The 138,275-nt window shown below is 48.5% G+C and overlaps 1 protein-coding gene and 1 pseudogene across 5 annotated transcripts; both read left to right on the top strand.

Annotated features, from left to right (window-relative positions):
- The first annotated feature begins 3,491 nt into the window (after positions 1 to 3,491).
- On the top strand, positions 3,492 to 34,746 carry LOC149365900 (phospholipid-transporting ATPase ABCA3-like). Of its 4 annotated transcripts, none has more exons than XM_089547090.1 (18): positions 3,492 to 3,610; positions 5,889 to 6,077; positions 6,782 to 6,966; positions 8,578 to 8,703; positions 9,363 to 9,480; positions 10,640 to 10,794; positions 12,600 to 12,755; positions 15,008 to 15,238; positions 17,015 to 17,262; positions 18,873 to 19,003; positions 19,888 to 20,192; positions 20,493 to 20,662; positions 22,456 to 22,594; positions 24,926 to 25,268; positions 26,787 to 26,912; positions 29,154 to 29,293; positions 30,950 to 31,085; positions 33,243 to 34,746. In XM_089547090.1, the coding sequence occupies exons 2-18, from the start codon at positions 5,894 to 5,896 to the stop codon at positions 34,490 to 34,492; spliced, it is 4,143 nt and encodes a 1,380-aa protein (XP_089403216.1). In that variant the 5' UTR covers positions 3,492 to 3,610; positions 5,889 to 5,893; the 3' UTR covers positions 34,493 to 34,746. The 4 variants fall into 4 exon arrangements, with proteins under 4 accessions (XP_089403216.1, XP_089403224.1, XP_089403212.1 ...); XM_089547098.1 differs by lacking the exon at positions 3,492 to 3,610 and adding an exon at positions 5,068 to 5,326; XM_089547086.1 differs by lacking the exons at positions 3,492 to 3,610; positions 12,600 to 12,755 and adding an exon at positions 5,073 to 5,326.
- Positions 34,747 to 35,842: 1,096 nt separating this feature from the next.
- On the top strand, positions 35,843 to 52,358 carry LOC149365901 (nucleoredoxin-like protein 2; annotated as a pseudogene). Its single transcript, XR_016283511.1, has 4 exons — positions 35,843 to 36,872; positions 47,006 to 47,243; positions 48,093 to 48,196; positions 52,162 to 52,358. The product of XR_016283511.1 is annotated as a nucleoredoxin-like protein 2 (transcript).
- Positions 52,359 to 138,275: the final 85,917 nt, after the last annotated feature.

Here is a 138,275-nt window from a genome sequence, read left to right on the forward strand (position 1 = left end):
ATAGCCATTGTCTTCAACGTGGCGTCGTATGAGAATGTAGGGCCAGTGCCGCGCCGGTTCGAATATAACAAGGACCTGGCGAAAAGAACGCTGGAAGACGGCCCCTGGGAGCTGGACTACGAGGTGTGTACCCGTACCAATTGCTTTCAACTCTCGGTCCCACCTTGGGGAAACCTTTCATGCCGGAAAGTGTGCGTCTGGTTTTATTAACGCTGGTGAAAGCTTGCGCAAGGGCCGCCGTTGCTATTGCGATAAGCCGCGATAAGCCAGAGGTGCAGTGAATAGGAGACGCGACGACGCGAATGCTATGTGGTCTTTTTTGTGTTGTTGTTGTTGTTGTTGTTGTTGTGCGAAAGCAACACTACGCGAGTCGCCGAGCCATTTCGCGGAGCTGAGGAAAGGCCATACTGCGCATGCGCGAGGAGCAGTGACTTCACACGGCACACAGCGGGCGCGCCGCCGCCGTCGCTGCGCGGGTGACTCAGAGGTGCCGCCGCCGCGCTCGCCAGTTGCGCATGTGCAGCAGCGGCGCACAGCTAGCGTGCCGGGGCCGCCGCCGCTGCCGCGCGCTGTTCATCGCCTCTCTCTCTCCTCGTTGCTTTCGCAATCCTCCAGGTTGAACCAAAGCTAAACCACTGCCAATTTTTTATGCGAAGCATACTAGCCGCACAACCGAGCTCTTCCTTGCTGCGCCGCGCGCGGCCGCGTAGCTACCACTTGACCTACATCGGCGCACCACGTGATATGACGTCACAGCAGCTGTGAAAGCTAGGGCTCAACTCGTGCGCTCGCTTGCGGACGGGCAGCCTCCGCCGGCGGTATGTTTCGCATGCTAGGCTTAACCATAAGCTAAGCCAGGCCATTTTTTTTTCGTTCTGTTCCTGGCTTATCTCGCTAGATGTCATAGCGAATTGACCAACTTGCCCAGCCTTCTAACTTTCTAACTGGGTTGCAAAATGGTCTGTGGTGGTTAAGCTAACGATCTACAGGATGCTGGTTCGTTGTGGCGCTTTCAGAAGGGCGCGGGAGCCATTGGTCGGTGCTCAAGAGAGAAATTTCTAGGCTGCTGAATAGTTCACAGTCATGCCAGGCACATGAAAATTATACTTTGTAGGGGAGAATTTACGGACAGAATTGACGGCGTAGTTCCATCCCCGAGCGTTGTTTGACCCTGGATACTATATAAAGCACATCATCCAAATGCGAAGAAACCTTACCGGTATTCCCCAGCGCTAAATAGATCACGAGAGCGTTGTGCACGTTAGCGAAGGCCACAATTACGCCGACCCTTTTCCAATGACGCACGCCACTAAGACTTCAATAGCCTGCTGCGACATAAATTGCCAGCTCTTGTGATTTTCAAAGTTGATCAAGTATACAGGTATTATCTTAGGTCGCGGTACGTGGTTGAGAGCTCTAGGAAAGCAACTCAACGGTCATGTTTTAAAAATATGGTCAACAAGATGACGTATCCTTGCCGCACATTCAACGATGTGGTCTTATTGCTGCATGGCCTAAGTATTACGCATTTATCGATGAAAATTCTAGGCTAACGATTATATGACGACTGTTCGAGGCCTAAGCAACGGCCGCTCGATCTCATCTAGGAGCGGCTCGCCATGACTGCAACGCCGCCGGAAATGGAGAAAATTTCAATTTGTTCCGCTGGCTGTCGGTGAAAGATAGTTAACGACAGTATTCTTCTAATGAACGAGTAGAACAGCTGCATTGGCGAAGACTCGCGTCTGAATGAGTAAAGCCGGTACGAGGACCCTTGTTTTGCAATGATAACTAAGCCGGGACACAAGGCACAGTATAGCTTATCACAATCTTTTCTTCGCTCCTGGGCATCACAGTTTTTGTGAGCGTGTGACGCAGAAACCAATCAAGCTTTTCTTCCTCGTCGGTCGTGCAGGTTCGCGTCCACGGCGTGCAGTTCGACGTGAACGTCCACTATCGCCGCTTCCTGGTGATGCCCGGGGCGCTCAAATTGGGCACATTCGGCGAGACGAATTACCTGCTGCCCATCCAGTACGCTGTCGACACAGCCTACCTGGAGGCCGTCAGTGAGGCGCGGAAGAGGCCGATCGATTACGAGGTGCGTGACGTGCCCGGGGCGGGAACGATAGCAACACAGGCGGCACGCTACTGGATTGGATTGGATGCTGGCCACGGCCTTTGCAGCTTCCGGGCTTCGTACGATGTACCGGCCTTATAGGGGAAAGAAAGTGAAGAATTAAGATAAAAAATATAGAATCATTTGTGCTAGAAAAACTTGGAACTCTGAACACACGGTGCCTCAGGGCCTTGAGTCGATAGTACAAGAAGCTTGGAAGAAGGCAGACATCATATTAATCTATAGGAAATGGGACATCAAGGACATGAAATATTGCAGATCTATCAGCTTACTGTCCGTTGCTTACGACGTATTCACTAAGGTAATCACCAACAGAATTAGAGCAACCTTAGGCATCAGTCAACCAAAGGACCAGGCTGGCTTTCGTAAAGGCTACTGTAAAATAAGTGACATTAACACCCTATAGATCCGAATATTGATAAATGCGCTGAACATAACCAACCACTGTACGTATATTGGCTTCAAAGATTATGAGGAAGCATTTTGCTCAGTCGAACCCCAGCACCCATGCACTAATTTTGTAATCAGGGTGTAGAAGAGACATTGTAAAGACACCGGAAAATATTTACACAGGTTGCATAGCGACCATTGTCCTTTACAGGGAAAGTGATGAAATACTGATGAGGAACGGTGTCAGGCAAGGAGACATGATTCCTTCAACATTTTTACAGGGAAGAGTTGGGAAGATAGGGAAGAGTTGGGAATAAAAGATAATGGAGCATACTTTAGCAATCTCCGCTTTGGACTTAAACTGAGGGCATTGTAACGAGCTGTAGAGAGGTAAAATGATAGGTGTAAATTTGATATACTGGAAGACAGCAGAATGGATCAGAGAACAAACGCGAGTTAACGACATCCTAGTCGGAATCAAGAATGAAATGGGCTTGGGCAGGGCGTGTATTGCGAAGGGAAGAACATCCTGTAGGAGAGGGACAAGGACAAGGAAGTTTGCAGGGATACAAGGTGGCCGCTGCTGACACAGGACAGGGTGAATTGGAAGGATATCGGCCTGGCCTTTGTCTTGTAGTGGACTAATTTAGACTTACGATGAGGAATGCAAGCTATGACACATACATTGAGTCGACTGGCGGGGTATATTTAAGCGTCAAGTACGTTCTAGTGGGGCAAAGATTTATGCTGCCTTGTTTTGCTTATAGCTGCCTGTGCATCGCCATGACGCTGCACCGGTGAGTGCTATAGGCGGCATTTATGACGAAGCGACAACCATATTGTTTTCCACATGTTTGAGGCTGTTTGAAGAGAGCTTGAAGGGCTTTATTTCCACAACTCCATGCCAGCAAGGTCCTTCACTGCTCACAAAACGTCTGTCCGCAGATTGTGCTGCAGCGGTTCCCGTACCCGAGTCTCTACCCGGAGGATTTTGGGACCACGTACGCCCGTGTGGTCATCCGCTTCGCGATTGCCTTCTGGCTTCCCTTCACGCTCTTCGTCGTCCAGATCGTCGAGGAAAGGGTGAGTTCACATCGGCGGTCTACAAGACGCAGTACTACGCAATTCACAAATCTCGGCAGTCATGCATGAGTTATAAAGGGCTACAGACACCAAAATTTGGTGACGCGTATGACATTACTCTGCATGTATCGCCACCTGGTGTTCGCCTACGACCAGGCGGGGGTCCCACTCCAGAAGCGCGGGTGCTCCATATTAAGGCGAAAGCCTTTAATGCCCATACTGTCGTTAGCAGCCGTGTCGGCAGATGTGTCCGCGTTTCGGCGTCACTACTTAAAAAAAAACCTGTGTCGAGGCTGGGAATCGAACCACGGCCTTTGGCATTTGAAGTGGAAAGATGCGCATCTAGTGAATGCACGGGTTTCATAGATAAAATAAAGAAATAAAAAATAAAAGTAAGAAAAACCAATAAAAATAAAACAGGAAAGAAACAAAAATAAATATAAAATAAAAATATGGGGAAAATTAGAGACAGTGCGCCAGGAAACGCTTTCGCCTTGCAGCACTTTAGAGCGCCAAAGTGCCCCCTGAATTTTTTAGGCTACGTTCGCGCGAGCATAATGTAGATATCATTCGAAAGCATAATGAACATTATATCAATAGATGCACACTACTATTGTGTGGCTGCATTATCAACTGCTCAAGTGGTCGTATTACAGATGATGAAGTCCGTAGTTTCGTTGGTACGACCCACTTCAGAGAACAATTATGAAGACAATACTTCACTTAGGACAGTTTCGTTTGGCCTACGTAAAAAACGGGTGTTTATCATATGATCTCAGAATGTACTTTCGTTGAATTGTATTTGATCGGTGGCCTTTTAAATATAGCAAAATTTGACTGTTTTGGGCATGAGTATCTGCTCTTTATCGCGGAGCACAGCATCAATATTTTTACCATTTGGGGTGGACATTATACTAGTGCAGTGCACTAAGTTTGATCAACTTATCTTCATTAGTTCGTTCTTAATTGCCTTTACAATTTGAAGATTTCCGTAATACTGCCTCAAGATCTTGCCAATCAGCCTGACTACGCCAACTGCGGGGTAAAGGCTTCTCCCATGTCTCCCTTATTATACCTGTCCTTTGCCAGCTGCGCCCACCGTGTCCCCGCAAACTTCTTAATCTCATCCACCCACCTAACTTTCTGCCGCCCCTTGCTACGCTTACCTTCTTTTGGAATCCACTCCGTTACCCTTAAGGACCAGCGGTTATCTTGCCTTCGCATTACACGTCCTGTCCAAGCCCATTTCTTCCTCTGGGTTTTGACTAGGATGTCATTCTCTCAACCACTCTGTCCGCTTCCGGTCTGAATGTTACACCTATCATTTTTCTTTCCATAGCTCGCTGCGTTGTCCTTAACTTTCCAGTGACTGATGTCCGAAAGCTAAAGGTGACGTCACAAGTCACGGCCGCAGGTCTCCCTAAGGCTGACCACAGCTGCAATGGCGCGCTCCGCAGGTGAGCGGTATGCGAGAGCTGATGCGCGCGTACGGCGTCGGAGACGCGCTTTACTGGCTGTCGCACTACCTGAGCTTGCTGACCACGGTGGCCCTAACGGACGCCTTCTCGCTGGTTGTGCTGTACGGCGCACTCGGTGACAGCTCCGGAAACCGGTTCATCGCGGCCACCAATCCGGCGCTGGTCTACCTGGTGATCCTGTGCTTCGGCAGCGCGTTGGCTGTGCACGCCATGTTCCTCTCGCTAATGTTCGACAGCAGTGAGTGCATACGCTCGCTTGCCAGTGTGTGATTGTTACACGCTCCGTTAGAGGGCGCTACAATTCGGCATCATGCAGTTACTTCCGCGAGCGCAGAAAAAAAAATTGTCGCAGTCTGTGGGAATGTACTGATGGCCAAACATAAAGCAGGGACATGTTTAAGCGTGGTTGCTGCCACTCCAGATGGCGCCACCTCCGCTGTGAGCCTACTATTCCTTCCGTGCTGGCAGCGCTAGCGCACTCAGCTCTACTTATCGGTGAAGGGGGGGGGGGGGAGATAAAAAAGAGCGAATATGACCATGAGAAGGGATGGAGACTGTTGGAGCCTTGATTCTAGCAAATATGGTGTTCAAATATCACAGGAAGCCACAAAATGTTTGACAATGCGCACATACAGCGCAGCTGTCACTGAGTTTAGCGTATTATTCTACATACCGTAAATGTCATTTTTTTTACACGTTTAGTCATTGCTTCTCCTTCTGAAGAACTTTAGCTGTAGTTGGGTAATGACAAGGTTGTAGCCGCGGCCTTTGCTTAGAAGGCCTCTACCTCTCGCTCGTAGCTCGCATGGCAGGTCTGCTGTCCTCGGTGCACTGGTTCCTGAGCCTGATGCTGCCGTACGTGTTCCTGCAAAACCCGTACGGCTTGGGCTACTACCTCACGTCCAGACTGAGCAAACTGCTCTCCTCCGTTCTTCCGGGCATGTTCCTCCACTGGTGCTGGATGGTCATCGAGCGTCTGGAGAGATTCCGTGAGTGCCTCGGCTGCACGAGTAGCCGATCGTCGAGCTCGTTTTTGATAGTTTGCCAGTTGCTTTGTACGAGCAGCAACCCTTAGCACTTTCACGACAGATTACCGGTAATTATTTGCTGAATATACCCAGAAAAATGTTTAGAACTGAACCACATCTGAATCTAGAGACGTACGGCTTTTTAACGCATGTTTTGGTGCGAAGACTTCACCCAGGTTGTGAGTGACGAAATAGTGAGGCTACGAGTGAGGTTCGCTATCTGGGCTTCTCACAAGGACATACCGATAAGTCAGTAGACGTTTTTTTTTCCATTCTGCCTCCATTAAAGTGCCACCGGCACTGAAGCACCGACCTAAAGATGCTAAGCAGCGGAACACCACTGAGCCATAGCGTACCGCTTCAGTGCGATGTTCCCTTACAGAAGAAAAAAATTAGACAATCTATAGGCTGTCCATGGACTTCTGTCTATAAAGTCTTTAGACTATCTATACTAGAGAAGTCTATAAGCGATACAAATGTTATATACAGTTTATAGACAATCTATAGATTTCTGGCCATACAATTTAAGTAGACTTTTGTCTACAGACGATGAATAGACAAAAAGAAGTATCTTTAGCAAGGAAATAGTCTTTAAGAAGTCTACAGACTGTCTGTAGATAATTTTGAGCAGCTGCATGACCCCTTCGGCACGCTACCCATCGCAGGGAACGGGGGCGGACTGGACAACTTCGCCAGCGTGGAACTGACGCCGGACAACGTGACCATTGCCCAGCTGATCATCATGAGCATCGCGTCGAGCATGGTTGTCATGTTCGTGACATGGTACATCGACAGTGTGACCACCTGCAATGGGACCAAAGTGGCCAAGTCGTTCACGTTCCTGTTCGAGGTGCGCACATATTCACTAATATACAAAAGAACGACTCCCTGATGTCTTAAACTAATATGGCAGTTTGGGCGAGTTGGTATGGCATGCACTCAGAAATAGAGCCCAGCATCTGGTTGGAAGATAGCGCTCTTATGTCCTTCGGCTTGTTTTCGTCTTGGGTTGCGCTAAATTTGTTTAGTCACTGCACCGCTTCAATTGCTCGTATTATGCATAGAGAGCTCCATATGCTCTGACTCGCTGAAGAACTTCGTGACTTTTCTTACCGCTCTGGGAAGAAGTGAGAGCGACTACTGTATTCCCTTCTGTGGCATCACCTCCTTGTGGTTGCTCGGTGTTCGAACAACTCTAAGGTCGCACCATTTGCAATATTTCCTCGGGGCCCAAGTATATCGGAATTCGGCACCTGTATGTAATACAGGATATGAAATTAGTTATCCGACCGTCACACCAGATGTGACAGTCGAAACGAACTTCTTGGTGCCGCGGCGAGCTATTCAAGAGGTTGTTGTGGCGGAGAAGGAAGTCTCAGAGCGAGATCAGTGGCCGACTCCGCAGCTCTTAGGAGGCGCCTATCCGCTCGAAAGTGGCACAAAGGCACGCCCGCATTCTGGTTCGGAGTTTCCCAACCGCAATGCTCAAGTAATTATAATTTTGATTTGGGCTTGTTGATCTTGTAGAGCAGAGTAAGGCAGCGCGAGTAGACGAGACGAAACACAAGAACTGACATATTACGTGCGTTAAAACTGCTAGCAACAAATATATTTAAAGCAAATAGCAGCATTTATATATCAGCCGTGACCCATGTGACAAAATGAACTAAGCTGAAATAATAAAACTAAGATAGCAAAAGAGACAAAGGTGGCCAAACTAGAAAGTCATCCTTCGAGCGGGCCTGGTTATCATGAGTGCGCCAGCATGTTCCACAATAAATTTGCAGTAATTTCAGTGCCTGTCCTGTTGGTTTTTTCGTGTTCGTGTCCATCTATTCGCGCTCTCTCCCCTCGCTCTGTGCTGCGCAATGTTGCGACGTCACTGCGCCCACACTTTTTGAATGTCAAGAAGCCTGTGTGTTCTTTCTTCGTCCGTGTTGTTTTAGCGCTTTGAAAAATGTCATACCTGCACTAACTAGCCCGATCCGCCACACTTCTGAGCAAGCTCCTGGTTACAAAGACCACGTGAGGTTATGTTACCTCAGAGGTTTTGGTTACTGTTATCGAAGACGCCGAGAACTGGGCAAAACACCTGTAATTGACCGGCGATTGCGTGACTTTACTTGTCAAAGCAACTCTGTAGCATGCGGGCTTGGGCATGTATTGACCTGTTTAATGGAGCGGAGGGAGGGAGCTTGTGCTATTCGGTGAAACTCCCGTTATCACTTCACCGCCAGGGAGTAGGCAGGAAAGCCTTCAGTTCCGGGAGACCCGTTGTGTCAATAATGGAGTAATTAATCAGCATGCACATGTAAGCTGTATAACAAGAGTGAGTAAATTACTCCCTAACAGAAATCTATTCTAGCTTGATGGATTTCCCTAATTTCATTGGATTATCCTTCGTGTCTCCGCAAACCACACTCGGCGTTGGATTAACCCTGCGGGGCGTTTTCACGAACAGGGCCATTACTGGAGCCCGCCCTCCAGCAAGGACACTCCAGCGGCCGCTGTGAACACCAGGTGCAAGCATTACGAGGCGGAACCGGAGAACGCTGTGCCCATAGTGTCCATCAACGGAGTGTCCAAGGTACGCGACCGAGAAAGTGGGCAACAGCGCTAAAGCTCACATGGAGCTAACCCCATTGCCGAATCGCGGAGTTCTCCAGGCGTCTGAGGGAATGACCTTGTAACCTAATGGCTGCAAGCAGGTGGCTGCTGATGTGTATGAAATGCATCCTTGATTGAAACCTACACCACCTTCGGGGGTATCCTCTAAACGCATTGGGCGGACATCATGATTAGTTGTACTTGCTCCTGCGGGATATGCTGTAGTTGGAAACTGACTTGACGATGACCCCTTTTGTGGCCGCCATACAATACTAATCACTCTTCCAGGTGTGACGCTTGCTTCCTGGGCAATAAAATTGACTGTGAGGAGTGTAGAAGACCAAAGGAGCCGGTCGTCTTGTGTAGTTTTTTCAGTCTTCTTACGTTAGACTGGAAAATTTTAGTACAATGTAAGTAATTTATGACTTCAGAGTGATCCACTTCGTAACAATGTTGACTGCCCTCTGGCATGCGGGAATTCCGAAGCTGGCAAGAAAGGCTTTTTCGTTCGCCGTACGTGATGCAGAGAAACGAGTGGACACGTGTCGAATATGCGTCGCACGGCGGTGCGTGTATCATCGGCAGGTTGAAAATTCGCGAAGTTGTTGACGATGAGGATGCGCGTTTGTTTCCCCGCAGAGGTATGGAAACTACTCGATCCTCAACGACGTCAGCCTCAACATATTCAGCAAGCAAATCACCGTGCTGCTGGCGCCGCCCGAAACCGGGAAAACAACCATGATGAAGCTCATAACAGGTGATGCTGCACCGGTCTTTTGAAGCATTGTACAGTTCTGTCGCTGAAATGTGCATACAGGAGTATACAGGAAGTATACAGGATACACGAGTATACGGTATACAGGAGTACACAAGACAAGAACCCCAGGTGGTCGAAATTTCTGGAGCCCTCCACTACGGCGTCTCTCATAGCCTTAGTCGCTTTGGGACGTTAAACCCCATAAACCAACCAACCAAACCTGAGCTACATCAGATTATGGCTTGTTGCCGTTGTCCTTACCTGGCTCCAGAACATTTGGCTAGAGCTGCAGAAAAAAAAACTAAGTGGCCTGATGAGGCGGATTTAAGCTGCTCGACAGTGGATCGAATCTATGACGTGTCAGAGCGGCGATTTTCTCAGACCCTTTCTTAAGCATTTCACCCCAGAAAAGTCCCTGTACTGTGCCGGGGGAACGTTTGTGCCAATTGCAAACCAGTGGACAGTGGGGACTAAACCCAGCGTCGTCCACGTTCAAGGCCGATTCTGAAACCCCTAGGCCGTCGAGGTTACGAGGTGGGGTGACGAGCTCCAACGCAAACATGAGTCCGTGCGAAAAGCCTGTTTCTGAAGCTCTCCGGGGGAGTCAAGTTTGGATTCGTGCTTGAAGTTCCACGTGTATTTTAACATTGGTCCATAATATTCTTGAATAATGTTTCCAAATCAAAGGGGGGTCTCCGGCGGTAGTCACTACACTAGGCCAATTTTGTAGTTGTCACGACAGAAAGTCCGAAGAACTAGTACAGGCTTTTCCCAGTGCTAGAAGCTAAGGGCGATGCTTTGCGACTCGCTATGTATCGCCAGCGTTCAAAATCTCGACTTTTGACTAAGGTTGTACTTGCGCTACGTTAACCACCGTTAACCGACGTTAAACACCAACAAACCAAACCAACGTAACGAGTCAAGATCAAAGTGTCGGAAAACCGACTTCCAGCTTCCACTTTTAATTGCTCAGCAATCAAAATTTCCTTTGTTTCCGAAAAATCCAACAGCGTCATGAAAGACCAAGCTGTCTGATTCCGCTCGGGAGAGAACCCCGATGAAGTTGTTCTTAGTGGCCATTAAAGAACCACAAATGATGTGATCTGCAATCTTGTTATTGTAAAGGCGTTCGCTAATATTCCTGTCTAACATTCACCAGGCTCCCTCGAGCCGGACGAAGGCTTCATCTCCGTGGGGCCCTTCGACGTCACCGAGAACGCTGACGAAGCGAGGAGACTGATCTCCTACTCTCCCAGCGACACCGTTCTGTTCGACGACCTCACCGTGGAGGAGCACCTCACCTTCTTCGGGACGGTGGGTGCTCCTCTCTTGCCCGCTACTGGTGGCCCCCATATGGACGCCTGGTTTCGATGATATCTTAAGGAATACGCATTCTTCCTAATCGGTAGCTGTGTATTCATTATCCATTTTCTTCTGCATTTTGTGCTATGTACATGTTTTTAGAACGACCATGATAAAATTACCTTAATACTTTTAATATGGACCTAAAATCTTATTAAAACCTTCCGAAATTTCTTAAATGCTGCCTGATGGGCATTCTTTCTTTGAGCCGAACCTATGCGCCATTTTAGCTTGTTTGGCAGAAATGCATCTACAAGCGATATTTTATTAGCCTTGAGGATATTTAACCTTATGTTTCAAGCTATTTGGACTAAGCGGCTTTAGTGCTTCAAAAATCTTACATAATAGTTATCGCTACTATCACTACATGGGCACAGACGTGTCAGACATTCCTCCAGCTCATAGATGATGGAGGCGTCATCTGTGATCTAGTTTAGCAGCTAGAATTACCTGAGGAACTCTGCTCAACGCAATTACCTAAAAAGTAAACACCGCCATTTCTTTATCTTTGCTGAGCCAAAGAAACGATATCTGTAGCACACCCTGCATCCGTCACCGGCGCACGGGTCCCTTAAAACTCAGACTTACCTGGACAACATTCCTTTTTCGATGCAGATGGATGCGCCTTTCTTTGGTTACGACATTATTGCGGCATCGACGCCATTTACCTCGAAGAGCATCACTCACACCGCTTTCGTTTCAAAAGAGCGTTAAGTATAGGACAACCGTGAGAATTGAAACAACACTATTTCTGAGCGTGGATGCATTGGTTCCGCGTTGTCTGAGTGCTGGGCTAGTATGCTGGTCCATGACCTAGTCGCAATAGACATGTAAGCATGATCTAAACCAAGAAACAAGCGATAGGTGTTGTTGAACACTTTGACAACACTGTTATTGGGTTTAGATAGAGATGGTGAATTTATTGAACCTACAGATCGTATACCAGCAGCTAGGCAAACCCACGATCAACGCCGCATCAAGTGACTCTCCACTCAAGATTATAGTGGCAACGATGATGGAAGTTCGACCAAGCTCTTCGAAGCTGCCCAGACTTGTTAGGAATCTGCGCAGCAGTTAGTGTTTACGCGCACGTTGCTCGGCTGAAGCTTCTGCCTGAACAAGCCGAGACAAACGGTAGCTCGCGGGACTAGCAATTCGAGCTTCATGATCTCTTATTCCTTTTTGTATTTAGCCGCGTGATGCAGTGCAACTCCATAATCACCCTGTTGGTCGTCTTATTTACCCGCCAGGTTGTGCATATACGTTCCGATTCAAAGCGCCTGTTGTCTGCACAACAGAATGTCTTTAATTTGAACTTGCTCAGTTCAACCAAACGGTTCGTCGAGAGCGCTACTTTGTTTATGGTTTATGAGGGTTCAACGTCCCAAAGCGACTCAGGCTATGAGGGACGCCGTAGTGAAGGGCTCCGGAAATTTCGACCACCTGGGGTTCTTTACTGTGCACTTACATGGCACAGTACCCGGGCCTCTAGAATTTCGCCTCCGTCGAAATTCGACCGCCGCGGACTGGATCGAACCCGCTTCTTTCGAGTCAGCAACCGAGCGACGTAACCACTTATTGAAATGGACGTGCCTAGGGGCGGTTGGAGCCCATATCAAGCTGCGAATGAGCGAATTGTATTTCATGTTTTTTTAACGTCTATAGATTCATCGGTTGATTAAGGGCATGTACAGGTATACCTTCCGAAGTGATCGGTGACTGATGCACGGTTTGTGCGGCGTGCCCTCCTCGTGCAGGCCAAGGGCATACCCATGCCCAAGGTGCGCAGGGATGTGAGCCGCCTCATACGGGACACCGGACTGGTCAAGTACCGCTCCTACCGCGTCGACGATCTCACCGAGGCCCGGAAGCGACTGCTCAGCGCCGCCATCGCTTTGATGCCCTACGCAGATGTGAGTGAGGGGCCGGATTTCACAGTGCTCCCCTCCCCTCCCCTTCCTTCCTTCCTTCCTTCCTTCCTTCCTTCCTTCCTTCCTTCCTTCCTTTCCTTCCTTCCTTCCTTCCTTCCTTCCTTCCTTCCTTCCTTCCTTCCTTCCTTCCTTCCTTCCTTCCTTCCTTCCTTCCTTCCTTCCTTCCTTCCTTCCTTCCTTCCTTCCTTCCTTTCTTTCTTTCTTTCTTTCTTTCTTTCTTTCTTTCTTTCTTTCTTTTTTCTTTCATTTTTGCTTTCTTTTTCCTTTCTTTCTTTCTTTCTTTCTTTCTTTCTTTCATTTTTGCTTTCTTTCTTTCATTTTCGCTTTCTTTTTGCTTTCTTTTTTTCCTTTCTTTTCTCCTTTCTTCCTTTCTTTCTTTTTCTTTTTTTCTTCCTTTCTTTCCTTCTTTTTCTTTTTCCTTCCTTTCTTCTTTCTTTCTTTCTCTCTTTCTTTCCTTTCTTTCTTTCTTCCCTTCCTTCTTTCCTTCTTTCCTTCTTTCTTTCTTCCCTTCCTTCTTTCCTTCTTCCTTTCTTTTTTCTTTTCCTCTTTCCTTCTTCCTTTCTTTTTTTCTTTTTTCTTCCTTTCTTTTCCTCTTCCTTACTTTCTTTCTTTCTTTCTTTCTTTCTTCCTTTCTTTCTTTTTTTCTTTCTTTCTTCCTTCCTTCCTTCCTTCTTTCCTTCCTTCCCTTCGCGTACTGATGGACTCATTTTAAACCGGCCCCGTCACTCTTTTAACTGCTCGGGCAACTGTTCTTAATTTCTAAAACCTTGCATCGCTCCCGCTGCAAAAAAAAAAAGAAGAAAAGAATCTGAATTCTATAGGCAATTCCTGATGCGGACGGTTGTGGGCCCTGGTGAGAAAGAATAACATAAACATGCATAAACATCTCTGTTCCGGGGTTATCTCCAACATTCTTTGACAAAAAATTTGAGTATCGGAATATTGTAAGGTATTGTTATGGAAATGTTGAAGGTAATTTGGTTCATTCTTCCGGTGTGTAGGAAAATCTTTCTTTTAAGTGTTTCCATCACTCGCATCGAGTAGTCAGACGACCATAGAACACCAATGCGGAGCACTTTTGATGACAGAAAAAACAATAATTGCAAAAAAATGCCTGCCTGCCGAAGGGAGATCTGTGGGTATATTGATATTTACAGTCAGATCTTAGAATATATTCATGGAAAGAAAAGTGTTCGTAAGCTGGTTCCCGTTCAAAAATGCTTTTGTCCAGAATTGTTGGGGATGTGCAACAGGTAGAGAATGAAAAGGCAGAGATTAGAGGGGCAAGGTAGTGCGGACCGTATGGGTAAAGTCAGGAGTACCAGCGTTATCATAGAGAAGGTTCACAAAGAGTGAATATACAAGACCACAAACCTCTTTTCAGCCTGACTTCCATTCAGCTACTAGATAACATGCAGTTTATAAGCAGAGAAGGAATCGGTACAAATACAGAGTGTCGGAATAACAAAAGTGAACGAAATTGGTTCGACGCTTTTTTTTTTTTTTTCGTTGTAAAAACGAGGTGCGACCAATACGCAGTGCTGACGGTTGTCTTTCCGCGAGCAATCGATGGAAGCGCAGAGCTATGCGCTTCCGTCCAACGGCCTTGGTTTTTCTAACAATGAACTGTTTCGCTCCACACAAACACTTATTCAACGCGCAATACCGGGGAGCACACTGCATTGGTCTTTCAGTTACAGTATTCGTTAACTGTAGCAATCGACGATTGGATCTGTGAAAGAACGAAGTCCGCTATGGCTCACACCTTGCGATGCCTGATTCGAAGGGTTATTAAGTAGTGGTTTTGTCCAACATTGTTAGAGACAGTTGCACATCTCTTGTGTGAGTGCTCCGCCTTTGCGACCGAAAGACATACGCTGCGTTGTGCTCTGGACCGTCTCGATCCTCGCCCTTTAACCAGGGTATAAGATCCTGGGACCATGGCCACAGCAGTTGACTGCCCGCAAGGCCTACAAGGCACTGTTTTGCTTCCTGGGAGCGACTGGCTTGAGGGGGCGAAATGTGATTGTGTCCCTCGACCCCTCTCTCTTTCCCTTTCCAGCCCCGTCATCCCTCTTCCCCAGTGCAGGGTAGCCAACCACAACACCCTTCTGGTTAACATCCCTGCCTTCCCTCTTCCTCTTTATCTCTCTCCAGTATTGTCACGCGGCCGGAGATCTTGCACTTTCGTGTTGTTAATATCAGTAAAACTGTTAATATTGCTAATGTGACAGGTGCAGCTGATACTGCTTGACGAGCCGACGCGCAACATGGACACGCGCACCCGGCGTGACGTGTGGGAGGTGTTGTTCAAGGCGCGCCGCTACCGGGGCGTCTTCCTCACCACCAGCGACTTCGCCGAGGCCGAGGCCCTGGCCGACCGCATTGTGGTGCTGCACCGCGCCGAGCTGCTCTGCGTCGGCACGCCCGAGTACATCAAGAGCCAGTTCGGCATGGGATACATAGTGCGTACACTCTATGAACATTAATGTATGCCTATATGGGAGCAAATAGGGAGTAAGCCGTCTTCTAGCGCACACCCTTTCGTAAAAGGGAGTGTGCTAGAGGACAGCTTACTTCTGTACAGGTTTGGCACACTGCACATGGTGTTGGCGCCTACAATAAGGAAAAGTTTTTTTTTAGGTGTGAGGTGGTTTTAGGACATTGTGCTATCCGTAGTGACCGACGTTAGAAAACAGGTGAATGGTGTTCACTATTCAGTCAGATGAACATAACCAACGAAGCTAACCGTATTCTTGGTTATCTAAAGCGTAACTTGCGTTTGGCACCTGCTTCCGTAAAACTGTCCGCCTATTTAACTCTTGTCCGTCCTAAACTTGAATAATCATGCTCAATCTGGGACCCCCAACAAATTAACCTAGCCAAAACCCTTGAGTACGTCCAGAGCCGCGCGATAAGATTCGTATATTCTGATTACTCATATCATACGAGCGTAACAGCATTGAAAACAAAAGCTAACCTCCCCAGCCTTGAATCCCGTCGAAAAATAGCCAGACTCTGCCTTTTCCACAAGTTTTATCATTCGCATTTCAGCCAATCTGTTATCACCCCTGCATACCGCCTTTCACTTCGCATCAGTCATCCGAAAGCTGTTCATACACCTCGAGCATCTACTTCTGCGCACCTAAAATCATTCTTCGCCCAGACCGCAAGAGATTGGAACGACCTCCCCGCTGAAGCTTTCATCCATCCTGGCCTCGAATACTTCAAATCATTCATCACTGATTTTTTTCAATGATATGTATGCCCACCCCTCATGTAATGCACCTAGTGGGCCTTTGAGGTACTAATAAATAAATAGATACGTAAATTATAACTTGCCATTACATACGCCCAGAAGGCTGTTGACAACAGCCTCTGTCGTCACTGCACCGGTAGAAAACAGGAACCCGCCTTCACCTGGTAATGTTCAGACGTCGTTACACCTGCTCTCCACTTTCGCACTGATATTTAGAGCATGGATATTTCGGAGTCATCCTCATGCTTCGTCATACTCATCCTTCGAACTTAGTTGCTGCCGGTTGCACTTTGTACGAATCTGGAAAAATGTTTCTCTTCTCGCTATCTAACTTCATAGCGCTGAGCAAATGCGTCTGAAATCGATAGTCTCATCACTACTCAACGGGTAGAGTCAACATCACCAATACACTTCGTAGGTTTACCAGGTAGAACACTAGCATTGTACCGTTCGATCGCCGGCTCAACCAGCAGCGCGCTATCCTCACAACCCACGGCTGCCTATGTTCGAGTGAAGTTCTCTGCAAAAAATTACCCGGTCGTTTTGCCCCTGAGGTGATGCTATTTTGAACGCAGCTCTTCTGGTAGAACTTGTAGCAGCGTGTTTAGCAGATGTGTCTACCTCACTTACCGTTGTATACACGTATAACTGGCGGCACGTATAGTGCCGCACTATCGCGTCGCTCTTATATAGCCGCCTATAGGTACTTTTGCAGTTTGTTCGTTATGCCTGGGTTATCACGCACGAATCGATTAGTTCCGTCGCTGCAGCGTCCTTAGTCCAAAGAATTGACTTTTTTAGCGCTGCCTTATTCAACATGCGTCAGCGGCGGCGCACTGTATACCCGTGGTAAGCACCCTCTGGTTACAAAATCGCTCCGACGACGCCCGGATAGCCTGTTACGATCCCTTAACAGCTACGGCGTAAAGCTGAACTGAATTGTAAAGTATAAGATGTGTTCCAAATGCCGGATCCGCCACAGCTGCAGCTACAGAAGGACCCTCCCAAGTACAAGGCAGCGGCCGTGGAGGCCCTGATCCGCAAACACGCGCCCCTCGCGGAGAAGACTGAGGACAACGCCTCGAGCGTCGTTTTCCACCTGACCGCCAGCTCCGAGGCCCTCTCCAGCCTGGTGCGAGACGTCCTTATGGCCCTCGAGAAGAGCAAGACCAGCAATGGCGTGGCCAGGATAGGCATCACGGTGACGGCTCTCGAGGACGTTCTGCAGGCGTGAGCACCTTTTTGCAGCGAGGGTCTTATGACGTATGCATGTCTTTGTATGGAAATCAGGTGCCATAAGTACCCCACTATGACATGGGTACTCAGAACTATCTCTTGCGTGACCGATGGTCACGGGGGTCATTGACTAGTATAGGAGTCATTGATTAGTATAGGGGTCGTTGACATACGTCAAAGCATTTTCTGGGGCTAGCGTCGCAGTGTAGAGGGACTAATACTGGTGCTAGCAATAGTAAGTTACTGCACAAAAATGACGAGGAAAGAGTACGGGCCTGTCGACTGTCACCAAGGTTGTCACACCTCTGCAGCGTGCAAGCAGGAGACCGAGAGCTGAAATGAGAGTAGGAAGAAGGACAAGTGAAAGAAGGACTTGTAATAGTCTGGTCACAGCTGCGGTGGCGGTGCTGGGCAACATTGACGTGAAGAGGTCGCCAAGCCAAGACTTGCGGTTTGGAGCAAACATCGAGTACAGTGCTAGCACACTTAAAATTAGCCGTTCTCATGTAAAGAAGAAATAGACAACGAGCTTCATGAGTTACGGCGCCTTTCAGGGCGCTCGAGTGAGCAGACGTGACCAGACAAACCTCCGGAAGCTTCTACGGCTGCTCTTTGAACCACAGTAATTCATGAGGCCGGTGACGTCGTGTCCATAGGAGTGCGTAGAGAGGCAGCGAAGATGGCGTGATAGGATGGACGTGAAAGATGCATGATTGTTAAACACGATTCTGGGTCGTTTGTGCACAACTGGCTTGTGCACAACTGGAGGCACATTAGGGGGCTCACCGTTTCGGTACTCTTTGTTCTTAACTCAGCGAGCTTTGGCACTGAACTGAAAGTAACACATGAACCTGCAACAAGACTCAAGACTGTTGGAACTATACCAAGGGGGAATTGTTGCATCGCGACCAATGGTGAATGCTTTTCCTGGGTTGTGCTTATATGAGCAGCTGCTTGCAGTTAAAGCGTGGACAAGCTAGTTATCAGATCTGCGAGAAGATCGATTCAACTAACAGTGGATCCGCCGGCACAAAGATTGATTGTGCATTGCTTCCATATGACCACCACCCGACGGCCACGTTGTCACGTTTCGTTATACACAGTCATTGACACACATATTAAGCCCTTGAAAACTATCGTATCAAAAACTAATCACGTTCCTCTGATAAGGCCCTGGAAAATTCGGATGGAAGCAAATTTAGCCGGCACGCTAATTTTACCGATAGAAGCGGCAATTAATAGGCGAAACTTGGGCACAAATGCATTCCCTCCGACTCCCCGTCGAAGCCCCAGTATTGTATCGATGCCTATATCTTATCCTTCATTCCTCTTCATCTTCGTGTTCTTCAAAGCTCCCCAGCAAACCAAAAACCTCTCAGAGACGTTTAGCTAGACGTCTCTGAGAGGTTTTTCGGTTTGCTGGGTCCATCTGGATAGCATGGATAACTAGTCCTTGCTCCTACGCGGCCATGAGTGCAAATACGTTTACGAAGCGCATTTCTGCACTAAGAAGTCAGAGGCTCGCGGAACTGCGCGTCATTTCTTGTCGCCGGTGACGCGTACAGCTCTCACGACATACACCCGAATTCTCGCCCGCATTGCAGCATCAGCGAGAGACGCTCCACGCCGGCGGGTTCCCGAGAGCCCAGCATCTTTGAGCTGGCTAAAGCGGGCCCTGTCCGCGGCGCGGCAGCACTGACCATCGTGGCGGCTTCCGGGAATGCCTCGCCATCAGGTGAGTAATCTGCCCGCAGAGACCGCGTGAGAAGGCGACGCTGCGCTGGTTGTTCGATTCTTGCTTGCCGTTTTGGATTCGTCATAAGAGAAAACCATGCAAGTATCCTTTGTAGTTGGCTGTACTGTGTTTTATGTTCTCTCTGCTCCTATCGATGTAGAGAGAAGCAGACACTAACAACCCAACTAGCACTGGAACTCCCTTGGACGTCCTGTGGACGTCTTGAACGTCTGCAGGATGTCTATAGGAGTTTAATGTTCACTGAACGGGTACGGCAATGCATTTTATCATTCTACGCAGTAAAACGCAGTTGGGGAAATTTCCACCCGGAGAAAAGCGATGCCTTGTTCTTGTTTGCGGTTAGACTGTATATACCATTGCTATGGGAAACTGTTGATCAGTTCGGCCATCTTTTTACAATCCTGGGTAGCTTACCTAGTAGAGCGGCTGACCCAGAAAAGCGGTGGTCCAGGGTTCGACCTATAGACCGGAGGGAATTTTCTTCAACCACAAAGTTTCTTTGAAAGCTGTATATCTTCCCTTTGAATACGACGTATACGGCGGCACTTCGGTGGATACAAATGTAGGATGCCTCGATGCAGATGTGCTAACACCGTTTTGTTCTTTAAGATCCTGCCACCTGCAGCAGTATCATTAAACTGCCTCTGAGGTGCACAGTCAGGCAGTTATCGACATCCTATGTTGTCACAATGCGCGCATGGAAGGCAACAAATGTTAATGGGTAACTTCTTTATAGTTTCCTGGAATGAAGCGAACTGAGTTAGTTTAAGCTAGCATAAGTGCTTTTATTAGGTTATCTCTGTTTTGACAGCTGAAACATAATGCGGAAGCACATTCAAGGGTTCAAACCCTTGCGGGTGCAGGGCGGGGCCAAGGCGGAGAGGCCGCGCTGCGGGTGCTTCGCGACCGGAGCCGCGACGAGCCCACGTTCGTGTCCACCTTGAGCGGACTGACCCACAAGCGGTTCCTTGACTGGACGCGCCTGATGGCGCTGCGTTCGTCCCGCTGGCTTCTGCCCACCGCGCTGCTGCTGCTGGGTGGATACTGCGAGAGCACGCTGCTCGCCGACATCCCCAGCATGCGCACCGCACTCGTCTACGACATCCCCAGCATAGTGGGCGAGTCGGCCGTCGGCTTCTGCGGTGCCACCTCGCGCGGAAAGTTTGGGGTAAGCAAGCGAGCGGCGACGAACGCGCCTGTATGGTTGTCTTCTAGATCACTAGATGTCGCCACTGTACGAGCGGCACCGCGGGCTCTGTCATACAATGAAGCCGAGCCAGAGGCTGAAGCTTCCAGATTCTTGGAGCTTGTACGTGCGTACGTCAACTTGAAGTTGAGTTGCGACAATGACAGACACGCTAATGTTCCTAAAGCCAGTCTTCGGTGCTAATATCCCAGGTATCTTTTCGGATGGGACCCAGGACCATGTTGTAAAGTATTTCGTATTAAAAGGGTTTCGTGCTCGCAGGAATTCCTGGTGCACCATGCCTGTCCCTTGATGGAGGCCGGCAGCGTCCGTCTACAGAACATCGATGTGACGGATGTGAAGTCTCAGCTACTCGCCGTTGCCAACGATGACGTCGGGGATTACGTTTTCCAGTATCAAATGGGCGTCGTCTCCGAAGTTCCAGAGCCAAGGTATGGATTTACCTGAACTAGACCTGAGCCGCGGTCACGTTCCAAACAGACGCCTAATATATGCCATTGCATCGCTCTCGTGCACTCTCAATTTCGGTAAGCTAGAAGGTCTGAGGCCTGCACCACATAGGCTTGCGAGACCTTAGGAGGACGGCGTGACGTCATGAAAGTAATAAAGTTCTGCGTGCCCTACCTTTAGAGGTGGCGAACACGGTTACAGGGTGGCTTCTGTATCCTCGTCTTTCGGCACTATACCAGCTCATGTTAGCGATATAGGCGCATGTGTTATAGGAGGTCGATTGGGGCCATCCATTTCCTATCCACGGTTATTGTCTATCTTAATGGTTACTGGTAGTTACTCTGCTATCAGTTCTTTTGGCCCCATCAGTGAGAATGGCATCCGCAATGACAATCGAACTCAGAGTGGTTGCTGTTCTCGTTTAGCATCGCATTGTTGTCGTGAATGTGCGGTGCACTCTTAAGGCGCTCGTAGAAAACGAAATAGGTACGAACGAAGAACAAATCCCATGTCCTTTCTTAGTGTGAATTGATATAGCCACCAGTTCAGTTCGCTTCTGCAGTGGCTGATCGGCAGCATCACGGAAGATGTTAAGGGCGCTGTAGCAATAATTATTGGTGTCTCTTTTGCTTAATACCTCACATTTTTTTCACGCACCAGTAAATTACATTGTACATGAGGTTTAGTCTCTGCCGATTGGCCAGTAGTCTTGACGGCTTGAGGACGGCGTTATGGTTTCGCTCCCTTTTCATGGAGAAAATGGTGGCTGGTGGTATAAAAGCGAGCCAAGGAACATGTAGCAATCAGAGGGTGTGATGGCTCGTACTCACTGTAGAAAGTCATACGCAACACTTGCCAAATAGCATAAGCGTATTGACAATGACACGAGTTGAGTCCATGGTAGAGAGTGGGCAGATGGATCTTGATAATCACAAAGTGAACAAGGTAGGGTAAAGCCTCAGGGTACTTCAATTACAAGGGTGTTCAGGACTGGTTTCAACGAAGACAAGTCCTCTTATTGAAACGTTGGCAAGCACCCCGAGGCTTTACCCTCCCTTGTTCACTTAGCGTACTTGTGCCGTTTGTCAAGAGCGCGTACAAGGCACTCGTAAACGAGAAGTCTTATAATACTGTCACACTCACGTCGGACTTATTTTCGGTTACCTATACAGCTGAATTACACCTTGCCTGTTCGTGCGACCATTGGCTAGCGCGTCTCACCCTCACCTGGCCTTCTCCCTCCCCAAGAGCGCCTTCCCTTTTGCTTTCCTCCTCCTGCGGACGCCAGACAACGACGCGATCTCAGAAAATGGGACACTAACAGCTCTCGCTGTAAAATGTCTTCGCGGACCCTTTGGAGCTTTATTTGAAAGTCTCTTCATTAGAGGGTCAGTCAGCTAAAGGATGGACTGGGAGGGAAAAAGCTTTCACTCTTTCTTGACTTCCTTTTTGAATTGTTGGGATCAGCCGGCCCTAGATCAGTAAATAATTTAAGCAGCCATGTTTTTCTGCCTAAATATTACCTGTGAGCAGGAAATATCACGCTTTTGTGTATTGCGTCTTTTTTCCCCCTATGTCTTGGGTTGCTGTATGTGTGCATTAAGCGAACACTTTAGTCGCTACAAACGGTACCTTTGTAGGGATGGTGAGGTTTGTCAAGCGGTCAGGATGACCTCTTTTCTTCTTTCCATCCTCAGTTTTTTATTTTTTATTGCCAAGAAGACGGGAGTAAAGTTGATTTATTGATTTATTGATTTATTGATTATTGATGCAGGTTCACGCTGTGGTTCAACGGCCAGAACCCGCACGCGGCGTTGCTGGCCCTCAACTTCCTGCACAATGCGCTGCTCCGCAACCTCACCGGGGACCCGGAGGCCTTCATCCGAATCACCAACACGCCCGACAACTTCGAGGTGGGTTGACCTGCATTTGTGGACGAACGCGGACATCGGGGGAAAAGAAATTATGTTTATTTTCAAGTACGGCAAGCCCTTCTCGGGATTGGCTACAAAGATAAAAAAAATGACAATAGCGGATCGAGCAAGTTAAACAATTGTAAGAACAAAAAAATACCGAATAAAAGTTCATCATCACAGCTGGCAAGGGAATAAGAAGAGGTGCTCATTATGTCTCGTTGGTTTCGGGGACATGTTTGCCTCCGTCATGTAATTCATCAGGTGCGTCACAGTGGTAGTGATGTCAATTCATGGTGATTAGCATTTTCTATAAAAGAACAACAGTTGTTTACTCGTTACGTCACGTTCAACTCTTTGTTACCCTATGTACAACAGCACGCCAGTCCTTCCGGTCTTCTCGTGCATTGTTGCGCTTACGAAGGAACGGGGACACAATCAGGGACGACACAGAACATATGTGCGCAACAATGCACGAGAATAACAACCACCAACTAGCCCAATTTGAAACTCTCCTAATGTTTCTTCCGGTCTTCCACTGTCTCCCGGGATCACAGAAGTAAATAAATGTGCTGTTATGATCCCAGCTGAGCCATCAACATACACTGTCATTCTGCTGGTGCCCATTGCTCTTGCGCTCCGCCACAACTTAATTCCGCCTTTCTTAGACTCTGGTTTATTTTCGTAGAGAACGGCATTGATGCCAGTTCGAAGTATTCCATTTAAATTTTAGAACGTAACTCTAAAGGGACCGTCACAGGCTTTCGCGGCGTCGGAGTGGTGGTGGTGGTAAAAACTTTTAACTGAGGTGTTTGGGGCACACAGGACCCTGGGTCACCGCACGACCCCACTACACTCAAACGTTCATGATCCTACGGTCCATAACGTCGGCAACCCGATCCGTGGTGGTCTTCTGCTGGACTGGGTCCTCAGGGCATAGCAGGGTCTCCCAGTCCTCCCAGCTGGTGAGATGCTCCAGGCCTCGCGGAAGAGGATACGCCGGGCATTGAATAGAATGTGGGCAATGGTGGCGCTGGGGTGGTTGCAGAGGGTGCAAGAGCGGTTGGTGAGCGTTTGGTGATAGTGGGACCTAGTACAAGAGGATGGGAGGGTTCGCGTCTGTAGGCGGCACCATAGGGTTTGATGGTAATTATCAAGTGAGGCGTGTGGTGTTGGGTCGAAGTGATGCTTTAAACCAAGGGTATAGCCGGCCTCGGGTTCCCGTGGCCGGAGGTTGGCGGCTATGTGCCTACAAGCACGACGCATAAGCGCAGTACAATTAATCAGACCAGTTTTTTAACGAGCTGAGTGTGGAAGACGAAGCTGCTAAGAGCTGCGCTCAAAATATCATTACCTCGCAGGTAAACGTCTGATTTTCTTTTGTGAATGACAGGGGAAGCTTTGAGGCCGCGTGGCGATGCAACCCCGGCTACTCATGGGGCTGCCGCGCATATAAGATACAGACGGTTATAACGGTCGCAGTCACCATGTCCGGGGACAACTTTTTGCAGCTCAGCAACAGGTGTGCGTAGGGGGCTTGCTGCCGCTTGTTCTCGAGCAATCCGAACATGTATGAAAGCCGTTGCCTCGCTCTCGTATATTCCCCCTGCGCAAGAAGCCACAGAAAGCTATCCCCGAGTATGAGCGATTCGAAGTGAGGAACTTCACAGTGTGCATACCTTTTGTTCAAACGCCGTACTCGGGCGAATCGACGTGCGTATGCGACCCCCATTTGGGGTTATTACAGTGAATTTAATTCACCTTTGGTCATAATGTGCCATTGACGAAGAGTTGGAGGGAAGAAACCTTATTGGAAGACAGCAGTTGGATCCGTCGACGATCCGTCGAGTCCGCGGGCAGCCGTGTACCCGAGGAGGTAGGGAAGATTATGGGAAGTAGGTGAGGTGATATCAACATTTGCATGCCCAGTAGAAAAAAAAAGACAAAATCGATCCGAAATTCCGAAAAATTGTCATTTTGTAGTAATGACAGATTTTTCATTAATATTGTAGTGTTTTTCGGTAGTACTGTAGTATTTTCTTGAAGCACTTTTCCGCAGTTCTGTCACTACGACACGGGACAGTGCAATACTACAGAAAAACCTGTTGTTACAACAAATTCATGGCCAAAAAGCCTACAAAAATGTTGGAAGCACAGAAAATTTCCGGTTGTGTTTTTCTACTGCCAGTATACAGGATGCGTTCTGCATCTGCCATGATTGCTGAACAGCTGGAACAGTGAGCTCTTTCACGCTATCCAAACTTGAAGAGCATTAGTGGCAGCCTGTAGAGATCCACCGCAGCGCCTTCACCAAAGGCGACGCGTCCGCAGGGCGTGGAGACGGTGGACACCCTGCTGAGCTTCTTCCGGGAGTTCGACCTGTCCCGAGCGCGGCGCGACAGCGCGGGCTACGTGGTGCACGCAGTACTGGTGCGCGTACTGTGCGCCGTGTTCGTGCCCACCGCGCTGTGCTACCACGCCGCCCACTTCGCGGTTCCGGTGCTCGAGGAGCGCATGTCGGGCGCCAAGCACCTGCAGCTGATGACGGGCCTCCTGGGCGCCGTCTATTGGCTCGGCCACCTGCTGTTCGACGCCTGCCTGTGCGTTGCTCACGCCGCGGCCTTCACGCTGGCCGTCACCTTCTTCCGCGCCTTCCTCAGCTGGCCGTACGTCTGTGAGTGGCCGGATCTTCTACTACTAATGACACCCACTGGCCCAAGAAATTGTTCCTGTAAAAATGGGCATGGACGTCAAGGATAATGACTTTATTAGAGAGCCGCCGCGGTGGCTCAGTGGTTATGGTGCTCGGCTGCTGACCCGAAAGACGCGGGATCGATCCCGGCCGCGGCGGTTGAATTTCTTTGGAGGAGAAATTCTAGAGGCCCGTGTACTGTGCGATGTCAGTGCACGTTAAAGAACCCCAGGTGGTCGAAATTTCCGGAGCCCTCCACTAAGGCGTCTCTCATAGCCTTAGTCGCTTTGGGACGTTAAACCCCATACACCAAACACCAATACTTTATTAGAGGAAACTTCCTTGATGTCCATGTGCCCTTTTGTGAACGCCTTCTCAGCTGACTTTGCAGCCTGTATGAGTGCCCCGCTCTTCTAAACGAATCAGCTAGCTCTAGTGCCCCAGGAGACCGCTTCTATTAAAATGGGCGCATGGACACGACGGGCACTGTGTACCTTCGGCATACTTGGTGTTTGCATGCCGTTATAAGTGTTCCTTCCTCGGGTAGCCGTCCACCTATGACCACGTGTTGGTCCAAGAGACTGGTTTTGGATACAACTCCGCATGAACACCAAGGACAGTGGTCAGCGCCCTCGATGTCATGCGCGGTTTTGTGTGCACTTTTAGCGCCTTTCTTTTATCCGTTAGCCTGTGAGCGCCCGGCAATTTTACTACTACCTTCACAATGTTTTCGTGGCTTAACGACGCTGAATGTACAATACAGTGGGGGCACAATCTGCGCCTCAGGTCAACGTTGTCCTGAAACTGCGGCGAACCTCAGGCTGCAAATCAAGTAGAACCTGAGGCCGAACCTGAAGGCGGACACGGGGCCGAACGTGAATCCGAACATATTCGAAAACTTCCGAGCTTCTCCGTCCGAATGGTATCCAGCAGGAAGAAATTCAGCCCCGATGGGGATTTGAAGTTCGAACCACCGCCCGTTCAAAACAGAGCAGCTTCATTGCCCGTTGCCTTAGACCACTCCATGGGCCGCCGTCGCAGCGTCTCGCGCTCTGTATTCTAACTGGTTGTATTTCGTGCTACTGCTTTAATTAGTCGTGTTTGCTGTCTTTCAGCTGTTATAGTTCTGCGCTTTGCATGCCAATGGCGCGGTGTTCAGGCGGAAAAGAAGCGGCTGATGGCGGTTACTCGTCACGCCTAGAAAGCACGGATGTGCGCTTTCTGGGTCAATAAATATCGCAACAAATTGAGGTTGCGATCCGTCCAGCAGCTAAAGGGCATGACCAATATCTTACTGCGGCAACTATCCACCAGGCGTCCTAGAAGTTGCTACGCCTTTCCTGCGTTGCACTGCATGCTTACGCCTACAACCAAGACGAGAGGCACTACATATTATTTTATTCTCTTTAGTTATGTTTATCTACGCGATGCAGAGCTCTTGTAATGCGTTGCTTACACTCGCCGTTATGAGCCTCCTTCGTTGACTTTGTATTCTTGCAGTTGCCATCTACCTGATTTTCATGATGTACGGTCTGCTGTCCGCGAGCCTGGCCTACCTTGCCTCCTTTTGGTTCGACAACGCGGCCAAGGCGTTTTACACCATGGCCACTGCGTATATTTTCGGAGGTAAGTATATTCGTCCAGTGGTCTTAATAAGCGCAGATTTTGTTTGAAACGAAGCATTCTTTTGCACAAGGGGAAGAAGAAACACACTGTGCAGGGTCGCTCAGTATGATAGGGAACAGGCGCAAGGGGTCGGCCTCACTACTTGGGACTCCTTCTGCCATCCTTTTGCGTGGGCACAGCTGGGAGCGGCAGGGTGCGGGCACGGGAGGGGGGGGGGGGGGGGATTTTGCAGCGTTGCGCTCGGTGGCCGATGGTGCGTGGTGACTCAAACCCTTACAAAAATTTACAAAAATTTTTAGATAGTCTACAGATATACTATCTATAGACTAATCCTAAAGAATAGTCTATAAGCAATACAAATGCTATAGATAGTCTATAGACAATCTATAAATTTATGGCAATACACTTTTAGTAGACTTTTGTCTATAGACAGTCTATGGGCTATCAGTAGACAAAAAGAGATATCTATTGGAAGGCAGTAGAGTCTATAGGAAGTCTATAGACTCTCTATAGACCATTTTAATAAGGGAGAAGCCCAGTCTGGATCTATCCGGCACCTTACAGCCTGAACGCCAATCCAGTTGACTGGAGATGCTCCAGCAGGAGCCGGAAGGCTGGCATCTGTCTGCGGGCCGGGAAGAGGAGGTATTGGTCTGTTGACGACGGTAAGCCTAGGAGGCGGTAGCCTCTCAACATGGGGCTGCGGGCCGAGTCAAGGGTGGGACAGGCACACAGCAGGTGGTCAAGAGTGTCTGCTCCACAGGAGGTGGAGGCAGGGAAGAGGGACCTTCCATGGCGGTGCATGCAGGCTGCCGTCCACGAGGAGCCCGCCCAGAGTCGTAGGAGTCGGCTAAACTAAAAGTCGGCTAAGCTCAGAGATTTGTGCCAGTTAGAGAGCCGGATTTCAATCGGCGGGTATTATGGTGTTCCCGAAAATGGAACTGCAAAAACCAAGAACCTCTGCATTCGCTTGCAAAATTCATTCTATGAAGGACTTGATTTTCGTGAGAACCCTATATTTTGCATTTTTCGCGAATTGCGCGCATGACTCGCGAAAAATTATTCCCCGCGAAAACAATCTGGGTAAACTGTCGACGTGTGCTTTACAACAAGCGAATTGGAGAGTACGTTCTTTTTGTGTTCAATATGTATCTGATGTTAAAGCTCCTAGTGGTAAATTGTTGCTTACGCAAATACATATATTTCACAATACCTGGCGTAGAACATCCGTTCTACGCAGTCGTGAGGCCTTTGGTTTGCTTATTGGCGTTTAACGTCCCAAAGTTTAACGTCCCATTGGGGTTTAACGTCCCAAGGAGTGAAGGGCTGCGGAAATTTCGACCACCTAGGGTTCTTTATCGTGCACTGACATCGCACAGCACACGGGCCTCTAGAATTTCGCCTCCATAGAAATTCGGCCGCCGCGGCCGGGATCGAACCCGCGTCTTCCGGGTCAGCAGCCGAGCGCCGTAACAACTGAGCCACCGCGGCGAGGTCTTGAGGCCTTTCAAATACACTATGCGCTAGAGTGAGTCATGCAGTTCGAATGGACCTCACGTTACGCCTCATGTCTAGGATTACGTCCGCTGAAGATTGTCTTTGCTCCAATGTCTGTCGTATAAGTTCAGCGTGTCAGCCTCACACTGTCTCTTGAGGAAGAGGGGACCACTAAGGGGCCTGCCATTTCTGCTTTGCGAAGTTTAGTGCGTGCGAACTGTTCACTGGAAGCCAAGCCATATTCCCGAAATTTTATGGTCACGAAAAATTAGCTGGCTGTATTCGCCGCAAAAGTCCTGCGGGTGATCCGTTAGGATGCAGTGATACCACCGGATGCCTCCCACTAACAATTACATAACGTCACGTCTACTCACAAAGTTCACTGGGATACCTAATTATATTGTGTGTTGGCAGTAAAATAGCAGTACAAGCTGTTGATTCTTTCACCGGAAGTGACGTTGCATTATCAGGTCTAGTGACTTCATCTTCCTCCAGACAATAGGGATGATTCGGTATGGTTACCTCATTTCCATTCCAACCAATGGGAATGACCTGGTCTGGTGACTTCTCTCCAACCAATGGGAATGACCTGGTCTGGTGACATCACTCTTTAGCATCCAGTGGCTGAATTATATGACCGAGGGCACATTTTTTTTCTCGGTGAGGATTTTAAAGCTCAACACGCCGTGCATACTCATCGAGAGCCCGGTAAAGTTGCCCTTCATGGTGCCGCGACTGACGCAGGCGTGATCGGCGCCCTGGTGGCCACCGCGGCCGATCTGCTGGTGTTCTCGGCGAGCCCACCTGCCCTGCAGGCGTGGATCGAGATCCTGATGACGGTGCCCATCCGCTGGCTTCCCACATACATCGTCACCCGGGGACTGGTGAGCTCGATCGTCTAGATGCGCAGTTAGAGCCGCGGGAGTAATTGATGCAAGGCAAAAGTCAATCACTCCTTAGACCATTGAGATCTCGATACCCGTTGTTCAACTCCGGGGAGTCGAAATTAACTGGGACCATCTTTTCTACGATGTACCTCGTGGTCGTAGCTGGCAGTTCTTTCTTCGCACGTGACATCTGTATACTCAATCGCAGGAGCAGGCACTGCTCAATGTTGGTTCCCATGGATGTGTAGAACACGTTGTGAACGCAGAAATAAGAACGCGAACTTCATCTGAGTTGACTCACAGTATCCGTTATGTATTATCAGGAGCAGTGCAGAAGGTTGATGTATAGAATGTTGCACATTCATTCCTGTAATAAGAACAACACGAAGTACTAGTTCAGGAAGGACCCGTTCACGATGGCTTGACTTTACCAACCGAACATGCGAAATTGGTTCGTTTATTGGTAGTCCATTGCCCGCCCTTTTCTCATTCTGTAGAGCACACAAGTTGCACTCACCAGAACACTTACCTTTTTTGCCATGATTGATGCCACTGCTTTCTAATTAGTTAATTTTGGTGAGTTTCCCTGTTTAGATAAACACCTCATTAAACATTTAAAAACCTAGTTCTCATTGTTTGAAGGCTCAAAAGAAAAGCGAGTGAAGCTCTAGATTCTTTCCGAAATTGCGTTTTTTTTCTCACTCAGGCTTTAAATATTAGTCGTTTCGTAGATTCTCATTATTTAAACATCAAATCGTTTTGGATTAAGCTTAAGGCGGCGCGTCTAGTGATCGCTCCCTTTAACGAGTGCGGGAGACTACGTAGAACCTAATTCCTGTCGAAAAGCCGAGTCCGTTATCTTCACGACTAGCTATACCAAAAAGCGCTGTTCCTCCTATTGAAGCGCGCTGTGTGCTTATGGTCACCATAGCAAGGAGTTGTGCTTAATTCCTGATAAAGAGTATTTTCATTTTCCTTTTTAGAGCCCGTATAAAGCCATAAGACACAAATGAGCTGTTGGCATTAGAAATAAGGAAGCTACGGGGAAGCAGTTGTAAGGTGCTCCGATGGTTTTACTGGTCATGGCACTTGATTATAGAAGTTTCATGCAAACGTAGAACCGGCCACTACGATAGGTGTCAGCAATGGTTAGAAGCCGGCGGAAAAGAATCCTTGCCGACTAACAAAAATGACTCAGTTTGAAATGTAATAAAAAATAACCTTAGTTTAATAAGTTTGCGCACAGAGCACAATAAAACACGGCAGTAACATATGCACTTATTTTTGAGGCAGAAAAAGTCACTTAGACACAATAAATGATCTTTCAGTGTTCTTGCATATGCTTTACTCGACAACAGATCTGTGGCCGCTGACGCTATGTGTGCATGAAATAGTGTCAATATTACCGGGCTCCCCTTCAACGAAGCCCCCCCCCCCCCTTATGGCGCAGTCACTCTGTGCAGCTTACAAAGCTATCCCACGTCATTGAGCCCAAATTTCATGAGTAAATTAAGGAAAGACCTTGGCAGTGCAGTTTTCGTACGGCATTAGGCATTTGCTTGTCGATCGGTTTTGACGACTGTGTACGCTTGCAGCTGTGTTCACTTTCTAGCACACACCCATGAGCTGCATGTGGTCGTGTTTGCCTCGCAGACCAAGCTGATCCTGCTTCGCAAGGAGAGCCTCATCTGCGCCGAAGGCGGTCTCCTGCTGAAGCGCTACTGCCAGGACAACTTCCTGCAGTTCATGCAGAGCCTGGAGACATGCTGCCCGCAGCACGTGGGGCCCTGTACGTACGCCGGCCATCCTAACTTCTAGGAAACGCTAGAAAACGGACACAGGGTTAAGTTATGTTTTGGCAGAGCTACAGCTTAAAGAGCTGTTGATTCCTGTGCCGGAAGTCACGACACTTCCGTTGTCGTGACGTCACTTCCCTTTAGCCAGTGGGAATTGTCCGGTCTGGTGATGTCACTTGCACTTCCGTTCTCGCGACGTCACTTCCCTTTAGCCAGTGGGAATTATTCGGTCTGGTGACGTCACTTGCACTTCCGTTCTCGCGACGTCACTTCCCTTAGCCAGTGGGAATTGTCTGGTCTGGTGTGTCACTTGCACTTCCGTTCTCGCGACGTCACTTCCCTTTAGCCAGTGGGAATTATTCGGTCTGGTGACGTCACTTGCACTTCCGTTCTCGCGACGTCACTTCCCTTTAACCAGTGGGAATTATCCGGTCTGGTGACGTCAATTGCACTTCCGTTCTCGCGACGTCACTTCCCTTTAGGCAGTGGGAATTATTCGGTCTGGTGACGTCACTTGTACTTCCGTTCTCGTGACATCACTTCCCTTTAGCCCATGGGGATTACCCTGTCCGGTGACGTCGCTTCCCTCCAGCTAATGGAGGAATCTTATTACTGACGGCGCATGTTTTTCTACCAAGCTGATTTTTAATGCTTCGCCATTAAAATCGGATTAAAAGCGCTCATGCTTGCGCTTTATGCATAGAATATTTTATGCGGTGAGAAGCAGGCGCCAGATCCAAACTTGTTTAGAGCACTCGAGCAGTGTATAGTAAACACTAAAAAGAGAAAACACCAGCTTTTGGCTTACCGTACTTCCTCGGGCTCGGTGGTTTGTACACGTCCTTTTTTTACGACACTTTCGCACTAGCCTTGCCTCTACAACCGGACAGCGTAGGCAAGGCTTCGTGCTGTTTGTAGAGCCGCTCCGACGCTTTACCCTATTTGGTGGTTGCTTGTGCGGGCAGCTGAACAATTTTATTAGATTGCTCCATGGATATCCCAGGAAAGAACGCAGACCGAATGAGGCGTCGGTTTTGCTTCTTCAAGGTTTATTATTAGGTCACCCTTTTTTTCCCTCTCTCTGGCATGCACACACGTATGGGAGAAAGCAGCAGTGGACGTGCGGGTTCAAGTGCTGAGGTTCGATAAAGGGCTTGACTGCGCGCTGAGACGGAGACTGATGGCGTGTTAACATTGTTGCTAAAAAGTATTCATTCATAGTATTAAGGCCTTTGGTAAAAAGTTTGGTACAGGCACAGTAGTCAAGCAGGCGTCCAGTGAGTTCTTGATAGCTTTCCTTGTGACACAAGCTGGAGTTGGCCTTGGACGTACCTATAGGGCAGGAAAAAAACAAGCTGCTTTAGTCGGATCCAACTCAAGAACGGAGCGGTGGGCTTTCAGCCAATGACGTCTACCGATTTTCATTACACCGTGATTAATCCGTGGTTAATCCCAAGTCGGACAAGGTTAATCCGCTGTTATGCTTACGTGACAGGGGACTCACCACGGATATATTGCGACTTCGTGCAAATCTGCCGACGCCATTAGCTGGAAGGCCTCTTTGAGGGGAACCTACCACTTTGTTCTTGAGTTGGATATGATTAGTGCGTTTGGCGTCTTTAACGCAAGGAAGCTTTTGCAACAGCTCTGCCATCTTGCCCTTAGGGCGACTAGATGTTCAATACCGCCTCCTCTGCTCACTCATGAAGCTGTCATTGAGGTGCCATATCCCCGCCGCTAACCCATCTTGTTATAAGTGCACCCACTCTTAGATCACGACCCGAACCACAACGATAATAGATGGCGCACTTTCATTGGTCACAAAGCAATTACTTCATTCGCGCTCCCTCCTCCACACTTAAAGCCATCGCTGTAGCGCAACACTTGACAAGGACACAGAACGAGAGGACACAGACACACTTCTGTGTCCTGTGGTGTTTTGCGCTACAACTGTGGTTTTAAGACGGAACCAACAAGCCGAAGTTTCTACCTTATTCCTCCACACTGGTGACATGAATTTTGTTACTGTGGCAAACATTCCATTACTATGTGCTGCATGTTCCCGGGGCTCACCCTCGAGCACCTGACACTGTAATACTCGGAACAGAAGCGATTTGTACTCATTAATCGAAGCGTTTGTTTGGGCGCAGATCCCGCGCGTGAACATGGCAGTGTGGAGCAGCCTCTCAGCATGGGCCTGTACTCGGGCTTCTTCGAGGTGTCGGCGCTGTTCCTGGAGGCGTGCTTCTGCTTCGCCGCGGCCAGCTTCCTGGACTCCACCTTGCTTCAGCGTCTCTGGTCCCGCTCCCAGAAGAGCGACACCACCCCGGGCTACTGGTACCCGCAGTTCGAGTCCGAAATCGACGCCGACGTGCGCAACGAGGCTAAGCTTGTCGACGACATCTGCCAGCAGCGCAACTTCGGACAGCAGGCGTTGGTCGTGCGCGGCCTGAGCAAGACGTACGGTTACGTGCAGCCGCGCGTCGCCGTCGACGGCGTCAGCTTCGCCGTACGCCGCGGCGAGTGCTTCGGTCTCGTCGGAGTCGTAGGCACCGGCAAGTCCTCGCTGCTCGGCATGCTTGGTGGCGAGCTGTTCCCGACGTCCGGCGACGCCTACCTGCGCAACGGCCTGTCCCTAACCCGCCACTACCGCCAGTGGATGCAGGGGGTCGGCTACGTCCCCTACGGCTCGGGACTCCTGGAGCCGCTCACGGGCCGCGAGACCATCTGCGTGTTCGCCGCGCTTCGAGGCATCCAGGACGTGCCCCGAACCACGGCCTGCCTGCTGCGACTGGTCGAGCTGGACGAACCGGACGCGCCCGTCTCTTCCTACGGCGCGGGTGCAAAGACACAGCTGTCTCTGGCGCTGGCTCTGATGGCTCTCCCCAAGCTCTACCTGCTCGACCTTCCAGAGCTGGACGCGCCGTCGCGCGCCGTCGTGCGTCGGGTCCTGGAACTGCTGCGTCCCACGAGCAGCGTGGTACTTACCTGCGAGCACCTGCACCACTTCGAGGGCGTGTGCGACCGCATCGCCATCCTGGTCGCGGGTCGTATCGAGTGCATCGGCTCGGTGAAGGAGCTGCGAGAGAAGTACTGCCGCGGCATCACCATCACCGTGTACACCTTTCCCGACCGCAAGTACGACCTGGACCACCAGCGGGTCATCGCCATCGACATGATGGACAACTTCCCGACGTGCGAGCTTGTGCGCTGTTACGAGGGTCTGCTCGAGTTCCGCATCCCCGAGCTGCCGCCCGGCGGCTTCTGCGAGGTGTTCGACCGTCTGATCGCCATCAAGCGCCGGCACAAGTTTCACCTCTTCTACGTCAGCGACACCACGATGGACCAGATATTCGCCAGCCTGGGCCGCAAGCATGCCGGCATGCAGGCTCGCGAGTGATATCGATTGCTCCCCGCGCATTATCACCGCTATACGACAGCGCGATTCACAACATTCACACAGCTGGAGCGCAGAGAGCCAGATGACACCGGGTATTCCACATGACTTGCTTCACGGACACGTTTCCAATTCTTTGCGACAGTACATCATTAGATTTTATATTTACGTAGCATATAGAGAGTACACACATCATCGCGGCGCCTGTCTTAGCGTTCACGATGATCTGGTTGAGGCGAAGGCCATCTAGAAAATATAAGCCGAGGGGGAAGGTGGGGGGGGGGGGGGGTATACCTTTTTACGCAATGGCATCCTATTGACCTCCCGCATTGCTTGCTGGAGTATGTTTGGAATACTAGTACACTATAGAGCCGCTTTATATCAAAACGTCTTCCTTGAATTCAATGTCCGCTTTGCTGTACGTTAAAGTTACTCTAAAGACTATGCATACTTACTGTTCCGTCTTCGGTTGCACTGTCTTACGTTGCCCATTCCATTTCACGGTGAATCAAGCGTCTGCTCAGTAAAGAGATTTCATTCATGTGCAGACATTCCCCGGACCACAGAAGCTGCACAATCGGGATGCAAGAAATTGATACTGAGCAGAGCTAATGAACTGTGGCCAAACACATGCAGTAATGCGGATTCTTGTCATTTAATAAAGTTATCACAAACGTCTTTACGTCTTTCGTTTCATCGTTTCGAGATGCAGAGCTGCTCACTCTCCTTACTATTAAGGTGAGTCGTCAACTAGGCTCAGACAGCTACTATACTGTAAAAAAAAATAATAAATAAAAGCAGCAAACCCTGCTCATCGAGATAATACAGATCCATCTACTTATGCTGGACTAAATCAGTCTAGCAACCATTTCTTTTCATAAATCTTTATCACTTGATTCCGTTGCCCATTCCATTTCACGGTGAATCAAGCGTGTGCTCAGTAAAGAGATTTCATTCATGTGCAGACATTCCCCGGACCACAGAAGCTGCACAATCGGGATGCAAGAAATTGATACTGAGCAGAGCTAATGAACTGTGGCCAAACACATGCAGTAATGCGGATTCTTGTCATTTAATAAAGTTATCACAAACGTCTTTACGTCTTTCGTTTCATCGTTTCGAGATGCAGAGCTGCTCACTCTCCGTACTATTAAGGTGAGTCGTCAACTAGGCTCAGACAGCTACTATACTGTAAAAAAAAATAATAAATAAAAGCAGCAAACCCTGCTCATCGAGATAATACAGATCCATGTATTTATGCTGGACTGAAGCAGACTAACAACCTTTTCTTTTTATAAATCTGTCACTTGATTCCCGATTCGATGTGGCTCCATCGTGCACGCTCTTCACTTTGTTGCGGAATGTTCTCACACACATTTTTTGCCTGTTCTATTGCCTAAGACTTCATTTTCGTTTCCTCCTGTTTCATTCAATTTTCCACAGAACATGTTTCTTCTCTTTTGTGATCCGTCTTTTGGGTTTTAGGACGCACACTCAGGAGAGGTAAGCTATATCATACGGTGTTGGTCCATGCCGTTGGGAGCGTGGGTGGCGCTTCTGGAAGGTGACGATTTCTCACCCCGAGGCTTCAGCCCACCACCGTATAACTGCATAAGTGAAGTCCACTAAAGCCTGTTTTCATGTTCAAAAGTGAAGGCTCTCTTTGGGACGACATACAGAGTTGCCATTCAGGTGCGGACGCACTTTTGGCGACGGACAAACAGTCTATGACGCTTGCCTGTCCACCCTTTCGCCAACACAAGTCACGCGGTTCTCGTATGCGCCTGCCTGAGAGAAAAAAAAAGTTGAGCAGTCAAACATTTAACGCCTAGATAAGACGAGGACCTGTGTAAAACTGTAGTATGATAAGGAATGACCGGCATCTAAAGAAATCAAAGGCGCCGCAATGGCCTCGGCTCGGGCACGTGCCGACTAGGATGAATGATAACGCCGTCTGAGCAGCGGCGCGAGATTTGGCGAGATTTTGCCTGTGCCTAGCAGAGCAAAGCGGCGGCGGTGGACCGACGTTATCCTCCCAATTCATGCTGGCCGTGCTAAACCGACCTTGCCTAAAGATGCTAATGAATACCCCCCCACCCCACCCCACCCCCCACCCCGCAGGGGGGGAGGGGGGGGGGTTGGACACGACTGTGAAGTTGTGTAGCTGCAGAACCCGGAATTTCTGTTCGCCTACAGTGCCCGAAACCGGCGCTTGACAACGTTGTATTCGTGCTCGCCGTTCGCCGGACCATCGGCTGCCAACACGGGATCTTCGCCATCTTTGGTGAAAGGACTTGTGCCACGGACTTGTCTTCGAAGTGCATTGACGTGACCACAGTCTTCTCAAAGCCTGCCGCCATATCAGCCGCAGGAGCAAGAAACGGTGTGTGCGACTACAGTCTGTCAGTTCCGCAGCTTATACATCGCCGAATACGCGAGTGTTGTGGCTTTGAATTTTTTCATTAGTGTGTAAATTGCATTGAATGCGGCGATGAAAATTCCTGTAGATGCGTATATACCATCGTGCTTGTCCTCTGAAATACACACCAGGCGCACATTTAGGAAGCGCAGCTGCAAGCAGTTTGTGCACGGGGCCTTGATTTTCTTGATTTCACCTCTGCTTCCTAAATTTGCCTAGTGGTGTCTTTCAGAGCACGATCACGACCGGTCTTTGGGCGGTCTAGAAGTTACGCGTCGACCGCCTGCGCTGGCGGGTTGTGTTTTTAGGAAACGGTTTGAAAGTATAGGCTTGTGCTGACGCACAAGTTTTGCGCAGCCGCGTATACAGCTCGTTCGGTCGATAAGCCGGGGCTACGTAAAAACATATCATATCATGTTAACCGTATGCCGCACAATGTTCCGGATGGTGTCATACGATTCAGGGTTTCGTGCAGCATAAACTGACAAGTTAAGTTAGAGCCTATAGCTTGCGGCAGAGATTCCAGCCGGTGACCTGTGATCGGGGGCTGCGTAAAAACGTATCGTGGTAATTTGTGGTTCCAGTTACTGATCATTGATTGGTGTCTGATAGAAGACGACGACTCAATTAAGTCATTTTAATGAATTGATTAATTGATTAAAGGAATGAAAAAAAAAATGAAAACCGGGGGTTGAAAGGCGTCATGGTGCTCAGAATGAAAAGCCAATGCTTGATGATGCTAGTTAAGAAAATTTACATTGTGCAACTGCTCAGTTAATTAGTTGAAACAACTGAAAAAGAAATGAAAAATGAGTTCAAAGGTGTCAAACTGCTGAGAATTGAAAGCCTAATCCATTACGCTATCGCGTCATACCCTTAAGGCGGAGTTCAAGTGTCCTCTCCAATTTTTTTGCACTTATTTATGTCCTGAAGTTCAACACGTCATGTGGCCATGATTCGCGCTCAGCAAAAGATGATAAAAACACTAAAAAGTGGACTTGTCACACATAGTTGTGCTGTTTACCTCTCGGTGAATGTTCGTCTCATTGACTCATCAGCCACAAAACAATAACAATATGCTCTATGTATATTCCACCAAACCTGACTGTAGCAATCCAAGAACTAGAAGACCTTTTGAAACAACTGCCAGAACCATACCTGTTTGTCAGGGGCTTTAATGCTCGCTCTTCTTTTTGACAAAGTGAGGGGACCGACAGAAGAGGGCAAAAAATGGAAAATCTTATACGTTCCAATAATGCATGCCTATTAAACACAGGAAAGGCCACTTACTGTAGCCCAAGCTCGGGTAAAATGGGCTGTCTTGATTCAGCTTTCACATCACCTTCAGTTTTTAACGATTTTATACGAGATATTTTAGACTGCCCTGTAGGATGTAATCACAGCCTGCAGTTATAAAGTTATCATTGTCAGCGCCTATCGTTCCAACCAGACCACAACGCTGGAAGTTCCATCGAGCTGATTGGTCGCTTTTTGCAACCCATGCCTCATTAGACAAAGTGGTCTGCAAAGAGCAGAGCACAGATGACATAAATGAAAAATTCACTACTTGCGTAATCTCTCCACCAACGATAAGTATCCCTACAACTTCAGTGTTTGTACAGAAAAAAAAACAGAAGGTTTGGCGGACTCAAGAATGCACAGCCGCAAGAAAGAAAGAAAACAAAGCATGGGGTGTATTTCGTATGTGTGCCCCAAGGGCAGAGAACCTACTCATTTTTAAAAAAGCTAGAGCCAAAGCGGGCTACATCCGTCGAAACGCCGAGAAAAGCTCATGGCATACATATATTTCCTTGACCAGTAGTTCGGCCTTTTCCAAAAAGTTATGGGAGCAGGTCCGTAAATTTAATTGCTACTACTCAGCGTTCAGATCTCCTGTGTTGTTCAGATTACCTTATAAGAACAGGCATTGTGCATACCTTCCACATTCATATGGTTCCACTCACATGTCACACACGTACCAGCTTCGAGCCGACCGCGTAAGGTTTCGGGCTCGTATGTTGGGAGGCAGCAGGAGCGAGACCTAGCTGCCACTGGGATGACGTGCCCCAAGTTGGCCCTAATCACCCATTAAAGGGTGCGCTTAGGGTGTGAGCCGCTGGAATCACTGGCTGAGGAAATTTCCCAGTGACTCAGGAGCAGCTCGGCTCCACACGTCCTGCAGCTGGCTAGACGACCGTTGTTAGCAGATCGATGATGCTACGGGCTTAGCGACCATACCGCCATGTATGGCGGGTCTACCGTTCGGCCACTATACCCATATTGGCTGAATGGTAGAGAAAACGCTCAACGCCGCCGTATACAAGGCAATGGTATGGACCGCTATAGCTGTCGGGCATGCAATCTGCTACCGATTGGCGCTCAGCCCTCTCGCCCAACGCTGTGTTCCGAGCGAAACCAGGGGCAGTTCGGTGGTTCAGTGCGAGGCAACTCGTTATTGCCTCGCCTTATATCCCGCAAAGACTCCATGTGGAGGCGTCTTGTGCGAAAGGGGGGTGAGCCGCCGAATTTTTTGGCTGCGTTTCACTGTGAAGGGCACTGTGATGCGTAATGCACTGGGGACCGCCGTGTCCTATCGAATGTGAAGGGTCCTCGTTAAGCGGAAAATCCGGTGTCACGGTTTGCATCGCCGGCAAAGCAGCCTAGGTCACGTGAGGCTGTGACGTCATCACAACCTGCCCGCTGTGGCAGGGCTCGCCGCGGTGGCTCAGTGGTTACGGCGCTCGGCTGCTGACCCGAAAGACGCGGGTTCGATCCCGGCCGCGGCGACCGAATTTCGATGGAGGCGAAATTCTAGAGGCCCGTGTATATGCGATGTCAGTGAACGTGAAAAAACCCCAGGTGGTCGAAATTTACGGAGCCCTTCACTACGGCGTCTCTCATAGCCTGAGTCGCTTTTGGACGTTAAACCCAATAAACCAAACCATGGACTATCCACAGATTATTGCCTATAAAGTCTATAGGCGTTCAGTAGACAAATCCTGCAGACTAGCCTAAAGGCAATACAAACCATGTAGACAGTTTATAGCCAATGTATAAATTTATGGCCATACATATTTAGTAGACTTTGTCTACATGTAGTCAGTTGTCTAGGAATAGACAAAACGATGTACCTACTATAGGAAGGCTGTAGAGTTCACAAGAAGTCTATAGACAGTCTATAGACCACTTTTATAAGGGTATGCCCTACTTGAATTAGAACCCAGCGGTGTTTCGCTCCCGCGTGCGTTATCATGTGTTTTTTTTTTCTTGGCCGCGTAAACGTACAACTAGATAGCTATCTATGCCTCCCGATCCTTGGCCGCTCCCACAGTGTGGGTGTATTCAACGTGTCTTTAGGCGAACAATAACAACGTCCTGGTCCTGTTCTCTCGCCGGCTCTGCCTCAAAACCGAACACGGGCACGCGACTCAGGTCTCGTGCCGACCAGTGAAGAAAACATCGCCCTGTGGACGTCCGCTTTACGAAGGACGCAGGGTTACTGGGCCGTGAGTCTAGCCACGACCCGGAACTTGTGGGAATCTGGCTTTCCGCCGTCGCCTTTGCGCGGCTTTGCCGGCCTACCGCGTCGTTTCCCCTCTTTCCCTTGCTCCCGCCTCAGGCGGTGGAGAGGCGGCTGGGTGACTAATCACTGTCATTTAGCCACAGCTCCGCCCCGGCTCCCCAAGGGCCTTTGCCATTGGCGCCTTTTGGCGGGAATTCGGGACCCCGCTTTGGGCGGCCGCGCGCCGCGCGACCGTCCGAGCGGGGCCCAGAGAGAGAGATCCCTCCGAGACAGCGAAAGGTGCGTACGCTACTGTTTGTCCGTGCCGGCTTTGCCGCTCGGACCAGTGCTTACTCGAGCTCGCCCGCACGTGTCCCCTGACCTGCAGCGGCTCGAGCCTGTCCAGCGGGGTCCAGCGACCTCTGACAGGCGTACCTTGCGTTGAATGCCCACTTTCTCTCGCAACCGGCCCAACGGTCGACACGAGAGAGAGATCACAGCACTGCCGCGGGGACATTCTCCTGCAGCGGCGTGCTAGCGTCGCGCATTGCTCGAGTCGCTTCGTGCGCGCAGCGGAGCCTTGCTCCTCGCGCGCCCCCGGGACGGGGTGACGATTGAGTGTGTGTGTACTGCTGAAGGACGACGTGAATAAACGTCTCCTTTGTGAACTTGGAGGCCTATTTCTTTGCGGCGAATCGCTCTCCTCCCAGCGGAGGTTGAGTGCACTGCATCGGTGTCCCAGTGTGTGTGTGGTGACGGCTGATCGGGGCCCTTGGCTCGCGCGAAGCTCGAACCCGCGGTGGGTGGTGGCCTGTGTCCACTTAGAAACCCACAACTGGCGCCCAACGTGCTAAGTCATTGGCGCTTACGCCTTTGATGGCACATTAGCCGAGCAGGTCGCCTTGCCGATCACGCTTGCGCACCATGTCTACCACCCCCAGCGGGGCACTCGGCAGCTACATGTCGACTCCCTACGGAGTTGTAGCGTCGTTTGATCCGCTGGCTGCTGTTCCTTCGAATAGCTAGACACCGTGGTTGGCCGCGGCCCCCATTGGGGTTTACGGCGACACAACCCAAAATGTCGACCACGCGGCTCCCATTGGAGCTGTATCGGAAGCACCCTGCGGTGCGCCCGCTGGTCGCATGCCTCAGCTGTGCACGCTTTCCGCCCAGTGCGAAAGCAGTTCGTGTCACGCTGCCGCAACCGGCAGTTTCGAACAGCAGCTGCCGTGCCCCGCGAGCAGTCAATTCTGCTCCGGAAACGGCGAGGCGCTGGCCCGGTTCCCTGTGGAAACCACGCACCTCATCGAACTAGGAGCCTTGCCTCCCTCGTTCGTGCAGCCCGCCCAAGCCTCCACTGAGGCAGGGGTGCAGTGCGCTCAGTTGGCTGATGCGGCTCCGCGAGCCTGCGGGTCGGCTGGCGCGCTGGGCTCTCCTGATACAGCATTACGACTTTTCCGTGCAGTATCGAAAGGGGAGCACAAACGTGGTAGCTGACGCGCTATCCCGTGCCCCACTCGCCAGCGGCGCCTTGACGCCTGTAGGCGGAGGGGGCGAAACAGCGGACGAGCCGCCGGGCGGCAAGGAGGGAGAGCCCGCGAACGGGCTAACCCATTCCGCTAACCAGGCAAGCAGCGCTTCGCAAAGAGGACGAGAGGCGAAGCTCTTCGTGAGCGCCTCGGAGTTGCCGACGCGAACGGAAATTTTGGCTGCAAACCTGAGTGGGGACGAGACCACGCTCCCCTCTGGGATGACTGGAATCGTTTTCAGCCGTAAGAGCTACTGAAAGCCCAGCAAAATGACCCCTTTTGTCGCGAGGTGAGCGACGGTCTCAGGGAGACGGAGCGCCGTGACGCTACTTGTATTGTAGCGGGCGCAGGGGGGCAGAAGCCAGCGTGTGTCGCGGCGAACCCCGGGGATTCATATTTGCTGGACCATGACGGGCTCGTGCTGAAGTACATAGCCACCGAGGACGAGTCCATCGACCCGTTCAAGGTGGTTATCCCCAAAAGACTGAGAGGCGCACTTTTGCGATTCTCTCATGACGAACCACTGGCCGGTCATCTGAGTGGCTCCAAAGTTTTTGCAAAACTGAGTCAATCGGAGACGTGGCCTGGCATGAAGCGTGACATTTTCCGCTATTGCCGTTCCTGCCATGTCTGTCAAGCGGTGAAGTCACGGGGCGGCAAGCCGCCTGGAATGATGAAACCGATTGACAGTGTGCGTCCGTGGCAGATGGCCACCTGCGATTTCATGGGGCCTTTCCCCAGGAGCAAGCAGGGGCTCATAGACCTGAAGGCCTACGCGTCATGGTCTGACGAGCTTGCGCCGGTACCCATTGGTATCAAAGGCAAGCGCAAAGGCACAACTGGTGCTGCGGAACGCAAGCGTACGGAGCACCGGTACAATCTGAGGCGACGGTCACCAGTGTGATTTATGCCGGACGGCGGACTTTTCCGCAACCGAAGGCACGCAGCCTCAGCTAGCTGGCGAGCTTTCTCGTCAGGCCCTACCCAGGTGAAGCACGGTGTGTTATTTTTGTTGTTGTTTTTGCAGCATGGTCAGTTCCAGCCTTGCGTGTTTATCTATTTATTTATTTGTTTTGTTTGAGTCAGTTTCTAGCCACTTTAGTTTCCCCGCTTGTACGTCTGTTTTCGTTCTAACGTACCGAGATGTACATAGGCAACATGCGTCAGCATTGGCGTTCAGTTTTTTTTTACCAGACTTGTACATATGTATACTTCAGCCGCTCTCTCTTGCGCTTATCTTTTGAAGCGCAGAGTTTGCCTGTCGTTTGTACGGCGCCTTTTCTCATTTCCGGCCCGACTGTGGGTGGTTGGCTCGTTAAGGAGCCGTGTGTCGCGGTGCGAGTTTTGTGCGGCCCGTATGGAGGGGAAGTTGGCGGGGCGTTTGGGGCGATGGGGGGGCGGAAAGTGCACCCTTTGACCCTCGCCGCGGCGCCTCTGGACGCTTCTGATGAGGGGATCGTTGTCGCCGACCAGCGTCCGCGCACGTGCCGGTGTATGCGTGTTTGCGGCTGTGGCTGTGTGCGCGCGTAACCATGAGCCAAGGCGACGCCTGTGAGTTGTGCCGTTGTGTCCTTCTGCGTGAGCGCGAGGATGAGAAGGACCCCTCGCTGTGGCCAAGGTTACACATCAGGACGCCGCCGAACGTCCTCGCCCGTTTCAGCCGGCGTGAAGGGGGTGCACTAACTCTCTTGTGCCCGAACGTGATGTCGTGTCCAAGGGCGCGAGGTCAGTGCTCTGCCGCGGCCCCGTCGTCATCAACGCACCCTACATCAACGGAAAGAAGACCGCCATCAGTCGTCGGCCCTCCCAACCCGTTCAACTTGAAGTCTGCGAGCGGTGAGTCGCCGACAGGCCCATTGGGCCGCGCCATCGAACTTTGAGGCTGCATCCACCTGTAACATAGTTGTACAGTTGTATTCACATCTTCTTGTGTACCGTGTATATAATCTGCAAGTTGTTTTGATTTACTGAAGCGTATGCAAGTGTTGTTTGCCTTGTTTTTCCTTTGTTTTTTTTTTTACATTGTTCTGGCTTGAACTGAAGTGTAGCTAGTTTTTTTTGTGTATTCATTTCTTTATTTTGGAACTGAAGTGTAGCTAGTTTTTTTGTGTGTATTCATTTCTTTATTTTGGAACTGAAGTGTATTTTTTTTGTGTATTGATTTCTTTATTTTTGGCCGCGTGCTTTGCCGATGGGTAGGAGGGCATTTAAGGAGAGGGGGATGTGGGAATCTGGCTTTCCGCCGTCGCCTTTGCGCGGCTGTGCCGGCCTACCGCGTCGTTTCCCCTCTTTCCCTTGCTCCCGCCTCAGGCGGTGGAGAGGCGGCTGGGTGACTAATCACTGTCATTTAGCCACAGCTCCGCCCCGGCTCCCCAAGGGCCTTTGCCATTGGCGCCTTTTGGCGGGAATTCGGGACCCCGCTTTGGGCGGCCGCGCGCCGCGCGACCGTCCGAGCGGGGCCCAGAGAGAGAGATCCCTCCGAGACAGCGAAAGGTGCGTACGCTACTGTTTGTCCGTGCCGGCTTTGCCGCTCGGACCAGTGCTTACTCGAGCTCGCCCGCACGTGTCCCCTGACCTGCAGCGGCTCGAGCCTGTCCAGCGGGGTCCAGCGACCTCTGACAGGCGTACCTTGCGTTGAATGCCCACTTTCTCTCGCAACCGGCCCAACGGTCGACACGAGAGAGAGATCACAGCACTGCCGCGGGGACATTCTCCTGCAGCGGCGTGCTAGCGTCGCGCATTGCTCGAGTCGCTTCGTGCGCGCAGCGGAGCCTTGCTCCTCGCGCGCCCCCGGGACGGGGTGACGATTGAGTGTGTGTGTACTGCTGAAGGACGACGTGAATAAACGTCTCCTTTGTGAACTTGGAGGCCTATTTCTTTGCGGCGAATCGCTCTCCTCCCAGCGGAGGTTGAGTGCACTGCATCGGTGTCCCAGTGTGTGTGTGGTGACGGCTGATCGGGGCCCTTGGCTCGCGCGAAGCTCGAACCCGCGGTGGGTGGTGGCCTGTGTCCACTTAGAAACCCACAAACTAGACCAGGTCAGTATGTAGACCTTGCGAACATTGGCCCGCTTTGTGCAAGGTATACCTTCACGGCGCCAGAGCCGCTGTAGCCAAGCTTCCAGCGTATTGTTTTTGCGGGTGGGCTCCGTCATCCGACCATCTCGATCTTGCTCATGCTGAAGCCGTTAAAGCACGACGGGATTCATTGGGAAAACGCTTGTCCTGTGAACGTCCTCAGTGCATGCGGACCTTAAAGGCGGAATTTTTGGTGCTAGAGCACTTAGGCCGCCGCGGTGGCTCAGTGGTTATTGCGGTCGGCTGCTGGCCCGAAAGACGCGGGTTCGATCTCGACCGCGGGGGTGGAATTTTGACGGAGGCGAATTTGTAGAGGTCCGTGCACTGTGCGATGTCAATGCACGTTAAAGAACCCCAGGTGGTCGAAATTTCCAGAGCCCTTTACTACGGTGTCTCTCATAGCCTGAGTCGTTTCGGGACGTTAAACCCGCATCAACCATCAACCATGTATCGAGCACTTGTTATGTTATTAACAGTAGTTTTTCGGCTCTGTGGAATTCTCGGCAGCATGATCTTGAGCAAAGGATGCGAGGAAATCCTGGACCGGTATGCTGCGTACGTCTCTACAGGAAGACTTGACCCACTAAAGTCTCCTTTATCGAGATGCATTATGAAACATCGAGCTCAAAAACACGGAATGTTAGTAAAGGACACTACGCGCAAGTTAGTGCGCTTTCTGCGGTAGTCAATCCTTTGTGCGCGGTGTGTTAGTGCTCTTGTCGTCCTGTCCTCTTTCGCGTTTTATCTTTTTGCGCGCTGTGTCATTACCAACTTGCCCAACGTTCTACGTTACCGATCTTATCAGGACATTAATCAGCACTCTCTGCGCCCCCCCCCCCCCCTTTCTATAACTGTTGCTCTCAATAGACTCAGCGGCCGTGTTGTGCTCCTTTTCAGGACGAGCGCTTGTTCGAATCAACAGCCGCATTTTGGTAGGCGAAATCGAAAACAGTGCGCTGAAGCTTCGTGTGGGGCATATGTCGGCTTAGGAATTGGTCGGAAGACCAGCACTACGTCGTTGCTCTTTGTGAATGTGTGGCTTCGGAACGCAAGCATTCTGAACACTTGATTCATTTTTTTACCAAAACTTGTACTCCTTCGCGGTTGTTCACTACGCAACTGCACTACCTCCTCAAGCCTTCTTCCTCACAACACCTTAGACACTTTATTACCTGTCCATCGAACTCTCACTTCTGTCCTGCTCCTCGACTTCAGTAAACCATACGTCGGCACTTACGGTTCAAATTCCTTGTGCACGTCCAGTCGTCGTTCTGCTATGTTCTGTACCGTGAAACAACAGTGGGTCCGGTTTCTCCTGTTAATGGAAAGTGATCTGAACTTCTGAAGCCAAATTTACGAATGTCGTATAGGAAAATCCGAATTACATCATCAGTTCCCGCTTTTCTTCGTGGCTACTGCGGTGGGGCGAAGAGACCGAAGGAACGGAGACGAGGCTAATTGCTCGAGTGGAAGACTGAAGACTCTTTATTTGACGAGGACACCGATAACATGTAAAATCATCATCATCAGCCTGACTACGCCCAGTGCGGGACAAAGGCCTTTCTCATACCTCTTCAATTAACCCTGTCTTGCGCCAGCTCCGGCCACCCTATCCTAGCAAACTTATTAATCTCACCCGCCCACCTAACTTTCTGCCGCCCACTGCTGCGCTTGCCTTCTGTTGGAATCCACTCCGTTACCCTTTAGGACCAGCGGTTATCTTACCTTCGCATTACGTGATCCTCCCAAGCCCATTTCTTCCTCTTGATTTCGACTAGGATATCCTTAACTCGTGTTAAGGACACATCTATACACATACACTACACTACAATACACTAAACTTAAACCAAGACCACATGTACGACAGCTACCATGTCTCGGTTTTCATTTCCCATTGCCAGCAATGGGCCAGGCTTCGCGCGATTGCCGGTAAAATAATGCTTAGCGCTCTTAGAAATGCAACGTGGCCATGATTTGCCTTCTGCGCAGCGCAACGTGCTTCGCCTTTCGGCCCGCCCTTTGAAAGAGTTGGTCGTGGATGGAACTGTTCCGGGGCAAAGTGCTGTTGACGAAGGACGGCACCAGTATCTCGGCCGACGCGGCCCTGCGCAACAAGCGGATCATCTGCCTCTACTTCTCGGCCCTGTGGTGTCCGCCCTGCTGCTCCTTCACGCCCCTGCTGGCCCAGGCTTACCGGGAAGCCAAGCAACTCGGACTCCCTGTCGAGGTACGTGCGTACGCGCCCGAAAGCTTAACTGCGCCGCACGTCCCGGGCTTAGGTTGGTAACTTGGTGGCATAATCAGTGGAAACGACGCAACTAAAGACGAAGATTAGTAAGGTGTGGGTTTGGGCTAGTTTGTAATCCATGCGTGCCACAAAACGCGCATAAAACGCAAGTACGAGTATAGCGGTATTGTTAAATCTCTAGGCCATATGACCAACACATTTATGCTGGCGGCAGAACTGGTACTCTAAGGGAACAAGTGCTTGAACGCTTCCTCAGAGTCCAGGTCCAATGATGTGAATTCGTCTCAAGCGGTCATGATGCAGTTGTGTTAGGCGTACGTTGCATGCGAACACATCGGCTGTCCTTTTGTGTCTGGACGTGCCGTTCCTCCCCAGTGCATTGTTGTATTAGCAGCGCCACCTGATGGGTTCGTTTTCGTATCCCTCGTTCAGTCTGCAACGAAAGGCAGCTACGATTGGAGCACCACATACCGCCAAGTTCCTTTCGGCCTGGTAGGCATTCGATGCCAAATCGGCACGGCTTCCATTCAGCGGGTAGCTGTACTGGTCCGGGCAAGGAACCGTGAAGACTGAAGGCGAAGTGAATGATCGCTATTGAAACTAGTTAGCTAGTAGCTTGTATTGATACCTGCCATGTTGCTGGAGCAAAGAGCAATGCACAAGGTTGCGCTTATTATCGAGCCGTGCACCACCGTGGTTAGCAATGGTTTAGTGGTTATCAAGGCGCTAAGAGCGACACCGGGGTAAAAGACGCGTGGCTGCTTGGTGGGAATTGGCGTGGTTGCGACGCGGCAGGCAGCCAACGGGAGACTGTTCTCATCAACGCAGGTCATGTTCCTCTCGCAGAACCGAACTGCGGAGGAAATGCGGGACGACCTGAAGAACCACCACGCAGAATGGCTTTCGCTTCCCTTCGGCGATAATCTCCAGTTGTGAGTGACACTCTACTCAATGTTTTTTAATGTAAAATACATCGTTAGTCATAAAACTCGCCCATTGACTGGAGGAAAGTGACGTCACCAGACCGGAAGTGCGTCACTTCCGGTAAAGGCATAAACCGTTTCTAATGCTATCGTATTACCAGCATAACATGTTAGGTTTTTTTCGCACTCATTATTTGTGACTCCGAATATGCACGGGCTAATTAGTCACTGAAGAATGATCATATTGACTTACGGACCCGTCGCGGTGGCTCAATGACTAGAGCTCTCGGCTACCGATCCATAGGACCCATGCGACTCCGGCAGCGGCGGCTGCGTTTCGATGCAAGCGAAACGTAAAAGGCGCCCGTGTGCTATGCTATGTAAGTGCACGTTAAAGATCCCAAGGTGGTCGAAATTAAAAGTTTCGTTTTCAGGAAATGAGTGTTGCAGTAACTGCCTCACATACAGGGTCTGTTCTGAAAGTAGTAGGACTGTTTTTTTCCTGGGCGAACGGGCGGACGAGAGGTAGTCTGCGCGTGCAGGATCGCTGAAGGGGGATATTGGGAATGCTGGGGAAAATCGGCAGTCGGCTCTCGGCCGTTGAAGAGAGGAGGTCGCTTGTACTGTGAACCCCTGTCGAAACGTCTCGTCACGCAGAATCATCGAGCGTTTACTGGATCAGTGATACGCGATCAAATTTTGAGTAAATCTTGGTAAAACGGGCAAGGAGACTCACAACATGATTAAGGAGGCCTACGGTGACGCTTCCATGGGTAGATCAGGTGTTTTTTGAGTGGCACAAGCTGTTCCGAGAAGGTAAGGAAAGAGTGGAGGAAGACGACCGCTCCAGACGCCTTTCGACCAGCAAGACCAACGAAAATGTGTAGCGAGTGAAACATTTACTTAACAATCATCGTAGCATGAGTATCAGAATGATTTCTGATGACTTGAGCATTTCTAAACCCAAGTTTTTGAGATCGTGACAGAAAACTTATCCATGAGGAAAGCGTGCGCGAAGTTGGTGCCGGGAGTGTTGTCAGAGGAGGAAAAGGCCAACCAGTAGGATCTTGTTCATCATGTGAATGAGGACCCCAATTTTTTGCCCAGCACAAGGCGGCAACACTGCCTCAGCCCCCCTACAGTCTCGACTTGGGCCTGCCAGACTTTTTTCTCTTCCCGAGAATAAAATCGACGCTCGAGGGGAAACATCACGGATCGGTAGAGGTGGTTCAACAGGCCGTAACGAGGGAGCTAAACAGCATTCCGGTCCAGGCGTTCCTGGAGGCGTACGAAAACTGTAAAACTCATTGGCAGCAGCGTGTAGGTACGGAAGGGTGCTACCTTGAAAAATTGTAGTCGTTTGTACAATTCTCTTGAATAATTTTTGTTTAAAAAATTGAGTCCTACTACTTTCAGAACAGACCATGTATCTCGGTGGACACCTCAACCGCGCCGTGAGGGAAAGAAGAAAGGCAGGGGTGAAAGAAGATGTGCCGTAGTTAGAATGCTCGGGAATAATCTTGACAACCTGGGGATATTTAACGTGCGCCGACATTACGCAACACACGGGCGCCTTTTGCATTTCGCCTCTATCGAAACGCCGCCGAGTTCGAACTCGGCCGCGTTTCGAGCCGTTCCTTCCGCATTCTACTCGGGATGGCCATGGGTCAAACCACAGCCAATTTTTTTATTAATGCTAAAGCATTATGCGGCTTTGTCGCGTCAGCAAAAAGTGTCCGCAATTTTGTTCGCACTATTACGTCGTTCTTGGAAGATGAATGTGTGAAAGTGTGTCTGAGATAGGGTATGATAAAATGTTGCTGTGGAAAAATTTGGTGGAGGTAGTAATATAGCCTGCACTCTTTGGTACGGGAGTCTGTTGGCCTCAGCTGTGGCTCTGACTCGCTGTACCGGCGTGCGCTGAAGCTTCGGGTCCGAGTCGGCTACAAGGTCCTCCCACTTCTCAAGACTAGGGCTATGCATTTTATAGGCACTACGGGGCTGAACCTGCATTCGCATGCTGTGTGATATAACATATCGGTGTCTCAGCACCAGAGACACATTCGCTGTTATATCGTGTGGACTCTGTAGCGTAAATGTGTGCCCGCACCATACGCATTCACTGCAGTTGTATCGTGTGGACCATACCTTGTCGTATAGTGATCACAAAATGAACAAGGGAGGGGAAAACCTCAGTTTGCTAGAGCCAACGTTTCGACAAGGGGACTTGTCTTCGAAGACAAGTCCCCTTGTCGAAACGTTGGCTCTAGCAAACTGAGGTTTTCCCCTCCCTTGTTCATTTTGTGATCGCCAAGGACCATCTACCGCACCCTCTCTCTACCATGGACTTGTCGTATAGTGGTTTGTTTGGATACATATAAGTTTGTAGGTGTCTAAGTGTTGTGGCTTTCTCTCGACGTGGGCTGTCATGTGGGAGTGTGTGTGCAAGGGAACTGCAGTTCACAATTAGTAGCGCGGTACTGAAAGTTGTAAGGGAATACGTGTACTTGGGAATACGGGGTCAGGCAGTGGCCGCTGATCCGGATCATGAGAGGGAAATAACTAGAAGAATAAGAATGGGGTGGAGCGCATATGGAAGGTTCTCTCAGATCATGAATGGCAGTTTACCAATATCGCGTAAGATAAAAGTATATAACAGCTCCATCTTACCGGTACTCACCTATGGGGCAGAAACATGTAGGCTAACAAAGAGGGTTCGGCTTAAGTTAAGGGCAACGCAGCGAGCTATGGAAATAAAAATTCGAGGTGTAATGGTAAGAGTGCAAGTGGGGAAAATGTGTGAGGGAACAGACACGAGTTAATGACACCCTAGTCGAAATCAAGAGGAAGAAACGGGCTTGGCAGGGCATGTAATGCGAAGGCAAGATAACCGCTGGTCCTCAAGGGTAACGGAGTGGATTCCGAGGCAAGGCAAGCGTAGCAGGGGGCGGCAGAAAGTTAAGTGGGCGGATGAGAATCCAGCTGCAGCTCAGGGTTAATTGGAGAGACATGGGAGAGGCCTTGGCCCTGCAGTGGGCGTAGTCAGGCTGATGATGATGGGAGTGCGTACTTCCTACGCCTTTCCCTACACGCCTGGATTGTTTCCCTGTGTGTTTCTGGTGCTTTGAAGGGCTCTGCCGGTGTCCCCTGCCCAGGCCATAGCGAAACCTAAGACGACGTCCATCCTATTGTTGCCCTCAGCACTAGCTTCGGGGACCCAGAACGATCGTGTGTTGCCTGTCTGGGTCTGATCCACTGCGGTCGCCTCCCTGCACTTATACCTCAATGCGTCAACGTTTTCGTCCAAGGTTTTTGCTCTGTGGCATTCCTTTTGCCCTCGTGGTTGGACAGGTCGATATTCCTGGGCAGCGGTGGAACCACGAAGGTGTCTCTGACTTCTGGTGCGATGTTTGTGGTTTGGTCGCCTTTGTCTTTTAGGTTGAGAAGTCCGAGTTTAGTGAGGAGAGTGCGGCCTGTCCTGATCTGGGGGTCTTCTTATCTAGGAGTCGAGCATATAGCTTCTCCTATGTTATTCGAAAGTGCGGTAGATTCCCCGATCGTCCAACTTCCTGTCTGAGGCGCATGTGGGTAATCATAATGCCAGCTTGGACGCCTTTCTAATTAGCGTGTTTATTTGGTTCCGTTCCGTCATGATTGATATCTGTTACGGAAGACGGTAGTTGAGGTGCGGGATGATGGGCGCAGTCATTATCCGAATAGCCTTTTTCCTTATCATTATACGCCTTATCATTAACGCGGCCGCCACGGCCGGGTTCGAACTCAGTAGGCGAGCGATAGGAAGGAGTTTGCGCATCAAGGTGCAATGCGCTTGTCGTACAAATGTGCTGCTCGTTTGAATTCAGGATATTGCACTAACTAGCGTACCGCACGCGCCACGCAAATGTACATCTAATACACGTGTACAAAAACTGTCTCGAGGCAGAGTGACGGATGCGAAGTTACTTTGTTCGCAGGACGCTGAAGACTCGCTACAGGTGGCGGGCATACCAATGCTGGTGGTTCTGAAGGCGGACGGGGCGCTCATCTGCGCCAACGGAAGGCCCGACGTCCAGACCAACGGCAGCCAGGCCTTCAAGGACTGGCTCACTTGCATATGAACCAACTCGTCAAATAAATGCAACAATTAGAGCGCTTACTTGGGACCTACGCGTTCAACGTGTCCGCGAACATTGCGTAATATGTAATGAGTTGCGTTGCGTCTCCTGTATATCAGCAGAGCTGTGGTACATGCAATGACGCAACTGGGTGACGCGTTATGTACACCTTGTATTTGGTAAGTTAAGGAAACAGCATAAAACAGAACGTACAAATCTCGCGAAGCCTGCGTAGGGGTAGAATATAATAGAACTACTAAAACTATGTTAAAAATTTTCCTATGCAGGCTTCGCGGAAGCTTGCAGACGCAATCTTTGTACCCAATACTACCGAATGTGCTTGTGCAAGGCGTACATTACTGTTATCCATTTGTAAACCTCAACACTGGCTTTTTTATACATATATTTTCTATGTTTTCGATTAGAATGTCTGCCTGTCGGGTTTTTATCATTATGTACATCGCTGATAAATGTGTTTAAGATGTGCCCATAATGTTGAATAAACAAACGTTGCCGCATAAAATCAGCAGTCTGAAACTTTTTCACAGCGCATTTTTAATGTTCGGACAGCGTACGAGGCTAGCAGACGTTAAAAATAAAAATGCCTTGGGTTCAACGTGGCTTGATCCTAGTTATAGCTCTGTTAAGCATGGCCTCCATTGTCTGAAATCAGATTTCAAGGTCAGGTACCAAGTGGTCACAGTCATGTGATCACGTGGTCATACTACCATAGCTTGGGCCATACCACCACGCAGTTAAGTTTGACTTTGTGATGCATTGAAGGTGACTGTCTTATCCACATTGAAATCGGAAGTTGCACCCCAAGGAGCAGAGCTCCCACTCTAAATCGCAGCGTGTGTGCAGTTCCTCGTGCGTGTTTGCTACACCAATAATTTATCGACCTTCTTAGAGCGAAGACAGGGTAGATAAAAGTAAAAAAATGATGGGATGATCAAACATCTAATGCGACAATTCTGGAGGCTGATGTTGCCTACGCTGAGGCTTCGGCCACCCAGGCCGGCTGTTTCGCAGTAACAGCAGCACTGCATCCGCTGCAATAAATTACTACACCGGCTTATCAACTAACACGAACAATTCAGGGAACAGCTGCCCCCACTGGGACAGATGTTTGGCTTTGCGAGCACGGCATTCCCCCGTCAGCACACGTCTAGCAGGCGGCGGATCCGTATACGGACCGGCCACGGCCAAGGGAGCTAGCTGGTGCGGATGCTTCTCTCTTATTATTGCGATCATCATCATCATCAGCCTGACAACACCCACTGCAGGGAAAAGGCCTCTTCCCATGTCTCTCCAATCAACCATTGTCCTTTGCAAGCTGCGGCCACTGTGTCGCCGCAAACTTCATCTCAGCCGCCCATCTAACTTTCTGCCACCTCCTGCTACGCTTGCCTTCCCTTGGAATCCACTCCGTTGCCCTTGAAGGGCAACTGCACTACTTTGATAATTTCGCGATATTCAAGGATTCAAATCTATGTGGGCTGTAGGCAAAGCATGCGAAGTTTTGTTGCACTAGCATTTCAAAACCATGACGCAGTCGACGATTGGCTTTTGCGCTTTTTCACAAAGCACTACAGGAATGCGGGGAAATACAGTGTGAGGTCACGGAAGGCATGATTTTAAATTAATGCTGCCGTCAGCCACACCCTGCCGTGCCTCGTTGGATGCCGCCAAACAACGTTCGGCGGGCTGTGCCTTCCATTGCGTTGGGTTTTTTTCTTCAAAGCAGGCGTTTGTGCGTTGGAAATGTACCGATACCTTCGATGACCCTTCCCCCCCCCCCCCAACACACACACACATACTTGGCGTTGTGCGCTGCGGAGAAGCTTGAAGGCTGTCGCTATTTGAATCGGCGATGACGTCACCACTTCAAATGCTACTACTAAAATGACTTCGCATGCTTTACCTGCAAGTATCGCACATTCGACCCTCTTAAGCTCATCGATTTCTAAAACCTCTGCAGTTGCCTTTTAAGAACCAGCGGTTACCTTGTCGTCGCAAGATAACCGCTGGTCCTTAAGAGTGGCGGACATATGCCGCGTTCATCTGGTGACGATGTTTGGTTTAACCGCGAAACTAAGTGGGTTTTCGTTTCGCTCCGCGTTCGGCTGAATTTTGCCGTGGCCGACTCCCACGAGCACGCGGAATCTCGGCTCCTTACTGCTGCTGAGACAATTTGTCTCGCGTCTGCCGTGGCGAAGGAGCTTCACGCCACCCGCCGCGCAACCTCTGCTCTGAGCCGCAAAGACGAAGCGGCCACGCACTCGTGAGGAGTGTATTGTCCTTGGGTGGGACGACAAGAATGAACAGCCAGGTTGCCAAGAAACAGTGAACCCCTCATTCATTGTTCGGTGTTATTTATACCCGAAGGTGGAAAGGGGTTAGTGCACGCAGAGGGCAAGGGAAAAAGCACGTGGCACTGCACAGCACCCAGATAACTTGCAGGCCACGATCTGGTATGATACATCCTCCGACTCAACAACTGTTCAGCACCAAACTCCACATCGGTTGCTTGTCTGCCAGAATCGCTGGTAGTAACCCAGACGCTCCGGTGGCCGCATTTGTTGTGTCGTCCTTCGCGGTGGTTGGACCGATGGCCGCCGAGTTGGTGAAGCCGGATTGCCCGTTGCCAATCCCTCTTTATGCTGCAACGAGGACGTCGGTGTTGTCGGTGTAGGCGCAGTGATTGTCGTCTCCAACCCTTGTGACGAACTGATATTACACCGTTCCCTCGTTGCCAAAAGGTTCCCTGGTTGCTGAGGCGAGCTAGAGCGCGCTCGTTGCGTCTTATATGGCTGTTTCTTCACCCGTATCACCGGCATGGGATTGAAGTACGGCACTTGTGTGCGCAGCCACCTCCCTTGCAGCAGCTCGCCTGGAGACCGGCCGCCTTCGGTAGGACTGGCCCTGCAATTCAACATGCCCATCCAGAAACACTCATTTGCCGCTTTCGATGTCATTAGAATACATGTCACGATTTGCACACCCTTTGCTGAAAGCCCGTTAGATAGGGGATATTTCGGGTGGGATGTAACATGTTTGAAATTATAAAGCTGTGCAAAAAGAATAAACTCGTGACTGCTTAACTGTGGGCCGCTATCTGTGCAAACTTCGACTGGAATGCCAAATCGTGAAAATATCGCGGCCACTATCGATCACCGAACTGGCTGTCATGTCGGACAGCAACTTCACAGTTCAAACTTTGAAATCACGCTATCGTAGTCTTCCTTGCTTTAACAGTACCTTTTGCTGGGCTAGTTGGTGTGACATTGTGTTCAGGAAAGCTAAACCCGACCCTTTGAAGATCGTGAGCGCCATCGCCTTTTCCACCTGCAGAGCAAGATTCATCGCATTTAGTCTCAAGAAAGGGCTTGTACCAGCGGAAGTGAGTGCCCTTTTTGGATTTGTGAAACCTTCTTTAGGACACGCAAGACGAATCAGCAAAGTTTTAAGGGCGGAAATATGGAGGCAGGTTCGACTGTTGCATGATTGGTTAAACTTGGTTTGCTTAAGTGAAGACGTCAGCGCCCGTCCTATCCGTCTTTCTGTGTGTTCTGTGTAGAATTTAGCGCTGTTTTTACTTCCTTGCTTTCTTCTCGTGTGAACACGAAGTTGTTGAAAACGTCCAAGCCTTCCTCACCCGCAACGCTGAGCAGCAGGACCGTCTTTGACGCCTCTGATCTTGGTTTGTCATCGCATGCCGTGGCTTGAAGAAAAAATTCGAACTTCCGACGAAATAGCTTCCAGTTCCGTCCTCCGTCCGTTGACAAACGCAGGCATTCCGACGGCCTTACTTGCTCCATATAGTATCCCACTTCTGGCGCCATGTATCGTCCTTGAGTGGGACGACCAGAATAAACAGCCAGATTTTCAAGAAACAGTGAACCTCCTGATCTATTGATCGGAGTTATTTATACCCGTAGGTGGAAAGGGGTCAGTGCACGCAGAGGGCAAGGGAAAATCACGTGGCTCTGCACGGTACCCAGATAACTTGCAGGCCAAGATTCGCGATCTGATATGATACAAGGATTGCTCCAGCTGGTGCTGTGACGGTAAGCTAAATTAAGTCCATCGCGGGTAATTTCCGTGTAACGGCTTTTCGTGTAATGTGATCGTTCTGACGGCGTCAGTCCGACTATATCAAGTCGCCGAGTGCTGCGTCACCGCTGGATGCGGTCTTGCTGGAGCCAGGGTGAAAAAAAAAATTCCCGTGGACCTATTTACCCATTACATTTACCTGTTATTATTAACCTATTTACATTGTTAGCTATGAGATAGCATTAAAAGCTGTTGACGTGTTTACTGGAAGTGACGTAACTTCTGGTTGGGGACGTCACTTCTGTCCAGTGGAAATGCTCCAGTCTGGTGAAGTCAGTTCCCTCCAGCAGCAGCACTGGTCTCGCGCAGCACCGGTGGCAGCGGCCATCCATGAAGATGACGCCGAGCAGCATCCTGCTTGGTTTCCCTCCTCGCGCTGGAGCCTCGCGCGAGTATGTTCCTGCTATCTTAAGGCAGCGCATCGAACCCTGACTCTACTGCCACTAAATCAGTTCAAGTTTCCCTCATCCCGGCCTCATACTTGTTGACGCGACACTCCCGTCTGGGACGTCAGTTCCCTCCAACCAATGGGAATTCTCCCGTCTGGGGACGTCAGTTCCCTCCAGCCAACGGGAATGCTCCCGTGGGGTGACATCGTAAAACAGCGAAGCTTTTTCGTCTGTGATGTGTCGAGTAGTCCCCTACCTTGTACGTTCGACGTGTTAGCGGCAGTTTTATTCCAAACAATTCTACGTTCTACAGGTTATAGGAGTAAAATTCGTAGTGATTGTCGAGGTATCGGGGCTCTGCCATGCCCCGCTGTTGTCTTGCCTTGGTGTCGGCGCGGTGACGACGGCGGTGCCATTCACCTGCGGTTGCGGTGGCCAGCAACCTCGTCGGGGCGACGTATAGCCACTCATTCATGTCTTTATCCTACCGTGGGCGAGCAGGCGGGCTTGACTTCCCGCTTGCTCCTTTCCAGGTAGTGCACGCGTGGCATGCACGCTCCTTAGGTGCTACCTCGGACTGCACGAGGCCGGGCGCCCAACCCCGGCCGCTCGTGCAGTGTGCCACGCGTGCGATCAGTTCGAGACAGGACGCTACGTAAAATTTGTCGCTTTCTGTGAAGATTGTGCACAATGGCCGCTCGCACGCTCTTATTTTCGGGCAGAGCCCGGACATTTGCGCGCGAGCGGCGCGAACTGATTACTTTTTGTATTTTATAAATAGCATAGAAAGCTCTTCCCTGTCCTTTCTTGCTATCGCTCCCCTCTACCTCGCCATCTTTTCTCTTTCACCTCCGCCGGCTGCAGCTCGCGTGCTTACGATACTAGATGGCAATTGACGCGGCCGGCAACATTCTTTTCCATCGCCTTTTTTTTATTTTTTCTCTAAAATAAACCGCTCAGCATACTCCAGCACTAGGCCAACCCTGAGCAACTATATCGCCGTCCACATAGCGCATTCCGGAGAGTGGAGGCAGTGCTCCTTCGCCAAGCCCAGACCGGCCAGCTTCTATCACCAGCGAAGTTGCACCTCATAAACCCGCGCTCACACCCGACTCCTCAGTGCCCGACGTGCCCTGCCAGAGGCACGGCCGAACATCTCCTATGGAGCTGCCCTTCCTTTGACGCAGAACGGGAGAGAGCACTCAAGTCACTGGGCGGGCTTCGACGTGGAACCCTGCAGGAATGGGTCGATCCGCCATCGCACATCGGGCCATCAGACGCACTCCGGCTCTGGCGAACTTTTCTTTCCTACTTCAAGGAAGATGAAGGGCCAGGCCATCACTTCGCGGAGCCGACCTCGGGACGACACTACCTCGAGGAAGAAGCGGACACCGGTCCCCCACCCGCACTCCGACCTTCACCCCCACCCCCATCCTCACCCCCACCCTTAACCACTCCCCCACCCCAACCTTCATGAAGCACCCTAGTTCTGCCGCAAGGTATCGGCCTACTAAATGCAGAAATAAAGACGTTTAAAAAAAACCGCTACCACCTATCCCACCAAGAGACGCAGCGACGCCAGCGTGGGATCATCCCTTCTGTTGGTACATCTTCAGGTGGTCGAAATTTCCGGAGCCCTCCACTACGGCGTCTCTCATAGCCTTAGTCGCTTTGGGACGTTAAACCCCATAAACCAACCAACCAACCAAAACTTCACCAGCGCTGCGACGAGGAACAAAGACAGCCTCGCGGAGCCTTGCGGCCGTGGGTCTCGCGAGCGAAGCACCGTTTCGAACCGTCAGCCAAACCGTGATTACGGTCCGACGCCAAATCCCACAACTATACGCATATGCTTTTACTTTAATTCTAACTGAGAATACCTTGAGGTGGCGGGAATTTTGGCAATAAAGGGATCTACCAGTCTGGTTAATTTATTGGAAGCAGTTTTCGCTGGACGTCGCGTGCATAATTTAAATAGGCTCTCTCCTTATACAGAACCCCCCAGACCCACACTAAATCGTTTTGAAACACGGGTGGCCGCCCAAACGGGATACGCATGCATAATCTCGCCTCCACTGTAACTGTTAAAAATGAGTAGAAAAATTACGCTTTCACGTAAGAACAGCACCCCGTCAAAATCGCGACAAAAAAAGTGCGGCCTCCACGCACGTGTCTACACACGCTTTACTCAAGGTTTGGTGCTGCTAGCAGTAATGTTCTTTCTCCCTCTTTCTTGGGGTTAACATATTCAAATGGTCTGCCGCAATTCATTTCTGCAAGGGCGGAAAAATATCTGCGCATAGCTGGCCCTTTCGTACCCCTAACCTTCGTTGCACTGTTCAAGGAAAGTGATCTTCACTCTAGAAAATAGTAGCTCCACCGCTAGAGGTCTACCAAAGGTAATTCGTCGGTCGAAATGGATATTTTTCAGACTTCCTGCAATGTTCTCGTGATTGTATGGTAAAGCTACGGAATCCCCAGTCAAGTGGACTAGAAGTTTCGGCGACAGCCAAGCATACTCTGTTGCCGTCTTTCCAATCGCGGCGAAAAGGTAACGTGCACTGGTATGCTCTCGTCTGCTAAAAAGCAAAGCAGTCGAGCGCGACTGAACGTGAACTTAAAACAGAAATAAAACACTACAGTCTGAAACCTAAAAAACATACAAACAAAAGAGCCGCTGCGGCCTCAGCTGAAGCACGCGCTATCAACTCTGCTATCAGGCCTCCCGCTTGTTCACGCCCGGCGGACGAGAATCAGCGAGACTAGGCCTAATCCTACCTGGCCGAGACAAGGCGGCGGTTCGCCGTTACAGCGGTGTTCGGATGTCATTTCGTTAATCACTCGTGACGTAGTTCGAAACTGGCATTAATTAATTGGACTAATGAGTCATTTATGCCTCTCTCGTCGTAATGTGACCCCAGCTGAAGCCCTGTTTCTGGCATTTCTGTCAAGTTATGGCTTGACAAATTCCGAAGCTCCAGCTACCACCGGCGCCTGACAACGTCGTGTTCGTGTGAGCTGTTCGCCTGACCATCGTCAACCACGGTGGATCTTCTCTTTTGCGGCGGAAGAAAGAACTTTTGTCAACGTGCCAGTGCCGGCTTGTCTTCGAAGTGCGGTGTTGGCGTGATATCTTCAATGTGTGAACACGATCAACTTGCGTCAACTAAGCCTTCCCCAAAGCTTCAACCTGAGCAGCAAGAGCGGTAAGTGCGATGGCATCTGGTCAGTTCTATAATTGGCATTGCTGAATACGCGAGTCTTGCAACAGTCGAGCATTTTATTAGCGTCGAAAATGCCTTGAGTGCTCATGCGAAAAACCCGTAACGACCTATATTTATCCCGAGATATTTGTTGCCCCAGTCGCGGAAGCACTGTCGAAAGCAAGTGACAGTTAGTCATGTTTCGCTGACGGTGGTCGCGTGGCTGTGGCCGATATAGAAGCGAAAGTCAGGCCTTGATGAGATCACGGATCGCCTCTTCTAGAAAGCAAGGATGGAAATAAGCGCCGTAGTTCTTCACTCAGCGAGTACTGCAGGTTTTTAGTTCAGAAGCACTCTTCTTGCCGGTGATTCACCCGGAGTGGTTAACGATGTTTCACATGCAAGCGAATGAGTGGCGCGACGCGGCGAGAACTTTCGTACTTTTCGGAACATCGTCACATTGGCCGCTATAACTGTCGCGGCCGCTCGAAACACGTTTTTCCGCTTCGGGGGCAGAAATCACAAGACTTTTCGCTTGCATGCATGTGAAAAAGGCTTTGACTGTGTGAAGAAGTCGTTTTGTTATCCGGTACTGAGGATGAGGGAGAAAAGATGGTGTTTTCTAAAGCCATTTTCATCCACATCGAAGAAGCCTTCAGTGTTAAGTTCAACCACCGGCTCGTGATCGAGTCGCATTTGCATGCGTTCTGTTGCTCCCTCTTCCATTTCGCTTGCAATTGTACGCATATGTTGAGAAGGAGGGTCTTTGTTTCGCCGAAACTTCAGCGTACTGATGTTCTGCTGACTGCCTGCTATAAGTATGATAATATCACTCTAAGTTCACGCCACTAAGCACGCATCGCATTTATCATCCAATAATTAGTATGCGCACGCAGAGAGCCTTCGCGACGTTGTCCCAGTTAAGTCCCTTTCATGAAATTTCTAAGAGTTTGGCATTGGCGCACATGACCGCATCCTATGTCGCGCAAGGTGGCACTGAATCGTGGCGTTAGAAAAGATTTTTGAGCTCGTGATTTATTTTATTCCTTTTGGGTTCGGTCACTTCAACAAGCAGAGGTGCATTCATGTATGTTATCGTAGATGCGATGGACTGCCAACGCTATTGGGAATCATTAGATTACAGAGAAGCTTTGTCGCGTTTATCTTTACCCTCGGCATTCCTGTTCATCGCTGCCAACGCGCGGCTTTTGCGTTGTCATTCCGTCACGCCTTCTATGCGCCCGCCAGAAGTAACCAGGAGGCTGGCAAGGTATCGCAGTTCTTCGCAGGCGATTTTGCTTTTTTCGGGACTGTTCGCGAAGGTGTATAGCCTTGGTCAAAAATGCGCACCCCAACGGGTTTGCCTCCTAGCCACGCAGCATGGATCGCTCGTACGATCCAGATCTTTCTTGCGAAAGAAAGAATCTCGCCTTCGTCTACCCGAATTTCTTCTTGTTTTCCTGTAGTGCTAGGGGGTCCACTACTGGTCTTAGAAGCGCACCTTTCCTGCTGTACATTCGTCGACGACGGCTGTGCAGTGTAACGAAACATGAGGGTTCCCTACCGTTCAGGCCAAACTGCACCAATAAATTTTTACTGCTTTGATTTTCATTTAGCTCTTCAATAAAAATGGCTTTGCAGGATAGTGCGGACCGCGGAGTGTTGGTCCAGCGGCTCGCTAAGCTCCTGCGTATTGGTCAGTCTTCCCGCGATATTAAACCGCGTTAGAGTACTTTAGATTAGGCCTCGAGCAATCATCTTCGGCTAGCGCCGGACTGTGTACAACATTGTGTTCAGCGCGTGCATTCGGCGTCGCTACCATGAAGCAGTGTTGTCGGTAACGCGTTACAAGTAACCGCGTTGCCGGTAACGCGTTACTTTTTTCGGTAACTTAGTAACGTACTCGTTACCATTTCGGACCTGTAACGGGCAACGTACTTACGTTAACATTTTTCGGTAACGTGACGTGTCACGTTACTAGTTACTTTTTATTTCAATTATTCCCCTCCGCCTCTTTTTCAAAAAAAAAACGCCGAAAATGATGGTGCAAATAAACAAAATCTACTGGTGCTCTCGACGACCCTTGTTGCGGCTCGCATGCATGCCAGAAAACACCCGCCCTTGACGACGCACTCAACTAAAAAAGAAAGCACGAACACGCAGTCACCCACTTGTATTCACCCCCAAACAACCCACACACACAACTCTCTAAAGAGTGGACGCATGCCAAGCCACTAATGAACCATTTGGAGAAATCTTTAAGTGAGTTTCTGCGTAAGCTTGTTTTTCAACCAAAATGTATCGTTCCCAGGCGACACTCTCGCATTCTTGGTGGAAGCAGTTCCCTCTTGTGAGCAAACTCATGAATGTCGCCAGTTCTCTTCAAGTTGGCCCCAAGAGAGCCATAGAAAGAGCACAATGATACAGCACAGAAAAGGGGATTGCAGTCAACCAGTTTTTCTATCTGCAACTGCGGCTAAGTTTTGCGAGCGAAGCTGACCTTGAACACCTTGACGCAAACACTCAGCATTTTTACAATAATTATGCAGGTTCAAGTAAAAAAAAAATTGTTTATGTGCGTAAATATATTTTTCTGAACTATGACATTTAAGCATTTCGTTATTGCTACACAATTTCCGCGTAATTTCGTAAGCAGAAGCACACCAGAATTACTGTAAATTTGTTCAGTTCAGCTATGTTTTCTTTGTGAAGTTGGAATTATATGAAGTATGAGCTTTATAAAATTGTTATCTTGAGTTCTTACAGCGAAGAACCACTGATTAAAATTTATGGCCATGGAGTAACGGCAAAGTAACGTGCGATACTTTTTTTCGGTAACGGTAACGGAAATGCGTTACCTTTTTTTGTAGGTAACGTAGGGCGGTAACGCGTTCTTTTTTGTTAGTGTAACGAGTAACGTATTTAGTTACTTTTTTTCGGTAACGCCTACAACACTGGTGAACACCTAGTGCGGCTTTCGCTCTGCCCGCTGCGTCCATGTCTTGCGGCCGCCGCGCTACGGCGCTTTGCGCGAGTGAACACAGTGGCCAGGGCGATGCTGCCCGGCGCTGTAATGATTTCTAGCGGCCGTGAACATCCACGTAGCAGGGTTGCCAGATGGCTCCGACCTCAGGTAGCCAAATTGGCCTCCGTAGTAGCCCAAACGTAGCCAACAGCGAAATTTTTGCGTAGCCCAAAAGTAGCCAAAAAAATTTGTTTTTTTTTGACGACATTTCTTAAGCATATTGAATTAATTTTCGGCAAGAATATTTACATATTAGATTTCTTTCCCGCAGATGATGTCTGAGGGGGTGCGCACGGCGTGTTCTTTCCGTTTTTACGTTTCGCATCCGTCATGCGCGCTAACCAGTGCGGCTAACAGGTGCGCTAACCAGGTCCTAAAGATGGGGCCGCAGTTCCACTTTGCAGGCGCGGCAGTAGGCCATATCACCTGAGGCGGGTGTCGCCAGCCAGTCTGCACTCGGAAAAGAACGGCGGCGCTAAAAAACGCAATCGCAGCTCTAGTTTAGGAATATTTCACCTTTTAAATGTTCCCGCGCAGATTAGACACGCCGACAGTGAAAATACCTTACTGTATACTTACGCAGCCTCACTTTCAATTGTATGCTTTAAGAGGAAGGTTCTGAATGAGAGCGTCACCTCAAAGCATGCATCGAGCATGCGCCTTCTTGAAGTTACATTCTACGATATTCATGAGCTCAGAATAAACCAAAAATAATGAGAAAAACAATTACCCTTGAATTCCGGCCCCTTTTTCCATTTCTTTTTGTAGTTCCGGATGTACATCGCCCACTTGCCCATTCTGAAAGTTCTCGCAGCGACGGATCTAATGCCATGTGATGCCACTAACTTCGGCTGCCTTCGTTAGTTACAGTGCGTTCCGCTCCGCGTCGAAGGATGGCTCCACGGCTCCGCATGAGTGCACGCAGATTACGCAACGGACACGGCGCTCTCGCGTCGCTCGCAATGAATCTCGAGGGCTGCACGTGTGCCGCTTGAGGCTGAAGAAAAAGCGTAGGCTCTTGCGAGTGGCACGCTTGCTGTGTCCAGCACGAGAATAGGAAGAAACAGAAAAAGACCTTATTAATGCGTAAGCATTACTTACCCCATGCGCGAATCTTGAGCAGAATGTGTCCGCAGAACCAGAATGAACAATACAAGAAAAGAACATGCCTGGCGGTGGGTTTCCAAACAGCCACCTACCGCAGCCGAAGCGGACGCCCAAACTACTAGGCCACGTCTATGGTTAACGGTTAACACGTGAGGATCACGAAACCAGGCAACAGAAGCGAAACAGTAGCATTTAATGCTTACGCATTCGCACCACGTAGGGAGACTTAAGTTCTCTTAATGTTTTCTCTCTATTCTGGTACCATGGTTGTCATGGTCACCCGAGGTGCACCGTCAATGGTAGAACGCTCACATGTGCAGACGGCAAGTCTATATTCAATAACGTGCGCGCGGGTGGCGTTAGTTCGCGGATTAAGTGGAATCTATAGGCCGTGAAGTGTTTCCGCGGGGGCAACTTTCACGTTGTGTCAACTCTTTATAAAATAAATCGAAAGGCCATGATCCTTGACCGCCTGAAATACAAGTTTTCTCGAACACAGCGTTTACAAATTGTCATTTTGTAGCAGACGCGCTCAATTTCTTTAACCTTCTATAGCGTGAATTTTGATTGCAGCATGCCTTTTATTTCTGTCACTGTATAATTGTAACAGAGCACATTATAACTACTATAACTTTTTTTTCACGCATGAAAAATATATAGCCCAAAAGTAGCCACATAGCCAAAACGAAATTTCTGACGCCAACTCGGACAACAAGTAGCCCAATTTGGCTATTAATAGCCCAATCTGGCAACCCTGCCACGTAGCCGCTGCAGCACAGATCATCGGAGCACTATTTCATTACCTTTTCATTTTTGCATTCCGGGCTCATTCACATGGCTCGTCTACTTTTATACACTTTTTTGTTTTTCAAAAGAACGGAAAGGAAAAATTTAACGTCCATTACCTCGCTAACAGGGACGCGTTCATCACCTCGCATCTTGTGGCCGTGGCCTTTACGCGATTCCGACTTAGCGGTTAATGTTAAGGGTGATAACTTTCACGTTACCGTGGACCCTAATGAGGACAGTATCCACTTGTGCCTGGATCGTGTGTGCATTGAAGTTGGCACTAACGGGCATGAGACAGCATTGTCGACGTCATCAAAAGAGGCTGCGCGGTGGGCACTTTCCAAAGTGGGAAGGGAGAGCGACTATCGGCTGCGCCGAGAGGGGGGGGGGGGACGCTAATTACCAAGACGTTTTCACAATCTTCCTTGTGGATTTGTTAAAAGAACTGCACCATACAGGACAAATAGAAAGTCGGTTGTTAGTGGGGAAGTGTGGTGTATGTATTTTGAAATATTAAACGGTGGTTATGAGCACCTTCTGAAGGGACCCTTTGGTCGTGTTTTAAAGTAACGATTAGTAAGTGGCATACAGATTACAATCCAATCCGATACCGCACAGGGTTGCACTTACGCAGGTCGAGGTTACATTCCTTCAACAACAACTCGTTGAACACACGAAACCATACATGAATACATAACGGGAGCCAACAGTCACCGATACCAAGGATCATAGAGGATGCCTTTTTTGTAGTTTTTATCAATGGGGAATTAATAACAGCAGAAGAAGAAACAACCAGCGATGCGAGCTTTAATTTTCCGGTTGTGCTTTTGCCGGCGCCACCGACGAACGAGGCAATGCCGGGCCTCCCAGAGGTGGAGGTGCGGTTGGGTTAGAAAGAGAGCCGGGTAAAACGACCTGAGGAAAGTGCGCACCGTGGGAAGTTGGCAGAACAGCAGCTTTGGCTTGTAGGTTATTTATCTTCAAGTAACAGCGCAAAAAACACACAGACGGGACACGTACGGAACAAGAACACACAACTAGCGCTGACCTAACCTTGAAAGTCAGCGATCGTTTTGTGTTCTTGTTCTATGTGTCCCGTCTGTGTGTTTTGTGCGCTGTTACTTGAAGTGGGAAGTTGGAAGCGGAAATATAGATCGGGGATACGGGCTTCCAGATAAAGGAGCGTTTGAAGCTGATTTTGGGAGCCCGAGGCAGAACCGTAGGGCACGCCGTTCCATTAAGACCAAAGGCTGCAGCTTGTAGTTTGCGCTACCAGAGAACAAGACGCAACCGAATTCCAGAATTGGTCTCATATAAGTTTTATATAAAAACAGTAACGTGTCGTGACGCAATTCCAAAGTTTTTATTGCCTACTCATGTCAATCGGCCCAGAGTGTGTTCCCTTTCAATCACATTACTCTTAATATGCTGGCGCCAGTCAAAACATTATTCGTAAGTGAGAACTAGGTATTTAACCAACTTCACCTCCGGAGTTGAGGTGGAGCGGTAGACTACCGAGATGTACGAAGGGGTGTCTGGCGGAAATAACAGCACGCCACACTTCCTTACATTAAGTGATAAATTAATTTGGTCTAACCAATCTTCAAGAGCATTCAGGTATGCCTGAAAAGACTGGTAAAGAGCACGAATATCCTTTGTTGATGTGAAAAAAGCTATATCATCTGCGTATACAAAAACTGTAATGTTGGAATGAATGGGGATGTCTCGAACCAATACGTTAGAAGCGGTGACAGACCAGATGATTGCGGCACACCTCTTGGTTGAACACAGGTATTAGAATAGAAATATCCGTATCCGTATGCCGCCGCGGTGGCTCAGTGGTTATGGTGCTCGGCTGCTGATCCAAAAGACGCGGGTTCGATCCCGGCCGCGGCGGCTGAATTTCTTTGAAGGAGAAATTCTAGAGGACCGTGTATTGTGCGATGTCAGTGCACGTTAAAGAACCCCAGGTGGTCGAAATTTCCGGAGCCCTCCACTACGGCGTCTCTCATAGCCTTAGTCGCTTTGGGACGTTAAACCCCATAAACCAAACCAAACCAAAAATATCCGTATGTAAAGTAGAAAAGTCTGACTCCTCAGTGTACCTTCAAAACGTTCACCAATAGCTACTTTTAAAGTTACTTTTCTTTGGATCCTTACTAAGGTGTACCAACTAACGTTTTGTGCCCTCTACACCACTAATGATTTTTTACATGCTTGTAAAAATCCGTTGACCCGCCGCGGTGGCTCAGTGGTAATGGCACTCGGCTGCTGGCCCGAAAGACGCGGGTTCGATCCTGGCCGCGGCAGCTAGAATTTCGATGGAGGCGAATTTCTAGAGGCCCGTGTACTGTGCGATATCAGTGCACGTTAAAGAACCCCAGGTGGTCGAAATTTCCGGAGCCCTTCACTATGCCGTCCCTCATAGCCTGAGTCGCTTGGGGACGTTAAACCCTAATAAACCAATAAACCAAACCTAAAATCCGCTCAAAACGATTTTCCTACAGCTTCAACTTGGCTCATGATAGCCTTAGATGCTTATGCGCCACTAAACCAGACACACAAAACACAACGACGACCCTAGGCAGCTCTGTATCGTCCACGTCTGACGGTGGACGAGGCTCCTTGGCTGGGTCAAAAAATGGGAGCTTACACAACTAAAAAAATGGCGTTCGCAGTACATTGGAATTGCAGAGGTCTCTTAGACAAGGTACGAGACATAAAAGTAATATTTGCGTCTTTGTATCCTGTCGCTGTTTGCACACAAGAAACAAACGTAAGTCCCCAGTACACAAATGTTCTTAAGAAATACAATGTTTTCTACCGTAATCGGCAGCAGGCGAGAGACTTTCGGGCGGAGTCGCCCTTATAGTACAAAATGGAGTCGCAGCTCGTGAAGTACGACTTAAAACTGTATTAGAGGCTGTAGCAGCCACGCTGCTTACATATAGTAAAACCATAACAGTGGGCGTCGAACCTCACATGAAAGTAGCTGTTGTGTCGTTGTTGCGCCTGTAGGAAGGATGAAAAGGAAAGTACACGGGCCTACCCACTGTCTCGAGCTGAGCTACAATCGCTGCCACGGGCAGACAGAGGAGATTTGAAAGATTTGAGAGGAAAGATTGAATGAACAGACGCCCAACTCACAATGAGTTAAACCTTTGAAAACAACTGCCAGAGCCTTACCTGGTAGTTGGTGACCTAAAGGGCAACTGCAGCACTTTATTGAGAATTTCGCGATATTCAAGGATTCAAATCTACGTGGGCTGTAGGTAAAGCATGCCAAGTGTTTGCACTAGTATTTAAAATAGTGACGTAATCGACAATTGAATTTTGCGTTTCTCTTCAACGCACCGGAAGAATGCAGGGAAACTCAACATGACGTCACGGAAGGTATGATTTCAAATTACCGCTATCGTCAGCCACACCATGCCCTGACGCGTTAGACGCTGCCAAACAACCCTCGGCAGGTTTTGCCTTAGGTGGCGTTGGTTTTTTTTCCTTAAAAGCTGGCGTTTGTGCGTTGGAAATGTACCATTACTCTTGATGACGTCATCATGCGCCCTCCACTCGGCGTTGCGCGCTGAGGAGAAGCTTGAAGGGCGTCCGGATTTTAATCGGCGGTTATTTCACTATTTCAAGTGCTAGCCTAAAAAGACTTCGCATGCTTTACCTGCAAGTTTCACACACTCGACCCTCTTAAGCTCGTTGATTTCTGAAAAATATGCAGTTTCTCTTTAATGTACATTCCTCGTTTTGGGGAAGTGAGAAAACAGATACCAGAGGTCAGGTGGGAAGATTTTAGTCTGTGTATTAATGTTTGTTTGCTCAGCTCTGATGAATCCACATACTGCTCCCGAACCTCGCTGAAAATGAGCTGTTTAAAATCGCTAAAAACCGACGGTGCACTAAAATACAGGTTTAAATGGGCTGTTCGAGACGATCCATACGGAAGCGATCATATCCCTGTCATAGTAACTCTGTCAACCTTGCCAGCAGTCACCCCGACAACAGCACGGTGATGGAAGCTCCATTTAGCTGACTGGGCATTGTTTAGAGGAAAAGCCTGTTTGAAGAATATAAATTTACAAAATCTTAACATAGATTAAATCAATGGAATATACATAACATGCATCCTTACTACTGCACATGTATCAATTCCAAAATTCACAAGAGTTGTGCGCCAGAACCACAAAGTGTGGTATACACGAGAATCTAGAGGCGAAAAAAAAACCCAACAAAATAAGGCCTGGACAGTCTTTCGCAGATACCCAACACACGAAAACCTTATAATCTTGAAAAAAGTGATAGCACAAGCACGGTATATTCGGTGTAATGCCAAGAAAACATCATGGCAAGCTTATACGACTTAAGTCAGCAGGTCAACAACACTGAAACGGATGCTGGAACAGTTTCGAAAACTAAATGACAGCTACTCACCGTTCATAATTCTTCTTTTGACATCACCTGGCGCTCAGACAAGTATGGAGGATCACTTCGATGCGTTTTCAAGTTCTTCACAATATACCAAGAAATTTTTAAAAGATCAAAATATGGCCGAAAAACAGACTTCCAACAATTGGAGGTGCAAACGAACACTACAACATTTTCATTACTCTTCAAGAAATAAGCAGAGCCTGCCGTTGAGGCACTTTTGAATTTCATTAACAAAAGATTGAATGAAGTAAAGATACCTAAGAAGTGGAAAAGAGCCAATATAGTACCATTGCTGGAGGAGGAGGAAGAACATTTATTTCCGCCGAATATGGCGCGGTAGCCACCTCCGGGTCCGCAAACAGGCGTCCGGGCAACTTGTAGCAGGTGAAGGATAAACTTTATTTCGGCCGACAAAAGTAGCAGATGGTGTGGGGTTATAGCTTCATCAAGTGGTCGTGCGCCCCTGGCGTTCGGCGACTTCTAGGGCTCTTTTCACAACCCGGATCTGCGTGTCCGAGTCGGAACTGAGCAATGCGGCCTCCCACTGGTCTGGATTAAAGAGCTGCAAACTTCGAGGAGGGGAGTCCCGAGGACAAGCCCAGAGTATGTGGAATAGAGTGGCATGTTGGCCACATAGTTGACAGGTAGGGGAGTAGACCCCAGTGTATATGCGGGCATATATCGCGGGGTTAGAAAGCTGCCAACCTCCCCTAGTAGCTATAGGCCAATAGCCCTTACAAGCTCTCTCGCCAAATTTTTTGAAAGTGCTCTGAATATAAGATTGAACTTTGTCCTTGAATGACGCGAACTTGTTCACCACCGAGGGGAGCATTGGGGAGATGGAGGATCGCCTTCAGCAGGCCTCCTCCATACTCGATGCATATGCTGCCGACAGTGGTCTCCAATGTGCTCGCGTCAAATCCGACCTTCTACATGCCAGGACAAATCACAAGGACAACACGTCTCTGCACATATCTCTGTCGTGTGGTCCCATCAGAGAAGTGGTAGAGCTCCGGATCCTGGGTCTGTTCATCCATAACAGGCTTAGGCCAGACCCTACTATAGCGAAACTCAAGCGCATGATCCTCCGCGTTTCCAACAAGCGGGGTGGTCTGCGGGGCAGGGAGGCGCTACGGCTCGCCCATGCCTTCGTGAGCAGCCGGATCCTCTACGCCATGCCGTACCTACGCACCACCAAACAAGAAAACGAGTGCATTGACGCCATCATCAGGAAAGCAACAAGGCGCTTCGTCCGTTTGTTTCCGTGTGTATGTTCCTTGTAGCGCGAATTGATCAGAACAAAGCGAGCACTGGACCTTCCAGGTGGCTACCTCCAACGCCAAACTGAAGGCGTTGGGGGTGGTAAACTCCTATCAGGAGTTGCGGGAGGCCCACCTCGTGAAGCAAATACGCGGCTATCGCCGACGACTCCTGGGCGCCGCCTGCTAAACCGCTTACACATCCAAACGCATGCATACTAGAGGGGACGGAAAGCAGCCCGATGCTGTGGCGCCATATGCTCTGTGTCGCTCCGCTCCCGCGTAATATGGACATGACTTCACATAAAGGCAGACTACAAGCCCGGGTTCGCACGCTTGAGAGGCAATATGGATCTAAGCAGGGCGTCTACTACGTGGGCATCACAGGGCCGTCGCCCGCGGGATTCTACACGGCTACCGTAGTCCACCGGGGAATGAATGTCGATGGCCTATCTTTTAGGGCCCCAAATTCAGCGCGAGCCGAGGAAGTTGCAATAGCTCTCGCTGCCGCCGATCCAAAATCGAGAACGGTTACCGCAGACTCTCGCCGAGCCTGTGAACACTATCTTGCAGTGGAAATATCACCTCTTGCCTCCCAAATTCTAAGACGGGCTCTCGCCGATCCAACTCGTTCTAATGTAATCTGGGCTTCTGGCCACCAGGGTCTACGAGGCATTAAGGCCGCTGATGCGGCCGCCCGAGCGCTCACACACCGGGCTCCTCATCCTAGCTCTCCTGGCTGAGAAGCTCAAAAACCGCTTCTGCGGTCCCGCGAAATCTTAATTCATTACTGCGACAGCCACCGCCTCAACCCAGCACCTGCCAAGGGGCGGAGTAAAGTGGAGGAGCGAACTCCGCGGCGCCTGCTGACAGGAACTCTTCTTTGTTCTGTCATCGTCAAACACTTTGATCCTAGCATAGATGGGCGCTGCCCGCACTGTGGAGAGATCTGCGACATCTTTCACATGGTGTGGGCATGTGCTCAGAATCCTCACCTTTCCCCTCCCCCCTTCCCCCACCCGTGAGGCATGAGAGTCTGCCCTGCGTTTAAGGCGTTGAAAGGTGTCAAACTGCTCAGAATGGAAAGCCTAAAACACTACGCTATGGCGTCATGCGCTTTTTTTGCTGAGGATCTGTCGGATAAGGTGCGTGAGATCTCAGCAGTTTTTTATACCGAAAGCTCAACTGCGCCGGAGCCTCGAGCGGAGCAGCAGGCGGTTAGCAACGGCGTGCCTAGCCATCAGATCTGCGACGTCTGGGAACAGGTGGTCGCAGCGCTGAGCTCCGCGCTTCGTCGCGGAGTAGCGCCGCTAGATCTCTAGGCTGATTGCATCTAGGCGTGTACTTGTTACCGTGGTTAGCCATTATGACGTCATAGTATAGTAATGACAATACTTTGTAGTAAACATAATATCCACATGTAATACATCATTGTGAAGATGAAGTTCTGCCTAATTAACATTAATTAGACAGGTCAATTAAAACAATTAATCAGTTGATATGTTGCTATAGCAGTGGATAACTACAAGTGCTAAACACGATGTGACCTTCTGCTTGACCTTGAAAAATTTAGCAAAATGTAAGAATAACAATGGGTGAACGGATGACGTCATACACCCTATAACGCAGTGTAAGTCACGTGGCCTAGCATGATGTCACTCTGCGCGTTGGAAAGGTGCCTACCGGGACTGATCTCGCCGCAGACGATGGCGTCATGGACGAAGGCGCAGTCTCTTCGACGACCTCCCGTGCTGGAAGTTGTCCAGAACGTTCTCAGTGTTACAGACGCCAGTGGATAGTTTTTAAGGTGAATGGTAGAAACCATGAACGGCGGCGCTCGGAGCCATGCTCAAGTTCCGGCCGTTGGGCTCCCCGTCTGTTTACCAGTCAGGGGCTCCGGGACCTTTCTGTAAATAAGAATGTGCAACACAGGCGACTGTTTAGGAACCGTCAGCGTACCTACATCCCACGAGTACCTCTTCCTCTAGAAAGCCTCATGAATTCCTGAAAAGGAACTGCACCGTAGAAGGCTCCACCAGAACTCGACCGTACTGTGACTACATTCCTCATTTCCTGGCTGTTCACTCCCTTGTAGATAACGACGAAGTTCCTGCAATGTCTGTTTTTGTTATTGCGAAAACCCCTGAGAGAGTGATAGGAAAAAACTACAAAGCAAAAAAACTTTTATCCCATGACCTTCTGGTTGAAGTTTCGCAGGAAGATGACTCTGACATCCTCTCAAGCAAAAACAGTTCGCTCGCCTTCTGCTGACAGCCACCCCCAAAAGGAATCTAAACACTGTACAAGGTGTCGTATCAGAATGTAATCTGACCCGCGAAACAGAGTCTGATCTCCTGAAATGCTTCCGAGATCAAGGTGTCATTGCCCTTTGCCGCATCACTATGAGGCGAAACGAGGAAGAGGTGGTGGCATACCATATCGTCCTAACATTTGAACGGTCCCGTCTACCAGATACTGTGAAATCAGAATCATCCACCTTAAAGTCCGTCCCTATATCCCAAACCCGAGAACATGTTTCAGCTGCCAAGTGTACGGACACGGATCGAAAACATGCCGCGGTAGACTCACCTGTGCGAAGTGCGGTGCCTATGAGCACCTAACTGATAACTGCAGTGCCGGTCTAGCAGAATGTCCCATATGTCACGGGACACACGCCGCGCATTCACGAATACGTAAGGCGTTCCAAAAAGACAAAGTAATCCAGATCAAGGGCACAGAAAACGACATTCTCTGAAGCCCGGACGAAGCTCTCGCTTCTCTCTGGCAGATCCTACGCTGATGCAGCGTGCCGGGGCGGGCGGCGTCTGGGCACACAGTACATCATCGCTGATGCGCGCCGATCTCGGGCGCCCCGCCAAGCCGCCTTCGGCTGCTCCAACATTCCCTGTCCCAGAGGTCAACTTTCACAGACCTCTGGGAAAATACAGGTACGCGAGAGGGACTCTCTCCCTCTTGACAAATCCACATCTGCTTCCGCGTCTCCAGTGGAGGCAATACCAGGCTTCTCAGGGTCGGAGACGCTGAAGGAGTCCCCTAAATAGAGGCGGGTTTTGCAAGACCGTCTTAAACCGAAGACATCTGCCAGTTTAGAAGCATGATAAATGCGGCTATATGTGAATAACTCCGACTAATTTTTGCGTCCTCGCTTACAACTATGGCTGTCGAAATCATTATCCGCTGGAACTTCCGAGGGCTACAAAGAATCTGGATCGTATATGAAATATTCGCGCAGTATCAACCAGACATAGTCTGCGTACGGTAAACTCAACGAAACTTTCTGGAGAAATATGTAGTGTACCGGAAGAACGGGCAAGGGAGTACCTCCTCATCAGGTGGCGTTGCTGTTGTTTTTCAGAATTCAATTGCCTCTCTTATTTAGAGGCAGCGGCAATACGAGCACTAACATGTAGTAGAGTAATAACCGTATGTTGCCTATACATACCACCACATCATCAACTTTCCATTGACTAACTTTAAAAACTCATTTACCAGCTTCCGGAGCCGTTCCTGTTGGTCGGCGATATTCACGCACACCACCCATTGTGGGGAGGTATTAGAACCGATTCTCGAGTTGCGCTAGTCGAAAAATTCATATTGTTATCTGGGTCATGCATATTCTATAGAAGAGAACCAACATGCTTTGATGCAGCACACAGCTAACGCGCTGCGATAGACCTTGCTGTTGGCAGCTACTGTGAGGGCTGTTGTAGATAATCTCTATAGAAGTGACCTCTTTCCCATATCTCTAAAATGCACATAAAATATAAACCCGAAGGTAAATAATCCTAGTAAGTTTAAAGAACGGATTGCTGATCGAAAGATGCTCCATTGTCATCTTCATCAATTTCATAACTAGGTATAGATGAATTTCAACTCTTGGTCGCACTGCGTATTATAGGCGCTGCACAGAAAAACATCTCAAAGACACCAGTTGAAATACAAAGCAAACGTAGAGCAGGGCAGGATGCACACTGCAGAAGAGCTCGTGAGAACGAAAATAATTCGTGGTAAAAGTTTCGCTATAATTCTACGGTTGGCAACTTGAACTTTAAGCGAGCTAAAGCAAATGCAAGCGTACTCGATGTATCCAAGCGGGAAAGTTAGCAGTCGTTTCTCTCCTGTGTAAATTCTTACGCAGATACGCATAAAGTGTACTGTACACTAAAAGCACTTCGAGGGCATAGTGCCCGTACATTACCTCTTGTTATCACTGCTGGCGGTACATTTCGGCACCAAGCAGAGGCACTAGGCAAACACTTCTAGCTCAGTGCATTATGCAAAAAAAATCAGGGGGGCACTTTGGCTCACTAAAGTGCTGCAAGGCGAAAGCGTTTCCTGGCCACTGTTTGTTTTTATTTACTTTTTTTATTTTTCATATCTTGTTTTTTATTTATTTTTTGCTCCTATTCTTAATTTTATTGTTTTTATTTTTATTTTCACATCTTATTTTTAGTTTTTATTTTCTTTTTCTTGACTTCACTCCTTTTATTTTATTTATAAAGCCCATGCATTCACTAGATGCGCCTTTATTAATGCTGGAACCTTGAGCCTATTAAGCAGTGACGCCGAAAGGCGGACGAATCTGCCGACGCGTCTGTCGACACTCCTGCCGACGCGTCTGCTAACAACAGTATGGGGCATTAAAGGCTTTCGCCTTAATAGCCGAGCGTTCGTTATATCTGTCGCAGTTATACGTGTAAATCAAACGTGTGTTGAATCGGTAAAAATGAAAGTGCTCGTAGGTTGGACAAGTCCAGATCTTGCAGAGATCGTCCTTCGATTAATATTTTCGCTTCCTACACTGAAAAGCAGATTTTAAGGATTGCTAATTAACAAAAAGAAAGCAAAGTCAGCATTTAAGAGGATTTTTGGGAAGGGGTACGCAAGGAAAAATAAAGTTTATGGAGTTTCGCGAAAATCAGTGTCGAAGAAGTCAATCTCACGCACGATACTTCATAAACGGCAAGAAATACGTGTACCACGGTAATAAAAGCCAGGTCGCACCGGTCATGTGAAAGTCAGCATAATGAAGCGGTGATTTCTTTTCTCAAAATTAATTTCCGATGCATTAAAAAAAAAAGGTTTATGAAATTGGTGTATTCGTTGATATGGTTAGGCCGTCCGTTAATCTGGTCACGGGATAATGGTTAGGTAGTGAAGTTGCTGATTAAGTATAGTCAGATGGCTTTCAATGTTACAGAAAGCATAGAAACTTGTATGGCAGAGGTGCTTTCAAGATGTGTTGTGGGTTACATGAAATAATGCTTTCTTGTCACTCTTGTGAAGCTGCACTCTTTTTTTTTTCCTGTAGCCCCACTATAATGCCTTTGGCGCTATGGGTTTCTGGAAAAAAAAACCCTAGATGCCCTACAGGTGCGTCAACGTAGACGTGCTGGACCCAAACTGCTGAAGCGAGCATAACGCATTAAAAGGACTTACCGAGCGCTAAAACTTGTATTGGGAAATTGAAAGCAAGTTCCGGCATTGGCGTCATGGCATTCGTTGGTCGCTCCGTTCGCACAGAGAACAACCTTGGATGTCTAAATCACGACGAAAAGGAATATAAATAGGCACCCTACGTCACGTAGAAAGCACAAACAACGTATACTAGTGCACGGAGTCAGAAACTAGCCAGCTGATGTCCACGGACGTAATGCAAAATATGCTACGTTTTATGCGCAACAGGAGCTCTGTTATTGGTAAGCGCAACATGCGTTGATGAGGAATTCTATGAATGTCATTTTCTATTAATTTCCTGAACATGGTCGTCTTAGTAAATTACAAACGCTACTGAAGTTTCTTTCTCAGTCTCCAGCCAGCAGTAGGAAGTTCTTTTCTCATTTTTCAATTTCTGTTGTTTGCAGTCTATTAACCAATGAGTTTTATTTCATCATCAGGTCAGTGTGGTGCTAGGTTCGGAGACATTCTCGCAGAAAAAGACGTTGCCTGCTACAAAGAGTAACTGAAAGTACAAAGAGTCACTACGAGCTATGCGTGCTTAACAAAGCACCCTCCGTTACAGCTGTACTGTCTGAATCGGGAAATACTGGAACTTGAATACTTACAGTTGACGTATTACTGCCCCACAGCCTTGGGCAGCGGGAAATGCACTGGTATACAACCAAGACAACGACAATATGGCGCGCATACTTCTATTTACTTGTGCGCATGCCAAGGGGGAAACACTATTACACGAATACAGGCACTGTTGCTTCTTCCATTGCTGGGTTCATAGGGTCTTCCAGCAGCTGCTCGAGGGATTGCATACCAAAAAGAATGGACCGCCATGTTGCGCGCAAAGAGGGAAGCTATAAACATTTGAAAAAGTCCTAATTTGTAAGGAAAAAACTTTATTCCGTTATTCCAAGCCCCAAACCTAACTCTGACACTAAAATGAAAGTATGGATTACAGCAAGTCAAAGCATGTTTGATTTATTGCCCATTCAGTCCTTCGAACACTTTGCCTCAGAAACGTTCCCGTCAGAAAATCAATAAAAGAGAAGAAAAGCAGCTCGGAATTGCAACGGTAGCTGTGTGCACCGCTCTGGAAACTGCGGTTTCATCCTGCTGAAAAAAATCTATGATGCCATAACCTCATAGAGGCTTCCTCATAAAATATTACACAATTCGTATAATATTCTGTGACATCTTTTTGATGATTGCACAACTTTACAGAAATGTATGACATTTGTATGATAATTTTCTATGATTTGTATGATAATTCTATGATATTTGTGTGACGAACTCTATGAGTTTATTGCATCGTACAACTTTTTTCAGCAGGGCAAATCATCAGTGGCCAACGCTTCCATAATTGGCGAAATGCTGGACACCAATCAAAGTTTGTGCTTATATGTGGTGACAGGCCAACCATTGGCCATTCTAAGGAAGGCCAAGCATGGGCAACAATTGGAAATGCCTTGACCATCATAAGGCCTTCACTCTAACACCACGTTAAATCCAAGCAGTTTCTTTGATTGTAGGCCAATCATTTTGGTCAATTAGTATTTTAGCTTTTTCCTAGAACCATTTTTTTCACTAACTGCAGCTGCTTCTAGCTCCCTGGACCCTTCTGTGAGATTTATTAACTGTACACATTAATTTTGGGGCCACCACTTGCCAAACACCTCAAATATATACAATCCCTTCTAGAAGATCTCGGTCTCAAAGAACACCAATATCACCACATGGCCAGATGGTGTGAAATGCAGCAGTAAGCAGCTGACAGCATTGCTGCAAAAAGACTTCTGTAAAGAAAGGTGCAAAGTACTATTTGAGCCAAGCACCTAAAGAATTACACACATTTGTAAATTTGCCAAAGGCTACACGCATGTCTTTTTTTTTGCTTCGCATTTACAGCACATTTCAATTATGATGAGGCACCGTAAATTCAAGGACTGTTAGATCACTTAGTTAAATCACTTAATTTCACAAAAGCCACGATGACGGTAACGCTACCAAGGTATTCAAAAATCTTACCCGAGTATAAACACTGCTAATGAATTATCTCGGAAATGTCGTTCAAATGCAATATAAATATTATTTTACGGAAAATACCGCTTCTCTTGCTTGACAAACCGAAAAAGTAGCCGTAAACTCGCGTGTCAGCATACAAGCCGAGAGTATGTCAGAAGTGCTGGAAAAATTTTTTTTACTTATTTTACAGGCCTAAGATACAGGACTTAGGCAGAAGTGGACAATACAAATCAACAAATTCAGAAACAGCAAACAATTAGGTACAGGACGTTGAATGATAAATCAGAACAAAGACACAAGATACTGTTTACAACATGAATGCATTTTGATGGGGGGGAGGCACAAGGGCGCAGAGGAATCACGAAACCGTTGTACAGTTGACCGTATCGGCGGATAACAATTCCAATCGCAAATAGTGCGCAAGGAAAGGAATTTTTAAATGCGTTAGTCCTGCACGAAAAATGTAGGACTCTTTTGGTGTGATAGAGCGCGTAGAGGGGCGGCGCAGGCTGCCGAGATTTCGGCTTCTACCCGACGCGCTGCCACAGCTAGCTCGTTCAAGTCGCCGCAGTGACTTCTTCCGCAGATAGAGAGCAAACGTGGGGTGGCTCCGTCGGACAATCCTTTCCACTCGCTCCGCATTCGAAGCTCCGGGATCGGCGTAGACGTATTGCTCCTGCATCGCCCTGACGTTCTGGACCAGTTCCAACTCCCTCCGCATCCGCAGCATACGCACACGAGCGGACCAGATCGCGGATGGTCCGGGCGCGTCAGCGCTGTCCGCGTGCCACGCAACGTGAACGTCACTGCTCTGAGCGACCTTGAGCCGGCGGCGTGCACTTTTCTGGGCCCGGACCGCGGACCGAATGAAAAAGGCCAGCGCCTTTTTCAGTCCGAGGGCTTGTCGGCGGACCGGGATTGTTCTTGCTCTTTTTTGCTTCTAGGTGCGCTCGTCTGGCTAGCTATCCTGAATGAAGTCGGCTTTGCTCCGTGCTGGCGCCTTTCTTTTTGGCGCGCTTTTCGCCGCATTTGCAGCTCGAGTGCAGCATTGTGTGTCCTCCTTTTCGTATTTCTCTCACTGCGTCGTACTGTGTATTTGAGCGTGTGCGTAAATACCCGCTTAGCTTTGCTGTTTCTGCTTATTTGAGTGAATATGGAGAGAAGGAGCTCTGTGAGCCAGTATCTGGTAAAACTGCTCTGGACTCAGCCGCAGCAAGCGTTTGTACTCTCCGGGCCGCATTCAAGTAGGTCCTCGTACAGCAGGTCCTGCATGGCCAAACACTGTTTTTCCAACCTTGACTTTGTCCAACATAACCGTTTTAGACGCGAAAGCTTCCTTCTCGCCCTCAGACGCTTTAATGGCGACAACCAGTGCGGCGAGACGACGTTTTCGTTCGGCGTTCATGTTTAAACTCTCGGCAGCTGAGTTTTCGAAGCCAAGCTAACAGCGCAAGCCCGCTGTGGGCGAAAGTATGCGCGGATTGTCCGCTGCGTTCGTGTGAATGCCCGACGTTCAGACCGACTCCCGGATGCACGTGTCACGATAACCGCGCTGACGCGCGCGGACCATCCGCGATTCGGTCCGCACGTCTGGACCCACCTTCATGGAGATGCGATCACGTGGTGGGTACACCAATAATGGCAAGGCTTTATGTTCGGTTCAGCTACGGTTTCGGGTGAAAATTCGGGTTCTGTTCCTGTTTCGGGTTCAGGTTCGGTTCCGGTTCGACACTACGCTTTAAACAGTCAAAGTGCCTCTGAATTATTTGCTCCCCTTTTCGCCAAAGGTAGCTTCATATTCGCTACTGAGAGCATTTTCTACTGCTAATTGGAACGAAAAATTTAGCGGCAACAACGCGGCACATAAGAGAGCGCGAAGACTGAAAGAACATCTGGCGAGCACGGCGCCTTGGCTTTCATGCTCATTGATGGCAAAATCACCGAGGTCCTTATCTGTGGGGATGAATGAACACCGTCCTGACGTACTTCCATCCCTTGGGGACACAGCTGGAGCACCTTGGTTACTCTACTGTTGACTCCGTAAATGCATCTCTCAGTCAGACCGCTATCTCATATGCGGATCTGTCACGCAAATAATGTCAACTTCGGCTTCAGTGCCCATGGGGATTCTAGAGCACGTCAGAATTAAGCGCTCACCGTCAAAAACGTGACCGCTTTCCACAAACCAGCGCGAATTTCATCGCAAGCCAGGAACAGCAATACATTTTCAAAGCGACCAGTTGTATGCATGGACACATCCACAGACCACGTACGGACCTTTGCAAATACATCATCTTGCCCAGTGTAGCAATATATTTATGATGACGATGATCACGTCCACGTTCACACCCCTTTTCAACGGGCTGTCACGTTGTTGTGAGCCGCCAGACATCACAGTGCCCCCTTACGCTGAGTTTGCTCGCGAATAGAGGGCAGCGCGAGATGAGCGAAGAGGACAGCAGTTCCTAGAATTTTCCTTCCCTCGGTGTGTTGTCGCACTCGGCACATCACTCACGTGACCTTTTCTCCCGTGCTCCGGTCCGTCGTGTGGACACTGACGTTCTAGAAGACCGTGGTTACCGCTCCAAACAATACACATCTCGGAGATACGGTCACGTGGTGGGTACACCAATAATGGAAAGGCTTCATCGCTCTTAGGCGTTTTTCAATGACAAATTAAAATTATATATTTTTGTTTCCTCCGATATGGCACTGCTCCACTCTTACATCATGGTACTTTTTTTTCGAATATAATCTCATGACACGTGTTACAGTCAGTAATTAATATACTGTCTCTTTCATGAGCACAGACCTCGATGTTTCATAAATGCTGCACTTACCTCCCAGTATCCAGCGACCTAGTACCAAGCACCCATTGCCAGTAACCCAGCGTTCATCCCAACACTGCTTCGTTATCAGATATGGCACCTGGTGACTGAGTTCCAGTTGCTCTGGGAATGGGTATTCTAGCCAATATCTACGAGCAGTGCCAGAAAGGAGACAAATGCAAAACAAACCTGTTCATTTTGGCGAAAATGGTGGAGCGAGAGCTGACACGCTGCATGAGACACATTCACTCAAGGCGCAACGCTGACACAGTGCAAGTGGTGAGAATTTTGTAGCCCTCCAATCTCCGAGATTAGACATGAAGGCATGCTGATGTCCTGCTCCATCCCAGTCTCCATGGGTCACACATGAAGTATTGCTGATGTCCTGCTCCATATGGTCGGTGGTCATGTCTTCATGCAGATGATGTTAAACTAGTCGCGAAACCTAAGCCGGGTTTTCTATCAGTGACACCACCACGTTGCATACCTTGAGAGCCATCCCTAAGCTCATACCCATGACATTTGTTAGGTAGTCCTCAGTAAGCATAAACAAACCTTCCCTGTCAGTTAGCTGTGCAGTGAATTCTTCGACGCATCCTGTGCAGCTTGGAATTTCCGCGATGTAGGGAATAGCCTCCGGAACCGTCCAGCCACGAGGGCTTTCAGACCAGCAACGCCAGATGATCCAGCAGGTTTTCCACTTTCTCTTCGTCAACCATGTTCCACTGAGGATCATAGTCAGCAGTCGTGTTGTCCGGGATCCAGGCAGCAGGCGGGGTAGGGGTCCTGAAGCCAGTGCACTCCTGCGTAGAGTAAATATGCCGACTCTAGATCGAGAGCTCCACATTCTTGGAACTGCTGTCGCAGCCTTTATGGAAACACATCTTACACTCTAATCCCGGTAACCCTTAATATAGGTGCACACTTTCACAAATTTGTGCACCGATAATTTTCAGAGTTACAGCGTACCGCATACGTTTTACCAGTTACACTGTGCCTTTGAATTTGGTGTCGGCCATGAACTGGATGCAGGTTACGCTGTAACCCTCAGCGTTGCTCTCATTTTTGAGAAATTTAAAGGTGAAGCGGTAACCCTCAATCTTACCGTCAGCTGTGAATATTTGCAAGTTACGTCGCAACCTTCATCCTATCTTGGTACTTCACAGGTTACATGTCAACTCTCATTTTCTTCTTTCAATTTATGCATTCATGCACACTGCCGTCCTTGCGTTTCTCCTCCGAAACGCGGCTCGGTTCGAACATAAGACCGCTGGCTCAGTAGCCGAGGTCCCATGGAGGTTCGAACCACTATGGCGGGTTAATGTTTCAACAAATAAGTCTTCGACCCGTCCAAGTTGAAGATAACTGTACGGCGCAGTAGTAAAATGCGCGCTTCAATGTTAAGCCGCTGTTGTGCACATGTAGAAAGGAACAAATGATATGAGGCACAATTTGTTTTATTGAACCACACAGCTTGAAAATAATATACATAGTGAGAACGGGCCAGACTTTGGCTCTGTAAAGATTACTAACAAACCTTCGCGGCAAGCTCCACAGCTTTACAATATCTTATTCAAAACAGTCAGGAACTTCCTCAGGTGCGCTGAAACAAGGCCCCTAGGAATAATTTCCCCCGGCAGCACTATTTTTTGCACCAGAAAATGATTTTGTGAAAAAGAAGAGGGATACTCCAAGTTCTTCACGTAATAGATGAGAAGACAAATAATTAATGCACGCTGCAGGCCACCTGAGGACACTCTGATGACTTCGTTTAGGCTGCCAGCAAAAACAAACGTTCCGTCCGTGCAAGCGTAGACGTGAGGCGCCGTCACTTGTACTTCACCTGCCGGCAGTGCCGCCTACAAAAAAAAAGGAAGAGGTACTTAAAACTGAAGAGAGTTACCGGCTCCCATACGAAGCAGTTTAATAGTGCTCTAAGAGTCATGGTTGCGACATACAGGCGAGAAGGATTTATCGTACACTCGTTTCACTGCTTCATCTCTGCTGTTATGCAGATTTTTAAAGGAGATTGGAAGCACAAGGTGCACATCAATTGCACAATTCTTCTTTAAATCTCATTCAGCAATGTAAACTGTAGCAAGGCTGTTGACGCACCCTCACGCCTTGAGGCAATGGAAATCACGGCGGCGACTTCGAACCAGCGAATAGACACGGGAAACACGCATTGTACGCCGGCCGGCATGATGAATGGAAAGCGCTGGACCAAGTAATGCATAGTAACGGCGCCTCGCGCCATGTGTTCGCCCGACATTACATTGCCTACGGGATCGGATATTCCTTCACCGACTGTTCCTCCAACACAAATTAGTGCTCCATAGTGCAGCCTATATCATAAAGACACCTGCAGAAGAAGGTTCTGCTACCGAAACATGAGGCTCAATTAAGTCGACATTGGGCTGGCAGCATTGCGCCATTCGTAACATACACGATACTCGCAGTCAAAGGCGGCGCAGTCACTATGCCAAGTGTGAAAACAGAACAACAGGAATCCTGCACATGCGTTCCCTGTCGAGCTGCTGAGCTCCCTTTCATCCGAAAGGATTACTCACGAAGTCGCACTTAGCGCACAATAATGCACGCAAGCAAAGCAAGAGATGCGCTACACACAGTTCTACTAAGGCGCTCAATTTCCCCCTTTGTTCGTGTGCAAACAAGCTTGCTACAACAACATAAATAACCACGAGGTAAAAATCCACGTAAAGGTACTCACCGATCTCGTTCATCTTCCCATGCGCTGCCGGGCAGTGTCCGCAGTACTCGCACTTCAGTTTCGATTCCGGCAAAACCATGCACTGCGGGCACTCGCAGTTATCTTCACTGCACCGCCCGCGCAAGACGCCAAACACGTCCGTGCTGCTGGCCGCCATCTTGACTTCTATCCCATGATTCCCATCGTCCACTCGTGAAACGAGATGACGCATCTTTGGCGAGCGCCTTCGCAGTTATTCTCCTCCTCTTTCTCCTCCTCTCTCTGAGAGCTGCGCACGCGGCCCGCGCCAACCGTGCTGCCGCAAGCGAAAGGCGGACAGAGTAGCGAAGCTCCCACGAAGAGGCTACGCACAGAAGTGAGAACGAACTCTTGCGCCGTCACGTGGACTCTTGAGTGCGCGCGTGCCTGCTCGGTATAGCCCCGCGCTTGACAGCTCCGATGCCCGCATGGTGTCGAAATTGATGTCATCCGTGCCGCTGGCATCTTTTCGCTACCTCGGGCCTTTCTTTAAGAAGCTGAGATCCAATCCTCTCCGCATTCTATGGACGTAACATGCAAGAAGTCCAATCCAACATTTCCAATCCTTGTTAAAGGGCCTAATTGGACGATATTTAACCTTAGAATAACACAACTACTTTATGCTTCCTTGCTAAAAATCATGCACCGAGCTTATGTCGCTGGAATTATCATTTAAAACGTGCCATAACACGACGCGCAGGATAGGCTTCTACTTCATTCCGCATATACGATGCACATGCTAACACGCTTTTTGCTTTGCAGCGGTGCGCACAAAAGAATACTCGTTCCGCGGGCTCCGCAATGCAAATGCAAGTGGTAAAAGATGGCGGCAGCGAGAAAACAGCCGACCCGGCTTCCCCGCCTTCCGTCTTGTCGGGAGGCGTCGCATGGCGGGAAAAGCACGCAGTGGCCTTGAAAAAGAAACAACTTTTTTTTTTTTTTTCGTTTCAACGGGATCGCCGCGCCGATTATAGGTTACCGTAATCTGAGAGGTGCGTTTTACCGGTTACAAAACCAAAAAAAAAAAACTGGTTTTGGGCATTTTTTTCTATGGGTTACAAGGCAGCTCCTTCAGCAGTAACTTATAAAACGCACCTCTTGAGTCGTTGTAACCTATGCATCGGTCAAGAATAATCAAAACATCAAGAACACTCGACCTGTAACGCTTATTTTAGACGCATGTATTGTGTGTAACTCCTATATAGGTAGCTTTATGGGTTACTGGGATTAGAGTGTAGTAGCCAAATTATAGTGGCAATGTATTCTAGACACAATGAACAAATATTACTATGCAGACCAAATACAGCGCGTACTCAATAGTGTTCTCCAAATTATAGTACCAGTATAATGTAAGCACTTTGAACAAATTTTACTGCGCACAAAATGCTGAGCGTACTCAGCAGCGTCCTGCCCCGCCGCGGTGGCTCAGTGGTTACGGCGCTCGGCTGCTGGCCCGAATGACGCGGGTTCGATCCCGGCCGCGGCGGCTGAATTTCGATGGAGGCGAAATTCTAGAGGCCTGTGTGCTGTGCGATGTCAGTGCACGCTAAAGAACCCCAGGTGGTCGCAATTTCCGGAGCCCTTCACTACGGCATCCCCCATAGCCTGAGTCGCTTTGGGACGTTGAACCCCATAAAACCAAATCATAAACCAATCAGCAGCGTCCTGCTCCGTTGATGTGATCACGTTATCTAACTATTTCCGTGATAGCAGGACTGCGACGCTTTTAAGTCCTCAAATAGGTAAAAAATATTCTCCTTAATAATACTTAACTGGGAACGCGGGCAGAAAATTTTTTACTGGGGAGGAGCGGAGAATTAATTTTTACGTAGGCATGGTGCCTGCGTGACTATTTTTGCCGCTGCCCGTCGCGTACCCTTGACGCCGTCACTGATTTTCAACGCTTGTTGAGCCTCGTTTTGAGCAAGCATCGCAGGAGTTAACTAACACGACTTCCCCTCAGCGCTTTGCCACCCTTCTTCCTGGAGCACAGCCAGTAATTTTTTCTAGGGCTATCTGTTGTTTTTTTTTTTTTTCAGTACATAATGACATGACCATCGACCCGCAAGCGCTAGATTGATTTGTGATTTTGTGACTTGTGATTTTTTTTTTCCTTTCAAGAACGCTTGCAACATCGAATGGCGATTCATTCCCGCCACCTGCATAGTGGCGATTACAAACCCCGCCAGCCCAGGAGAAATAAGCTGGGTGCCGCTTCCAAACCTGTCTTCCAGCTTAAAATAAATAGAATTTGCACATGGCATGCTTACACGGAGAAAAATTTGGGATTTACCTTTCTCAGCTCGAGCAGAATACGCCAACGCTTTTTCGAGGTGGTTACCCGGCTAAAAACAATCGCCGCGAGAGGCGTCAATCGTCGAAAGCACGTTGTGGGCATTTAAAGCACTGCATCCAATGCAAAACTGTCGAAAAAGTAGGCCCTCACAGCATACATGTATATTTAGCGAATGGAACATACGTGATCGTGCACGGTGGCCAAAGAGTTGCGAAGTCATCTGACCAATGGTCGTCCTATTTAGTTTCATTAGCATGGTATGCAAACCATTTCCTATCAAGGAAGCAGGCTGCTAGCCAAGTGTGATGGACATTGAGAGGATTCCGAGACGTGTCCAATGATAAATCACCGGCCACTGCAGTGTCCCCTGCGCTTCCTGCGGGAGAGGAATCAACGCTGGTTCACAGGGCTTTCGCTTGTACCCCACTAATTGATGAAATAGCATGCACTTCTTTCCATCTATTCTTCCGAAGCGTACAACTAGTCGAATATTCTTGAGAACATGGAAGGCCCAGCATCAGGTTTGAAGTGCTCTCGTTTCAATGATGTTTTCCGAGGGTCCTCAACAGTGTGAGACTTGTCCTGCAGCCGACGTTGACGAAATGGTCCGAGCAAAGAAAGTCGTTTTCGGAAAGTGTCTTATGTCGATCGAGATAGCTGTGCCGCACTGACCCATGCCCTCTAGAGATTGCTATCCTTTCGAAAGGGTATCACAGCTCGTCAGCGCCACACACGATGTGTTACACGGTGGAGGCACACTCTAATTAACTTTTGCAACAATTTTTACCCGAGCAAATACCCCCTGCGTCCTGTTTCGCCGGTCACAAAACTACATATTGCAATGCAGCAGATTGAAGTGGCCAGCTACCATATAGTACACCAGGTGACTGTGCTATCCGTGCTTCCGCTACTTGAAGGACGCATCGATGCAGCTGCAGCAGGGGCGCGCCGTAGGTGACACCGGGCTAACCGCGTGCTGTGAAAAAGTGTGACGTCATGGCTGCCAAGAGGCTGCTGTGTCAAGCCCCGCTAATGAACTTGCGCAGGTCCCGACTGTATGCAAAAGCGGCGTTGGGTGACTGAAGGCGCTGGACGCGTTCTCCAAGTGCGGCTTCGGACGGTACAGATCTCACCGTCGCCGAGGACAGGCACACGGTGAGCAGCTCACTCATTTCAGCCCGCGCGAGAATGCCGCACCCACAGCTATACGGTCTGTAGACGAAGCACGAGCACGTACAGTCGGACGAGTAAAAGCAGGACAGCGTAGAGTGAAATTTTAGTGCGAAACACCGACTAAAAAATTTGGCTGTGGCTTAGCTAAGGTTAAGCCTGGATATCTCAAAGCGAAAAGCTCTCGCTGCTTTTCAGCCAACTCCCAAGCTACCACTTCTGGATCGGTGTTGATGATGATGACGATGTCCTCAGGCTTAATGGCACATACCCATGGCGGGGGATTGGCCAGGGTGTTTCTGCGCCGTCCGACTGTTGCTTTTTCTTCTCCTTCTATGGCGAGTGTCTGCGCCTGATCTATGGGGAAGCGCGCCTTATATACCCCTCATTTCAAATGCGCACTGCGCACGGATGTGGCGAAAGGTCAAACGCTAAACAGAGCGTATTTCTCTTTGACCAAAAATGCCCTACATGAGGCACACACCCTACCCACGGTTTCACTCAACTTTGTACCAAAATCTATGTCCAACCATAATTGACCAAGCCAAACACGATGGCGACCTCCAAATTTGAACTGAGGCATTTCCAAAGTATGACCCGGGCCACACCCGAAATTTGACCTTAGCCTATTGGGACCAAAGAATACTTGGTATAGGCAAAAACTAGAGCTTTCGCACTAGTAGGTTTAACCAAGTTAAAACCCTGACATCTTTTCTTGGATGCGTTTAGTATGCGCTCCCCGTACTGTCACACTTGTGTTGTAACCATATGTTTATGAACTTTCACAAGGCAACCATTTTTGGTGTATTAATGATGGACCAATCATGCTCTTCAGTGTGATTTTTGCAATGGAATGACTAATTTTCACAAAACTACCTGGGGCAGAGAGACGACGACAGAACGAGCGTTTTCTCTCAAGTGCTACTTATAGTATACAAGCCACGAAGCTATCCAAACTTGCATTACTGGAAAGACGCGCCGACGCAGCTGCAGTAGGGGCTCGCCGTTGCTCGCACCGCGCTAACCATGTGCCCTGGAAAAGTGTGACATCAGGGCTGCTGTTTGAAGCCCCCGTAACGAATTTGCGCAGGACACGACTGTTTACGAGCGCGGCGTTGGATGCCTGGAGGTGCTGGACGTGTTCTCCACGTAGCTCCAAGTGCAGCTTCGGATGGCAGAGCTCACCGAAGACAAGCACACGGTGAGCACATCATTCATTTCAGGCCGCGCAAGAATGCAGCACAGTTTACTGAATGGTCTGTAAACGAGGCACAAACTCTGACAGTGGGGCGAGTAGCAACAGGACTGCGGAAAGCGCAGTTTTTTTATATGTCTATAGTATGTGCTCCTCCTGCATACAGCGACAGCGGTGTTGCAGCCGTGATATTTATGAAGCATCACAAGGAAACCTGTTTTTGGTATACTGAGAGAGCAATCATGCTTGTGTGTGATTCTTGCAGTGAAGCGATAACCTTGACAGGAAGGCCTGAAGCAGAGAGACGACAAACAGAACGAGCGATTACTTTCAACCGTTTAATTTTTTTTGGCGGGAAAAGCTTTTCTAGGAATGGCGGAGGGTGGGCACACACAGTTATGCCTGTGCTGTCTTGGTGAGCTTGACGGATAGGCTGCTCACATAGTCATCCGTCAGTGCATGTCAGTAGGACACGCACGAAGGTATACGTCGTCCAGAAAGCGTACCCCCCCCCCCCCCCCCCCCCCAGAGGCCATTCACAACCCACAGGCTCATCTCCACCGTCACGTACACCATATACCACTCACCAAGGAGTCGAACAATACATTCAGACAAAAGAATTCCACACCAAACGCAGTTACGCAGGAACAAGCAACCTGTACATTAAAGGGGTCATGACATGATCTCCCAACATATCGTGGCGTTCTAGCCACGACCGTTGTTATGCATACTTAAAAAAAGAAGCAGGGCTCTACGTGGGCATTTTAGCTAAAAATTGCAATTTGAAGTTGACTCTAAGCCCCTCCCCCGACAGCGCCGCCGTCTGGTGGAAAACCGATGCAAAATCACCTTGACACATTACAGTTAAGCCGACGAGATCGGCAGTAGACAGAAAAGGGAAGGACACGGACCACTGTTGCCTTTGTCCCCCTGCCGTCACTCCACCCCCCCCCCCCTTTACTCTCAGCACCCCTATCCCGAACAGCGAGCGACCCACTCCCCTACGCTCATTACGAGGAGTGTGTAGATCACTCGTTCAGTTGAGAGAAAGCACGTGAGCGTTGGTTCACGGCGTCATGAATCGCGAGCGCGTTAGTCTTGCCTGACTACCACACGGTACAGCAGAAGTTTTAAACATTCAATTACAAATTACTCGCTGCACCAAATGACCTCATGCCCAGTTGTCCCGAGAGTCATAGTGAACAAAATGAGTCTGAAAAACGGAGTCATAACCCATTTAAATGTTATTCGGTGACAGCACCCACACATCACACAGCCATCAACAGTACACCGACACAAACCTAAACACACCCGCAAGAATCGGCACGTGTTACATGCGGGCCCTCGGTGACCTTGCTTATATATGCAAGCCCGCTCGTCTTGGTCAAGCCACAGGGTGTCCTAGCACATTATCTCGGCAGCAACCTCCCCATCTTTAACACTACCCGCACAATCAAAACCAAAATATTTCTTCCCCACACTCTTCTCTTCTGTGATATGTGAGTGCACATTAAAGAACCCGCGGTGGTCGGAATTTCCGGAGCCCTTCACTACGGCGTCCCTCATAGCCTGAGTCGCTTTGGCGCGTTAAACACCAATAACCCAAGGCACTCAACTCCTCTGAGAGCGAGACAAACTTGGCTTTCATCTTGCGCCAGAACCAGCTCCCGTCAACAATAGTTGACTGGGCCAGTAGGATTGAGCAAGCTTTACACACCCCCAGCAAACGAGTCAAGAAGTTACCCACACATTTTACATCTCTGGGAAGCCGCCAACGCCTCAACCGGTAACTCCGTCTACACACAGGCCGCGGAAACTTACGCAACCACCCTCGATTGAAACAGCTGGACTTCCTTCTACAGTAGCCTCAAAGACACATTAGACGCAAAACGCACCTGGACCACTCTCTGAGCCCTCCTAGATTTATTCAATTTGATCTACAAAAGACACAAAGTGACGAAGGAAGGGGTAAGCTTTAGGGTGCTTGACGACGTTTCGACAAAAGCACTTGTGTTCACTTGGGCCATACGAAGTCCTCTTGCCGAAACTCTCGCAAGCACCCTGAGGCTTTCATTTTCCTTGTTCACTTTGTGATTGCCAGAACCGTCTCTCTACCTTGATCTACAAAAAGGGCACTGACATCAACCGAACTCTACGAGACATATTGTCGTGTCCGGTCGCTGTGTTGAATGCAGCGAAAGACGCACACGGTACTTTTAGACTTCGTTTATTTAAAGCCGATGAGGGTGCGACCAGCGTCGACCGAGGCAGGAGCCGAACTGGCCGCCCGAAGAAAGGAGGGACGGAGAAGCGTCCACGGGAGGGAGTGGCTTCCCAGAACAGGAGGAGGGTGCGGGGGCGCACCGTGGGGGGGCATCCGGCGACAGCGTGCGACGAGGGGCAAGCGGTCGTTAGGAGGAGGACGCGGGGGCGCACACACACAAAAGCAATAAGGGGACACAACACTTCCTTCCCCCTTAGAAAGTTGCCTGGTATCGTGCAGGGGGTCGGCGCTCACGCGTGGAGGCGCGCTGGCTTTGTGCGCTCGGGGAAGAAACACTTGTAGGCTGGCTGTTGTTCGCTGTGTCTCCTGGGTCTGTCCTGGGCGAAGTCTCTTCTTCCGGGAAGAGGTGCCAGGCTATGTGGGAAAATGGTGCACGTGTTCTCTCCGCTGGCGGACAGCTCTCAGACGGCGTCGTAAATCTACGCAGCTGCTTGAGATGTCGGCGTGCTACTGTGCCATGTATGTTGACGAGCCAAGAGCGCAGGCCTATGCGTCTGACAATTGTAGCTTCCTCCCAGCGTGGCTTTTTCAGAAACTGTCGGGCGAGGACGCGCTGCCCCTCATTAAGCGTGCCGCAGCGCGGAATTGCTTTTTCTTCCCGGAACGTCTCTGCCTTTGGCTCGGAGAGGATGGCTGTGAGCTGGGTTCGCATTTCACGCTTGAACATCATTTTCGAGGGGGTCTCGCCTGTTGTGCTCTGAACCGTCGTGTGCTGCTTGAAGAGAAAGCGCGCAAGGCGGCGCTGCAGCGAGCCTGTCTGATCTCTTTCAAGGGCGCGTTTTAGCTCGGCTACGTAGCGCTCGGCTTGTCCGTTTGTCGCTGGGTGGTAGGGGGCCGATGTAACTGATGAGATCCCGTTGTCGCGATAAAACTTGAGGATCTCCGCAGACACAAACGGTGTTCCGTTGTCCGACACTACCTTGCGCGGCAGGCCGAACGTTGCAAATAGTGATCGGAGGTTGTCAATGACTGCTGCCGAAGTCGTCTGTCCCATTTGCCTTATCTCAAGCCACTTTGTGTAGGCATCTACGACCACAAGGAAAGTGCAGCCCTCAATTGGTCCTGCAAAATCAATGTGCAGTGTGTGCCATGGTGTGTCTGGCTTTTCCCATTCTGGGACAGGAGCTTTCGGCGGGGCGCTCCGGCTGCTCTGGCAAGGCTTGCATTCTCGCACCACTGTTTCGATGTCGTTGTCAATGCCAGGCCACCACATGTAGCTTCTGGCACACTTTTTCATTGCAACGATGCCCCGATGTCCGGCGTGGATGAGAGACATAGCTTGTGCGCGTAGTTCTCTCGGCATCACAACTCGGGACCCAAATATGATGCAGCCGCGATGGGTGCTCAACTCTGTAGCTCGCCTGCGGTAAGCGTCGAAGTTGTCCCCTTTGAGTTTATGCACGTTGCCTTGTTGAACAGCTGTGTAAACTAGCCGGAGAGCTGCGCACTTCTGCGTAGATGCTGCAACTGTGCCTGCTGTAAGCGGAGGTTCTGGCAGTGCTTCGAACATCAGAACGTCTCCTGGTGGAAATGGTTCGTCAACAGTTGCGTCTAGTGGCAGACGGCTTAGCGCATCGGCGTTTTGATGTTTACCAACCATGTTCTGGCTCGGCGTCTGGTGTATGCCGCATATCATCACGCCTAGTGGAGAAAACCAATTTCTCCCTAGAAGGCTTGATCCTGTGCCCTTCACAACAAGCAGAGGTAGCGTATGGGTCTGGCCGTTGTAGTTAACCTGCACGTTGGCAGAGCCCAATAGTGGCAGATTCTGTCCTGACCACGTTCGCAGGTGCGTGTCGTCTTGTTGCAGGGCGGGTGCGTCAGATGGCCATGAAGTTCGGAACGTGTCTTCACTGATCAGAGTACAGGCTGCGCCGGAGTCCACCTCGAACTTAATCAGCTGGGATGTACGCTTACTTCTGTAAAAATCTTCGGTCGCGTGCCGAGATTCATGGTGTTCAGGTCGTACAACACAGATGGTGTTGCTGATGTTGTTCCATGGAGATCAGATAGCGGCGTATTCTCTGAGGCGTTGACGCTGTGATTAGGCTGGGAAGGTGACTTTATCTTGGCAAGTCTCCGTTTCGTAATGCATGCTCTTTCGATATGCCCTCGCTTGTGGCAAAAATTACACGTGGCTGACTGGAATCGACATCCCTGGGGGTTGTGTTGGTCGTCACACCGCCAGCAGCGTTGTGCCTTTTTGACCGATTTTACAACAACAGAAGGCTTGCGCACCTGGTTGCTTGTCTGGTGTACCGGCTCGGTGTTCCGGCGAATCCCTCTCTGCTGGTGACCGGCGCTCTCCGCTCGAACGGCGATGTCATAAGCTTTGCTGAATGTGAGGTCCTTCTCAGCGAACAGGCGCTGCTGCAGTGACTCGTCACTCAGTCCGCACACAAATCTGTCGCGTAACATCACGTCCAAGGGAAGCATGGTGGTGTTAGCAGAAGAAGCTGCGTCTCCCTCCTGCCCGGTAGCTGTTGTCGACAGCGTTCCAAAATTGCAGTCGGCAGCGAGCTTCTTGAGCGCGGCTACGTAGGCGCTCACAGTTTCTCCTCCCAGTTGATCTCGTCGTTGGAAGCGAGCCCGGCTGTAGACCTCGGATGGCCTTGGGTCGTAGTGCTTTTGCAGCGCTTTTACGATGTCGTCGTAAGACACTGCCGCTGGTGTGCTTGGCTGAATAAGGGCGCAGACAGTATCGTAGGTCTGCTCCCCGCACAGCGTCAGCAGGTTGGCCCTCTTCAAGGCTGGGTCTGTGATGTTGTTAGCTTCAAAGTAGAACTGAAGGCGTCCAACCCACGATGACCACGATGAGCCGTTGAACTCTGGTATCTGATTGGGAAACCCTCGCGTAGCCATGGCTTGTCAATAGCGTTGCGTAGCGCGGGTCGAATCCACTTTCTCGTCGCCACTGTCGTGTCCGGTCGCTGTGTTGAATGCAGCGAAAGACGCACACGGTACTTTTAGACTTCGTTTATTTAAAGCCGATGAGGGTGCGACCAGCGTCGACCGAGGCAGGAGCCGAACTGGCCGCCCGAAGAAAGGAGGGACGGAGAAGCGTCCACGGGAGGGAGTGGCTTCCCAGAACAGGAGGAGGGTGCGGGGGCGCACCGTGGGGGGGCATCCGGCGACAGCGTGCGACGAGGGGCAAGCGGTCGTTAGGAGGAGGACGCGGGGGCGCACACACACAAAAGCAATAAGGGGACACAACACATATGCATTGCGAAAACAATTCTATCAATTGGGACGGAACCACTTGCCCTGGGCCCCGTCCGCCTAACCCGAACCGCGACAAGGGCACCATCATTGATGAAGACGAACGATCACTGATTACCATACGCCGCCCTACAGCCCCCGGACCAGACCACATGACATACAGGGCCCTCCGCAACCTTGACGACACCTCACTTTAGGAACTGATGGACCGCTGCCCTCCATTTGGAAACATGCACACATCACTTTTATTGCCAAACCCATCAAGGCAGTCATCCTCCAAAACCTTTGCCCTGTCTCCCTCATCAGTTGCGTGAGAAAACTGTTCGAACATGTTGTCCTCAACAGAGTGCAACCCTTTCCAGAAGCCTCACGATTCCTATCCGACAACCTGTTTGGCTTTCATCCCACTCCCTCGGCACAAGACATATCACATGTCATAAGGAAACTATATTCCACACTAAGAAGCACACAGCCAGAACACATGATATTCTCCCCTGAATGTTCAAAAAGCGTTCGACGCTTTTAGCCACGTACGACCCTATCCTTCGCACCATGGCCACCACTGGCTGTGAGTCGCGCATATGGCGGTACATCCAAGCCGGCACTATACCATCACCTTTATCATCCCTTCCCATCCAGTCAGGTATATTGATGAGTTGTTTGGCGAGTATAGGGCTACGGCTATTTTCAGTAGGAGGGAGGTGAGAACTGCGTCTTGTGGAGTGTTCTGGATGGGGAGGGTAAATAAATGTGACGCTCCACAAGGTGCAGTTCTCACCTCCCTCCAACAGAAATAGCGTTAGCGCACTGGCCAAACAACTCACTAACATGCCTGACCTCCACGCGGCACTATACACCGACGACACCACTTCACAGACGACAAAAGGCTGCATAGGAGAGGCACAAGATAGACAATAGACAATAGACAATTGATATCATCACTTCGAAACTGACCAACTTCCTCGGGTCCCACGCATACACCTTCGAACGTAAGACGACGACACAACCCTGGCCAACAGACTCGGAATCCTTGGCTCTATATATTGGGGGGGTTCTTGCTAGGCCGTGAACTCCGAGCTCCCGGTATCGCACACCACGCGCGACCGTTCTCACGGCGGCGCAGCGGAAATGCGAATGAGGACAAAACACAGAACAGGACGGCTTGTCCAGAGCCAAACGTTTATTGGGTTCTCCTTAATCGCTGGCTGCTGGATGCTTGATCTTCGACCCTTGCCGTCTGGCGTGGTCGTGCGGCTGACGGGGCTAGATGACAACACAGAGGGAAAAATGCAAGGTATTCACCTGACGTCGCCTCGCTGTGTTCTGTCTCCAGCCGCAGCCGGTCCCCGCCGATCTCGGCGCGCTTGCCCGTTGTCATATAGAACTCCTAGACAAGAAAACCGAAATAAACGGCAGGCTTTATTCGCAGAGTTTCTACATGCAATCACGGCCTGTCGAAGAGGGGAACCCTTAACACGACAGACGCCCTAATCCCCAGCAGATTGAGTTATCACCTTTCCTACCACTTGCTCATCAAAACGCAACAAGATAAAGGTGATGTTCTTATCAGAAATGCGACCACCTGAGCACTCCGCCTGCAACTGTCAGTTTGGTACGTCCCTCATTAGATTATGGGCTCATTGTATACGGTTCAGCCGATCTGCCATACCCTAATAGATCGAGTACAAAACTGAGGCCTAGGGCACTCATGTGGCGCATACAGGACACCTCCCATTGTAAACCTCTATGCAGAAACAAATGAACCCTTTCTTGCATACAGAAGAACAGCTTTAACCTGTGCATATGTCTTTGAAGTAAGATGTCTACCAAAATATATCTACTATCCATTTGTAGCGAAATATCTTTGTCGAGTATTATTCACCAACAAAGTGCTAGCTACCTGACCACTGGTATTTCGATTCGAAGAGATATGCCAGAATCTCAATACACAGGACACATTACCTGACATTGCCTAAAGATGAGATGCACACCTCCATGTTACAGCTTTCCTGCGATTTCCAGTTTCACTCTCTAAAAAAGAAACTCCGCAGCAACATACTATGTAAGAATTCCTTGCACTCCAAGAAAAAATACAGTAGCTTTTTATACTGATGGTTCAAAAATGGGCGGTTACATAGGAAGCGCAGTGGTACGAGGAAATTGGAAAGAAACCCTAAGACTTCCTCAGTGCGTATCCATTTTTCACTGCCGAAAAAATAGTAATCGAGAACCTCGAGCGAAAGACACAGCTCGAGGGCAAAACATAAAATTCCGGTGGGTCCCGAGTTATATCAGAATGAAAGGCAACGACAGAGAAGATTTGTGCGCTGCTGAAGCTCGTGGTAAAAAAAAAATAAACAATGTGCATCGTCTTTTCTTCAATGTACATCGTTTATGGATTGCATGAATGTAGTACAATGTAAATTAAGGAAAAAATGGCAGTCGTTTTGGAACAACGAAGTAAATAAGAAAGTACGTTAGGTGAGTGGAAGTCATGTGTGCACTAGGAATGTTGCAACGAAGTGGTTCTCTGTCATCTCCGAATAGGCCACACGCGCTTTACGAACAACTTCCTGCTAACAAAACGAGACAAACCTGTTTGCGAAGAATTCTCACCGAGTGCTTCGTTGGTTTTCTATTTGGTAAAACTCAGCCACTTTCTCATTCCTGAGAAGAAGGCTAAGGTCTTTATTTGATTCGTTGGGAGCTTCGAGAATCTTGCCCAGCCAAGGATAGGTGCTGAGGTTACCAACCTCCTTTAAAGCTTTTACTATTAGTCATTTCTAGTAGTTCTTTCCTATGTGATCACTAGGTGGTACCGAAGTTTTAGGCCCCCTACACCACCGGTGATTCTTCACATTTCTATAACAATCAGCGGAAAAATTTTCGTAACACCTTGTGCTTGGTGCATGGTCGCTTTAGTTGCCTATGTGCCATAAAACACTACACACACACACAAACCGCCCGATGCATTCGCGCATCAAGGTGCATGCTTACTCAGGAAGTAATCCTGACGAGCATGCCTCGATCCTGAGAACTATCCTCCCATGCTTGTGAAGATTGGACATCCAAATTCGCATAGGAAGCTATGCGGGTTCTACGCATATACAATCAAATCATCACTTATTAAAAAAACAGATGCTTCATCCTCCCTCCACCTCAACGTACACTGGATTCAAAATACAGCGAGGTCTGATGCAACACCAGACAAACCGCTGCATCTCCCCCTCCGTCCTTGATAGAGCTCCTTCCCAAAACAGAAGCCCCAGCTTATTCATCCTCAACACGTTCAGTGCGACAAAAAGGGGCGGAGCCCCCCTCCTCGCGGTCATTACAAAAGTGCTAATTACCCGCGCGAAAAACCCGAGTAGATTTTAACGCAAGACACGTAAGCTGGAGTTACAAGCACAACTGCAGAAAGGAATCGCAACTCTGGACATTTATGCAAAATGAAGGCCTAACCCATTAACGATAGGCAACAGCACACGCGAAACTAAACACCAACCCAATCCCACGATGACCAAAAACATCGCACAGTGTCTGTGAACACGCAGACCTACCTGCATGGGCAGCGACCCCTACTTCATTGAAACTTTCTTCGCACTGAATTCAATCTCCCCCCTCTGTAAAAAGGCAGCTAAAAATCACAGACTGGGGTAAATTTTGTAATCTCCGGAATAAATCCACTACCGAGATAACCTTGCAAACTGGGTGAATACGCTCACTTAGGACGTTGGAAGTGCCACATCCCAAGTCCTGAGCGATAGGGAAACGGAAATAGTGGACAGCAGACTTTTCCACTATGCAAAAAAGATGGCTCAAACTAAGGATAGCGGCCTTAGTAAGAAATATTGAAACACACGCAGTAAGCCTAACCCGCCAACAGTGGGGCCAGATTTGCAACCGCATGGTAGGAAATCTGGGAGTGAAAGACACGTGGAAACTTCTACGCTGCCTCTTAGAACCAGAAAACACTAAACATTCCCAAGAATGTAATGTAACCCGCATCGTTCACAAATTATACGTGGAAGACAGCACTCTGATTCAAAACTTAATAGACAGGTATTTCACATTCACAGCTAAAACCCCACCCTTCACATACTCAAGCCCTCCGAACCCCGTGTTCGGCGAAGACATATCGACGTGGCAAGTGAGAGCAGCTATGCACTAGCTTCGCGCCATGTCGGCGCCGGGAGCGGATAAAATCACCAACAAAGCATTACGGAACCTGGACGAAAATTTGGCTCAAGCCGTAAACAAACTTTTCAATGAACACTGGAGAGGGGCACCAACTCCCGGAATGGACCCACGCTAAGGTCACCTTTATTCCAAAGCCAGGAAAATCACTTCAATTGGCGAACCTCCGTCCCATATCGCTCAGCTCGTGCCTAGGAAAACTCTTCGAACACGTTATCCTCAGTCGTCTCTAGACCCGCATGCAAAAACACGGCCTCTTCCCCCATGCGATGCTGGGATTTAGAAGCAAACTCTCCACGCAGGACGTGATGCTTCAAATCTCAGAAGAAATTCTGCACCTGAGACACGGCAAGCGCACGAAACCATACTAAACGCCCTATCTTACTGAGGTGTAGGAACTAGAACACACGCGTATTTAACCGCCTTTCTGAGTAGCATGACGGCGGAGATATGGTTTGGGTGCACTGAATCCACCCCGTTAGCCCTAGAAAGCAGCGGCGCACCTCAAGTCTCAGTTTTTTTATCTTCACTACTCTTCAAAATCAACCTCATACCCATGGGCTTAACATTAGAGCGGATCTCGCTACTACGCAGACGACCACGGCAAATGTTGGCGAAATGGAGGAGACCCTCCAAGCGGGAGCGGACTGCGCGGCCTGTATAGGATTTGCACACTCGATGACCGAATGCTGCTGCTCCACCCGACCGTGGACTGTCACAAAAAGGGAAACCCCTCTATACAAGCGAAGGTCGACGGCCTCCCAGTACCGTAGGTACAGAAACTCCGCATCCTGGGAATGTTCCTCCAAAACAACAGCCTCAATACAGAAACCATCTCTGAACAGACGGTCATGACACATCAAACCATCAGGCTAATCAAAAGAATAGCAAAGAAGCATCGAAGCATGCGAGAACACGACCTGACGCGGTTAGTGGAAGCATTCGTGATTAGCAAAATGGTATACTCACTGCCTTAATTTTCACCTGACAAAGATAGAAGAGACAAGAGTAAAGGTGTTAATAAGACAGGGCTACAAATCGGCTCCAAATCTCCCTCAAAAGACTTCAACCTACAGGCTCCCCCGACCCGGCATACCTGTCTTTATTGAATTACATTAACTCAACCTGGCTTGGGGAAGTGCCACTCCCCATCGACTGGAAGACCGCCCTGGTCACCTTCATTCCTAAAGCTGGCAAGGCCATCAGCTCGGACAAGTTCCGCCCCATCTCTCTGACTTCCTGTGTGGGCAAAATCATGGAGACGATGGTACGTGACAGGTTGTCCGAGTTCATGGAATCCAAACACATTTTCGCAGACACCATGTTCGGGTTTCGCCCACACAGATCTGCACAGGATGTCCTCGACCTCGTCGAATGCCCTCACAATGACAAGGTCGTACCCGCCTTGGATTTGAAGGGTGCATTCGACGACGTTACTCACGAGATCATTATCACCCACCTCTCTCAAACTAACTGCGGCAGAAACGCCTTTCAATACATTCGGCAAATTCTAACCGACAGACAATCTTACATTCGAATCTAGGATAAAGAACAGGGCCCTTTTCATTTGGGAACCAAGGGTACACCCCAGGGCCCGGTGCTCTCTTCCCTGTTGTGCAATTTGGCTATGATGCGTTTACCGTCCCAGCTGGGCGCTGTATGCCGATGACATCACGATGTGGGCCACACAGGGTTCCCTTGGAGACATTGAGGCCAACCTGCAGGAGGCGGCGACCGTAGTGGACCGTTATGCTCGCCGCTGCGGCCTCCAATGCTCCACCCAAAAGTCTGAATTTGTGCACATACACCCCTCACCAAAGTGCACAGACAAAATTTCATTGTCTCTTGAGACAGGTCCAATGTCTGAAAATATCGAAGTCCGGGTACTGGGGCTCTTCATACATCAAAACAGGCGGTCAGAAACAACATTGGCCAAAATCCGTCAGGGGGGGGGGACCAGGTGGGCCTCTTGGTCCGCCGTGTTTCTAACAAGCGTGAGGGGTTACGATGTAAGGACGCCTTGCGGCTGGCGCATACATTTGTAACCAGTCGAATTCTATATTCGACTCCATATCTCCACCTGCGGAAGCAAGACGAGGATTCATCTCGAAGTCATCCTCCGCAAAATTATTAAGCGGGCACCGGGCCTCCCCATGAACGCCTCCAACAAGCGCCTCCTGGGGTTGGCCATGATGAACACATTTCGGGAGCTCCGGGAAGCCCACTTGACCAACCAATGCACACGTCTCTCGAAGATATCGTCGGGTCACCGCCTCCTTGCCCGACTGCACATCCAACACACCACTCTCATGGAAGAGCGCGTACGTATTCCATCCCAGTGGAGATGCGCCCTCTTCCCGCGAACATGAACCGTGAGGACCATACTGGCCGGCGCTTGGCGAGGGCGGAAGCCCTGGCCCGCCACTATGGATCGAAACTCGGCGTATTCTACGTGGATGCCTCAGGCCCCCACCATGGGGGATGGTACACGGTCGCAGTCGTCCGCCAGTCTAAAACAGTGAACGGACTTACTTTCCGAGCCCGTGACATAACACACGCGGAGGAGGTCGCCATTGCGTTGGCTGCATCTGATTCCAATTCAAAAACAATTATTTCCGACTCGCGAGGGACATGTCGGAACGTCGAGCAGGGCTGGGTACCGTATCTAGCCTACCGCATTCTCCAAAACAGCGTCTACACCGGGGACCCCGCGCACCGGCGTATCGTTTGGGCTCCTGCTCACATGGGCCTTGAGGGAAATGAGGCAGCTGACGCCACCGCCCGCGCGCTCTCTCACCGGACATTCCGCTCCGACCCTGACGATCAGGAACTCGAATTCACTCCCACTTAGTCCTTCAAAGACGTTATTTTACTTTATCAATCTGGCCACGGTCTCTATCCTCGCCCGTGTAAAGGTTTCTCAAAGGCGGAGGAGCGGCTTCTGGTTCGCCTGTACACCAATACTTTGCTGTGCCCGGCAGCTCTGAAACACTTCGACCCTTCTTTCTCGGGCAGCTGTCCGCACTGTGCGTACAAGTCTTCGGACATCTACCACACGGTGTGGGCCTGCCCCTCCAACCCTGCTAGCCCCCCTCACCCCAACCCAACCCGGGAGGACTGGGAGGCGACCCTGCTCGGCTGGTCTGACCTGCACGCCCAACGGGCCTTGGTCGCGCGAGCCCGGGCTGCGGCCGACGCCACTGGGGTCCCGAACTAAGGACCTCCACCTGGCACTTGTAAGGGCTGGCCCCCTCTGGGTCAGCTCATGCATAACCGCCAGTAGTGTATGTGCAAATACATGTTTTCCACCACCACCACCTCCACATGGGGGTCCACAATACTCTACAAGAACTGAGTGAAGCCCACCGCACAGCACAGTTGGACTGACTATCGTCCACAAACGCGGGCAGACACAGCCTAGCCGCATTAAAGATTCAACCAACGGATCCTCCTTTGGACAACACCCACAGCATTCTTAAGCAAATCAAGGAAAACCTAATCGTCCACCCAACCCACAACCGGGAAGGATGTGCAGCATGCGCCAAAGTCCAGTATAAAAAACACGGACAACGAAGACGCAGCAGAATATACATGCAGCCTAGCCTACGCCCTAAGCGTGGTGTCACATGACCTAAACACAAAGCCTCGGGCTCGATAAGGGCAATCACTTCCCCCGAAGACGAAGAGGCAGCCGTAGCATCTTCCACTGCCACACTCATAATAAGCGACTCCAAAACCACAATCAGGAAATTTGCAAAGGGACAGACCCATTCCGCCACTATTAAACCTGGGTCAATACAAACACGAATGCTTTCTTTGTGGGGCTTCTAGGGAAAACCTCGAACGCATGCTGTTCATAGGCCGAGAACTCCAACCGCCATCTCGCTGGAACCTCACAGTCTATATCTGGCCTCACTGGGCTGGTGGAATGCGCGGAGAAGGTCGCCAGAAGTCATGGACTGATGACCGCCGCCCGAGAATAAGGACCAAGGCAATGAAACCTGCCCTAACGCTTTCCCTTACTTGGTTCATCAGTAAAGTGTTTGCCCACCTACCTGGCTAGTGGAAGGAACTCTCCGTGAGGCCCAGAATCATTGCGTGTTCCAGAAGTAAGAGCCCATCCTTGAGGAGCATCTTTTATTTTTTGCTTGAAAATAAAGGTGTTAGTAACGTTATGATAGAAATGCCTTTCCAGCCTGAAGAATAAAATAGTTGTAACTAATTCGTAAGTTGTAATTTCAGCGGGGAACTAGTAATTGCGACCGCAGGAAGTTGATTGGCACGGTGCTGTAGGTGCCGTGGAGGACAGCTAGCTGCGAACGTACAGTCAGGGACAAAAGTCTCCGTACCACGTGTTCCTCAAACGAAGCTTATAGCTCTACTATCAGGCAGCGGCTGGAGACCGCACTTGTGGAGATGAAAGAAAAAGAAATTAACTTTTACCTCCGCAAAAGTGGTCTCCAGCCGCCGAGCTATCGGCTTCGTTAGAGGAACACGTGGTCCGAAGACTTTTGTCCCCGACTGTACATCCGGAAATGCGACGTACGCGTCTAGTTTTTTGTTCGTGGATAATTGTTTTAGCATGCTCTCATATCCTGATGTCCCGTAAAAAAAAAAGCCGCCTAGTGTCTGTCGGATGTGTGCTCGCTGCAGACTATTATGGTATCTGCAGCGGCATGCCTATTCGTATAACGATATAAACGCAACTTCATAAAAGAGAAACTGTTTACAGTGGCTGCGGTCCTCATCGTCTCTATCTGCACTTTCCTCATGTCTGTGACATGTAATGTTGCTGTAGCATCAGGCACACTGCACAATGTAGAACTGCGTAGCGCTAGTTGCTGCTACTGGACAGCGTGATGAAGACTGCGGCCAATAATTAGAGGACTCACTATGTGGGAACGGTTCCACTTAGCGGATTGTCACAGTCCCTTGCGGCAACTGAACATCAATTCGGCAGGTGTAAGAGACGGTGACAATTGGAAGTGGTGAACGATTCGCACAATGGGAGTGAATCGCAATGAATGTCTGCAGCCTTCACCGTACGTTGCTCAGTTGTAGCAAGGCGACATGGATCTGCTGGGAAAGCAATAACTAAAACTAGTGAATTTTACGTTGTGCAGTGCGCGCGCTAATGCAGCAACATTACAAGACACGAAGACGTTGACAGTGCAGAGAGAGATAATGAGGAGCACAGCCGCTGTATATTCCGTACTTTCATGAAGGCGCTAGATATTATGATACGAAAGGGCACGCAGCTGCAGGTGCTGTAAAAGACCGCAGCAAGCACACACTGGGCAGGCATGCGAAAGACACTGCGTACGCCCTTTTTACTTCTTGTTTTTTATGGAACATCAGGATATGAGAGCATTTAAAAAAAACCGTACGTAGCGTTTTCGGATGCATTTCGGTATCAATCAACATGCTGCTGCAGGTACCGTAGAAATCCGCAATAGCAACCAAACACTGACAAGACATCCGAAAGGCACCACGCACCCTTTTTTTTTTTTTTTTGCTGGACGTTTCGTTTTCCATGAACGTTCATGGAACGAAACGTCCAGTAAAAACAAAAAAAGAGTGTGTGTACATGGTGTCTCTCGGACGTCTCGTCGGTGTGCGGTTGCTGCGGACTTCTGCGGTGCCTGCAGCAGCGTGCGCACTCCTCCCGCGAATTCGGAACGATGAGAAAGAAAAAGAAACTTCCTCCCCCGGGGACACCTCCGCCGGAGCAACGGGCATCCGCCCTCTGGATACCCGGGGGACAGCGAGAAGAGGTGCTGTGCGAAAAAGCACAGTTCCTCCCCTTGTCCTCCACACACGGCGGCCGAGCTGTGACGCTGGTGGGATCACCAGGCTCCGTTTTTTCTACAGCGATCCGCTGTGCCGGCGCTGGGAATCGAACCAACGTCGGTGGGGATAATCGCCCAAGCATTGCCAACTGGCGCGCTAACCACTCGGCTACCGTGCGGCTCTGGTTTTTGACGGCGTCCGCGAGTGCTGATAGAAGGGGAGCGAAGCAGGCCGAAACTGAGCATGCGCGGGGGATGCGGTTATCTCGGGATCGGGCGTGGCAGCAGAAACGTGCTACGCGTGGGCCGTGGAGCGGCCGCACTAGGGCGGAAGTGCGATAGCGCGTGGGGCACCAGCCCCGTCATGGTATTTCGTCCGTGCAGATAAAAGAAAGGTCGGAATGCCAAAGCCGCAACTTGAAACACGATCGATGCGATGTTCGGCGGTGAAAAGAAAGTGTCCGCGCGGCGAGGCAAGATGGCCGGGAACCTTTTGAACGGGAACGGCTTTGTGGTAGGTGTAGAAGCGCAAGCCAAAAATTCGTGAGACATTTAGCGTACGTATGCAGTAGCACGCAAAAGAATTGGAGGGTAGTTACATCGGGGATTCCCGGTGCCCCGTATCGCAGAGATTGACAGGTCGGGAAGGTATTGTCGGTAATGGCGCGCGCAAAGGAGCGTTGTTTCTGTGAGCGAAACGTATGTAACCTCCGGGTAATGAATGATTCGTGCATGGCCTACCGCACAGAAATGCTGCCGTACTAATAATGGCAGTGTCACGTGCATTGAATGAGGAATGCGTCATCGGAGTTGTAACGACCATATGTAATCTCCACCCTCGCAGGCAGTGGCACGGATGGGAGGAGCGGAGAATTCAGTCCCAGGCCGAGGACAAGGAGGTGCGTGGACATTGGTCGTGGTGGGGCCACTACCCAGCGTGGAGTGCTCTTCCGCACCTGCACGAAGGGACAGCAGGATATAAGTTACTTCAAGAAACACAAGGTTGCAACGGCAGTGCCATCGCGCGAGACCACTTAAATTCGCAGGAGTTCGTAGGATTTCAGGTGCTAGACAGAGTGTGATGGGTTTCATTTATTCATTATACACTCTTTATTTTCCATTTCAGACACTAGACTGTGTAACTGGTCTCTTTCGTTCAGTATACACTCTTTATTTTCCATTTCAGACACTAGACTGTGTAACTGGTCTCTTTCGTTCAGTATACACTGTTCATTTTCCATTTCAGACACTAGACTGTGTAACTGGTCTCTTTCGTTCAGTATACACTCTTTATTTTCCATTTCAGACACTAGACTGTGTAACTGGTCTCTTTCGTTCAGTATACACTGTTCATTTTCCATTTCAGACACTAGACTGTGTAACTGGTCTCTTTCGTTCAGTATACACTGTTCATTTTCCATTTCAGACACTAGACTGTGTAACTGGTCTCTTTCGTTCAGTATACACTGTTCATTTTCCATTTCAGACACTAGACTGTGTAACTGGTCTCTTTCGTTCAGTATACACTCTTTATTTTCCATTTCAGACACTAGACTGTGTAACTGGTCTCTTTCGTTCAGTATACACTCTTTATTTTCCATTTCAGACACTAGACTGTGTAACTGGTCTCTTTCGTTCAGTATACACTGTTTATTTTCCATTTCAGACACTAGACTGTGTAACTGGTCTCTTTCGTTCAGTATACACTGTTCATTTTCCATTTCAGACACTAGACTGTGTAACTGGTCTCTTTCGTTCAGTATACACTGTTCATTTTCCATTTCAGACACTAGACTGTGTAACTGGTCGCTTTCGTTCAGTATACACTGTTCATTTTTCATTTCAGGTACTAGATTGTAGGATGGGTTTTATGTAGTCAGTATGCACTGTTCATTTTCCATTTCAGACACTAGACTGTGTAACTGGTCTCTTTCGTTCAGTATACACTGTTCATTTTCCATTTCAGACACTAGACTGTGTAACTGGTCTCTTTCGTTCAGTATACACTGTTCATTTTCCATTTCAGACACTAGACTGTGTAACTGGTCTCTTTCGTTCAGTATACACTCTTTATTTTCCATTTCAGACACTAGACTGTGTAACTGGTCGCTTTCGTTCAGTATACACTCTTTATTTTCCATTTCAGACACTAGACTGTGTAACTGGTCGCTTTCGTTCAGTATACACTCTTTATTTTCCATTTCAGACACTAGACTGTGTAACTGGTCGCTTTCGTTCAGTATACACTCTTCATTTTTCATTTCAGGTACTAGACAGTAGGATGGGTTTTATGTAGTCAGTATGCACTCTTTATTTTCCATTTCAGACACTAGACAGTAGGATGGGTTTTATGTAGTCAGTATGCACTCTTTATTTTCCATCTCAGACACTAGACTGTGTAACTGGTCTCTTTCGTTCAGTATACACTCTTTATTTTCCATTTCAGACACTAGACTGTGTAACTGGTCGCTTTCGTTCAGTATACACTGTTCATTTTTCATTTCAGGTACTAGACAGTAGGATGGGTTTTATGTAGTCAGTATGCACTGTTCATTTTCCATTTTAGGTACTAGACAGTGGGATGGGTTTTATGTATTCAGTATACACACTTTATTTTCCATTTCAGACACTAGACTGTGTAACTGGTCGCTTTCGTTCAGTATACACTGTTCATTTTTCATTTCAGGTACTAGACAGTAGGATGGGTTTTATGTAGTCAGTATGCACTGTTCATTTTCCATTTTAGGTACTAGACAGTGGGATGGGTTTTATGTATTCAGTATACACTCTTTATGTTCCATTTCAGACACTAGACTGTGTAACTGGTCTCTTTCGTTCCGTATACGCTGTTCATTTTCCATTTCAGACACTAGACCGTCTAACTGGTCTTTTTTGTTCAGTATACACTGTTCATTTTCCATTTCAGACACTAGACTGTGTAACTGGTCTGTTACGTTCAGTATACACTGTTCATTTTCCATTTCAGGTACTAGACAGAGGGATGGGTTTTATGTATTCAGTATACACTCTTTATTTTCCATTTCAGACACTAGACCGTGTAACTGGTCTCCTTCGTTCGGTATACACTGTTCATTTTCCATTTCAGACACTAGACTGTGTAGCTGGTCTCTTTCGTTCGGTATAGACTCTTTATGTTCCATTTCAGACACTAGACTGTGTAACTGGTCTCTTTCGTTCGGTATAGACTCTTTATGTTCCATTTCAGACACTAGACTGTGTAACTGGTCTCTTTCGTTCGGTATAGACTCTTTATGTTCCATTTCAGACACTAGACTGTGTAACTGGTCTCTTTCGTTCGGTATAGACTCTTTATGTTCCATTTCAGACACTAGACTGTGTAACTGGTCTCTTTCGTTCGGTATAGACTCTTTATGTTCCATTTCAGACACTAGACTGTGTAACTGGTCTCTTTCGTTCAGTATACACTCTTTATTTTCCATTTCAGACACTAGACTGTGTAACTGGTCTCTTTCGTTCCGTATACGCTGTTCATTTTTCATTTCAGGTGCTAGACAGTAGGATGGGTTTTATGTAGTCAGTATGCACTCTTTATTTTTCATTTCAGACACTAGACTGTGTAACTGGTCGCTTTCGTTCAGTATACACTGTTCATTTTTCATTTCAGGTACTAGACAGTAGGATGGGTTTTATGTAGTCAGTATGCACTGTTCATTTTCCATTTTAGGTACTAGACAGTGGGATGGGTTTTATGTATTCAGTATACACACTTTATTTTCCATTTCAGACACTAGACTGTGTAACTGGTCGCTTTCGTTCAGTATACACTGTTCATTTTTCATTTCAGGTACTAGACAGTAGGATGGGTTTTATGTAGTCAGTATGCACTGTTCATTTTCCATTTTAGGTACTAGACAGTGGGATGGGTTTTATGTATTCAGTATACACTCTTTATTTTCCATTTCAGACACTAGACTGTGTAACTGGTCTCTTTCGTTCGGTATAGACTCTTTATTTTCCATTTCAGACACTAGACTGTGTAACTGGTCTCTTTCGTTCAGTATACACTGTTCATTTTCCATTTCAGACACTAGACCGTGTAACTGGTCTGTTACGTTCAGTATACACTGTTCATTTTTCACTTCAGGTACTAGACAGTAGGATGGGTTTTATGTATTCAGTATGCACTGTTCATTTTCCATTTTAGGTACTAGACAGTGGGATGGGTTTTATGTATTCAGTATACACTCTTTATTTTCCATTTCAGACACTAGACTGTGTAACTGGTCTCTTTCGTTCAGTATACACTGTTCATTTTCCATTTTAGGTACTAGACAGTGGGATGGGTTTTATGTATTCAGTATACACTGTTCATTTTCCATTTTAGGTACTAGACAGTGGGATGGGTTTTATGTATTCAGTATACACTCTTTATTTTCCATTTCAGACACTAGACCGTGTAACTGGTCTCTTTCGTTCGGTATAGACTCTTTATGTTCCATTTCAGACACTAGACTGTGTAACTGGCCTCTTTCGTTCCGTATACGCTGTTCATTTTCCATTTCAGACACTAGACCGTCTAACTGGTCTCTTTTGTTCAGTATACACTGTTCATTTTCCATTTCAGACACTAGATGTGTAACTGGTCTGTTACGTTCAGTATACACTGTTCATTTTCCATTTCAGGTACTAGACAGAGGGATGGGTTTTATGTATTCAGTATACACTCTTTATTTTCCATTTCAGACACTAGACCGTGTAACTGGTCTCCTTCGTTCGGTATACACTGTTCATTTTCCATTTCAGACACTAGACTGTGTAACTGGTCGCTTTCGTTCAGTATACACTGTTCATTTTTCATTTCAGGTACTAGACAGTAGGATGGGTTTTATGTAGTCAGTATGCACTGTTCATTTTCCATTTTAGGTACTAGACAGTGGGATGGGTTTTATGTATTCAGTATACACTCTTTATTTTCCATTTCAGACACTAGACTGTGTAACTGGTCTCTTTCGTTCGGTATAGACTCTTTATTTTCCATTACAGACACTAGACTGTGTAACTGGTCGCTTTCGTTCAGTATACACTGTTCATTTTTCATTTCAGGTACTAGACAGTAGGATGGGTTTTATGTAGTCAGTATGCACTGTTCATTTTCCATTTTAGGTACTAGACAGTGGGATGGGTTTTATGTATTCAGTATACACTCTTTATTTTCCATTTCAGACACTAGACTGTGTAACTGGTCTCTTTCGTTCGGTATAGACTCTTTATTTTCCATTACAGACACTAGACTGTGTAACTGGTCGCTTTCGTTCAGTATACACTGTTCATTTTTCATTTCAGGTACTAGACAGTAGGATGGGTTTTATGTAGTCAGTATGCACTGTTCATTTTCCATTTTAGGTACTAGACAGTGGGATGGGTTTTATGTATTCAGTATACACTCTTTATTTTCCATTTCAGACACTAGACCGTGTAACTGGTCTCCTTCGTTCAGTATACACTCTTTATGTTCCATTTCAGACACTAGACTGTGTAACTGGTCTCTTTCGTTCAGTATACACTGTTCATTTTCCATTTCAGACACTAGACTGTGTAACTGGTCTGTTACGTTCAGTATACACTGTTCATTTTCCATTTCAGGTACTAGACAGAGGGATGGGTTTTATGTATTCAGTATACACTCTTCATTTTCCATTTCAGACACTAGACCGTGTAACTGGTCTCCTTCGTTCGGTATACACTGTTCATTTTCCATTTCAGACACTAGACTGTGTAGCTGGTCTCTTTCGTTCGGTATAGACTCTTTATGTTCCATTTCAGACACTAGACTGTGTAACTGGTCTCTTTCGTTCAGTATAGACTCTTTATGTTCCATTTCAGACACTAGACTGTGTAACTGGTCTCTTTCGTTCAGTATACACTCTTTATTTTCCATTTCAGACACTAGACTGTGTAACTGGTCGCTTTCGTTCAGTATACACTGTTCATTTTTCATTTCAGGTACTAGACAGTAGGATGGGTTTTATGTAGTCAGTATGCACTCTTTATTTTCCATTTCAGACACTAGACTGTGTAACTGGTCTCTTTCGTTCAGTATACACTCTTTATTTTCCATTTCAGACACTAGACTGTGTAACTGGTCGCTTTCGTTCAGTATACACTGTTCATTTTTCATTTCAGGTACTAGACAGTAGGATGGGTTTTATGTAGTCAGTATGCACTCTTTATTTTCCATTTCAGACACTAGACTGTGTAACTGGTCTCTTTCGTTCAGTATACACTCTTTATTTTCCATTACAGACACTAGACTGTGTAACTGGTCGCTTTCGTTCAGTATACACTGTTCATTTTTCATTTCAGGTACTAGACAGTAGGATGGGTTTTATGTAGTCAGTATGCACTGTTCATTTTCCATTTTAGGTACTAGACAGTGGGATGGGTTTTATGTATTCAGTATACACTCTTTATTTTCCATTTCAGACACTAGACCGTGTAACTGGTCTCCTTCGTTCAGTATACACTCTTTATGTTCCATTTCAGACACTAGACTGTGTAACTGGTCTCTTTCGTTCAGTATACACTGTTCATTTTCCATTTCAGACACTAGACTGTGTAACTGGTCTGTTACGTTCAGTATACACTGTTCATTTTCCATTTCAGGTACTAGACAGAGGGATGGGTTTTATGTATTCAGTATACACTCTTTATTTTCCATTTCAGACACTAGACCGTGTAACTGGTCTCCTTCGTTCGGTATACACTGTTCATTTTCCATTTCAGACACTAGACTGTGTAGCTGGTCTCTTTCGTTCGGTATAGACTCTTTATGTTCCATTTCAGACACTAGACCGTGTAACTGGTCTCCTTCGTTCGGTATACACTGTTCATTTTCCATTTCAGACACTAGACTGTGTAGCTGGTCTCTTTCGTTCGGTATAGACTCTTTATGTTCCATTTCAGACACTAGACTGTGTAACTGGTCTCTTTCGTTCAGTATAGACTCTTTATGTTCCATTTCAGACACTAGACTGTGTAACTGGTCTCTTTCGTTCAGTATACACTCTTTATTTTCCATTTCAGACACTAGACTGTGTAACTGGTCGCTTTCGTTCAGTATACACTGTTCATTTTTCATTTCAGGTACTAGACAGTAGGATGGGTTTTATGTAGTCAGTATGCACTCTTTATTTTCCATTTCAGACACTAGACTGTGTAACTGGTCTCTTTCGTTCAGTATACACTCTTTATTTTCCATTTCAGACACTAGACTGTGTAACTGGTCGCTTTCGTTCAGTATACACTGTTCATTTTTCATTTCAGGTACTAGACAGTAGGATGGGTTTTATGTAGTCAGTATGCACTCTTTATTTTCCATTTCAGACACTAGACTGTGTAACTGGTCTCTTTCGTTCAGTATACACTCTTTATTTTCCATTACAGACACTAGACTGTGTAACTGGTCGCTTTCGTTCAGTATACACTGTTCATTTTTCATTTCAGGTACTAGACAGTAGGATGGGTTTTATGTAGTCAGTATGCACTGTTCATTTTCCATTTTAGGTACTAGACAGTGGGATGGGTTTTATGTATTCAGTATACACTCTTTATTTTCCATTTCAGACACTAGACCGTGTAACTGGTCTCCTTCGTTCAGTATACACTCTTTATGTTCCATTTCAGACACTAGACTGTGTAACTGGTCTCTTTCGTTCAGTATACACTGTTCATTTTCCATTTCAGACACTAGACTGTGTAACTGGTCTGTTACGTTCAGTATACACTGTTCATTTTCCATTTCAGGTACTAGACAGAGGGATGGGTTTTATGTATTCAGTATACACTCTTTATTTTCCATTTCAGACACTAGACCGTGTAACTGGTCTCCTTCGTTCGGTATACACTGTTCATTTTCCATTTCAGACACTAGACTGTGTAGCTGGTCTCTTTCGTTCGGTATAGACTCTTTATGTTCCATTTCAGACACTAGACTGTGTAACTGGTCTCTTTCGTTCAGTATAGACTCTTTATGTTCCATTTCAGACACTAGACTGTGTAACTGGTCTCTTTCGTTCGGTATACACTCTTTATTTTCCATTTCAGACACTAGACTGTGTAACTGGTCGCTTTCGTTCAGTATACACTGTTCATTTTTCATTTCAGGTACTAGACAGTAGGATGGGTTTTATGTAGTCAGTATGCACTCTTTATTTTCCATTTCAGACACTAGACTGTGTAACTGGTCTCTTTCGTTCAGTATACACTCTTTATTTTCCATTTCAGACACTAGACTGTGTAACTGGTCGCTTTCGTTCAGTATACACTGTTCATTTTTCATTTCAGGTACTAGACAGTAGGATGGGTTTTATGTAGTCAGTATGCACTGTTCATTTTCCATTTTAGGTACTAGACAGTGGGATGGGTTTTATGTATTCAGTATACACACTTTATTTTCCATTTCAGACACTAGACTGTGTAACTGGTCGCTTTCGTTCAGTATACACTGTTCATTTTTCATTTCAGGTACTAGACTGTGTAACTGGTCGCTTTCGTTCAGTATACACTGTTCATTTTTCATTTCAGGTACTAGACAGTAGGATGGGTTTTATGTAGTCAGTATGCACTGTTCATTTTCCATTTTAGGTACTAGACAGTGGGATGGGTTTTATGTATTCAGTATACACTCTTTATTTTCCATTTCAGACACTAGACTGTGTAACTGGTCTCTTTCGTTCGGTATAGACTCTTTATTTTCCATTTCAGACAGTAGACTGTGTAACTGGTCTCTTTCGTTCAGTATACACTGTTCATTTTCCATTTCAGACACTAGACAGTGTGATGGTTTTCATGTATTCAATATGCACTATTTATTTTCCATTTCAGACACTAGACCGTGTAACTGGTCTCCTTCGTTCAGTATACACTCTTTATGTTCCATTTCAGACACTAGACTGTGTAACTGGTCTCTTTCGTTCAGTATACACTGTTCATTTTCCATTTCAGACACTAGACCGTGTAACTGGTCTGTTACGTTCAGTATACACTGTTCATTTTTCACTTCAGGTACTAGACAGTAGGATGGGTTTTATGTATTCAGTATGCACTGTTCATTTTCCATTTTAGGTACTAGACAGTGGGATGGGTTTTATGTATTCAGTATACACTCTTTATTTTCCATTTCAGACACTAGACTGTGTAACTGGTCTCTTTCGTTCAGTATACACTGTTCATTTTCCATTTTAGGTACTAGACAGTGGGATGGGTTTTATGTATTCAGTATACACTGTTCATTTTCCATTTTAGGTACTAGACAGTGGGATGGGTTTTATGTATTCAGTATACACTCTTTATTTTCCATTTCAGACACTAGACCGTGTAACTGGTCTCTTTCGTTCGGTATAGACTCTTTATGTTCCATTTCAGACACTAGACTGTGTAACTGGTCTCTTTCGTTCAGTATACACTGTTAATTTTCCATTTCAGACACTAGACCGTGTAACTGGTCTCTTTCGTTCAGTATAGACTCTTTATGTTCCATTTCAGACACTAGACTGTGTAACTGGTCTCTTTCGTTCAGTATACACTGTTAATTTTCCATTTCAGACACTAGACCGTGTAACTGGTCTCTTTCGTTCGGTATACGCTGTTCATTTTCCGTTTCAGACACTAGACCGTGTAACTGGTCTCTTTCGTTCGGTATACGCTGTTCATTTTCTATTTCAGGTACTAGACAGTAGGATGGGTTTTATGTATTCGGTGTACACTGTTCATTTTCCATTTCAGACACTAGACTGTGTAACTGGTCTCTTTCGTTCAGTATACACTGTTCATTTTCCATTTCAGGTACTAGACAGTGTAATGGATATCATGTATTCGGTATACACTCTTTATTTTCCATTTCAGACACTAGACTGTGTAACTGGTCTCTTTCGTTCAGTATACACTGTTCATTTTCCATTTCAGGTACTAGACATTGTGATGGATATCATGTATTCGGTATACACTCTTTATTTTCCATTTCAGACACTAGACTGTGTAACTGGTCTCTTTCGTTCAGTATACACTGTTCATTTTCCATTTTGGACACTAGACAGTGTGACTGGTCTCATTTGATCAGTATACACTCATCATTTTCCATTTCAGACAGTATAGAGTCTAACTGGACTCTTTCAATGAGTATACGCTGTTCACTTCCCAAATCAGACACTAGACGATGTGATGTGTCCCATATATTCAGTACACACTGTTCACTTTCCATTTCAGACACTGGACAGTGTAACTGGTCTCTTTCGACCAATTTGCTCTTTTCCTGTTTTGTTGTCTCTTTGGGTTAGTGCAACACGACTCCGTGTGAGCGTTCATTGCTGGCGATATTTTTTCCGCTTCGGTCCGGCTTCAAGGGCCAGAAATCTGTATTATATTTAATAAACAGTACCCAGTGCTTCAACGCTTTGGGGGAATGTGTACAGCGATGTACTCCGTGCCAGGTTGATCCCCTCAACGCTTACATGGCACCAATCGAGTTTCAGGTTGCGGCTTTCGCATTCCCAACTCTCTTTCATCTGCACGAACGAAATACCATGACGGGGCTGGTGCCCCACGCGATATCGCACTTCCGCACTAGTGCGGCCACTCCACGTTCGACGCGTAGCATGTTTCTGCTGGCACGCCCGATCTCAAGATAACCGCATCCCCCGCGCATGCTCAGTTTCGGCCTTCTTCGCTTCCCTTCTATCAGCACTCGCCGACGCCGTCAAAAGCCAGAGCCGCACGGTAGCCGAGTGGTTAGCGCGCCAGTTGGCAATGCTTGGGCGATTATCCCCACCGACGTTGGTTCGATTCCCAGCGCCGGCACAGCGGATCGCTGTAGAAAAAACGGAGCCTGGTGATCCCACCAGCGTCACAGCTCGGCCGCCGTGTGTGGAGGACAAGGGGAGGATCTGTGCTTAAAAGCACAGCTCTTCTTCTCGCTGTCCCCCGGGTATCCAGAGGGCGGATGCCCGTTGCTCCTGCGGAGGTGTCCCCGGGGGAGGAAGTTTCACTTTTTCTTTACCATCGTTCCGAATTCGCGGGAGGAGTGCGCACGCTGCTGCAGGCACCGCAGCGCTGCTGCAGGCACCGCAGAAGTCCGCAGCAACCACACACTGACGAGACGTTCGAGAGACACCACGTGCACACCCTTTTTTTTTTTTTACTGGACGTTTCGTTCTATGAACGTTCATGATAAACAAAACGTCCAGTAAAAAAAAAAAAGGTGTTCGTGGTGCCTTTCGGACTTCTTGTCAGTGTTTCGTTGCTATTGCGGACTTCTACGGTACCTGCAGCAGCATGCCGGTTGATACTGAAAGATAAAAGCCGCTACACCGGTAACAATGCTATTCCGAATAAAAAATTGCACAGGACACTTGCGCTCCACCTTGAAGGTGGCGCGATACCATATATATGGTTATGCTTTTTCATTCTGGGCAGTTTGGCACCTTTGACCACATTTTGCATTTCATAAAAATTGTTTCAACTACTTCATCGATCAATACTAATGGTAATAATAGTGCGTTTATGCTGCGCGATACGCTGAATCGTATGACACCGTCCGGAACATTCCGCGGCAAACGGCTCGCATGACACGATTTTTTTTTACGCAACCTTACCACAATTATTACCGACACGAGGTGATGTCCGGTAGAAGCCCTCCTCTAGCTTAAAAACACATAGTCTTAAAGATTGTGCAGAATCTTAGGTGAAATACCCTTATTCACAATCTGCAAGAATGGCGGCCACACCTCCGAAGACGAGAATGAGCGATGATGATGATGAGAGGGAAACGTTCCAAATGGTTTGCGGTTGCAACTAACCCCGGTGATGACCACTCTTAATGCGGGCGAGAAGCCTGAGTAGAGAGGTATTCTACGCGACCGTTCAGTATGCATTGCAGACCTACTTATACGGCACAGTCAACGAAAAACTCTCGATTTGGAGCATACCCGTCGCTAACCGGATCTCACGGCGACAGAAATAATTAAGCAAAAGAAATTCGAAGAACGAAAGACAAAAGAAACACACATAGATAAACTTAGGAAACCCAAGCGGGCTGGTGTCACAGCAGTGCCCCGTTCCCTTCCTCCTACTAGAAACACGTCAGCCCTGAGAAGCGCTGTGTGTGTCTACTCGTTCTTTTGTCCCTTGTCCTGTTTGCGCTATTGCTCCGCAGTATGAACCAACAAGCCCGAATTCCAACGCTGAGAAGAACTGCGCGACTATTACTAGCGAGTCTTCCTTTAGATCTGATAACGTGGTGAACGTATCCAGCCTGCCACTCAAATCTGCGGAATGAGAGTTACTCTCTACGGGTCCAACCTTCTACCTCATGGCGGAAGAAATTCAGTCAGTTTCAATTATACCAGGATCCAGATAAGTTCGCATGGAACTTACGCCTGCGTGAGTGTTTCCAAAACCGCGAAACGGACTGCGAAATGAACGTACAAGGGACACCCGGCAAATCATGGATTCCAAACAAACACAGAGGTAAACATTTACTTGTGTGCATCACTGGCATTCAATAGCATATCCTATCATCATATTCAAAATCAAAACCAAAAGCAGTCCACAACAACCTCTTATCCAACAAACGCCAAACCCTTAACTCTTCAAGCCTGTGGACAAAGGCGACGCTATCGTTGTTAAGGACAAGACCGAATACTTAAAGGAAGGTTTCTGACAATTCCAAAATAAACATTTTTACACTGCCATAGGAGACTTCGAAATCGACGTTAACAATCAGATAAGATCTCTCCTTCAAAAACAAAAGATGTCCCAGGATAAGTTTAAAGTAATGAAACCGGTCAGAACAGCGAAAGAAGCTCCGAGGAATATGCGTGCGATGGCACTCCATCGAGCGTATGGGTGGACGCTGCCTGCACGGGTCATGGACTCCTTTTTATCCACCCTCCAGACGCCTCCCCAGAGGCTGCATAGGAAGCCGCCATTACGCTTGCTATCACCCCCACGGAAGCCCGGAACATTTTAAGTCACTCTAAAACTGCGATTCTGAATTTTGCTCGAGACCGAGTCGAAGTCCCTGCTTTTGGCATACTGGCCTCGCCCGATGCACCCCCGCCCCGCCAAGTGGAGCTGATATGGGTTCCTGCGCACTCCGGGAATCCCGGAAACGAGGCCGCCATCCGTTTAGCCGGGCTCAGGTGGCCTCGGATCGGGGATTCACGAAGGGGAGCATGCACTCGTTCAGCGAGTTGACGCAGACCTACAGGGCCTCACGCCAGCTCTGCCCCCTCCCTAGATAACAAACAAGCAACACTCTGGTACAGACTACAGACACACTCTCTCCCCTCACTCCTTCCTTCCCTATGCCCAGAACCCTTCGCCTCTGCCCGGCGAAGGGTTCTGGGACCCTCCCCCGCGGGACCTAGAGAACCTCAAGACATGGGAGGACTGGGAGACCCTGCTGCACTCGGAGGACCCGGCCGGGCTGCCAGTGTTACGGACCTTAGGATCATAAAGCAAAGCGGAAAGTTGGGCAAGTTGGATAACGTTCATGATGTAAAAAATAGCGCACAGGGAACACACGGGACAGAAAGTAAACGACGCAGACAAGCGCTAACTCGCAACTGAGGTTTATTGCTGACGCGCGCAATATAAGGTAGTCACTTTAAAAACATAAAGCAAAAACAACCACAAACAGTCCCTCCTGGAAAGACCAAGTCAGAGGAAAAAATTGAAATTGAAGCATCAGGCGCCACTCATCGCTGCGGAAGATCAGTTAAAAATCGTTATCAAAAAAGGAATTCAATGCAACGCTGAGGCTAAAAAATCGATTTCACAGTCTGCCAAGTTAACAGAGGGCTCACTGATACACGGATTCCGACATTTCCTAATATAGTATGCCTCCATTATCTCGCGTACACGCTGATCTCGATGTCTGAAAAGTATGACGGTACTAGAAAAAATCGGTTTACAAGTTTTCCCCTTCTGCTCTTCTTTTTTGCTACATTCCCGGCAATGCTCAGGAAGATTGCCATAATGATCTTTTAGGGAGTTACGGTGTTCACCAAGCCTAACGTTGAGGCATCGCCCCGTTTGTCCTACATAGACGGCTCCGCAGGACAACGGTAGTTTGTACACTACACCCAAGCTGCAGGGAACAAACAAAAATCCCAAGACGTTGGAAGGGAGCGGCAAAAAGTCGGCGTGGTGCCCTACGTGCATAGAATGGCACATGGGTTAAAGAATGTAGGGAGCCGCTATGGCGTCCAGGTGGTTTTTTCCGGGCCAAGCAAGCTGAGCAGTTTATGCTCTCAGATACGGAACAGGCAAGAAGGTGTTGGAGATAAACGAAAAAAGCGCGGATGCACCGTTAGGCACCGTGCCCCGTTTGTTCCCTGCAGCTTGGGTGTAGTGTACAAACTACCGTTGTCCTGCGGAGCCGTCTATGTAGGACAAACGGGGCGATGCCTCAACGTTAGGCTTGGTGAACACCGTAACTCCCTAAAAGATCATTATGGCAATCTTCCTGAGCATTGCCGGGAATGTAGCAAAAAAGAAGAGCAGAAGGGGAAAACTTGTAAACCGATTTTTTCTAGTACCGTCATACTTTTCAGACATCGAGATCAGCGTGTACGCGAGATAATGGAGGCATACTATATTAGGAGATGTCGGAATCCGTGTATCAGTGAGCCCTCTGTTAACTTGGCAGACTGTGAAATCGATTTTTTAGCCTCAGCGTTGCATTGAATTCCTTTTTTGATAACGATTTTTAACTGATCTTCCGCAGCGATGAGTGGCGCCTGATGCTTCAATTTCAATTTTTTCCTCTGACTTGGTCTTTCCAGGAGGGACTGTTTGTGGTTGTTTTTGTTTTATGTTTTTAAAGTGACTACCTTATATTGCGCGCGTCAGCAATAAACCTCAGTTGCGAGTTAGCGCTTGTCTGCGTCGTTTACTTTCCGTCCCGTGTGTTCCCTGTGCGCTATTTTTTACATCATGTACATCATTAGGATCATAACACTTGAGTGCCGTGGGGTCGTGCTTGGACCCTGAGGCGTGCCCCGAATTTCTCTTACAATAAAGTTTTTTTTATTCTTTCATTTATCCGCCCCCCCCCCCCCCCCCCCCCTTGTCCGTGTTCTTTCTTCGTTCATCCTGTCCACCCTTGCGCCTTGTACCAATTGGGATATTCGTAAACTGCCATTCATGGTCTGAGAAAACCTGCCATAACCACTCCACCCCATTCTTATTCTTCTAGTTATTACCCACTCATGACCCGTTCTACACTGCCTGTCTAACTCATTAATCGTGCTTTTCACTTCATCGCCCGGGTGACTTAGCAAGGCAGTGACATCTGTGGATCGAAGACAGCTTACGTATACTCCATTTACTCTTATCCCCACCTGTTCCCAGTCCAGGTCTGGGAATACCTCCTGTAAACAGGCCGTGAATAGCACTGGCGAAATCATGTCTCCCTGCCTGACGCCCTTCCTTATTAGAATTTTATTGCTGACTTTATGGAGGACCATGGTACCTGTGCAGCTGCTATAGACGTCTTCCAGTCTTTACGAAATATATCTTATTGTATCAAAGCGCGGTGCTTGGCTTGCTGTGTGCGTCGTAAGGGCGCTTGATCATCTGTCTGACTACGCCCCCTGCAGGGCAAAGGCATTTCCCATGTCTCTCCAATTCACCCTGTCCTTTGCCAGTTGCGGCCACCGCATCCCCGCAACATTCTTCATCTCATCCGCCCCCTGCTACGCTTGCCTCCTCTTGGAATCTATTCCGTTACCCTTAAGGACCAGCGGTTATCCTGCCTTCGGATTACATGCTCTGCTCAAGCCGATTTCTTCCTTGTGATTCCGACTAGGGTGTCATTAACCCACGTTTGTCCCCTCACCCACTCTTCCTGCTTCATGAGTCTTAAGATTACGCCTATAATTTTTCTTTCGATAGCTCGCCGCGTTTTCCTTAACTTAAGCTGAACGCTTTTCTGCGGTATCAAATGGTAAATTGCCGTTGATGATCTCTGAGGACCTGCCATATGCGCTCCACCCCATTCTTATTCTTCTAGTTATTTCCCTTTCATCAGCAGCTACTACCTGCCCTAAGTACACGTATTCCATCACCACTTACAGCACCCCGCTACAAATTGTGAACTGCTGTTCTCTTGCTAGACTGTTGAACATTACTTTGGTTTTACGCAGACGATACGGTTATCTTGTCTCAAGGTTACCGCTTCTCAGACGCAAGCTTCCAAATGCAAAATGCAACGATTATAGTTATGAATTTCTTTGCTGAAAATGCAATTAGTGTAAATGTCTCTAAAACAGCTTATCTGTTTCCACAATCATTTGAAGAAAGTTTAACTCTTCCACTACTGTTGCACTCGCTCGCCCGTTCCATATGGCTCATCTGTTAAATGCTCGGATGTCTTACTTGGCACTGAATTCGCCTGGAATTCCTACCTGACTCATGTATGCTCATCACTTATGATTCTCGAACTTTAACGTCCTGCTCAAAGAAACGTACTCCGAGCCATTTTTGGTCTCATATATCCTCATCATCAACCTGACTCCGCCTACTGCAAGGCAAAGGCCTCTGCCATGTCCTTCAAATTAACCCTGTCTTATCCCCAACTGTTCCCAAATCAGGCATCGGAATACCTCCTGCAAACAGGCGGTGAATAGCATTTGCGGGATCGTGTCTCCCTGCCTGACACCCTTCCTTATTGGAATTTTATTGCTGACTTTATAAAGGACTGTGGTAGCTGTGCAGTCGTTATAGATATCTTCCAATATTTTCACATAACACTCTTCTACACCCTGATTCCACAATTGCTGCATGACAGCTGAGATTTCCATTGAGTCGAACGCTTTCTGGTAATCAATTAACGCGATATATAGAGTTTGGTTATATTCTGCTCATTTCTCTATCACCTGATCGATAGTATGAATATGGTCTGTGTGGAGTATTCTTTTCGAAAGCCTGCTTGATCATTTAGTTGGCTGAAATCTAAGGTTGTACCGACTATTAGCGATTACTTTAGTAAATACCTTATAGGCAACGGACAACAAGCTGACCGGCCTGTAATTTTTCAAGTCCTTGACATCTCCTTTTCTGTGAATTAATGTTCGCGTTCTTTCAAGCTTCTGTTGTGACGCTACCCTATTCTTCTTGCCATTGTTGGGATTTTCTGTACCATGTGCCAGTGCACGCAACCTAATGCATTTATATGCATTACCGACTTGCCTAAATATGTAACATCTTCAATAGGACTCTTTGCAGACGACTGTGTAGCCTACAGTGAATTAAAAAATGCTAATGACGTTTCATCACTCCAGGCCGAGCTAATAACTATCTCTTATCGGTGTCCGCAATGGCAAATGACGCTTAACGCGACTATGTGGAAAGTAATGCACTTTAGCACCGCAGAAATTCATGCTACGTTTTCTATTTTACTTCTTTTTCTCTCATGACACCCGTAGCATCTTACAAATATCTCGGCGTCATTCCAACCTCAGATCTATCTTGGAAGGCACACGTTACGTCTGTCACGCTAACCGCATGCTTGGATACCTGAAATTTATTTTTTTCCATAGCACCGGCATCTGTCAAGCTTCTTGCGTACAAGTCACTTGTCCGTGCTAAATTAGTATATGCTAACTCTATTATTGACGCCCTCGAAGCAGTACAGAACAGAGCTGCACGTCTTATCACCCGTAACTATGACGGCCTGTCGAGGGTCTATAAAATAAAAAAAAAATTGTCCCTAACCCCTCTTTTCCTTCGCAGAGAAGTATCACTCATGTGTCTGTTTTTTTTTTTTCAAAATTTACAGGATGAATTTAATTCTTAGAGATACACTGACGACGCACATATGACTCATCCCGCATTGATCAATCATGCAAAGTTGACGTTCCCCGGTGCTGTACATCATTATGCATTAATTCTTTCATTACAAATGCATCGTCGGCGTGAAACCACCATCCACCACAAATTTCACTCGGAAATGACATTGAAGAATTCAAGAGGAAGTTGTCAGTATATAACTGCTTACCATAGCCATTTTTGAATTTTTCTATTCTGCGTTTCATTTGGTTGTACCCATGCATTCTGTTACATTATAGCCTTCTATAACATGCCCATCTGAGTGTTCAACATTTGCACTAATCGCATTATTATATTTATCATATCAATTTGCCTCCTTGTTTTCTGTGTGAATTTCCTCTTCTTGGCATATGTATACATTCTCGTGCTTCGGTTTTTCGACTGACATATTTCCGCCAGTTCATCATCATCATCAGCCTCACTACACCCACTGCAGGGCAAAGGCCTGTCCTTTGTCAGTTGGCGCCACTGTATCCCCGCAAACTTCTCAATCTCATCCGCCCACCGACCATTGTGCCACAGTAGTGCGTTTTTAAGCATGAAATGCTTTTAGCTCCCGTTGTCGGCAGTGTGGTGACGTCACGCCGAGACCGAGAGCCATCATCCGGGCACTGAAACGAGAACATCCGGGCACCGTACGAGACTTAACGAGATTTAACGAGACTCTCTAAGCCCTCCTACGCGACCGGCATGCAAGCGCCGGTCGGTCTCCAAACGAGACAAAAAATAACTGCTGCCAGTGCCTTCTCAATGTTTATCAAGATATCAGTGGAGCTGTGGGTTTGATAATGCACGGAATTATAATTTCCGATTTCTAATAACGCGTGCAAAAAGCACATAAATGCCACGTTACACTTCGTTGTCATACGTGATCCGGGGGAGAAGCGCTGCGTTCAAAGGGCAAGGCATCGCGCCGAACGGGTGGTGGCGTTCCTCCCTTCCTTTACGGTGCGGTTCGGGTGTCCACCGAGATGGCAGAGAATTACTGCGCCATTTCCTTTCCTCAAAAAACCTTGCGTTCAGATGGCAAGGCATCGCGCTGAACGGGTGGTGGCGTTCCTCCCTTCCTGTACGGTGCGGTTCGGGTGTCCACCGAGATGACATTAGGCCCGTAAACATTTCATGCTTACTCTACTCTCGTTTACGGGAGAGGCAGAGATTTTTTTTTTTTTTTTGCTGTATGCGTTATGCCCTCCTGTAACCAATGCATTTTTTGCTTCTATGTACCGCTCACCTCAATAATGCCCTGTGGGCCATGGGAGTATCGGAACTGAATAAAAAAATATACGCCACACGTTTTTATCGTAATTGGGCAAGTAAGGCTTTCGCTTGAAAGGTTCCTCGCTCTAAGCTTGTCGGCTTAGCGGATTAATCTGCGAAAGCTGATTGGCATTAGCGGATTTGTGCTCAGGTGCACACTCGGCCCTCTACCGCTCGCGGAATTCCCGGCACACTTCACGGACTCAGGGGCTAGCCTACACGAAAAAAACTGTCTAGTTTCCAGTGTTACCTTTTCCGCAGCATAACAAAAATTCGTTTTTGAGGAACGGAAATGCCGCTATAACTTCCTGCCGTCTCGATAGACACCTGAACCGCGCCGCAATGGAAGTAATAAAGTAAGGAATGTGTACTCTGGTAAGGCAATACGTCTACCTACGTCAGGTAGTAAATATGAGAGAAGCCAACAGCCACAGAAACCAAGGGACACAGGGGATATTTAATTAATTTATTTATTTTGTGGTGTCGATCAATTTATAATATTACTGAATATGTTATCGCTTAAAGCTAATTGATTAGTAAAGCAGAAGAAAAAATTGCTGAGGCTCAGCTTGGCTAAGCCTGGGGAATGCGAAGCATATTAGTGGCTAGGCTTGGTAATACATGGCTTTCCTTGGTTGAATACTTGGTCATTTTAATACAACCACTAGAAGCCTTCGTCGTGAGGGAAGACAACGGCATGGCTACAGCGGAACGCCGACTAACCCCGAGACGCGCGTTGGGTGAGCGCCTGGATTGCCACGGAAGCCGCGTCTGCCTGCCCGGTGGAGCGAGCGTTTCACCTACACCGAGTGTGAACGCGCGTTCGAAATGCGCGGGAATGCGCGGGTGTGACGGCTAGGGGTCCCACGGCGACGGCGCGAGGTGGAGGCCGGCTCTCTCATCCGATGTCACGTGGTGCGACGTCACGGTGTCACGTGGGGGTCCCACGGCGACGGCGTGAGTGCAACACCACCTAGAGGACTGGTGAGTGGTAGCTCTAGCAATATGCTGCGCATAAAAACAACCACATGCCGCCGGTGGGGTCGTGGGTTCGGATCCCACCGGCGGCATGTGGTTGTTTTTTTCTTATGCTTTTCTAATCAATTAGCTTTAAGCGATAACATATTCAGTAATATTATGAATTGATCGACACCACAAAATAAATAATTAAATTAAAAATCCCCTGTGGCTGTTGGCTTCTCTCATATTTATAACGAGCCCCTCATTCCCCTTTCCTTGTCTACGTCAGGTAGTGACCGCTATTCCGGATCATGAAAGCGAAGACAAATTTTTCTCTCTTGACTTCTTATCTATTCTAAACAAAAAATTCCATCAAATTCTGATGTATCCTCTGCCCTATAGACATAAATCTAATCGGCTCGATCACGTACTGACGGCGAACCAGCTGATACCAACCAATGCGCAAAAACGACTACTTTTCATCTGTATTTTCGTCCGTCAGCAATTCTACACCCTCAGTTTTCCAAACCAGTGGTCAGAAAGAAATGCCAGAAATTCAAATTAATCAGTTCACTCAAGCTCTCACAGTAAACACCTTTAAAAAACGATCATTATAACGCCAGATAATACGTCTAATATTTACCCAATCACTGTACACGTGAAGTATCCCTGATGATCGTAAGACAGCCCAAATTGTTCCCATCTTCAAAGCAGGTGATTGCGCATGCTCAGCTATCAAATAATATCCCCTACTAGCATAAATTCTAAACTTCTAGGGAACATTATAGCATCAAACTCAATATCCCACGTTGATTCAATTAACTTCTTTTATCCGCATCAGCATGGCTTCAGGAAATCGCTTTCATGCGAAACACAGCTAACCGTGTTCACCCAAGACATACTTAAGGACATGGACCATAACCTCCAGATAGGTGCAATCCTTTTAGGCTTTTTCAAAGGCATTCGATCGCGTATCTCATAATCGGCTGCTTGCGAAACTTTCGTGACTCGGGACTCTTACCAATCCAATATACTGGCTTGAACATTTTTTTGAAAGGGCGCTCGCAGTTCACATCCGCAAATGACATCCAGTCACCCTTAAGAGATGTAACATCACGTGTCCCTCAAGGGGCCGGCCTATCACCATTACCTTTCGTACTATACATTAACGACCTACCCTCTAACATTCAATGCAAATTACGACTCTTCGCGGATGATTCGCCATTTATTATGCAATAAATATCCCTACTGATAGCCTTGTTTTGCAACAGGACCTTAACGTTATTCCATCATGGTGCGAAAAATGGCGAGCGCTATTAATTCTATCTGAATGAAAATCACTGTTCTTCACTCACAAACCCACCATATCGCATGTGCACACTAACAGTATCTCATCAGTGCCGATCACCGCTGCAAAATCTTATAATCACCTAGGTGTACATCTCGCACCATCATTTTCATGGGTCACCCACATTACAACTGTTTGCTCCGATACTTCACTCACACTTGGCTGCCAGAGAAGTAATCTGAAATCTGCATCCCCTAACATAAAACAGGTGGCGTACGAAACATTTGTACGGCCAAAATTAGAGTATGCATCATCCATCTAGCACCCATGGCAATCATATCTCACCGTCGATTTGGAATCGATCCAAAACCGTGCAGCTCGGTTCATCACTTCATGTTACTCAAGAGGAACCCGCGTCACCACCCTCAAGCAGTCCCTCCGTCTCTCAACACTCGAGTCAAGCCCTGTCGTTTCCCTCCTATGATTACTCAATAGATTTTGTCATAACACGAGAACACGACACGCTTAATTAACCACGTCACTACGAACGTCCTTACGGCTCAGTCGCGGAAACCCGACAGCACGCGTAGGGTGCCCGCACGTCTGCTTACAACTACCCATTCTTTCCCAACGCGAGAGCACTCTGGAATTCACTGCCTAACGACATCGCTGCATGCACTGATCACAAAACATTTCGCGAGAAAATAAAAATTCATCTCATACAGATCCTGGCCGCTTAAGGGTACTTTGTAGCAAATATTGTTTAATCTGTCTTTCAAGAGTGGTGTATCACCTGCTGTCGAGTCCTGACATGGTCACAGTCCTTGTCATTTGAGTTTGCACGTTTGATTTTCTGTTTGTTATGCATGTTCACATCGCCTTACGCCGTTGCAACAATACGTCCCCCCTTATGTAATGCCTTCGAGCCTTTAAAAAAACAAAAAAATGAAATCAAATAACTAAAAGAGTAAGAATGGGGTGGACCGCATATTCCAGGCTCTCTCAGATATCATGAATGGTAGTTTACCAATATCCCTCAAGAGAAAAGTATACAACGGATCTATATTACAGGTACTCACCTACGGGGCAGAAACGTGGAGGCTAACACAGAGGGTTCAACTTAAGTTAAGGACAACGCAGCGACCTATAGAAAGAAAAATGATGGGTGTAACGTTAAGAGATCGGAAGCGGGCGGAGTGGGTGAGAGAACAAACGCGCGCTAATGATATCCTAGTTGAAATCAAGAGGAATAAATGGGCCTAGGCTGGGCATGCAATGCGAAGGCAAGATAACCGCTGGTCCTTAAGGGTAACGGAGTAGATTCCAACAGAAGGCAAGCGTAGCTGGGGGCGGCAGAAAGTTAAGTGGGCGGATGAGATTAAGAAGCTTGCGGTGGTACGGTGGCCGCAACTGACAAAGGACATCGTAGACGCAATCGAGAGGAATAAATGGGCCTGGGCAGGGCATGCAATGCGAAGGCAAGATAACCGCTGGTCCTTAAGGGTAACGGAGTAGATTCCAACAGAAGGCAAGCGTAGCTGGGGGCGGCAGATAGTTAAGTGGGTGGATGAGATTAAGAAGCTTGCGGTGGTACGGTGGCCGCAACTGGCAAAGGACATCGTAGACGAAATCAAGAGGAATAAATGGGCCCAGGCGGGGCCGCGGTAGCTCTGTGGGTAAGGCGCCCTTCTACTGAGCCGGAGTGCCCGTGTTTGAGTTCGACCGCGGCGGCCGCGTTTAGATGGAGGCGAAACGCAAAAGGCGTCCGTGTGCTGTGAGACGTCAATGCACGCTAATTCCCAGGTGGTAGAAATTCTTCCGGAGACAAACCGGCCGATCAGGCCGCCCGCGCACTCTCTCTCCCCGGGCTATCTACCTGTCCTTGGAAGCCTACTCCGAATCAGGCAATCTGGCCCTTGCATTCAAACACATCACCGATTACTACAAGGAGGAGCACCGGCGCTACCCGGCCCCTTGTAAGGGTCTGGATCGCGCTGACGAGCGCCTCTTCATCAAAATTCTTACTAACACTGTACTGTGCCCGGCGGTGCTTAAGTATATTTCAACACATCCTTTGACGGCGCGTGCCAGCTCTGTAGGGAGGTGGCTGGCACCTTTCGCATAGTTTGGGAGTGACAATCAAACCCACCAGAGAGGACCTGGAGGCGGTCCTGCTAGGCTGTCAAGAACTCAAGACCCAAAAGGCCTTGGTTCAACGGAGGAGGGCGGCGTTGCTTCCCAATGCGATGCCGGAATAGGGGCTTCACCTAGTATTGTGAGGGGAAGGTGCCAATAGGGCCCTACCCCAATCACATCTCTGTAACTGTTTAACTGCTCAGAAATGTTTTTCGCCACCACCACGACGGCACCTCTTTCTTCCACCAAATTCTTCACCATGGTACTCGCGATGGCGATCAAACTCATCGCTCAATCATATGGGTCCCCGGCCACCAAGGCATGCCATGTAACGAAGCCGCCCATGAGGCAGCCCGCGCACTCACTCACCGGGCACCAGGCATCCCTTGGGAGGACCTTAACCCAGAACACAGCCCTCTTACTGCTTTTCAAGACTTTACTGAGCACTACCGTGCCGCACGCCGGCGCTACCCGGTTCCTATGAAGAGACTGGGTAAAGCTGGCGGACGAACTCTCCTCTCTCCTCAGGTTCTTTACAAACACCCTGCTGTGCCCGGCGGTTCTCAAGCACTTTAATCCTTTTTGGAGGGCCGCTGCTCATTTTGTGGGAAGGTGGCCGACACCTTCCACATGGTTTGGGCATGCAGGAAAAATCCTTCTCTCCACCCCCATCACCCCTTCCCCGACCCGAGAGGACTGGGAGGCGGCCCTGCTCGGCTGCCAGGAACTATCGGCCCAACAGGCCCTGGTTCGGCGGGCCTGCGCAGCGGTTATGACCAACGTGATCCCGGAATCATGGAGTCCGCCTGGTATTGTAAGGGGCGAGACCCACTAGGGGCCTCTCCCCGAGCACCTCTCTGTAAATATAGCCGAATAAATGTTTTTCACCGCCACCTTTCTTCTTTCACTCCCTCCTTTATACCTTTCCCTACGGCGCGGTTAGGGTGTCCACCGAGATATGTGCGACAATTACTGCGTCATTTTCAGGGAATGTAATGCGAAGGCAAGATAACCACTGGTCTTTCAGGGTAACGGAGCGGATTCGAAAGGAAGCCAAACGCAGCAAGGAAGCGGGGGGGCAGAAAGTTAGGTGAGCGGATGTGATTAATAAGTTTGCGAGTACACGGGTGCCGCAGCTGGCAAAAAGACAGGGTTATTAGAAATACACGGGAGAGGTTTTCGCAAAGCAGTTGGCGTATTGAGGCTTATAATGATCAGACGGCGGTATGTTGCTACAAAAAGCTGAATCAATTTTTTGCCAAACCCCGGCCCCCTACAAACTTAACAGAACGCACGTGCCTCTACAGTGAGTATTAGGAAATTTGCTAATTAATTCGCTGCTTAACTAATTGAACAGAATTTTAAAATACACTGAGGAGCGCCACACGACGGGAAACAATATGTCGTTGGTTGCACCCACATCCGATACATCACTTTTTTTTTAATCCTTCGTTCAAGTTACGTGAAACACCCTGCACAGCAAGCTTGCAAAAATGGAAATAGTCGAGGAGGGAGGGTATACAGCCTGGGAAGTGATCATAAATGTATTATTCTGCAGATGCGTGCCCTGATCAAAAGAGAAATGTATAAAACACAAAAAACGCACGCAAAATTACACGTCCAACAAATAGCGTTAATAGCAGCAATCGTTGAGGAAGCATAAGAGAAACGCCCCATGGAAGAGTGGGATTATAATTAGAACTACAGCAGTATGGAAATGGAACAAGCAAAGTTGCAAACCGCTGGGAAGGAAATAGGAAGCCACAAAGCTGTTTGAACAAGGAAATTAAGGAGGTCATTGAACAAGGACTGGTAGCTTCAGGGAAACAGAGGGAAAAAAAGGCGCTGCTATCTCAACAGGAAATAGACCGAAAATGGGAATCTTATCGATGATAGAAACTGCATGTATAGGTCCTCGTCCAGAGTAAAATAAAGCAATCCTCTGATCGCTCGGTGGCTGAAGATCGCGCAGTTAAAGGTGGGCCAAGGAAATTCTGGAACCATATAACAGAAGCCAACAGCCACAGAAACCAAGGGGCACAGGGGATTTTTTTTTAGTTTATTTATTTATTTTGTGGTGTTGATCAATTTAGAATATTACTGAATATGTTATCGCTTAAAGATAATTGATTAGAAAAGCAGAAGAAAGAACAACCACATGCCGCCGGTGGGATCCGAACCCACGACCTCCGAATTACGCGTCCGGTGCTCTACCATATAAGTTGTTTGGGTAGAAAGAAAGAAAGTGCGGGAGGAGTGCGCACTCTGCTGCAGGTACCGCAGAAGCCCGCAGCAACCACACCTGCTCTTTTTTTTTCTACTGGACGTTTTGTTTCATGAACGTTCATGAAACAAAACGTCCAGTAAAAAACAAAAGCGTGCGTGGAGTCTTTTGGATGTCTTGTCCATGTGTCCTTGCTGCGGCCTTCCCCGGTACCTGCAGCAGTATGCCGATTGATATAGAAATGTAAAGATACCGGCATTAAACAAAGTTACGAGTCGGAGTCCCTCCTGTCTTCTTGTTCACTGACATCGCACAGCACATGGGCCTCTAGAATGCCGCCTCCGTGGAAACGTGACCGCCACGGGATCGAACCAGCGTCTTTTGGGTTCAGCGGCAACACCGGCGGCTTTCGTCACGTTGATGTCTTGTAATTTTGCAGCAGAAGCGCGTGAACTAAACAGTGCACAACGAATTAGTGGCAATTGCTGTTTTGCTAGCCAGTTAACCATTACTGTGGGCACTTCGTTTTCGCAGTTTGTACGTGTCTTCGTCTATGGTCCCCAAAGACAATAATTTGTTCTGGGGAACCGTGCCGGCAGCCGCCGGACAACGTGCAAAACCGGACCGAGAAGGTGGGGAGAACACGATACCGGGAACCACGCAGCACCCTGATGGCCACCATTGGACGCTAGGGCCTAACCTTCTTCTAAGCTTTCCGCGTATAATGTGGCCACTAGGTTCATTCACTTCATAAGCGGTTACAAATTCCTTTTTTTTTTAGCCTCTAGCACAAAGGAATTCCTGTTTCGCGGAAACAACGCAAGGATGAGCCCAATTGCAAGGAAAAACGTTTTTCCGTGGGGCCGTCGCTGTCTACAAACGATTCTCTGAATGTCTCTGCGCGTCGTCAACAGTCAGCGTGAAATCCGCGCTCATCCCCTCCCCCCCTCTCCTCTGTGATTATGATGTTAATCCTGTCTTACAAAAGTAACTGCTCGGGCACTGTCACCCTCGAAAGAGAAGCTCGGCCTCTTCCTCCTCACATCATGGCGCCGTGTGTTTCCATAATGCTCACAGTTCAGCACTCATAGAAAATTCAGTTCGAAACTCACACTGGCGGGCATAATTGGTTCGTTCATATACCGAACATCGTTGCCTTGAGGTAGATTATAATCACTCTGGCTACAACACAACTGAGGGAGTGTGGGGAGCACACGCACTTTGTGCAGCCAAGTCAAGTTTGCAATTTCCACAATCCTGCTGCTTCTACAGACCATTTCGTTGACGCTGCGGCACTGTCGCACGGAATGCAATAAGTGACGTGCTCACCGTGTGCCGGTCTTCGGCGATGGAGAGCTCCGCCATCCAAAGATTCCCTTGTAGCTACATGGAGAACATGTCCTGCACCTCCAGTCATCCAACCACGTGTCTGCCTACAGTCGTGACCTGCGTAAATTCGTCAGGGGGGTTTGAAACTGTAGCCCATTGGCATCCGCGTCGTCACGGTTCTCTTCATGTATTTTCTTTGTTCTTTTCTGTTTCTGAGCTTTTTTTTCTCTCTTTATACATGCAATCAATTAGCATGCAACTATAGGGAGCTTAGAAGACAGGAGTAGTGCAAATTTTAGAGAAATCCCCCACGGTGAACTAGATTTGTAATAAGGTAGTAATTACTAAATGGCAGCCATACGGCTACAAAGTAGAACGAGCTCGTGCAAATTGCTGCTTTCCTGGGGGGTTCTTCACACTGCTGAATTGCAGTGACGCCTGACATCGCACCCAATTACTCAGTCATTCTCAGCATTTCCGCAGGGAATCCGTGACTCACGCATCATTCCAATGTGTCATCTCTAATTTCGCCAGAAACTAGTTCAGCAGGCTCCGGGGCTCCAAATACTCACACAGCACCCAGACGCCCGCATACTTCATGCATATAAAGTTTCGCACACGGATTCTAGCTTTTTTTCCCCCTGTTGTGTCACCTCTTTGCTTTTGCACTGCGCGTATATCTTCTACTATAGCGCGCCAGCAGCAGTGCACAGGTGCCAAACAACATGTAAGGCAAGACTGCAAGCATGACCGGTCCTTCAATATATACCAAACGCAACTGGCCTTTTATAATTCATGAACATCATGGCCACAATACAACTGTGGCAGTGACGGGAGTTCATATACTCTAGACAACCAAAAAAGTTCGCTTTCCATAGTTGGGCTCCTGCAGACTATGCATTTAGATGATTTCGCAGCATTTTAACTTTGGCTGAATTGCGCGATGTGCTCACCGTGCGCAGGTTCTCGGAGACGGTGAGCTCTGCCGCCCAAGGCTTCAGGCGCAGCGGCGTGGACAACTTCTCCTGCTCCTGCGGTCATCCAACCCCGCGCTGGCGTACAGCAGTGACCTGCACAAATTTGTTACCGGGGGGGATTAAGGGAATTAAGAACATGCAGATCCCCATGGCCTCATGTATCTGCGAAGGCAACGTATACAGGGACGGCAAGATAAGAAAAGATCCAGGCAATCCCTGGATCAGTTTCAGCTTTTATAAGGTGACAATGCTACATGCTGTGTGAAGTTTAACGTCCCCAAACTGCTCACGAGCTATGCAAGACGCCGCAGTGAAGATCTGCACAATAATCTGGATCACCCGACGTCTTAACGCGCCCAGACAGTGCACAGCACATGGCTGCTATTGCATTTTGCCTTAGCTCCGTAGTAAGAGTGTTCGGCTGTTGAGCCGGAGGACTGTGGTTCAATGCCGAAGAATACCACTATCTTCACACTGGAACAGCCTATGAAGTGAATATTGGAAGACATCATATTGATGGATTAATGTAATGGAAAAGCATGGAGGAGGGTAGAGCAGCACGATCTTGGAAGAGCGCCAGCTGTGTCGATGCCAGCCGGGCACACCATGTGGCTTTTGGGAGAATTATAGGGATTGGGACGGTGATAAGACCATGGAAGAGGCAGTGTTCAAGGTCGGCGTATGGAAGGGGGCAGTTTACAGAGGACGTGTCGGAACACGCTCGAAAGGACTATAACCGGACTGCGGAGAGCCGTGTGTTCAGATTAATTTTTAGGGGGGTGGGGGTGCGAGCAATGAAGGGGATGAGGTCGGGGCAAGGAAGCGTCTGCAGAGATTCATGCCAGCGAGAGTAGCACGTGTTGCGTGATTTGGTTTGGTTTATGGGGTTTAACGTCCCAAAGCGACTAAGGCTATGAGAGACGCCGTAGTGGAGGGCTCCGGAAATTTCGACCACCTGGGGTTCTTTTACGTGCACTGACATCGCACAGTACACGGGCCTCTAGAATTTCTCCTCCAAAGAAATTATTTTAGACGAGAGCTTCGCCCTCCGGGGGTGCACGTCACTAGAGGATCGCAGGTGCGGGGTGTTGAGTATCACGGCGAAGCTTGTGTACCAGATGATTGTCTATAACCGCACCGGGGCCAGATATCGACTAAACGGTTAGTAAGACTGGTCCGAGGGAGAGGAGGGTATCAGCGAGTTTATCGTGGAGGTCTACGGTATGATTGTAAAAATGTAGAGCACGAACTAATGGAGTTTGTGGGTATGGTGCAGAAGAGGGAGGGAGAAAGTTCGCTGAATGAGACGATGGCTAGAGCAACTAGCTGATGTTCAAGGGTGCTGGTAGAGGGAGGGGTAGCGTATGGTCCCACCATGTGGGTGGTGGAAGTAGGGGAGCGAGATTCTAAGGTGCAATAGGCAGATGCTCCTCTGTGGGCGCTGGAGGAGAGCGTGGCATGCAGGCTAGCAGCGGGCCAGTAAGCGGCTTGCGAGTATGGGTAGGGATCGGGCAGAGGTTCGATGGGAGAGAGTGTTTGGGATGTTTCGAGAAAGGTCGATCGTGGGGGTGGGGGGATGCTAGCCTGCTGCAGGAGCCATCGGCCCTTCTGGCTGCCGAGCAGTCTTGCGGTCCTTGTGGAGTTTGATGAAGTCCGTAATGGTAAGCAAGAGATTTGGCTGTCGCATAAAGGTTTTGGGTGGAAATACGCCAAGCGAGATGGAAAGCAGCCTTGTAGACGATGTGTAGAAAACAGTTTTTCAGTAAAAAAGCAATCAGTTCCCCGTGGACGCCTCAACCGCGCCATGAGAGAAGCCATAAAGTTGGGATTGAAAGAAGAGAGAATGAAACCACGGAATCTTGGAAGAACGCTAGCATCATCTTAGTCCATAAGAAAGGAGAAGTAAAGGACTTGAAAACGTGAGGTTACTGACGGTGCCTGCAAGGTGGTTACGAAGGTAATCACAAATAGATTCAGGACAACCTTAGACTTCAATGAACCAAATGACTAGGCAGGCTTTCGTAAATGCTGCCCGACAATGGACCATATGCACATTATGAGTAAGGTGATCAGGAATGCGCAGAGTAGAACCATCCTATATATATGGCCTTCAAAAAATACGAGAAAGCATTTGACTCAGCAGTCATGCAGGCATTACGAAATCCGTGTGCAGAACAGCCTTACTTAAAAGCACTGAAAGACATCTGTAACGACTTCTCCATGACCATTGCCCTTCATAAAGACAGCAATAAAATCGTAATACGGAAGGATGACATACAGGGAGGCACTATCTTTCCAATGCTTTTCACCGCCTAGTTACTGGAGACATTCGGAGACCTAGATTGGGAACGGTTGGGGATAACAGTCGAGGGCATCCAGTCTACCCTTCGACCGCCCTGGGCGGCGCATATCCTGCCGAACTCTCTCTAGTGTCCTACAGCGACCCTTACCCTCCCGGCTCTCTCGGAGTGGCAGAGAAGAAAGCTGGGAAGAAGCGTCCACGTCGTCACGTGGGCGACCCTCCTTTCCCCTCGAGTATTCGGTGGCCGCGTGAGCAGCCCACCAGGGGAAGAGATGGACGGAGCCATTAGACAAACGAGGTCTTTCCAGGTGACATCGAGCTTTCCCCGTGCCCGTTGCCTGCCTGCCTGCTGCGGCATGCTGACTGCGTTACCGAGGGAGGCCATCGTATTTTGGGAGACCCGAAATAAACGATTTGCCTGCGGGCTATACCTCGGTATGTTGTTCTTGTCGACCTCCACAGTGTGGTCGGGGATAGCCGAGTGCTGTCTGTGTTGTCCTTAACATAAGCTGAACGCTTTTCGTTAGCCTCCTCGTTCCTGCCCCGTAGGTGAGTATCGGCAAGATACAGCTGTTGTACAGTTTTCTCTTGAGGTATAATAATGGTTGGCAAATGATCCTTTCCGCGTGGGTTGTCCAGAACATCCCTTATAATATCAGTATAAGCTGATGGTGAACTAAACGATAAATCTAAGCCGCTCATTTTTCCAGTCCTTGGGGAGCAGTACATGGGCTTTCCTGAATTCAGTAGGCACACATTATTGCACAGAATACAATCTTCTAAAATGCGACCTCTGGGGTTAGTTTCTTCACTTCCCCAGAAAGAGGAGTTATCCGACTAACAGATGTGGCTGTGGTAGCTGTTCTAGAAGTTTTTCTAAGCAGAGGTGAGCATTTCACCTAGAATACCAGACCTCACCTCAACCTGAAACAAAATTTGGTGACGTCACTCAACCTCAACCTCATCATCTGAGGTTGAGGTGTCCACTAGCGACCTCACTACACCTCAGCTCGACCTCATATTGTGAGGTTGAGGTCGGATTCCGGACTTCAAAAAATCTAAAATAACTAAAACAAATTTGAGTAGGCAAATAAAAATCTATCCACCGAGAATTATGTGAGAAGCTTGGTAACAACTAGCTACGGCATATTAGATATGTGGTGTACTGTGATCGAAGGAGACCGTTTTGATCCAGAGAAAATTCATTTTGCTCGTTTCAATGAGTGGCGCTCCAGCTTGGCCTAGATGCCGAAAGGCGCCACGAAAGCAGAGAGCCATACAACCTGCAATGTTGCGTACCACTTTTTGCACCCGACATTGCATAGATTATCCAAAATATATGCAAGAAGAAAAGCCGGTATTCTGTCACGAGAGCTCGAAGCGTCTATGTGTGGCTTCTACGTCGACAGCAACTATAACACCCCTTTTTAAGGTCGCTTTGGAGGGATATTTTATCAGACGTATTATATTAACGGTTTGATAAGAAACACAATCATGAGCAAACATACAAATTTTACAGGACACACGCGACGGGAATAAGGCACGACAGAACCGCGTTGTATTCATGTATATGTATTTGTAAGCGGCTTCGTTGTATATTTGGCTGTTATTTTTTATTATTTATTACGAAAGTCTACTTTCCTTAAATTAAACTTGCAAAAACAGGTAGGCCACAGTGGCGCATAGGTTGAAATGCGCGTTTCGGCTCGCCCGTCAAAGTCCGCCTGAGCGAAACCTTTCGCTTCTCTGCAAGGCATCTGAGGCCTCTGTAAAACGCCTGAAGAAAAGTGTACGGTGCTGCCGATCCTTAGGAAAACAGCTCGCCAACCTAACTCATGCCCTACGAGAGAAAGACAGGGAAAGAAAAGAATGATGACGAACCCATACCCACGAGAATCGCAAACTAAAAACAGGACTGCTGGCGGACAAATTAAAAGGAGAGGACAACTGCGCGCCTATGAACTGCACTCCATAACGCCTCTCTGTAATCGATTTGATTCACTAACTGTGAGTGAAAGAAAAATAAATTGAATGAATAGATTTGTGCGACACCGACCACGAATTTTTCACCATGACCAGCCCAATGTAAAATGTGGCGGAAAAAACTCGTGGTAGGTAAACTATTCGTGATGTAACATCTGTAGTATATCTGTTCAGCGTCTAAATAATGGTTCCCAACGCAAATGGTCCTGGAAAAAGTGACACTGCTTACGAAGCAACCGATTCGGTCAACGCATGGTCTTGGCTAGACCCTCCAATCGTTCCTTCTTTATTCATTTGCGTTGTTTTCCCACTGGCCTATTTTAGCACAACGCTATACTATGTATTCGTCAAACATGGCACGGCGTTTCACCCTCATCGTGGTTCGGAATTATATACAGTCGTGCCTCGCTAGTGCGGACTTCATTATGTATACGTGGAGAATTTTCGCAAGGACCTCAGTGTGTTTACGTCTTGTTTGCATGAAAACAAACTTTGGGCAATGGAATAACAAAGCTAAGAACCTCATAGCGGCGTTCATAACGCTTTCCTGCGTTTCAGCAAGCATTTACACCAATGCAAAGCAGTAACCTCGACATTGTGGCAGCGCACGAGTAAAAGTTTTTTTTTTTTTTCTGCATCCCCAACTCGAATTTGCCGGAGGCTGACGTGATTTGTGGCCGATGAATTTCCTCACCAGGGAGGGAGCTTGCTAGATAGAGACAGAACGGTCTTGGAGACGAAGAACTTAGGTTTACGTACAACGAATATAAAATATTTAAAAACAATAGTTGTCACGCGGTTGGACCAAATGAGCAATCCGTTCGCTGCTGTCTCCCGTGCGGCGGTTCTTCCAAAAGCAAAAGAGAGAGAACGAACACCTACAGCTGCCTTACCTTCGGTTAGGCAGAAAACTCCGACAGCGCCTTTTCCCTCTACTACATGCAGACCTCGGGAGAAGCGCTCAGTAATTTCTTCGAAAAGCGAGACAGCACTTGCCTCCAAGTCATAAGTATCAAGAGAGCAGCATGGCTGTCTAAGCGTCCCTCGGGTTACTCGCGCGGTCCACGGACCCGGAGCCCTCAAAGCACCCCGCTGCCGCCCGGCCGCGGCTCTGCAACTTTTAGCGGCTCGTCAAGGAGACCTGAGCTTACCTGCCCACAACTGAAACGCCTACTTGTGGGTTGCCCCGCCAGTGTTCTGTTCTCCAGTCACCGCCATAACAAGCGGAGGGAACGCAAGAATGCACAAGGCGCTGCATTGCAAAGGCAGCAAGCTGTTACGTCGTCCCGTGGCCTGCTAAAGCGGCGTACAGCGCACTCCGGAGGTCGACGTGTCCACACAGAAAATTTACTGCGATGGTGAAGCCATCCTCAGAAGACAGGCTGATGGTTCCCTGGGTCAACTGACAATGCCGATGGCACACTCTTGAAGTCAACAAGGCGGTACGAAAGCTCGCGGCGATGTTCTCGTGGCACTGAGCTCGGGGCTACGTAAACTCAGCTCCTGTTTGTGCCCGGCCCACGGTCGCCGCGAGCAAGAAGGTAGGGGGACACCGGAAACGAGCAGGGCGCGAACACTGGTCCAGGGCGGTGGACCTCTGGCACCACGAAGGCTGAAAACAACCTGCGGCATTCCTCGGAGCAAAAAGGAAAACAGCCACTCGCCAATACCAAGCTGCACGTCTTCGTTTCTTTTTTGTTTATTTACAATATTGCAAGCTTATCTCGCGAAGTTACACCTCGACCCACTGATGCACTTCGACGGAGTCAGTGCACTAGCTACCACTCTCTTTGAACGGCCAGAGCATCCTACATCTCAACCAATAGGCTGTTTATGAATATGTAGAAAATTCTTTGCAAGCTGTCTAGTGAAGGCGATACAAAACCAGTCGGAAGCCTTACAATGGTCAGCATGACGTTCGGAAGAATGGAACTGAATGCCCACAGTGCCGCCGGATACCCACCGGCGATACAATGGGTACAAGCTTCCCCTGCCTGGTGATCGGCTTCTTTAGAGTGAAATACTTGGGAAAAGGGTCTTTGACCCCACCTTGTGCAACGAAAAAAGCTTGTGCCGTGTCGCTCTTTGACCCCT

The sequence above is a fragment of the Amblyomma mixtum genome, chromosome 1, assembly GCF_055824585.1.
Source record: "Amblyomma mixtum isolate Tamu chromosome 1, ASM5582458v1, whole genome shotgun sequence".
In the NCBI taxonomy this organism is placed as follows: domain Eukaryota; kingdom Metazoa; phylum Arthropoda; class Arachnida; order Ixodida; family Ixodidae; genus Amblyomma; species Amblyomma mixtum.

Excerpts from the sequence above, each read along its gene's own strand:
- LOC149365900 (XM_089547098.1), top strand. The coding sequence starts at position 5,077 with ATGCGAGAGCTGATGCGCGCGTACGGCGTCGGAGACGCGCTTTACTGG. Across the intron at positions 12,756-15,007 it reads CTTTGATGCCCTACGCAGAT|GTGCAGCTGATACTGCTTGA; the intron begins GTGAGTGAGGGG and ends CTAATGTGACAG. Across the intron at positions 25,269-26,786 it reads CCTCAGCTGGCCGTACGTCT|TTGCCATCTACCTGATTTTC; the intron begins GTGAGTGGCCGG and ends GTATTCTTGCAG.